Source organism: Trichomycterus rosablanca, chromosome 17 (genome assembly GCF_030014385.1).
Source record: "Trichomycterus rosablanca isolate fTriRos1 chromosome 17, fTriRos1.hap1, whole genome shotgun sequence".
Lineage (NCBI taxonomy): Eukaryota > Metazoa > Chordata > Actinopteri > Siluriformes > Trichomycteridae > Trichomycterus > Trichomycterus rosablanca.
The window spans coordinates 9,583,397-9,727,575 of record NC_086004.1 but is presented as its reverse complement, the minus strand read 5'-3'; the positions used below and the strand labels follow the sequence as shown (position 1 = coordinate 9,727,575).

Below are 144,179 nucleotides of genomic sequence, written 5' to 3'. Positions count from 1 at the left end.
ACACGACGAGGCACAGCGCACGCAGTCCGGCTTACATGCAGCGGCCACACCAGGCTTCTCTTCAGAGCACAGGCCAAGGTACCTGCAGACTGCCTCGGAGAGGTGTCACTCACAGCGGGACTTGGAACAGGACTTTCTGCATGAGTGTCGGCGGGACTCCTGGCTAGAGATGTCGTAGCATTAACCTCACCATCGGATGGCTAAAGGAAGGGGAAGAGGTAATGAAATATTGTTCGGATATTATTTTTAAACTAAAAGGCACTTCCAAATGCATGTAAAAGCAGAGTGGCGAATGTTTACCTTATATGTTTCCAAAGGCCTTTGCTTTACAACACATTTACGCTGAGAGAAATGGAGCTTGCAGTACAGCTTCCCTGTAACAGCCAAAAAGAGTATAGTGGGCACAGGAGAGTAAGGTTGTAAAATTAATGTACATTTGGCACTAAAAGAGCCAAAAGCAACAGACACATGTGTATGGTTGTATTTAGAAATGAGTTATGTGTGTATAGTGGTTAAATGAATATAAAAATTGAGCACATTAATATTAATACTACAGACTAGACAGAGGTTCTGGTTGAACAGCTACATGGAGGAGAGTTTTCCCCAAAAAACTGTTACTCATGATTTGCAGTTTGTATCTCCATTGAAAAATTTAGTCCATATATAATATGCACACTGGAGATGAGAAGTGTGCTTTATTTATCATTTATAGAGCACATCTTTTTACTTAAAGTGATTTACATTTAAGCTGAGCGGTTAATGTGTTAACAGCCTTGATCAAGGACCAACAGTTGGAATTTGGTGTAGTTTTGGTTTGTAGTTTAAAGCCCTAAACACTGAGCCATCATCTGCCAATGTTTGGCTCACCATTTAATGATGTAAATCTATTTTTTCAATTTAGCATAGGCAATCTGCTGCTAGGGACCTCGACGGCATCCACGGAGGGGGTATATTAGCCTGACACACATTCCCTCCGACATGTGCGCAGTCCACCAATTCATCTCTTATTCACCCATACTTTGGTGGCTTTGCGCATGAGGTCGGCTTTGCGTACGGAGAGGCATGACTCAATCTCTGCACCCCTTCACTTTCTTTACAGGTACCCTGGGCAACTGAGGTCCCTACACAGCGTTGATAACCCCACCCCTTAGTCTGGTCTTTTCCACCCAGCAGACTGGAAGCCAACAGACTTTATGAACTAAAACAGCAGTCTTAAATATACATTTAATTCCTAAAACGCCTTTTTGAAGGTTCGTTAATTTTTCCAGGCTTAAAGGCAGCTACAAGAAAAATTTGGCAACCTTGATGGTGACCCCAGCATGCAGGTTATATTTTTAATTAATGGTAAACAGTGATAGTTTATAGCTTAGCATACCCTGTTCTATGTCAAAAGCATGTCCACCCTGGCTAAGAGGAGCGCTACAGGTGTTACAGCGGAAACACTCTCTGTGGAAGAACAGCCCCTCTGCACTGAGTCGCTCCACCACATACACCCGCTTCTTGCATGAATAGCACACATCACCCAAGCTCTGAGGAAGCTCCCTTCTGAAGGAACCCTAAACAGAAGAATAAATAAACAAAATCAGATGAGTTAGCAAGGATAAACAAGGCTATGATCCACAGCGGATATATTTTTACGCCAGATACCATTTCTGAAGTAACCCTCTTTCCTTCAATGCACCTCCCAATGGCTAGGCTGTTCGACAACCCTTCAGACATAGCCGATCATGTCTGAGTGGCCAATAGCACCGCTGAGATCTGGATTCTAGTGGACTGGTGCATTTTACCATTATGCCCCCTGAGTGCCCTGACAAGGGTATGATAGATCATGTTTTTTGCTTTAAAGACAGAGGTAAAATCCTTTCATGTGTTTAAATAATGTACACTACAATGTCACATCAAAAATGTGTGATTCAAGAAATCATGTTTCTGACAAATCAGAAAGATAAAAAGATCCAGAATCGAAAACTTCTTAGATTCAAGAATATCTGCCCATCTCACACGTAAAAGAGAATTACTCTCTTTCTCAAGCTTTTAAAAGTTTTAAAATGAATTTTATATCCTGCAGACACATGATACTGAGACACAGCCGGCTTAAAGATAAAATTATAGATTCCGGTCAAACATCTGGTAAGGGAGGACTGTGAAAAATGTCCTAAGTGCAGTCAGCCAAATGTTTTTCAGCCTACTGTACACCTTTTTATCTTTGTGTAATTACTAAAACTACAAGGTGGAGGCAGACAAAAAGCTGCCAAAGAGCCCGGGATCAGGGCACTGGATATACCTCAGAAGCAAACTACATGCAAGAAATGAATGCTGTGTGATGTGACTTGACAAGCGCAACAGGGTTTGTGACATTCAATGTCTGTCAAGGTCTGGATGGCACAGTGTGGCTTTTACATACATACATTTGTATTTATTAAACTACAACCACTTTTAAGACTTGTTTACAATATTTCACTGACTGCATGCTTTATAATTCACAAACCACTATAACATTAATCAATAACGTCTAAAACTAGCTTATATAATACAATACTTACCATACCATATTTAATTTACTGTATTAAATTGACAGTCAGTCAGTTATTTCTACTTTTCACACCTACACCACTTGTGACAGTATTTTTTTTTTATATATACATATTTAGTTCTCCCCTTTTTCTCCCAACTGTGTAACGCTTTCTCTCCACCAATGCCAACCCCCGCTCTGACGAAGCTAACCCACGCCCCCTCTGACACGTGCGCAGTAGCCGACTGCATCTTTTCACCTGCACGGGGCGAGTTCATATGTGGTCAGCTTTCTGTACGGAGAGCCACATCCTGATCAAATTATTCCTCGACTCTGTGCACATACCATTAATCAGCCAGCAGAGGACGTAATTGCATCAGTTATGAGGTCCCAGCTCTGGCTTACCCACCCTGTATGAACAACAAGCCAATCGTTGTTCATATAGCCGCCCAGCCCAGCCAGATGGGTGACAGCATTTATAGTCCTACATCATTCAGAACACATTGAGACTAACCTTAAACGCAAAAAATGCTAAAAAGAAAAAAAAGCAATCATTTAAAATATACTTTTTAAACACCATTTAAAAAAGCAGAACTTAAAATGCCATATTTATTGTTTTACCCAATGAACATTATTGTAAATATACGCACCATTTTAAATTTGATGCCTGCAACATGTTTCAAAAGAAGTTAGGGAGGAAGTTTACCACTGGGTTACATCACCTACTCTTGTAATGGCTGTTAATTGTTTGGAAACAAAAGAAACCAACTGATCCAGTTTTGAAAGTAAATGATTTTGCTGTTTTTCCACATGCAAGTCAATGGGCGTGTTTTTATATGTGGCTTTTATTGTGTTATTTAGAGCATAATAATGCACCACATGTTTGGTCTGAACTGCAAGTAGGGCAGTCTAGCAACAATGTTTTAATAAACTCAGATGAACCTAAATAAGACAGATATAAAGCAGCATATTGCTCTAAAATGTTTAAACATCTTTCAGCACATCATGGTCAGTTGTGGATGAAACGATGAACAGTCTGTATTGACAATGGTATGTAAACATATTCCTCAGCCCTTATGGTGATAACCATCACAGAGGCGTGGTGGTTTCTAATGCAGTGCTGTTTAGAGGAATTAAAGGTATGGCAGGAATTTAGTAGGTATTTATGACTTTGCCCCTAACACACAGAGATTCTCCCAGATTTTCTGGTTTTTTGATAATATTATGCATGCAGGATGAAAAACCAAACATATTTTGCAACCACTCATTAAGGAATGTTGTTAAACTACTGCATTTGCAGCTTACACATTTTGGCAAGGTAAATTTGCCATGGTAAAACTTAAGAGTCCTTACTTATAAAGGACTAGGCTTTTTCTGAATTGTGTCATTATAACAAAGTATGATTGCACCACCTGCTTAAAATGTTTCTAATGCTTCTAACACTTCTAATCTCAAATTGCCCATCCTGACTTTTTGTAATGTGTATAATTACAAAAAACAGTAATTGATAAGGCAAAAAATTGTCTATGTTTATTTATATAACATTCACATCAGATGTACAAATTATTTTTATGTTAAATTTTAAAAACATTTACACTTTGCATTTCACATCTGGTCTCTATTTTATTTTAAATGTTGAGGTTTGTGGGGGGTTGTTGCCAACTTGTTCCTTATTTGCACACACGAATATAGCCTAAACTAAACCCGCTGCCTTATCCTTCTCTTCCTTTTATTTATCGCTAAACAGGAAGGCTATCAGATACCAAAATTTTACAATGCAAATGAAGCACTGAATAGGTCATTTTGTAAACTAGAAAACTCCCTTTTAGTTGTTTTTTTATTATTAAGCATTGATTTTACAATGCAGTGGGTTGTTGGGCAAAGGGACAATTAAAATGGGAAAATTAGGATAAAATTATATGAATATTTAAACCATTTTGCTGAAAATAACACATTTAAATGTTAAAAAGATATGAAAAAATATAAAATCCACAAAATGTGACAATTAAGATGAAAAGAAGCAAAACTACCTGGATGAACAGGAAAAAGTAGGAACACACTGTGATGGAAGGTGTGGTATGGGTACTACTGAGCAGAAATGAGGAAGGTTGGTAGCAGTTTGTTCCGAGGCGATTACAGACAGAGAAGTCAAGACAGAAAGCAGAGATGAGAGATGAGTTTGATATTAGCAAATGAGGTGAAAGATTGGCTCTGGTTGGTGGTTAATGTTTGTTTTAAAGGTTGGACCATTGTTTAGTTGTAATAAAGGTCAGGTGTAGTTCAGTGTGACTAAGCCTAGGTGTTCTCTACTAAGTGATCATTTGGCTGACAAAGGAAAGCAATTTAAGCCGAAGAGGAACTGGAAGTGATTTCAGTGTGTTACCAGACATTAAGCCTTTAAAGCATCACTGAGTAGAATTAGCATGCTTTCTTAAAGGTCTTAATGATTCTTAATCTTCTTTCTGCCAAGCCATGTCACTTAACTTAACTTAAATTAAATAAATAAATTATAATGCAAATGAAAAAATCTTTAAAGCATGACCTAACTTCCTAACTTGCATATGATAATGTATAAAGCTCATTAAACAATCGCTACATTATATGTTAAAATAGCAGTCACGGTTAGCTGGTTTTGCTGTGGATCCATAACGATCCAAAACATGCCTGTGGTAAATCCATGCACGCTCCAGAAACAAAGCTGTGTTTTACCTACAGGACCATGTGGACCATGTGTGATTAACTGAGTCTCTGTGTATCTCTTTGTTGAAAGTATGCACCTCAGGCTGTTAATATATAAAAAAATAACCATAGAATAACATCAATAACAACAAATTGTTAGAAAACCAGACATATAGTGACAAGAAATTATGAATAGAAATATCACCCAGCATGGGCAGAGAGAATAAAGAGCAGAAAAAGGGTTCGAATCAGGAGTATCAGTGAAGTTTGAAATGTGGCGGACAGAGACAGAAAGCCATAGGCTATAAGTACTTAACATGACATCAACTGAGATCTCCTGTATGCTGACAGCCTGTTGATTTTCCCATCACATCATGTGTGATTATTTTTTACTCTTCTCAATTGAATGCAATAGGACCCCACTCTAGGCTCAACTCTAGGTTGAGAATCACTGTGTTTAGGCTTGAATCAATGGCTAGAATAAAATTCTGGTACACAGGTAACTATAAAGTAAAAGTAGCCTAGTCCTAGTGTTGTAATAAGTTCTACATTTTTTACATATATATTTTTTGTGTGTTTAGTTTACTTACATTTAATTACATTTCAGGCTTTTTGTTGTTGTGCAGTGTTATTTTATATGTAATAAAGCTTTACAAATGTATGTTTTTCCAAGCATAAGCAGTTTAATGGTTAACTCACAACTATTAAATCTGTGGTTAACCCTAATGTTTGAATAATTTGACCAGTAGGTCGTCACACCAGATCATTTGTCTGCATATTTGATTTGGTGCAGATTTTTACCCTGGATGCCCTTCCTGATGCAACCCTCCTATTTATCCAGGCCTGGGACCTGCACAAATGATGCACTGATAAGTTGCACCCAGTGTTTCTGGATGAACATGACCCACCCTGACCAGGATAAAGTGGTTTATAACAGTGAAATGAAACAAGTTATCTGTCCAGAGCAGGAAGAGATATGTGAAAGGAAATTAGAGAAATACTGGTGTGTTGAATCTCTTTAACTGATCTACAAACAAATCCAGACTTTTCCCTTACTTAAAAACTAAGGCATAAGGCATAATGACAAAATAATAAAAACTCCACATAAAAAAAGAAGCTTGACTTTATAAACACAGCTGCACAGGTCTGTTCTTTAGGGCTGACTGCTAAAACAAACAGCATGTATCAGTTAAAAAAAAAAAGAGAACTGCAGGTGCATGAGTCACAAAACCGGAGGGGAACAGTCTCAAAGGTCACACGATGAGGAACAGTGGTCAGAGGTAGAAGCTTACCAACAAAAATACACTTCTATTACCAAAACTATATGTTGTGAGCTAGATTTGGTAAGGAGGCTTTTATTCTGAAACTTCTCAAAGGCAGAAATGAGGATAAAAAACCTTGTATTAAAGCCAAATAATGTCTGCCAATCAGCTGTCAACTGTTAAAGAATGTAAAGCCATCTAGAGGAAACCATTGGGTCCAGTAATTGATCTGAACCACTGGACCAGTATTTTAGTATCATTCCATACTTAAGAGCTCTGATAGCACTAATGTATCACAAATAGGAAAGGTAAGCAGTGAATATGAAAATATCCCTAGTCCTAAGACTATAACCCCTTATTCCTGCAGTGAGAACTTTTGTCTGATTTAGTTATGGACATTAATGGATTTTCCTTGCATTCAATAAATTAGAAAATCTCTATAGCAGAGACATTTGTGCCAGTACTTTATCCACAGAGACTTAAGTCCCTCAGCTAAGTGCTTCTCTGAGTATTCAGACTGGAGGACTTTACAACACACAGCTCATTTGGAGAATTATATCTGCCCTTCCATATATATCTGCCTTTTCTCAGCGGGCCCAATAAACCACGCAATAGAACACAAGAAGCACATTTGTTTTAAAGATTTATTTTGACTACAGCTATGACGTACTCTATATGGTTAAAAGTATTTGGACACATCCCAGTTCAAAAACAATTAGTATTAAAATAGAGTGACCTCTCTGTGATCTTTTCATCTTTAACAACAGCCACTCTTTTGACAAGGCTTCTCACATGATTTTGAAGTATGTCTGTGGGAATTTGTGCTCACTCAGTCAAACTATTGTATGGCTGGTCAAGAAGGCCTTAGATGATGGTAGTTAATTTTAAAGCTGTTCAGTGGGGCTGAGGTCGGGCATTTCTTTAAACCATATGGAAGCATATAATTTCCTTAACATAAACACCTATTATCAATTGTTGTGGCTAAAACACAAGATTATTAGTGGTGTCCCAATACTTTATTCATATATTTAACATGAGCATTAATTAAGCATGTCCCTGGATGACCCACATGGCAATATTACTAACAGGATTTACGGTGTGGATAGAGAGCGGATAACCCAGCACCTACAAAAAAGATCTGCTGTATTTAAAGACAAATAGTCACCTAGTCTTGAGATCAAGTGTCCACATGGCATGCATGGCATTTTGTTGTAGTTCTTTTGTTTGCACTTGGCAAAGCCACAGCACCTAATATCATAAAGTCACCTGAGGCAGTGAGATGCAACCACCAGAGAGAAGAGAGTTCATGTGGACTGCTTTATCCTTTATGCTCTTTTTATGAAACTCTCTGGCATTTTCAGTCTCTGCTTTCCTCTGTAGCAGGTCAGGTCCAATAAGATAGAGCAGAAAGACAGCAAAATAGAGGCAGAAGAGAAAAGTCAGAAAAAAGGTCAGGCTATGAACACTTTGAACAGACTTACAGAATAGAAAAAAATGAATAAAAGGATGAAAGGGAAAGGAAATAAGGTGTTCACCTGGCTGATTTGTTCCTCCACTTTTTGCAGACGCTGGAGCATTGCTTTCATAGCCACTAGGGCAGAGTGACAGGAGGCAGGACGTTCTACCTCTGTATTCCCTGACCTGGGCCCTCTGTGCAGCTGTATGTGTGTTTCAGTGGGTTGCACGTGCAATGTTTTAGATGTGTGTGACCGTGTGTCTGTTTCAGTGGGTTGCACGTGCAATGTTTTAGATGTGTGTGACCGTGTGTCTGTTCCAGTGGGTTGCATGTGTGAAATATCATATGTTTGTAACTGTGTTTGTGTTCCAGTGGGTTGCATGTGCGATGTTTTAAGTGTGTGTGACCGTGTATCTGTTTCAGTGGGTTGCAGGTGCAATATTTTAGATGAGGATAACTGTGTAGATGTTCCAGTAAGTTGCAAGTGTGATGTTTCATATGTTTGTAACCGTGTTTGTGTTCCCGTGGGTTGCATGTGTGATGTTTTACATGTGTGTGACCGTGTATCTGTTTCATTAGGTTGCATGTGTGCTGTTTCATATGCGTGTGTTCTAGTGTGTTGCACATGTGATGGACTGTTTACGTATGATTGTGTGTGTTTGTGAGTTGATTGGCTAGAATTCCGGTGATTATGCAGAGGGCTGTTAATAGGCAGGACTTGGAGAAGAGCTGTTCCACTCTCTACTTGTGTGAGGCTGGCTGACGTTTGAAACTGCAAACACACAGTACATGATGGCAGGTCTGCGCTTACACCTGCCTTTATAACAATAATGAGAAATATGGGAAATATTTAATAATGAGAAAACACAGACTGGCTGTTTTTGTTTTTGCTTATGTAGTGATGTAGATTAGGTCATATGCATTCATTAATGACCCATATGCATAACCTGTCTTACTAATTCTATTACTAATTCTGTACATTAATTTATAATAATCTTCATTCAGTAGCTTCGTACATTACCTAAAATGCCAAAGGTCTGATCACTGATTCTATAGTCATTACACATCATCAGTTAGCCACTGCCTAATTCAGCATATCTGTGTCAAATAACAATATCATATTCTGGAGCTGATGTTAGCAAGTACAGCACATTATTTTGCTATAGCTAACAGCAAAACATTCAATATATTTAAACAGACCAGTTACATATGTGTGAGGAAATCTGTGGACTTTGACCAGAGGTGAGTAGTAATACACTACTTTAGCTGATAAAGTAGTTGGTGGAGTTTTCTTCTTGGGTTTCCTGAGGAGTGGGCTTTCTATTGGATCAGGTAATGGAGGCGTCAAAGGCCTTGGACAGTTCGAGTCCGACTGAGATTGTTAAGCCAGCAGCCGTTTCAGAGAGAGAAAGTAAATTGGGTTAACAGGACAGTAAAAAGGAAAAAAAAGTTAATAGAATAGGCAGCACAGAGTCACAGTTTAAAAGAGCTAGAGCAAAGGCAAAGTGGTTTTCCAGTACAGTTGAGTTTCAGGCATATATATCTTTTACACAAAAGTACAGTGGCACGTCTTTACCTGCCTACGCAGTGTACAGCTTGGAGTTCTTCCCTCAAACTTTGCCAGCAGCTGAGAAGCCATAGATTTGACCTTATTCTCCTTCACCTCACGCAGCTCAGATACTAATGATGAATTTTGATGAAGTTTGGTTGCCTGGTAAAAAATAGAGGACCAAAGTTTTAATCTGCAGAGTTATGACACATACTTTCATGTAACAATTACAAGTCCCATCACGCGCTGCACACCGTTTCACCTGACCTTCCCGACACCTTATAAATAAATGTCTGCACTGGTGTTCATTACCCTGTTGTACATTAACCCCTTTGTTGCATTTTGTAGGTAAATGTTTGTGAACCCTTAACAAATTTCTGTATTCATTATTTAAAATATTATCTGATTCTCATTTACACAACAGACACTGCCTAAATGTCAGAATCAATTAATCCTGTTAGCAGTGAGTCTAGAAACCCTAAAAACAGTAGCTGCAAGACAGAAACTTTACACTTAAAGTTTACATTAACCCCAAAAGGTTTCTATCAAAGGACACTTTGGAATAAGATGGAAAAATTCCAAAGGTTTCACAACACATACAATTATTTAGTAAACAAAAACAACAACCTCTTCCAAAAAACTGCAAACTGTCCGTCTTCTTTTGTAAAATGATTCTTTATCTTCTACCTTTTTGTCATCCTAAAAGATAAAGACAGATCAATAATGCTTTAGTTTATTCAAAGGACTCAGCATGTCATACAGATTTGCAAATAGCTCTAAAGTCTAACCAAATGAAACATAAACAAAAATAAATGAGATAACAATAATGCTACTCAATAGGATTTCGTACTTTGGGGATGCGTTTTCGGGGCTGTGTGAAGCTTTGTGTTCTTAAAACAGGTTGGGAGAGTGTTGAGGACCATTCTTCATTTTCATATTTTTCTCTTCTTGAATCTGCAAGAAAGATTAAAACAAATTCTTTGAAACCCAAAACTACAGAAATGAAAACAAAAGCAGAGCACAAAAATTTTTAATTCTAAGAATGCAAATAAATAAAACTGATGTTATCTGACTTTACAGAATTACTGTAGAAGACCCACGTCATATGAGCTGGTAAAATTCAGAAAACACAAAGTGTTGTTAGATTTCTGGCCTACACTGAAGCACAGATAATATTCAAGGGTACTGTATCTTCAGTGAGGATATAAAGCTGGGGCAGATGTACATTCCATTCAAAGCAGATTGCATGAAATAATAAAACCCACTACAGGAGGTTCGAATGTCATCTACTACTGTTGAATTTATGAACACTATATTTAAATACAATATCAGAGCTTTGATTATCAGACCAGAACCTGATCATGATTTAATATGGACACCATTACAGTAAGTTTGCTGGAATCATTTGAACTGAACATACACAGCTTTTTCAAAATCGACTGGTCATCCAGTCATACAGTGGGGCCAAAAAGTATTTAGTCAGCCACTGATTGTGCAAGTTCTCCTACTTAGAAAGATGAGAGAGGTCTGTAATTTTCATCATAGGTACACTTCAACTATGAGAGACAAAATGAGAAAAAAAAATCCAGGAAATCACATTGTAGGATTTTTAAAGAATTTATTTGTACATTGTGGTGGAAAATAAGTATTTGGTCAATAACAAAAGTTCAACTCAATACTTTGTAACATAACCTTTGTTGGCAATGACAGAGGTCAAACGTTTCCTGTAAGTCTTCACCAGGTTTGCACACACTGTAGCTGGTATTTTGGCCCATTCCTCCATGCAGATCTCCTCTAGAGCAGTGATGTTTTGGGGCTGTCACTGGGCAACACGGACTCCACAAATTTTCTATGGGGTTGAGGTCTGGAGACTGGCTAGGCCACTCCAGGACCTTGAAATGCTTTTTACGGAGCCACTCCTTCGTTGCCCGAGCGGTGTGTTTGGGATCATTGTCATGCTGGAAGACCCAGCCATGTTCCATCTTCAATGCTCTCACTGATGGAAGGAGGTTTTGGCTTAAAATTTCACGATACATGGCCCCGTTCATTCTTCCCTTAACACGGATCAGTCGTCCTGTCCCCTTTGCAGAAAAACAGCCCCAAAGCATGATGTTTCCACCCCCATGCTTCACAGTAGGTATGGTGTTCTTGGGATGCAACTCAGCATTCTTCTTCCTCCAAACACGACGAGTTGAGTTTTTACCAAAAAGTTCCATTTTGGTTTCATCTGACCTCATGATATTCTCCCAATCCTCTTCTGGATTATCCATATGCTCTCTGGCAAACTTCAGACGGGCCTGGACATGTACTGGCTTAAGCAGGGGGACACGCCTGGCACTGCAGGATTTGAGTCCCTCTCGACGTAGTGTGTTACTGATGGTAGCCTTGTTACTTTGGTCCCAGCTCTCTGCAGGTCATTCATCAGGTCCCTCCGTGTAGTTTTGGGATATTTTGCTCACCGTTCTCACCTTCGACAGCTCTTTGGTCTTGGCCATGGTTGACTGTTTGAGGCTGTGGACAGGTGTCTTTTATACAGATAACGATGTCAAACCGGTGCCATTAATACAGGTAACGAGTGGAGGACAGAAGCGCTTCTTAAAGAAGAAGTTACAGGTCTGTGAGAGCCAGAAATCTTGCTTGTTTGTTATTGACCAAATACTTATTTTCCACCATAATTTACAAAAAAATTCTTTAAAAATCCTACAATGTGATTTCCTGGATTTTTTTTTTCTCATTTTGTCTCTCATAGTTGAAGTGTACCTATGATGAAAATTACAGACCTCTCTCATCTTTCTAATTAGGAGAACCTGCACAATCAGTGGCTGACTAAATACTTTTTGGCCCCACTGTACATCCTACCCACCAACAAGTCTATTTGGAAAATATATACCACTGTATATCCCTAATGTGGTTCCATATTTATTTTTCTTCCAGCCATATACTAATACCCATTATTAGTTTGGTCAATCCTAATATTGCATCTCTGTTTCAAGACAGACTGATGACTTAGCAAGAAATGCCTGGGTTCACTTCCGGCTAAGGTCCTTTCTGTTTGTATGTTCTCCCTGTGTCCACGTAGGTTTCCTCCGGGTGCTTGGATTACCTAAAACTGCTCTAAGTGTAAGTGTGTGTTGAATATGTGTGTGTTTTAAGACTCTATTAACCTCCATCAGAAAAAAATCTCCTTTAGATAATATTGATTTAGGTAATTGTGTAAAAACTAAAGATTTTACTGGGACCAAGAATGAATGCTTATGTTTACCTGAGGGTGGCAGAGGAGTTCCCCTGAAAAGTTCGTAAAATTTGGAGAGGTAGGTCACCATGCTGTTCTTCTCCAGTTCTTGGCCTGATGCCAGCTCCTTGCCTGTAGTGAATGGTTTGATGCCAAGTTCCTTTTCAGCAGTGTCAAATGCCAGCTGGGCATTTTTGGCAGTGTCTTCTTCATTCAATAAATCATAATCACTACAGAACAATGATAACATATTCAAAGATATTATTACTTTAAAATAAGAGCTACAGAAAAGAACAGAATACAGAATGAAGAAAAAATGTTGTACTAATTTCTAACATACTGTATCAAACTTGTGGCAATGCAAGCTGGACAGTCTGTTATTTATTTTTGTTGAACATACACTATTATTTTCTTTGGACTATTTGTGAGAATAAGCCAGAGAAAACTAACCCAGTGACATACCTGTTTCTGTATTAATTTGGGTGAAAACTCAACTGTATTTCCTAGACTGTATTTTAAATCAAGGACTTCCCAGTTTGTGTCAGTTTAGTTATTTTTCTTCTTTACAGAGGGTTTTTTAATTTATTTTAAAGTTCTAGCAATAAGTAGCACTTTCTAATATTAAAAAAAACCCAAATATTACTTAATATTTTTGGTATAGTTTTTGTAAGCCTAATACAATCATAATGTCTTCACTTGAACAAATAACTGCTTTCTGATGGCAGCATGAATAGGAAATTGTATGATCAGAGAAGTTTGTTGGAGCTACACAGTATGTGTAATAATAGTAATCATTTTAATAACCCTCAGCACTTTACAACTGCAAAATGCTTTGTGATGATTCGAATACAGTGGATGTGTAGGAGGAACCAGATAGACTTTACTGTACCTATAGCTATAGGCCTTTCTAACATACAATAAGATTAAAGGTCACTGAAAATGACGCAAATAGAAAAAAGCATTGTATGAAAGCAAAAGAGAAAATATGCATTGTGCAAAAACAAAAGCATGCATTGTACAAAGCCAGGTGTGATAAGTCAGTGCAGGTCAGCATAAAGGTTACCACACCTCAACATGTTCATTCATTTGACTAGTGTTTATACGGATGTTCTTTTGCACATGTTGGTCAGTCTAGAATCAGTCTAGTGCTGTATGGCATTAATATAATGTAAAAAATAAAATCGCTTGCTATGTGTACAGAATCTGGGGGAGTTGTGTTTGCTTTAGCAGATTTTGTCATGCTAGGTTTTAAGGCACATGTGAAATGAACTTTCATATAATAAAGTGTGTGAAATGTAGCACCTGATTACTCTGTTTAAACAGCTTTCACCCTATGAATCTTACTCCTGGGGCTTACTGCAGTGTAAGTTCTGTCAGTTATTGGCTGAATGTGACGGTGTAGTAAGGCTGTCCTTGCAATACTAGATATTTCACATCTTCTGCTCATTTTTGGATTTGCACAATATCGCACTGTGTCAGTAAAAGTATTCAAGAAATATGACAGATATCTGGAGCCATTGCCAACACACAGGTGGACTATTTTGGGCAAATATTTGGCAGGTTAGCAGCCATATACCTCTTAAATACATTGTGTGTGTGCTAAATTTGATGACAGACACAAAACATACTGTCAATAATTAAAAAAAATGCATTTGTCTGTTTACAATGTTTTTATAATCATAGTAGTTGTAGTAACATTAAAGTGTTTTGTGCTACATTGAATTACATTCTGAATCAAAGGTCACTAAAGTCCCTAAACCCAACAGGATTTTGGTAATTAGGTCATTTAGCACTAACACTATAAACTCTTCATTGTCATGGTCAGGGTCATGGCAGGCTGAACAGGGCGCCAATTTATTGCAGGATTCAGCCAGCCCCTGCACCCCCTCAGACACAGCCAATGATTTTGTGAAGACACATGGGTGGCCAGTTTTCATCAACTGCTTTATCATAAACAGGGTCGTGGTGGACCTGAATCCACTGTGCGCAGGGCACCACGGGGCTGTTTAACATGTCATACTAAAGTGCAGATGACATCTTGATATGGTGTTTCTAAAATGGTAAGCAGTCTTACATGAGGTGTGGCCTGAAGCGATGTATAAGAGCACAGAAGGCCAGGCCGCTGCTCCATGACGAGTTCAGGTCAGTCACGTTCACGCCTTTATAGCCCTCAGTCTGCTTTTGACACCATGTCAATAGCCTGCTGGGTCTGATCTCTGACTCTGTAACACACAGGTGCACACAGAGAGAGAGAGAGAGAGAGAGAGAGAGAGGTTTGTGAGGATATGGATTTGCCCTGTACCTTTATGTGATACCAATCTGAGAACAAATTGGAGATTAGGCGTTTTTTCACTGACAAGCTATGGCTTGTTACACCTGTCCTCCTGTTATGTGACCTGTTGTTTAAAGGTTTGGTGAGTGATTTTGGTGGAGATTAGCAGAAGCTAGCTATTATATAACAACTAATTTTAAATATAAAACATGTAAAGGCTCCTCTCCTCTGTGTTTTGATTAAAGCCACATCACCAAAACAAATGCACGCAAGATATTATGCTTGGTGAGCTTTTTATTTGACAGACAACATGAATAACAAGAAATAAATTAATTTTGTGATGAAAATAATTTGGTTTTTGGCTTTTTCTCTAATTATAGAGCCCCACAAGCATCAAAGATTATAGTTTACTAAAAATTGACAAACTTGACTTAATTACTTCTTTATTACAAAAGTGTTCTCTCTTAAAATGAATAGCACCTTTAATACAGCATTATCACTGTTTATCACATTTACCCGTAACTTTACCTTGTGATTTATAAAGATAACATTTGTCATAATATTTAACTTTATTTAACTATTTTCATCAGCTACATTCACGGTTGCAAAAGGCCCAATTTCACTGGGAAACACTGGGTGCAACATTAAAAAAATTGACTGTTGATTTTAGTCATGCATAAAAGGTGTATTTTAGACCTGTCTATTTTAGTTTTCTTTTGCTTAGTCACACCAGCTCATAAAAGTGTTATTAAGTGGTAATTATTAAGATCATTAGCACAAGTTTATTCATTAGATAGTGGCATTTTTTGTAACTAATCTGCAGTTACTTTGTTATTATTAAATAAGACTGTTATTTTAGTCAGAGTAAAATCATTATGAAAAAGAATTATGAAATCATGTGACTTCAGAAAGATCACTAACCATTAGCCATCCTTTCTATCTGACTTCACTGATAAAAACAATCACTAGACTCCCACACAATAGAGATGTGCAGCCCCGCTGCTGTTCTGACAGTGTTTAAGGAATTTGCCTGATAAAGCAATGCCCAGAACAACTTTAATGTGTTTCACTTTGGCTTTCAGGTTCGACAATGTAGTACACAAAACAGAGTACACAAACATTAAGCTGACCTCGTCGTGCCAGATTAACTGGGCGCCGAATCGTAGCGGCTCGCTGCAAGGGGCATGACTTCAATTCTCCACTTATGTAGTAGTTTTTGACCTGTGCAGGAATAAAACAAGTCAATTGTGTTGGCAAGACATAAGAAAAGCTGCTATTAAAACAAAAGGTCCCCTTACCTGGTGTGGTCTGACACAGTTCGAGTTGAGGTTGGGATAACGTGTTCCAGGATCTATGGTGTACTGATCAAAGTTCTTGGCAATGTTTTCAGGTGTTGTTTGAGGTAGCAAACGGTAAAGACTCTCCCTAAAAACAGTAACAGAAACAATATGAGCGCAGCTGTAAAAATACAAGCACAAGCTTTTAAACATAACCTAACATAAACAGTTTGTGTAGGGTGTTATTATGGCATGTGGCATATTAAAGGAAAAGTAGAGAAACAAGATGCTTGCAGACATGAGTATTACAGTGTCTAATTAAGCAATTAACTTTCCTGATGCTCTGTGGCCTATATAAAATGCTAAGCAGCCCCAGCTGACCTTGATGGATATAAACAGCAAAAGGAAAATATTAACAAAGACTGCAGAACTGACTAATTGGAAAGTGCACGACTGTTGTGCATGAAGAGACAGACACTGGTTCTTGATTTGGGCAATTTCTGGTAAGGTTTGGATCCACTAGACCCCTTAAAGAAAGATTAACTGCTAATTAATACAAAGTCGAATCACCTGATGAAAATGGTCTCTACCATTCTTTACTACCAAGAACGATATTCTATTAGTCCAGAAGATGCACTGAAGCTGTCCTAGCAGCCTATTGTGTTCCAGCCCATTGATGAGAAACTCTGAACGCATCATATACAGTGTATCACAAAAGTGAGTACACCCCTCACATTTCTGCAAATATTTCATTATATCTTTTCATGGGACAACACTATAGACATGAAACTTGGATATAACTTAGAGTAGTCAGTGTGCAGCTTGTATAGCAGTGTAGATTTACTGTCTTCTGAAAATAACTCAACACACAGCCATTAATGTCTAAATAGCTGGCAACATAAGTGAGTACACCCCACAGTGAACATGTCCAAATTGTGCCCAAATGTGTCGTTGTCCCTCCCTGGTGTCATGTGTCAAGGTCCCAGGTGTAAATGGGGAGCAGGGCTGTTAAATTTGGTGTTTTGGGTACAATTCTCTCATACTGGCCACTGGATATTCAACATGGCACCTCATGGCAAAGAACTCTCTGAGGATGTGAGAAATAGAATTGTTGCTCTCCACAAAGATGGCCTGGGCTATAAGAAGATTGCTAACACCCTGAAACTGAGCTACAGCATAGTGGCCAAGGTCATACAGCGGTTTTCCAGGACAGGTTCCACTCGGAACAGGCTTCGCCAGGGTCGACCAAAGAAGTTGAGTCCACGTGTTCGGCGTCATATCCAGAGGTTGGCTTTAAAAAATAGACACATGAGTGCTGCCAGCATTGCTGCAGAGGTTGAAGACGTGGGAGGTCAGCCTGTTAGTGCTCAGACCATACGCCGCACACTGCATCAACTCGGTCTGCATGGTCGTCATCCCAGAAGGAAGCTGACGCACAAGAAAGCCAGCAAACAGTTTGCTGAAAACAAGCAGTCCAAGAACATGGATTACTGGAATGCCCTGTGGTCTGACGAGACCAAGATAAACTTGTTTGGCTCAGATGGTGTCCAGCATGTGTGGCGGCGCCCTTGTGAGAAGTACCAAGACAACTGTATCTTGCCTACAGTCAAGCCTGGTGGTGGTAGCATCATGGTCTTGGGCTGCATGAGTGTTGCTGGCACTGGGGAGCTGCAGTTCATTGAGGGAAACATGAATTTCAACATGTACTGTGACATTCTGACAGAGCATGATCCCCTCCCTTCGAAAACTGGGCCTCATGGCAGTTTTCCAACAGGATAACGACCCCAAACACAACCTCCAAGATGACAACTGCCTTGCTGAGGAAGCTGAAGGTAAAGGTGATGGACTAAACCCAATTGAGCACCTGTGGCGCATCCTCAAGTGGAAGGTGGAGGAGTTCAAGGTGTCTAACATCCACCAGCTCCGTGATGTCATCATGGAGGAGTGGAAGAGGATTCCAGTAGCAACCTGTGCAGCTCTGGTGAATTCCATGCCCAGGAGGGTTAAGGCAGTGCTGGATAATAATGGTGGTCACACAAAATATTGACACTTTGGGCACAATTTGGACATGTTCACTGTGGGGTGTACTCACTTATGTTGCCAGCCATTTAGACATTAATGGCTGTGTGTTGAGTTATTTTCAGAAGACAGTAAATCTACACTGCTATACAAGCTGTACACTGACTACTCTAAGTTATATCCAAGTTTCATGTCTATAGTGTTGTCCCATGAAAAGATATAATGAAATATTTGCAGAAATGTGAGGGGTGTACTCACTTTTGTGATACACTGTATGTGTATATTGATGTGTGCATATTCTTTAAACTCTGCCAACCTCTCTGCCAGTACTTCCAGTGGCTCTCTGCCCTGAGCCCAGCTTTTGATCATCCAGGCTGTGTCGAAGGCTGCCAAGAAACCACGGGCACACCCTGTTCCCATAGGCCAAAAAGGCTACATCCAAAATAAACATTAGTACATAACATAGCATGACGTGGTCTCATGGGGCTAAATGTGATTTTTTACAGAGAGTACGGGTCTGGAGAAACTGAAGAAATTTTGGCCTGTTCATCTCTACCCAAAAAGTTTGAAAGTCATAAGTCAATCCTTAATTTAATTAAGTAAAGTTCCAAGAAGCAGCAGTGATTGAAATCAGCAACACCCTAATCGCACAATGCTGTACCAAAGAGTGTATTAAAAGAGTGCACTATGATTAGTATAGTAACATGTACTTTGAAATGCAGTAGTGTGTCTAATAAACCTTTTTTAAACAAAAACAAGCCAAATAATATGCCCATCAAGCTTGAAATTCAGTGTTTAGAATGTAGAGAACACAATACATGCTCATCCAGCTGCAGAGAACACCTTACATCTCTGTACAGGTGGTAAAAGTTAAAGAAAAGTGGCTGTGTGTTTTATACTTGAGCAAGATGATATAGTCAAAACAGGGCAGCAGCAAATTACCTTACAAAGAACTTAAGTAAGTTGGTATTTCTGTATTTGAAAAACATGTTCACTGCAGTTAAAGGTGGTGAAGCATATCTTATGGATTAATGAACGAAGTCCATAACCAACCTTCACTTAGACTTTCTCAAGATGTGTATTTTCAGTATTAAATCACATATGACCCCACAAGAATGAACAAAAAAATGTCTAACCAATCATGTCAATGGTGTCAACTCACCTCCAGCAGGCTGTCTCCCACCAGTGTTACCAGCAGCTGATGGCCGAACCGCTCTCTGACCAGGGCAGCGTTCTCTGAGGCGTACATGCAGGTAAAATCAAACATGGCTACATCTGGCTGTTCGAGGTGGTTATTGGCATAGTCCAGTGTGGGAAGCTGGTAATGAGTGGCGTAGTCGGCAGCTTCTCTTGCATAGCTTAGCAGAGCCTCCTGGTTTACATTCTGACTACTGAGAAGAGCCTCCGTGTCTATGTAATCCTGTAGACAATAAACACAATCACACATTGTCATGCTTTTCTTTTCACTCTGTTGGAAAGTTGCAAAATCATCCTATATCACACACAGAGAAACTTCTTCCATAACAGATCTTTTCTTGAAAGGACAAGAGGTAGTCTTAATATACTTTGGCTATGTTCTGCACAGCACATGCATTAGTGAAGAGAAACTTGATCGATGGATCTAATCTAAAATCCCTTGGTGATGTAATCTACAAGTTATTTCCTGTTTTCTAAGTTATTTGATGAATCAGCTCAGCCTGCAAAAAAACAGCTTGATTTATGCTTCCTTCCTAATAGACTTCTGAAACCATCAGAAGGTCAGATAGGCACTTTGAAAAGGAAAAGAAAGAGTTTATCACTTTGCTGCCGTAAGATTAACATTTATAAACTGCTTATCAAACTGAAAATCATCTGATAAAAAATCATAGTTGTGATGTGACCATTTAATATTTTTTTCTGTCAGCTGCTTCTGTATTTAAGGGTAACCATAGCAGATCATTCTGGTCCACATACCTGATTTGACCTGGGACCAGCACTGAGAGCACACTGTGCACCCTGGCTCACCCCCACACCACCAATCATGTCTGTGTAGACGCCTATCTGGCCGATAGCACCCCTGAGATCTGAACCCCGAAGATGGAGGGCTAGCATGATTAATTGCTATGGCCCCCATGCACCCATCTATGTATCCATTTAAGTTGAAATTTAAAAGATCTATTAAAGCTGTGTGTCTTTTTGCTTCCAGAATTGACTATCAAAATCCTCTAAAGTGGCTTAAAGTATGAATTAAAGTATTTGCCCACAACCATTATACCTAATTAATAATAATAATAAAAAATAAAAAAGAAATGATATGCTGTTACAGGTTCCCTGTAAGGTCTATAGATACAGAGCCCTGACCATGTATAATAAACACTGTATAATGAACTGGAACGTAAAGTGCGAGGAAGGCCTTCTCGTGCAACATCAGGGACTGACCACACAAAAAGCTCTTTTAACTAAAAGGCACAAATTCCAACAGACACCCTCAAAATACTACTGTGAATCTCCCCCAAAGGAAAGGAGGGGGAATTAGCACAGTGAACGTTTCCATATAGAGTCAGTATTTAAGGCCAGTTTTCTATAGGCCATTTGTAATGGCTCTTTAAAGCAGTTCTAATCAAGCATAAACCAGATTTTAGTCAGGTTACAGTTTAGGCTTTGGTGTAGCAGCTTAAATATTAAGAGTACTTATTTAAAGGTCATTAAAAAAGACAAAATGTGCAAAGAAGAAGAGGGATCATGAGCTGATGAAATACATGCTCATTACAAATGTTTATGCCCTCATTGCTATGTTTATACCAGCCTCTTTTCACAGCCTCTTAAACTGCCAGGCCACCCTAACAAAAAGTTACCATGCTCTACCCCACAGCTTTCTCAAACCACTTCCTTTTTTTGCTGTTTGGATCATCTACTCACATGAATGATGACTCCTTTATCCAGCAGACTCTGTTTTTTAGCAGTCATGACGAAGTAGTGCGTGTTGTCTTTGTAGTACACAATGTTCTCTAAATCAATGCCTGCAGCAAAGACAACCATAAGAGGATGCGTGATTCACAGAATGGATGTATCCAATACAAATCCATTGCACTAAAGAATATCCCTATTACCGATCATATAATCTTTTTTTATAATTTAATGACAATAGGAATGCAATATTTCAAAGCAACAATTTTAAAGAGTTTAAGAAGGATCTACTGAGGATCCAGATAAAATGAAGGCTAGTCATAGCAAGTACACACTGTTTCTGTAGCCATGGAACAGAGGCGTAAACATTTGGCATACAGAACAGTAACAGGGAGAGAAATGATCTATGCATCATGCAGTTTACAACCACAAATAACACTTACACTTTCCCTTACTTCTCTTTACAAAATCCATACTAGTAGGACAGCATTTCATTGAAACAGTTGAAAAGCTTACAATACACTATATGGCCAAAATTATGTAAACACCTGACCATGACTTGATCTTGATGGGCACCTCATTTCGAAACGAAGGGCATAACAAACACAAATAAGCTGTTCATAACATTTAAAAATTTGGTTTGTCAACAAGAATCTGGGCCCATTTAGTTAAAATTGCTTTTGTGAGGTCTGGCGCTGATGTTGAACAAGAACGCCTGGCTCATAGTCATTATTCCAATTCATCGTAAAGGTGTTTAAACGAGTGAGGTCAAATCTCTGTGCAGGCCACCAAGTTTCTCCACACTAAAATTTATATTGATAATTAACTTATATATCTGTAAGCAAGGAGGGTAGCAGAAAACACCTGGACCTAATTATCAGCAGGGGTTTGGTCATACAGTGAAGCATTAAATGTAAACTATTGTGACCTTTGTGAGCTGAAGCTAGTTGTTATGAATTTTTTTTTAATGCAAAAAAGGAAGCACCTTCGTTTTATGTTCCTTTTCACCTGAACACAGGAATGTATTGTCTAGTTTGGGTTAGAAAGCCCAAATACCAGTTTAGGTGAGAGCTGTATGAACTGACAGGTAACACGACTGATGGGCAAGTAGAGACACATTTTTGTGGTTGGATGTTGGCTGGCCGCAATATTAGTTTTTTCTTCTCTTTACAGAGCCTGGGGCAACAACAGACAGGAACATTTCCTCTAAGCATGTTTTCTTTGTCAATAACTGAATATTTGCCAATAACTTAAATAACTTAGACATCACAATTTTAAAATATATATAAGGGTGCTGTTTTTATATGTGTTTTTTTCTTACTAGTTGCCTCTTTGAGATCCTGGAAAAACTTCTGATTGAAAATAAAAGCCACTCCGCTGATTTCTTCCACCTTGGCCTCCGCTGTCGTGTTTCTGTTGACAAAATTGGCTGTGATGGCAATAGCTAGTTTCCCTCGAAACTCCTTCCGTCGGAAACCTGACCAACAAAAAAAAGAGGGCTAAAGATGGGCACTAAGGAAATATCAACTGGTTAATTAACTAAACACACAAACCAACTGCAAACACAACCCACAACTTAACATGCATTTTCCAACATTCAAGGCTCTACATATCGTCAACTGCTCTTCGGGGATTTAGCAAGTGGTGGCAATGAAGGGCTTGACAGAGCAAAGTGGAACTGATCTTTATTAAAAAGGGCCTAGCAAGCATGTTAAGCATGCATGGAAGACATTAATAAATTAATTAATTCCCTTTACACCACAGCATTTTTTCTTTATTGCTAAGCTTAATTATGTGCATCAATTGTGGTGACATGGTTTTGTGAAAGCCCTTCCCAGTTCCAGCATGACTGTCCCTGTGCACAAAGTAAAAATGGTTCGAGTTTGGTGTAGATAAACTCCAGTGGCCTGCACAAAGCCTTCACCTCAACCCCCCTAAACATCTTTAGGATAAATTAAAGTTGGTTGCGAGCCAGGCCAGTCAGCGCCTTACTTCACAAATGCTTTTTCAACTGAATTGTCCCAAATTCCCAGACACATTCCAAAATGTTAGGGTAAGGCTTTCCAGAAGAATGAGGGCTGTTATTTAACCATGATTTTGGCACAACAAGCTTATGGTCAGGTGGCCACACATTTTAGCCTGAGTGTAAATAGTGTACTTCAAACAGAGAACAAGTACAAGTTGAAAAAAGTAAACAGAGGTGAAAGAAGAAGAAAAGAGAATAAAAGTGTATGTTGGGATATTTTCCTACTCTGGCCGAGTGGATCTGCTGCTTTTTGGGCTTAAGCAGGCTGGACATAACTAGAGAGATAAAAGCCATTTTAAAGCAGTTAACCACTAAGCTACACAGTGCCACAGCCACACAAATACATTTAATGGAACCTCAGTAGTATAAAACCTTAGTATTGGTAGACTGATGTCTTTTTACTTTCATAGTACCGGTAGTCTCCATGGTGGGATTTAATGCTCTTAAAGTATAAGGTGTGTACTTATTAACCAACAGTGCTGACAAACTTTTTTTTGAGTCTTCTGACTTGCACAAAAACGTACAAAGCTATGCAATGTGCCTTTTAGGTCAGACTTGCATCTCTGCTCACCTATCCCATAGCTGTTATAATAGTTCGGTGAAATGTCCATGGACACACTCACATCCATGTTCCAAATTACAGCTGTACTCCCATCACACAGCCACAAGGCTCAGGAAAGGATATATTTAACTCTCACCAGTCAGCCCAATTATCTCAGAGGACAAACCGCAAAGGCATGTTTTTTTCCCCTTAATGTTCCTCATAAGTGTGCAAGAACTAAATGTGTTACGATTTAAATTGACTCGGGAATGTCCTTATATGGAATAAGTATCTGCTCAAGGATAGGTAAAAAGATGACGGGTATTATGGAGCGAATCCAAAAAGCAAACATCAACCTTTGGGTAGCAGCCAGCAAGTCTCAGCCCACTGCAATTTAAAAGGAGGTTGTGATTCACTGATTTCATATTATAACCTCGTTCTGGGAAAAATCCTAGTGACATCATAGACTATCATTTTACAGAGCAGGACTTAATTTTATGGCTTTGTGACTCTCTTGGATGAAACAAGCCAGTTGAAATGGCAAATGATTGCAGCCAGTAGCAACAGCCAAGTTTTTACACTGGTTCAAGTTCCACAACTGATAAGAAGTGCATAGCAGAGATCCTGAGTTCTGTCTGAAGACTCTTTTACATAATGATAGAGCTTTACATTCATTTTGGAGGTCATTTACACAGGGTTTTGTGGCTTGTTTACTCAACTTGTAAACAGACACAAGAGACGTACTCAAATGTTGTTGTAAGACCATGTGCTATTTCTGTTGCTCTGCTACCGTATCATATTCTTGTTGTTTTGGTTACCAGTTAAACATTTCCTCACTATTTTTGGAACAGTGCTAATTATAGCAAAATTGTTACTGTGTAAATAAACAAGATCCTGCATGGTCATTTAGGGACTGTCTAGTAAATGGTAAGGCACTTAAAATCAGAAAAAAAAATCTGAAAATATGCTTTAATGTACTGACCTTCAAGTGTGTTTCGTCTCCCATCAGCACCCACCACTACATCAAAATCAAAGTCTGCTACAGGATGATCTCCTGGCCTGATTTCTGCTCTCCAACCAGGCACTGCAACACAGCCATGTTCAATGTTTTATTTTCTTATTTCACATTATTTTCATGTTTTACCAGTGCTTTTACCAGACTCCAAACTTGGATCCCAGTGGTGGTGGGTTAGCACAATTTTACCATTGTGCCACCTCAACACCTCATATGTTGTAACAATAATAAATAAAATGCGATTTAAAAAATGGTATGCATGTTTTTATCATATGGGCAAATATTTGCTCCTTTTTTTGGAGGTTTTGAGGATGCAGTTTACAGGCATGATAAGGATATGTGTGGTATCTAATCTTCTATGTGTCATATCTATTTCTTTAGAAAAAATGTATCAACATGTTATCTGCCATGTACATTTAATGATTATTGACAATTACAATGAAATCCTCGTAGCGCCCAGGTGGCGCAGCAGGATATTCCGCTAGCACACCAGCGCCCAGATTCTAAACTCCTCGGTTTGAAACTCGGCGTTGCCACTGGTCGGCTGGGTGCCATCTAGCGGGCATAACTGGCAGCGTCTGCGGCAGACACTAACTGGCCACCGTGTCTGTTAGGGCATGATGACCGGACAATGTGGTTGGGGTCTTCAAATGCTGTGTAAGGACCCTGATTAGCAGATAGAGGCACCTGAGCAGAAAGCATGGGCGAGAAGAAGGGGTCTGCTAGGACTGTGCATGGGTCAGAGGAGGCGTGCAATCAAATGCAATCAGGGATCCACAGCAGCAGAAGACAACCTCTTAGTGAATCATACACAGATTATTTTCATAACCTGAAAGATATCAGGAAATCAAGTCTGTGACTGTCTATCAAAAGACAGGAAAAGTTTTCCCACATATCTAGTGACAGAATTTGCTGACTTGCTGAGTATATTTACTCAGGATGTGGCCAGGAAAGGGCTACTGAACTAAATGATGGTGCACAGAACATGTGTGTACTGCAACTCAGATTAGTACACTATGTGCTATATATTTCCAAAATGATGTAAGACAGTTATAAAGAAGCATATTGTTTGCCGCATTAAAACACTAACACAGCAGCACAATTAATTTAACAAGCATGTTCTTCTGAGACTGCCAAGACAAGAAAAATAGGTATTTATTGCTCTAAAATCCAAAAGTCTCCTAATAACCAGCTTGGTGATTACCTCATCTAGAAGCATGTTCCAAGTGGACATGGGAGACGTTTCCAATTACACTGATCTCATTTTTCTAAGGTCCTTTTTTTAGCAAATGTAATAATCTGTTGCTTTCCTAAAAAGGGAAAGGAACCACTCTGTGTGTAGATGTGCCATAAGTCTACATGTGCAGTACCTATAAAGGAAAAGAACTTGGGAGGAGACCACTAGATTACCGACATTTTCCACAGGCATTAAAAATGGCATTAACAGCAGTTGATGACTGGTTGTCATAGTAAATTTACTGTAGCTAGTAAGGAAAGCAGGAAGCCCTGTGTTTTGCTTTAGTATTGTCTTATGAAGCAAGGTGAGGGACCCATGGGACCTAATGGAAAACTGACCACTTTTTGAACCAGCCAAAACTCTCTTCATTTTTTGGCTCCTGTTCTGGCTCACATTGTTGTTGTTGAAGGAGTACAGTTAAAGACTACTTTCTTATATCAATGGAAACTTTCTGGTCACTGGACACTGTTGGTTTTATATTTTTGGGTGGAGCACTATTCACCTCCCAGCACTGACACCGAGATGTTTAAAAATCCCAACAACACCTAATACAATCATACCAGTGCAACACATGCAAGCTGTTTTTGTTAGCAAGCTGTAGGCTTAGGAGCTCCCATTCCTACGATTACATTGTCACTTTTTTCTTAGTTCCTGTTTCTTAAGTCACATATCAGGTGATTTCTTGTTTTTAGCCAGCCTGTGAGTGGATGACAAATAAACTAAACAGAACAACTTACGTAATGTGTACGTAATACATCATTATGTGTAGATTGATGGGTATGACAACAATAATCAAACCCTCAACACAATTAAGTCTGCTTTGTTACCCCTTTGTATCCAGTGTTGATACATGATTCCTGTTAATTAAAAAGGACCCAATAGGACCCCCACTGACCAAATGCTTTTTGGCCAATGAACCAGTCTCAGCATGCACTGCAATGACACTAACGTGGTAGCGTTTGTTGTACTGGTATGAGCGTATCAGGTGCAGCAGTGTTGTTGTGATTTTTAAGCACCTCAATGTCAATACTGAGGGGATAGTGCTCCACCTAAATCCTGTCCACCATGTCAGGTTGCTATATAATATCTTTGTCATTACGATAGATGGTTTGAATAAACTCGAAACCGACACATTAAATTACCTAGCGCACACCTTCTTCGTACGATTTTGCATTCACTTGGGGCCTTTAATGATTGTGTTATGTGAAGTTATCAGAAGTGAACAGTTCTGTCAGCTGGACTCACCCTCATTCTCCTGGTCCTCTGGAGGCTCCAGAAGCTTTATAAACTCTACATTGATGTGAAACTCAACCCCCAGTAGCAAGGCAATCTTGAGCAGTATGAGCTGGAGTTGCTGAATACCTGGACACAAACAAAAACAAGGCAGGACAGAATCAGACTTGACAAGCATACTAACCCAGCACAGTAACAAATACAAGACCAAAATGTTTAGACTTATTTTTTAAATTATTTTATTTTGATGCACATGTTCAGAATAAGTATTCAAAATTAATTGATTGTGAAGTATGAAAAAAGGAAGGACTCAAAAAAAGCAAACATGGAACTGAAAGAATAACTTCCTTATTCCTATAGAACATAAACTTCATGTTTCCTAAATTTATACCATACAATACATGTTTTTTCTCTTACCCCTTCTCTCTTTAATAGCTATAACAGTCTTCACTTTTCTGCGAAGGCTTTCTACAATTCTGAAGTGTGACCATGGGTATTTGTGCCCATTTAGTCAGAAGAGCATGCAGCTACACAGTGCACTACTTGCTCAGCAGAATTACAGTTGAGCTTCAGGCAGAGGTGAGACACTTTCAAGCAGGTAATGTCTAATGTTCTTATGTAATGTCTATTGTCTCCAATAGTTTCCTGTTGGAATCATGCCACTGGCTAAAGAGGGCTGAGACTATAATGCGCCCCCTCCATCAATGGAGTCACAAAGATACAGGCTAAACTCCATTGCTAGAGCAGAACATCCATAGAGCAGGTGCCTCAACCAAACAGCACAGGCTACAATCGGACAGCCAATCCCGAACCCCCAACGTTACTGCTGTAGAATAATTATGTATAATGGCATATTGTGCTAAATAGCCAGTTGCCTCTTTCTTTCAGCTGTTTAGATAATGTTATATTATTTTAAAACATTCTGAACATTGCACAGGTGCGTGGACCTGACCCGTAGATCGCATATCATAGCGGCAGTGGAAACAAACTCTGTCTGACCTTCCATCTTTCAAACATGGCCAATTCTGTCTGAAGACTCAACAGTGGTGTGCTAGCACCATGGACCATTGCACCCCAGGACCTTAAACATTTGAGCCCTATTAGTAACAAAACTCTTTGGTGAAGTCATCTTTAGCATGTACAGGTTGGGTCAGGACCTCATGCTGTATAGATGTTGGAAATAAAGATTAAATTAAAACACATAATATAATATCAGGGTGGGGTCTGATCATACATGTGAAAAGTTTCCAGAATCCTTTTATACCTTGTTTGAAAAAATGATTAGTGGGAGTGGAGACAATAATGATAAATAATCCATAATGCTGTAGAAAACATGATGTCCACTGTATTACGAACTGATGAGTACTTACTTATATGGTCTATGGCTCCTGCACAGAACTTGCCAAAAAATTTCTTTGCCCCCAGGCCTCTGAGGTCATGAATGGTAAAAGGCCAGATGTGCAGAACATTGTTCCGGGAAAATGTGTCTCTTTTCTCAATCACTACTACTTTGGCACCAAGAAAAGCCAGCTCTATAGCAGTTCTTAATCCGCAGGGGCCCCCTCCGATTATCAAGCACTGCAAGTATTAACAGAAGATCAAAATTAAAGGTCAAATACAAAAACAAAAGCTAGAAATAAAAATAACTTTAAATAACAGAAAAAGTTTTAGGTTTGACAATTTCACCCGTTTAAAAACGTTTTGGTGCCTGATGGTTTTATGAAGATCTTGCACTTTTACAACGTGGTTAACCATTTCCCTTACTAAAAACAAAAGCTTATTTAATCTGACACGTTGAGATCCCTGACCCACCCTTAGAAGCAAGCACACCAAAGAGAAAAAAATGTCTATTTTAAAATGCATGGAAATGTCATTTCTAAGATTAAGATCAGAAAAAACCATATGCTAATGCACAATCACTTGCACATTAAACGATAATTACAGCCTGTCATATATAAGGCATAAATCAGAGTGAGAAGAACACAGGAAGTTTGACTTTCAGGTTACTGAGTGTGTCTGAGAATGCCAGCTGTGGAATGACTTCATTCTCATGGGTGCGGTGATGAAAGCATAGAGTGGGTTAACTTGGATCTTCTCATCTTTCTCATTTAGTCCTAAATCTCTTAGCAGACCTGACTAGAGGGGATTGTTTTGCTTCCATATCTAAACCCAAATGTGTTGTCCACCCTGCTGATTCAAAGATTCCAGTGACCCAATGTGATCTTTTTCATACAGATTTGTTCATTTCCTTCCCTTTCAGAACAGCCCACCCACTTTGTCAAGTGGCACTATGGCTAATCGACACCAGGCCAAAGTGCTGTGGCTGCAGGCACAGCTACCAACATATTTAAACAGAAGCGCATGCTTCCTTTTTAATGAGTACCCTCAGGGCTGTAGGGATTGCTAGAATTAAAATTATGCAACACTCAGTCTTCAGGCCTTCAGAAAAGCAAAATTAACCGTTTTTATTCTTATATCACTGATATATATACAATCATGGCTGAGAGCATAGAATCTCAGCAGTGGTGGCTTAGCATGTTATACCACTGCACCACCTGAGCACCTCTGAATTCCTAATACTGATTAGTCAGATAGTGTTGACTAATCTAGAGCATTTGACATGAATGGCTTTGAAGTAGTGGTGGCTGCAGGGTAAACAACAGGTCTAAATGATAGCGCTGATTTAAATCGATGACTTCATGGTTTTTGTTCCCACAGCTACAGGAAATTTACAGAAAATCGTTAACTGGATGACCTAAATGATTAAAGGTTCACTGAAAAAAAAGCATTTGTTGTTCTTATGGTTACAAATAATAAAGAAATATCTCAATAAATATCTCAATAACTCAATAAAACTAACAGTTACAGCCTTGATTAAAGCCAACATGCAGCATCTGAAAAAATGCAGGTCCAAGCTTGACTCTTTGTTATTTTTACATTCCTTCTGACAGTCACAATAAAGATATGCCTCCAGGATTCATGCAAATGATGTAATTTTGTACTACAGAGACAAGGCTTGAGGTCAAAAATAAAGGAATCATGTTATGGTTTTTGTAGAACCTTTTCAATTTTAATATTACACACAGCACCTTTAATTGTAACCCAATAATAAATAAAACACATTACTGTCAGATTTTCTGCTGTTGCTTTGTGGTTGAACCACTCTTTGGTCAGGAGTTTTAAGCGTGTACAGTAAATTCCTGCAGCAAATTTACACCAGTCCTTTATTAATAAAATCTACATTTTGTAAACAGTAAAGACGGCATCCAGTAGTGTGTGTAATATGTTCACCTACACCTATTATTTTCCCTGTTTTTGTGTAGATACATGTGGCACATGATTACTCAAGCAGTCCTTGCATTTGTCTGCAATGGCCATTCATAAGGCCCAGACTCTGTTGTATTTGTTCGTGCTGGCTGATCATGCGACCCAGCCTCTAATAAAAAAGCAATTAGTTGGCACTCGGGTGGCCAACAGCGATCTAATGCACTAGCCCACCACCACTATGATTTGAGGTTTGAATCGCAACTTTGCTATCAACTGGCCGGGTGCCTACACAGATACAATTCACTGTCTATCTGGGGGAGGGTTGTTCCTCATCACTGCAACAACGACTGCCAGGACTACAAAGACAAAGCTGCACTTCTTTACGGAATGCACCAAATACCACTACAGTTGGTCCCAATTCTTCCCCAAATTTAACACCATCATCCCCACTTTTAACTACCTCCCAGACCCTGACAAACTGGGGGAGCACAGAGGAAGCTGCACACTAGCAGCACTCTACACACACACCTGTCACCAGGTAAGGGACAGTGGGTGGGTGACCATGTCACACACACACACACAATACATTTTTTGTCCTTACTGCTTACATTTAGTAGTATCGCTGGATCACTGTATATATATTTTTAATCTTTATTGTTACATTGTTGTTACTACTTGTACTGTTTTTCTTACATTTTTATATGTATGTTTTTAATATATTGCATAGTTTTTATTTTTATTATTTTCTTTTTATTATATTTCCTAAATACGTAACTAAGCTTTGGCAATACGAATGTCCATATTTTGTCATGCCAATAAAGCTACATTTGAGTTTGACTGCTCTGCTGGCTGGTTGAGATGCCTGCACAAGGGGTGGTTGATCCTGGATAGAAGTGTGTGGCTCTCCATGTGCAATACCGTCAGGTAAAAAGAAGCAGGGGTGGCTGTGCACATGTTGGAGAGGGCAATCAGAAGAAACTGGGTATGACTAGAATGGTTAGACTAGTGAATATGAATTAATAAATCATTTAAAAGCTTCTAAATGTGTTAAGAATTTAAGGAGAACAATGTAAAATGTGGTCTGCTGTAGTCCACACAAGCTTCTATTATTTCTGAGAGACATCACCACACACCTTGGTTTTCTCAACCCTTACATTACCTTAAAGCCACAAATCAGAAACACACTTCTCTTTTTCATGCTATCTGGTCTGATGTGGCTGTACTCATGAAAAATCAGAAAAGCATAATATCATAGCAGAAGTTCTTTTGTTTTGACTCATCCTCTGTCTGGCGCTAACAGCTAAGGTGTGGCATTTCCTTTTGTAGTAAGGATCTGCTTCCTGTCTGATATGAACAGATATAACAGATTAAAGGTTTCATAACACTGATCATGATTACTTTATAAAAATTAAATTTAAATACTCAAAATGACAAAAAAATGAAAGTGTTGGACAGCCGTGTTAGTTCCCTGTAACCTCTGGGAACCTCCCTGTGACCTATAGTCTCAGGACCTTCATTGGTTATGAAGGGGATTGACTGGAGCTCCACGATCTGAACAAGTATCAATCAAACACCATCCCAGCACAACACAGCTACTATCTCTTATCATATGGAAAAGTCTGCAGAGCAGGAATTGACATGCATGACCGGCCAGATGTGACTTCCTGATGAAAGCAGTGGTGCCTTGTGGACCCAGTGTCGCTTTACACGCAAGTCAGTTTTTTATGAAGCCAAATTCAGGACCAAAGTTCAAAGCTTAAAAAATATGTAACAGTATTCCAAATTAAAATACGTGTTTTTATTTTAGTTTAAGTAGAATTTTAATAATAATGTCTTCTTTTCCAATGCTGACAAGGTAAGCAAAGTTTGGGTCAAGCACCATTTGGCAACCCATGGCACCATTAATAACCAAAATCAAAATAATAAAAAAATAAAAAATAAAAATAAATGTTTAATATAATCCCAGATGAAATATAGTGCTCTTAAAATTCCCCAAGCAGAATTTCTTGCCATAATTGGTATTTATGAAAAAAAAAAAACCTCTCATTTAGAGCCATAGCAACAGTAACAAAAGCAACAACAACAACAAAACCCATGAGCAACAGCATTTAGTCCTGCTGGGAAGGTTGATAAAGTGAACATGACCTCATATTCTTGCTATTCCAGAATAGGATTTGGAGGCTGAGTGAAGAATGATTTGTAAGACTTTGTCAGCCCACCTTTAGATTTCGAAGCCAGCCATCACAACACGGCAAAGCCATGTGAAGCAGACAGATAGCCTACTATTCATCAGCAATGACATATTTCATCAGGTGTGATTGTAGACTCTCAATTTAACATTAATCATTCCTTTCACAGTAAGGATTGCATGCAAAAGCTTTATAAGCCTTGTGTTTAAGGATGGATAAAATAGCTAAAACCCATGATAATAATAAATGTAAAGATCTAATAAGAAGTAGGATCAGGATTTCCCTCCAGAATGGCTTTACTTCTTTTTGTAATGCTGTCACACAATAAACAATCTTGAGTGGTTTCTATTGCAGTGATTAAGCATTACTCAGGAAGAAACTATCCAGTAACTTACTAGTAACTATCATAATCCCAACGTTTAATGTATCTCTGACAGAGGCATGCACAACTGTTACAAAATTGCCATTGTCATGCACAGGGTGGTCCAAATGCTTTGGCTTATAAGCATATCTAGATTTACATAAAAACAAAAAGTATTTCTTGTTCTGACTCAAGATTCTGCATATTGCTGTGTTATTGGGGATCGTTAGTACAGTAATGGCACATCTGGTCCATTTGTGCTGTAATGGTAATAAAGTATGCTGTGCTGCATCTCGTCTTGAAAAAGAGCTACTGCATATAATTATAGAGCGTAAGGTTAATTACAAACTCAAAAGCTGCTCATTATTGTTCTCCACATCAAAAACGTTGCAAGAGTATTTATGGCAGGTATTAAATAAGAATAGTTCATTTCAGGCATTTTGAAACGCTTCAAGCGCACTTTAATAAGACTATGGGCAATTTTCCAAGTAGGCTTTTATTGTGCAGAAGCCTCAAGCATGCCACCTCAAATAATCATGTCTGCTGAGTGAAGCTGTCAGGGTTTGCCAGTTAAGTGTTACGGGTTCCAGCACAGCTTGTTCATATGTGAATGTGCAAGACAAGGATTCAAGCTGATTTTGAAATTAATGGTTCATTCTAGTGTAGAAGCCACTAAGCCACATTGTGGTGTAAAGCCTGTTTGACTGTGAGCAGTAACAGCTGAGTTCTTGCAGTGTCTAATTCATAGCAGACTTGTTCTTGGATTACATCTGTCTATTCTGTCTCTATTCTGTCTATTCTGACATTATAGTTTACATTTTTGCTGAATTTAACAAATTGGAAAAGATAAACACCCCTTCTAATTTTTGAATTTATGTGTTTTATGTGTGTATGTTAAATTCCAGCAGAAAACCAGTAATTGTGCATTAACATGTGCAGGTTTATTCCCTGTCCAGAATATATGGACATGTTTTCACACAGAAAATCAGCATAACCAGGATTTCAACCAATGGTGTCGACATTTTCCTAGATGGCCTTCAGATTAGTTTACATTTACATTTACATTTTCGTCATTTAGCAGACGCTTTTATCCAAAGCGACTTACAGTTATGACTGAACACAATTTTGAGCAATTGAGGGTGAAGGGCCTTGCTCAGGGGCCCAACAGTGGCATCTTGGCAGTGGTGGGGCTTGAACTGGCAACCTTTTTATTACTAGTCCAGTACCACTGAGCTATCACTGCCCTTAGTTTTATAGATTAGTTTTATTTGTAAGATATATTTTTACAGACTAAATAACAGGCTATGAATCACACAGTGTTTGTAGAACAAACCACATCCAGTGCTAACAGAATTCATCAAATGATGTAATACTACATTACTCATCCCATTACTTCGTGCCAGAGTCAGGAATATGGTGCAATTTTCATGCCTATAGTACGCAAGACCGTCTGCTAACTTTCCTCAACACTCAGCTAAGTGGGTCCTTGTAATCTGGGTTTCAGAAAGTGGACTGAACGCTCTAAATTGGCCCTAGGTTTGAGTGAGTAAGTGTGTAAATTTGTGAGTGTTTGTTTGTTTGTTTAATAGAATTTTAACGTCATGTTTCACACTTTGGTTACATTCATGACAGGAATGGTAGTTACTCATTACACAAGGTTCATCAGTTCACAAGTTCAATGTCAAACACAGTCTTGGCCAATTTAGTGTCTCCAATTCACCGCACTTGCATGTCTTTGGACGGTGGGAGGACACCGGAGCACCCGGAGGAAACCCACACGGACACGGGGAGAACATGCAAACTCCACACAGAAAGGACCCGGACCGCCCCACCTGGGGATCGAACCCAGGACCACCGTGCCGCTCATTTGTGAGTGTACATTGCCCTGTGATTGACTGCCTTGAACCCGATATTTTCTAATCACAGTGAGGCAGTAAAACATAATGTGAAATAAAAAAAATAAAAACAAATCACATCACCATATTTTTAGTGCTACAAGTCATGTTTCACTTGTGAGAAACACAAGGGCATTAAAGTCTAATCATGATCAAATGTTACAAGTTAAATTATTCAGGTGCTCATGTAAATAGCAGTAGAGCCAATATTACTTTTTAAGAAATCTCATCATGCCATCATGCAATGGATTAGCGAGCTATTCCTAAATGTATTTGAGAGTATTCCTGCTTGTGCCCAGTGTTTCCCAGGGAAATTGGGCCCACTTTGACCCTGACCAAGCACCAAGTCAACTCATTTTTCCTATTACTTTAGAATCTATAAACCAGATATGTCTTTCAATTATCCTATTATTTTGTACATGTGAACACTCTCTTTGCTGACTTACCTTGGTGCCTTCACAGGCTTTGCCTCTCTTATACTCCTTGTGACTTGCTCGCTTGTCCAGTTTGCTCCACAGGGCTTTGGACTTCCAGCAGGTTAGCTTGCTTTTTAAGCTGCTGTAGAAGGAGCTATGCTCCTGAGGATCCAGCTCCAGATAAGTGCACATGATATTAAAGGCCTGCAGGGTGCTTTTACAGGTGGATGCCTGGACAAAGTTCTCAAACATCCTCCCTGCCTGGCTCTTTTCATCGTCCATCTCTCCCATCTATTTCTCTGTGGGAGTGAAGACCCTGGAGTGATTATCTCTCTCTCTCTCTCTCTCTTTGTGGCTTCTCTTTTTCTCTGGTTTCTCCTCAGATGGGGAGGATGTAGGCCCACACCCCAGGACCCTAGGTTATTTGGAGAAAAGAAGAAAAAGTGATTTCACTTACTTTTTTGTAAATATTTAGAACAAATAGTGAAATGTTTTTAACGCTTTGGTATTACAGAGCTTTTTATGCTATTTAAGAAACATGTTTGCTTTCTATATGTGAGTGTTTTCTCAGGGTCCTCTGATCCTCTTTAACTTGTTAAAAGTGCTAATTGGCTACTGAATTTACCAAACAAGAAAAAAACAGGACAAAACCTGTAAACTAGAATTCCTGTAAACAGAAGGGGTTGAAGGTACACAAACAAAGCAAGCAGAGGACAAGAAAGTTGGTGATTCTTTGATTATTTTGGATCTAGTATCAGTGTCTGACAGTGTAAACAGTACTATCAGTGCAGACATGTTCAGTCCATCAGATCACTTTCTACTTTATTGGAGACAGCAACTAAAAGGAGAGGCTATGCTCTTCTTTGTGCTGACCCTGAGTTTAAAAAAACTGTTTGGTTTGTGGCTTTCTCTGCTGCATGAGAACAGGATGGGGTACATTTTTGGACATACAGGGAGTCCTCATACAGGGAGCTCTGGTAACACACCCTGCCAATGTGTATTTTTAGTTCAAACCTTTTTAAGATTTCAAAGCCTCTTTATTTCCCAAAGATAATATATACATAAGCTAAGGGGAGGTGACAGGGTTTGAAATACTGCAGTTTGATAAATGAGCATTCTGCAGGGAGTGTGTAAGTGTGTGAAGTGTAAGCGAGAGATACAAAAAATTTGAACAACATGTGCCTAAACCGTATCAAAAACCCATAACCCTATCACATATCTCCTATTTTAATATCAAAAAGGAAGTAAGCATATCATATGACATCAAAGTATGTGAAAACTTTGAAACAGAATCTCCTTAGTTTTTTTTGGTAAGCTAGAGTAAACATGTTCAAAAGACAAAACACTGCAGACATCATAAGCTTGCAGGACACTTTGCTGCTATCACATACACAATCATGGGTAACTCAGCCCTCAACCTCATAATGACACAAAAGCTGCAGTGAAAGTAACTTAATCATGTATTTATTCATTAATTTATATACACTAAAGGGTTTATCCTCAAAAGGATCAAGGTGTGTCAGAAGCCTAGAGCCACTCTATCACAAAACGGTTTACCTGTATGATTTAGATACGCTTATGGTTCTTCAATCATCTGTTCATTTATTAATTTTCACAACTGCTTTATCCTGTTCAGGTGTCAACCGAAAACACTAGGAGCAAAACTAGAATACACCCTGGACAGGATGTCAACATACTGCAAGATAACATACGCTCATACATTACATCCCTCACTTACATGTAGGGGCAATCAGAATCAGCCAATTTACCTCTTGCAAGTTCTAGAAGGTGAAACGAAACAGTAGACCTTAAGAGATGAGGGTTGAACCCAGGTCCTCAAGACTCATGTTGCTCTGGCACACACACTCTACCAGCTGAACCACCACGCAACCTGTTCATGGTTAGCAGTTTCCATTACGATTCTGTACTGAATACCAATGTGTTACAAATCTAACTGAATAGTAGTCTACAGAAAAATTAGGCCGTAGATTAAATAAACCGCATTTATGCATTTAGCTGTATATATTATCTTTGGGAAATAAAAAGGCTTTGAAATCTAAAAAAGGTTTAAACTAAAAATACACATTGGCAGGGTGTGTTACCATTTACTATGAGTTTACTGTCTTGTTCTGCCCAACGAAATGAAATTACAGCATGCAATTTCACTAAAGTATAGACATAACATAATTAAGTCTATTACACAACAAAGCATTTTGAATAATACCAGGTCGTAGTACTGAAAAGTGTTTCTGGTTACCGTTTAACCCATGTGCTATTTTGCACTACAGTCCTCGGGTCATAGTATCTTAATGTTACTGTAGGACACCTGAAGTATAATGTGGTCTACAGACTGGAGCCATATACTGCTAATTCTAGTGGGCTGAACTAATGGCACATGTGCAGGGGACATGCCAGCTCGTGTGGCGTGGGTTTTAAGAGCTTACGTTTATACTGGATTCCAATACACAGATGCCTGACATGGCTTACCACCAGAACACACCCATCCCCTACACTTACTGGTTGGAATTCAGAGCCTGATCTTCTGTCTAGTGCGCTGTGTGTTATTGTTATTATTTAATGTGCTAATGTCAACTGGATGACAGGTTTAACAGAGGTTGCTGTTTGCATTGAGTAAAAATGTACAACTCAGGGGAAGTGAGCTAAACATATTTCCACAGGCCGAACCTGACTGCAAAAATGTAATGTGCACTACTGAGATTTTTCAATTGTTTAAGGTATTTTAGTATTATTGTTATCATTACTATTATTATAATTAACACGGTTTATTACTGTAACCCATAGGTTGCGCTGTACACTCTGTAGACCAATATGTCTATTAGTTATTTAAATTGTAGACAAATTATTCATTTTTGACTTTTGCCCACTCCTAGTATGTTCAGTGGGTACATGATCTATGTTTAACTGCATTCAAAGTGACACTTGTAGCTTATGCCTATGATTTTACCCAGCTTGTAACACATATTCAACCAATATAATCAGTTCATCACTGTTGTGTTCAAAGCAAGAGTAACCAAATTAAAATAAATAAAAAATAAAAAGCAAGAGTAACCAAATTAAAATAAAATAAAAAATCTAGGTGGTTGTTTTGATGATATTTCTATGATGATATTTATCCCTACTCTGTTGTTTGAATTAAATGTCTTAATATAAATGTTAATCTACAGGGTTCACACTCCTGTCTTCATGGCTGAAAAAATAGCCATTAAATACATCTGCAAAGCCAGAACTTATGGGTTAATGAAAAGGTAGCACATGCCGTTCTCACAGTTTGCCCTTTGAGCTGAGGCAGCATTCTGTTGGCTTAAACACCATGATTTCACCATCTGACGGAATGGAAGGGGCCATGTGGGCAGACAGCAGCAACCCACAGGACAGAAGTAAAACACACACACACACACACACATACACAGCTCAAATACACAAAAGAATCAACATCAAAGAGAAAGAATTGGCTGCAGAGCAAAGAATGGCTTTGATAACACTTATTTATACAGGGAGGAAAATGAGCTGGGCTAGCTTTAAAAGCATTGATCCAATTCTTCTGCTCTGTGAATACACTTTACAGATCAAACATTGGACCTCTCACTAACTAGCTATTTTATAAAGAAGTGTTAAAAGTATTTAGGATCCATTTACTGTTAAGATTTGAGTTAGGTTCTTGGTTAAAATAGAATATGAATTAAAAAAGTAAGTGCAGGCACTCCTGCTCTGCACAGTGTTTGATACTGAAGCCAACATTATTTATTTTCATCAGTGCACAGGAATTCTAAGGATGTGAAAAATGTACCTGACGCAGAGTCCAAGCCAGGGCGACATCAAAGTCAAATGAATAGACACTCACTTGCTGTGTGGGAAGCCTAAAACAACAGCTACACAAACTTTTGTGTAACTAAAAGACATCAATTGTCTCTTCAAGTTTTCTAAATGATAAGGCTTCAATACAGAAAGCCATGACAAATTTGCTTAGCTTTTTTCATAGCACAGTAGATACTATTCAAAGTTGGCAAATTAAGTGGATTATTCATTTATGTTTGGGGTGGGAGAAGAGAGAAGGTTGTTTGTTTCAACACCTGTTATTTGTGGCTGCATGAGATTTTCTGGGCAGCTGATACATTTATAGAAATTATCAACATGCAGTTTTGCTGTGAAGGTATTTTGGTATCTCTGGTAATAGAGGTCTGCAAGAGAAAGCTGCTGTCTGGGGCTGGCACAGGCAGTGCTGACAGTTAATATAATTATTACTAGGAGCTAGGTAGAAAACCAGAAAAGAACCCCAAACTCCCCACATCTGTTGTAAAAAAATGACATTTTGGTTTCTAAAAACATTTTCTCAGTGTCCCAAAATCTCAGTGAAAACTGGACAGTTCACCTTGAGCTGTTGCCAAAACAAAAGGAAACAAGAGATGTGTTATCTGAAAGGGCCAAGAGAACTATATGTCTTCGAAGAGAAAAATCATTAATTCACACAAAAGTGAGAGCTTAGAAGCAGCTGCGTACTGTCTGAGAGAGCCTGCCTGACAGGTCCAGTGCACAGAGCACACACTCCTTACCAAGAGTCCAGATTTATGAGAAGACACTTAAGTAGAACAGCACTGCAGGGTTTGACGTAGCATTCATGGTAGGTCCAAATGGGCCATTTATAAAAGTAAATGTGCATATAATGGTGAAAAATAATAACAACTGGAATACTGAATGACAATTCAACAGCCTTAATAGACCTGTCACAATTATTACATAATAGGGTCGATCGGGTGGCACAGTGGTGCTAGCCCGCTACCACTGAGATTCGCTATTCAAATCACAAAGGTGCTACTGGCCGGTCGGGTGTCTATTACTGGGGAAGGGGGGTGGCCAAACAGCCTAGCTATTGGTAGGTGCACTTGTAAGTGAGCTCTCAGTGCTAGTCCCAAGCATTGAGAACAATTAGGAGAGTTGCATCAGGAAGGACATCTGGTGATTATCCGTGTCAAATCAGGTATGCGGAAAAGAAAGATCCACTGTGGCAACCCCTAATTACGAAAGCATACAAATACATACAAATAACAAAGTTGTAACAATGTAACAATGCACCTACAGAGAATGAACAAACAATATGTTAATAATAAACTAATATGCTAATGAAGAAGCTTATTTTGGTGCTAGATAAGTTTTTTAATCCTTCTTGAAATGCTAGAGACTTTGTGGTTAAAGGCAAGCTTTAGATTCCTTCAATAATTGATTTGTCCAGATGTAGAAAATACTGTGACAGTTTACTCACACTTACAGTGTATCACAAAAGTGAGTACACCCCTCACATTTCTGCAAATATTTCATTATATCTTTTCATGGGACAACACTATAGACATGAAACTTGGATATAACTTAGAGTAGTCAGTGTACAGCTTGTATAGCAGTGTAGATTTACTGTCTTCTGAAAATAACTCAACACACAGCCATTAATGTCTAAATAGCTGGCAACATAAGTGAGTACACCCCACAGTGAACATGTCCAAATTGTGCCCAAATGTGTCGTTGTCCCTCCCTGGTGTCATGTGTCAAGGTCCCAGGTGTAAATGGGGAGCAGGGCTGTTAAATTTGGTGTTTTGGGTACAATTCTCTCATACTGGCCACTGGATATTCAACATGGCACCTCATGGCAAAGAACTCTCTGAGGATGTGAGAAATAGAATTGTTGCTCTCCACAAAGATGGCCTGGGCTATAAGAAGATTGCTAACACCCTGAAACTGAGCTACAGCATGGTGGCCAAGGTCATACAGCGGTTTTCCAGGACAGGTTCCACTCGGAACAGGCTTCGCCAGGGTCGACCAAAGAAGTTGAGTCCACGTGTTCGGCGTCATATCCAGAGGTTGGCTTTAAAAAATAGACACATGAGTGCTGCCAGCATTGCTGCAGAGGTTGAAGACGTGGGAGGTCAGCCTGTCAGTGCTCAGACCATACGCCGCACACTGCATCAACTCGGTCTGCATGGTCGTCATCCCAGAAGGAAGCTGACGCACAAGAAAGCCCGCAAACAGTTTGCTGAAGACAAGCAGTCCAAGAACATGGATTACTGGAATGCCCTGTGGTCTGACGAGACCAAGATAAACTTGTTTGGCTCAGATGGTGTCCAGCATGTGTGGCGGCGCCCTGGTGAGAAGTACCAAGACAACTGTATCTTGCCTACAGTCAAGCATGGTGGTGGTAGCATCATGGTCTTGGGCTGCATGAGTGTTGCTGGCACTGGGGAGCTGCAGTTCATTGAGGGAAACATGAATTCCAACATGTACTGTGACATTCTGAAACAGAGCATGATCCCCTCCCTTCGAAAACTGGGCCTCATAGCAGTTTTCAAACAGGATAATGACCCCAAACACAACCTCCAAGATGACAACTGCCTTGCTGAGGAAGCTGAAGGTAAAGGTGATGGACTAAACCCAATTGAGCACCTGTGGCGCATCTTCAAGTGGAAGGTGGAGGAGTTCAAGGTGTCTAACATCCACCAGCTCCGTGATGTCATCATGGAGGAGTGGAAGAGGATTCCAGTAGCAACCTGTGCAGCTCTGGTGAATTCCATGCCCAGGAGGGTTAAGGCAGTGCTGGATAATAATGGTGGTCACACAAAATATTGACACTTTGGGCACAATTTGGACATGTTCACTGTGGGGTGTACTCACTTATGTTGCCAGCCATTTAGACATTAATGGCTGTGTGTTGAGTTATTTTCAGAAGACAGTAAATCTACACTGCTATACAAGTTGTACACTGACTACTCTAAGTTATATCCAAGTTTCATGTCTATAGTGTTGTCCCATGAAAAGATATAATGAAATATTTGCAGAAATGTGAGGGGTGTACTCACTTTTGTGATACACTGTATATTTTAATTCTCAAAAGTCCAAGGCTCTTGGAGCACTGATCTTCAATTTAACAGTTTTGGCAAACCTGAATTTCAGGTTGTAAAGCTCAAGATGTACAGTTTATTATTAAGAATGGGCCAAAGGCTGTACTTCTATTTTGTAAAGTACCCCTTTATTCCTGTCAGTGAACTCTGCCTTGCAAACACTGGCATTTGCACTGTTCTGGATTGACAAAGGAGATTAGAATGACAAAGGAGATAAGATGCTAACAATTATTACATCTCACATTTTATGTGAAAAGTACATGACTCATGAGATAAACAAACATGATACAATATTCTTTGCACAAATACTATCAACCAAACATTCAATGTTAAACCATGGGAAAACACTTACAGCACAGAGACTTTAAAGGTTTTACACTAATTACAAAACCCTATTTCTGGAAATGCTGGGACATTTTGTAAAATGCAATAAAAGCAAAAACTGTGATTTGTAATTCTATTAAACCTTTACTTAACACAAGTACAAAGAGAAAATTCCCAGCATTTTCCCTTCTTCATAATCATAAGCAAACTTAGAATATTATGTCTGCAACACATTTAAAATTGGAACAGAGGCATGTTTACCACTGTGTTACATCACCTTTTCAATGACACTGTTTAACATTTTGTGAACTGAGAATAATAAGTGTTGTGTAAGTTTCTTGGAGTAATCATTTAGTCTCTGTGGAATTAAAGAGACGGACTGAGCATCCAAGAGACAAAGTTCATTAGAGAAAGCTGACCCAGGTGTGCGGCCAACCGTGACAGTCCATGGTTGGCCTTGTCTGATTCTTCCCTTAATGGTGCACTATATACGATAGGACTTAAGTCACACATATTTAACAGTGGACACACATCCTACATAGACTGAGATTTGTCGAGATTACCTGAATCCTGAATCCTCACAATATTATGTATGTTAGATGGTGAAAAACCTTAATTATACGCAACATTCCTGAAGGGTGACAAAGTGGTTAGCCATGACCCATGAATATTCTATACACCTTTTCCAACTTTTTCAAATGTATTGCAAGCATTAAATTTTAAATTTGTTTATATTTACAAAATGCCAAAACCCTAATTTCCTTAAATTTGGTTTATTCTTCTTCTTTTATAATCCAAGCAGGTAATTTACTTTGTCATGCAAATCCCTTCTGACCATCAGCTTCCTTTTCCTGACTTTTTTGCCAAGCTGATTGCCAGGAAACACAGTCACTTCCACAGTCTAGGTTTGAGAAGGAAGTGGTGCAACTGAGAAAATGGAAAGTTCATGGATCCCATCTAATAAACTTCTAGGCTGAAATGTCTTCTGCATTTATAAACTTGAAATCATTTGCTTTTGGGAGTCTAAATGGTGTGTCAACTTTAGTCAGGTAAGGATGAGCTCAGTGCTTTGCTGCTATAATGACACCTTCTGTAACGTGTGCCAGGCAGCTAAATTTAATAACGCTGGCTGAAAAATATTATGGGTTTGTTTTCTTCACAAGCCATAGGTTTAAATCAAAGTATGGTTTAACCACTAATTACAGGATGGAATGCTGGGAGTTGTGTCTGTTTTTTGCTCAAAAGTTGACCCAATCTAAAATTTGGAAATTCAGAGATGCATAAGAAAGCTTACTGCATATGGAAAAGTAAAAACCTGATTACATGCAGGGTAAGACAAATTATGAACTCATTACCAAGTCCACCAAGAATGTAAACCTTCGAATCTGCTTGCTCTGTCTCATGCTAATGTTAGTCTCTGTCTCATGCTAATTAAGTGAAATAATACAGGCTGGGATTGACACAAAATCTGCTTGTCTAAAGTGCCAGAGCTACTGATTTGTCTGTCACTACCCACAAGACTTTTTGAAAGAGTTCTTTAATCTGAACAATATTGTCACAATTGATTAACTGAAGCAAAGTATAATCTACTCTTGTAAAATAAACAGAAAATTCCAAATATGTAAAAGCTCACAGGTCAGCTTCTGGCTGGCCATCTTCCTTAATTCCACAAACAAATGTAAACTCCCATTTAAAAAAGTATAGATTTGACTGCATTTTTGTAAAGAGCCAAATAAGGAATAAACAGTAACTATTTCCCAAGACTTTGAATTAGTCAGCTTGACAGCTAGAGTCAAAAGATTCAGGCTATAAAAGTAAACCTCTGTAATAATAAAGTACTGCTGGCTACCCAGTTGACACACAGCATAGATATGTATAGAGTTTAATCTGCTGCCAAAAATCATTCCTAATGATAATACAGTAGTGCTTGTATCAACAAGGTAGCACTGCTGAACAGAAATTCTTGTCAGTAGAAACACTAAGCTCTAAAAAATGAGCAGAATGTATTGAACCCTGAGGTGGCAGCGTTTAACCATCAGTGACTGATGCAAATCTATAGTACCAGAGACCAAACTGGAAAAAGTTAAGATACATTAAGATACATAACTTGTAACACTTCTCACTTGTAACAATTCTACTGTAAAGGTGATTTGTCACTTTATTTTGTTTTATTTAATAAGAAGTCAAAGTTTTGTATGGGTTACAAAATAAAATTCCAATGGAGATGAAAGCAAAAGATGTGTAATTGTATGTTGGAGTGGGGGAACTAAAAATAATTGTATCTACAAAAGCGGGGCACTACAGAAAAAGTTTGAGAACCACAGCTTTGAACTGAGCTTTTCTTTATGTTTTTATAAGATTTTCTGTGTGCATAAGGGCACAGTCACAATGGAACAGGAAAGGGCCTTCCTTAAAATGTTGCTGCAAAGTTGGAAGAATATAGTTTCCTTTATATCATTGATTTATTACACCTGTTAGCAATTGTTGTGGCTAAAAAACAAAATTTTAAGCTTTGTCCATACAGCGTGTGTCTGTATGTAGAAGCCCGCCCGGCCTATAGCACTGCTGGGCCACTCCTACAGTTTTATGAACAAAAAATGTAAGTGTAAATAAAGACCAACATAAACTATAATTGAAGAAAGACTTTGATTACAGCCCTTAGGTAATAAAGGCTTGCAGCCCACTCTCAGCTAATGACAGTGATGAAGAGTTTTAAGTGATCTGATACATGAAAGAGTGTGAAAGAGTGATGGAGCTACAATTCATGGTCAAAGGTATGTGGACACCTGATCATGACCTTGTTGGATGTTCTCTTTTTAAAACCACAGGCATTAATATGGAGTCAGCCCTCTGTTTGGGGCTATTATAACCTCCACTCTTATGAGAAGGCACTTCACAAGTGTGTCTGTGGAAATGTGTGCCCAGTTGATGGTAAGTGAAGAGCTTGTCAGGTCAGGCACTGATATTAGACTAGGCCTGGCTGCCAATTGGTGTCCCAATTAATCTCAAAAGTGTTTAGTGCGGTTAAGGTCAGAGTCAAACCATGTATTTATAGACTAGGCGTTATAAACTGGGAGACAGTCATGCCGGAACAGAATAGTGTCTTCCCTTTTGAGGGAACTCAGAAATGAGAAGTATTGTCAACAAGAGCAAACATTACTTTTTTGTGACACTTTACTCATATTCTCAGATCTTTTCTAATTGCAAGTAAAGGGTGTCCCAAAATTCACGCAATATTTGAATTTGGCGCCATTTGTGCGGTAAAGTGTTGCCAACGAAAAAAAAGACAGCTCACAGTTCAGGGTTATTAAAAATGGAGCGCTTCACGAAAGAACAACGCATTTTCATTGTTGAGCAATATTTTAAAAATAATGAAGGTTTGGCAGCTACAGTTCGCAATTTTCGTACAAAATATAGTCAGAATAGTGATTTAACTTCATTTCGACAAAAGCTATTCCATACATAACCCTATACTGTATACTTTATGAATCAATTAAAAATTTACCATTTTTAATTAAAAACCTGTGTTCTCTATCAAAATTACTTCTTGCGTGAATTTTGGGACACCCTATATATGCCAACCTTATACGATGGGGTGCAAAGGTATGGAAACAACATATTGCCAACTAACTCTCAACAAACATACAAAGTGGGAAAACATAAATGCTGCCACCAAAGCTTGTCTTTATTTTGGTCCGTCTGTGCACCAACATCGCATGAAAGTATTTATCGTCCATGGTATAGATGTAACCGATTACTTTTATTACCGATGAAATTATTACTTACTTTATTAATGTTGGCGGTTTTAGCAATAATGTTAACATGACATAATTCCCTAACATGGGGTTAATAAGGCTGCTTCGTCTTTCTGAATAGAAATTTCAATTTAAGGGACACATACATCACTTTCTTTGACTTTAAGCTTTTCATGTGAGTAGGTCCATGCAAATGCATGGAAATTTGCTTCCACAAAAGGGGAAACAGCTCACTTTAAAAATCTCTCTACTACCCTTTGAGTAACATCATCAACAGATTATGACAGGCAGTTGTAGCTTAGTGATTAAGGTACTGGACTAGTAATCAAAAAGTTACTGGTTCAACCCCACCACTGCCAGGTTGCCACTGTTGGGCCCTTGATCAAGGTCCTTTACCCTCAATTGCTTAGACAATATACTGTCACAGTAATGTAAGTCGCTTTGGATAAAAAAAAGCCTCTGCCAAATGCCAGAAATGTAAATCAACAGTATGATTCATTTTTTTGCTTGCTAAGCTGTTTATGTTGGAAAGTCAAGATTTTAATAAACTGGGTGCTCAGATGGCATTGCAATGTATAATTGCAGTGTAATGCACTAGCTCACTTGACACAATTAGTCATGTCAGATGAAGGAAACACTGGGTAGAGAATCACCTCCTTGTTGCTGCAACAGCCACTTCTGATTAATGTGCCAATAGAAGCAAATGAGATTCAGTGCTCCAATATCTCCCTGATACATACTTCTCTCCTTTCTCATCATTACTCAGAGAGGAAGTTGTGAACAATTGCTCTGGAGCACATGTCTAGGGATGATTGGTCATTTAAGCTTGCAGTGCTTGCTAAGGCACTAAGCTGTATTTTTAAATACCGTGTCCACTCACTGTCCACTCTATTAGACACTCCTACCTAGTTGGTCCACCTCGTAGATGTAAAGTCAGAGACGATCGCTCATCTATTGCTGCTGTTTGAGTTGGTCATCTTTGAGACCTTCATCAGTGGTCACAGGACCCTGCCCACGGGGCACTGTTGGCAGTTTTGGTTGGTGGACTAATCTCAGTCCAGCAGTGAAAGTGAGGTGTTTAAAAACTCCAGCAGCGCTGCTGTGTCTTATCCACTCATACCAGCACAACACACACTAACACACCACCACCATGTCAGTGTCACTGCAGTGCTGAGAATGATCCACCACCTAAATAATACCTGCTCTGTGGTGGTCCTGACCATTGAAGAACAGCATGAAAGGGGGCCAACAAAGCATGCAGAGAAACAGATGGACTACAGTCAGTAATTGTAGAACTACAAAGTGCTTCTATATGGCAAATGAAGCTGATAAAATGGACAGTGAGTGTAAAAACAAGGAGGTGGTTTTAATGTTATGGCTGATCAGTGTATATATACATTTTGTATTTATTTGTAGCAAATAAAATCAAATGTTATGTATATATTTTATATAAGGTCCAAATAATAACACATAATAAGTCAAAAAAGTCTCTTATGTGGAAAGTGGTTTAATACTCATTTCGCCTTACTGTAAATAAAAAAAACTAAGTTGGTTAATTTAACAATAAAACTACTATAAGTATTAAGTTTTTTTCCTTCACTGAAATACTGTAACGTTAAAGTAAAGACAAAAAAGTCACAGTATTCCGCACAAACCATTGGAAAGTCTGAGCTAATATCACAATAATTAAGGCTGAATAAGTCTCTATTATAACTCTATTATAAATCTATATTTTACGTCCTAGTGTACAGAATTTTAACAGTCGAATTACAAATAAAAGTCTATGTTTACGGTTTATGTATGGAACACTGTTAATGCTAACATTAAGCCGGTTTACCTCAATTGTAAACGTCTCATATCTCCCATACTGCTGTTTACACAGCTCATACACTATTTTTAATTTATTCACAAGCAAAAAGTACCAAGTTTCCGTTTGAGTGAAGAACAGCGAAAAAAAAAATTCACATTGTGGAAGTATTTGGTTTTAAAATTTAACAACAATAACAAAATTTAAATTTCACATCAGCTACAGAAAACTGGAGCTCGAGGCACTGTACGGAATTCCATCACTTTACCTCAGTCTGTCACTCCGAATGAAGTAACACTTGTCATGATATAGTTAATAAATCACAATAAATACAGAAAACATGAATGAAGAGCTACTTACTTTATAGTTTGTTCTTGTGTGAGAACAGTATTTCCGTCAACATTGGTGACTCGGTCGGTATCAGAGACGGTGTGAGCAAAGTGCGTTTGTAACGAGTGAACTCTCCACGCGGACACGCGCGTAACCGCCGCCCCTCGAGCGCAGATCGAAGGCGGGCGCGAGCGAAGTGCAACGTGTATGTGCAAATTCTTCAGACTAATGTATTTCTTTATGCAAATTATTACACACATTACACCATTTTCTTTTTTTGTCTTTTTAAATATTTTAAATGTGCTATACATTAGCTGTAGAAATAGAACAAAACCGTGTCAGCCGAAAGCTAACACAACAGGCTCGTGGGCGAAACATAAGCAACGGTTGCCACTATTTTAATTTTTTGGTAACAGTAAGAAGTCGGATCAAACTTTACTACAGAACGACTTTATCTAAATGGTTTTATAAAAGTCAGGCACGGTTTGTGGTGGAACATAGGACTACAGGTGGAAATGCACTTCACAATCTGCCGTCCATAATTTACTGTAAAGATTTAATAAAGCAATAAGCCACGAGAGGCCGTGCATTACTGTGATTTTAGCACGGGGATGACGTTTTAAAACTTCTTTCCCCGTGCTAAAATCATAACAGTAATGCACGGTCTCGAGTGGCTTATTGCTTTTATAAATCGGCGGTCAACATAAAATATAATAAATACAACAATGTTTAATTCATAAATGTATTTATTGTGTATAAATTTACAATAAAGCATTCTTCCGCGACGCAAAATAGTTCGATTAACAGTGTTGCTAGGCAACATGAGGGCGAAAATAACATTAATTTTTTCTATTCAGTGGCGTATTAATATGGAATGATGTGAGGTGGTCATAGGTGTGCGTTTATCGGGGATTTTACAACGGCTTCGAACGCGGCTCAGCCAATCAGATTTTAGGACCGGAACTATCCGTTTTATAAATAGTGTTTTAATCTTGCTTCAGTCACTGTGTTCATTGATTTCCAACTGATGGATATTTTATTGTCAGTCTTTTGTATTCACATAATTCTTAAGTACTTCTTTATTACATGGCACCTCATCCAGCCACCTGAGCACCAAACTTGATCTCTTCAGAGAGAAAATGTTCCTACATGGCAGACCTGTAAAGCTTTGTAAAACTCACAGCAATTTTCTGTTAAGACTGCCCTATACATAATTCAATTCAATTCAAAGAGCTTTATTAGCATGACTTGTAGTGGTTACAGCATTGCCAAATCATTGAAAAGACATTTATATAAATATACAAAAAGAAATAATTTTAGTAAAATATAACATTTAAAAAAGGCACATAAAATAAAAATAGAATAAAAACATAAAAGCTTTCCCAATACAGTGGTTACAATGCCTATTCTCCTAGTATAGAAATGTGACTTACGGATATGGCGCCATCTAGTGGTAGACATAAGTTATGTCAATGCAATTTTAATAATCACCAGCAAATATGTTTTATAATTTTGTAATGTAAGTTCAATGTAATACCAGTTGTGGGGAATATATAAATTTTTTTCAATGCATTTTTTCCCCTTTTTCTCCCCCTTTAGCGCATCCAATTGCCCAACTGCATCATGCTTCCTCTCCGTCTATGCCGATCCCTGCTCTGACCGAGGAGATCGAAGCTAACCCACGCCCCCTCCGACACGTGGGCAGCAAGCCGTATGCATCTTATCACCCACACATTGACGAGTGTTGTGCCATCTAGCGTTGTGTATGGAGAGACACACCCTAAGAGCACTCTTTCCTCATCTCTGTGTTGGCGCCATCAATCAGCCAGCAGAGGTCGTAGTTGCACCAGTCTGACAGAGAGAGAGAGAGAGACCCCTATCCGGCTTAGTCCTGCCCATCTGGACAACAGGCCAGTCGTTGTTCATGTGGCCACTCAGCCTCAGCCGGCAAGGCAGAGCTGAGATTCAATACGATGTATTCGAGATCCCAGCTCTGGTTGCAGCGTGTGTTTTTACCGCTGCGCCACCTGAGCGGCTATTTTTACTCAAAACCAAACCTGATAAAGACAACTGAACCTATGATGACACAGTGTTGAATGAATCACCCAACATTAATACACAGGTAATAGGTACTTGATAGTAATACCTTTCTAATAAAATCTCTTCATAAAATCAAGTAAAAGTTAGTTACTTGTATATACGCAAGTAATAGAAATAAATCTCATAGTTTTGTACTAAGTATTTTAAAATGAAATACTGTTCAATAAAATACAGATATATCTAGAATAAAAGCAGTAAGACTTTGTAAACTAGGGAAAAAGCTAAATCTGCTTTAAACACATGAGTTTCATGTTACATTTGGGAGAAAATAACACAGTTAAATGTTAAGTGTTATTAAAAAATTAGAAAAGACAAATACAGCGCACAGTCCACTAGGAATTTAAAGTAAAAAATGTCAAAGTCAAAGTCTGCTTTATTGTCAATACTGCAACATGTACACGACATACAGAGGATTGAAATCACGTTACTCTCAGACCCATGGTGCAACAATAAACACTAAACATAAAATATATGAAAAATATAAGAATTGAATAAACACACTAAAACGTGTAAAATATGACAAATATAGGCCCCGATATTAACAACCAAGACAGAAAAGTGACATAATGCAGATTAAAGTCTGTGGGTATGACCAGTGCAATTATAAACAGTAGTGCAAATTGGATGAGCTTATAGACAGGTTAAAGTGATGAGTGCGTAAACAGTTCCTGGAGATGTTTATTTGAATTACTATTACACTATTATTATTTATAATTGGACTTATTGTCAATTACACACTTGTTGTTAGTTAATATGCATAATTTAGTTTGAATGAATTTTAATAAATATAATTACTAAGTGAAAATAACATTGTGGAAAAGTTTTCTGTCAGGTTACCAAAACAAGGAAACACCTGACCATTACCTGTATAAGAGCTTGTTAGATATCTCATTCCAAAACTATAAGAATTACTATAAACTTGACCCACCTCTGGCTATAAATGCTCACACTTTTCTAAAAAAAAAAAAAGAAAAAAAAAGAAAAAGCTTTTCACAGGAGTTTGGACTGTGCTAGTGGGAATTTGTGACAAATCAGCAAGAGAGCATTTGTGAGGCAAGCACCGATGTTGGATGAGAAGGCCTGGTTTGCAGTCGGTTTTTCGAATCATCACAAAAGTGTTTAGTAAAGATGGTGTTAGGGCTCAGTGCAAGCCACGTTCCTCCACATAAAAAATATGGACCTAGCATTTTGCACAGTCCTCCTAGAACAGGATAGGGACTGTCCTGCCACTTGTAAAGTTGAAACATCCATAGTTACAGCAGTTCAGCCATAAATTGGTTAAAACGTACTGTTTGCAGCTGTATGGTGGTAGATACACAATTGTGTGGTACCAAAAGCATTGGCATAAAACACACATATGTTTGATTCTAGAAATACATGCTATAAAGTCCCCAATTTAGAATTTTAAAACAGCACGCCACCTATCGAGACTTTCAGGGTGGTGTGTCGTGTTTAAGGTGGTGAATTTAGGTATTTGTGTCATGAGAGGGATGGACCAGGCTGCGCAACTCTTCTGTATCTGTATCACGCCTGTTCATCTCAGCTTCACTGCTGTATTGGCACAGAGTCTCTATTGGCGCATCCAGCATTGTGCTCCTGTCCGACCAGCTTCTCCTCATCAACACTGAGCAACCCAGAAAAGATGCTGCTTTTCACATTGTCATTCTGTTTATTTACCGTTCATGCACTCCTCCCGGACACCGCGACTCCGGTCACCGTGGACCTGAAAACCACCACTGAACCGAGTTTGGAGCAGACACCATCTGTGCTGAGCGACATGTTTAATGAGGAGAAGAGACAGGAGGATATACAGCTGGAGGATCCAGAGCATCAGGTACCAACCACATTCTGTTACAATCTCTTACTGACTAAAATAACCTAATAATCGAAAGCAAAGACGTGCTTGAGATTTTTATAACCAAAAGTATGTGGACACCTGTCCATGACAAATCCTATTTTAAAACCAAATGTAAAGTTGCTCCTTTCCTTGTAGTATTGCAGCTGTAAAAGCCTCTTCTCTTTTGGAAAAGATTTATAAAACATTTTGGATAGTGTCTGTGGGAACCTGTGCCCAATCAACATTCCAGTTTATTCCAAAAGCATGCACTGGGGATGAGTCAGGGTTCTGTGCAGGCTACTAAAGTTCTGTGTTTATGGAGCTTGTTTTGTGCACACGGACACAGTCATGATAGAACATGAAAGTTAGAATTGATTTTATAAACCTATATAAAGTTATAACTGATTTTATACACCTGTTAGCAATGGGTGTGGCTGAAACACCTAAACTCATGAATTAAAATGGGGTGTCCACATATTTTTGGGCATAAATTGTATGTAGAAGGCTTTACACTCAAACCCTTAAAACAAATTCATAAATGTTTTAATGCGCTATACATATATAAAAAGATACATTTTTGTCACAAGAAAAAAATGCATTTTACTTATGAATAGAAGTACTAATCAAACATTATGTTTTTTTATTGTTGTTTATTTTTTATTACATGTATGTCATGTTTTGAAATTTCAATGATTTCTGCAGCTGTTTTTAAATAATTTAATGATTATTTTATCCAAAACTCCAGACAAATGAAAATGGAAAATGGAATGGAATGGAAAATGTTCTCTGTGTTTGTGTTAGGTTACTCTGAGCATCAGATTCCCTCCAACACCCTACAATATCCCAGTGGCCTGCAATAAAATGACATTAAAACAGTAGTGCCTGACCTAAAATGTTTTTTTTAAACCCAAAAAAACCACATGCACAATAAAGCCCATGGTTTTGGCTTGGAATGTCCAATATTTGCCAAATAGTGTAGAATGATTTAAGTGAACATAATTAAACTATATCACTAATCATTTTTCTTTTCATTTGTCCTCCGTCACTATACAAGTCGTGCTGATGAAGGTTACTCTTTTGAAATACTTTACAGATGGACAATGAGAGTGCAAAATCCAGCCAGTCCATCAATAATGCGACCTCAAATTACAGCAATGAAAGCAGCTTGGAGAGCATCTCTGGAAAGCAATCTGTCCCTGCAGTAGAGGAGATCAATAAGGTAGGCTGGCATAGAGGTCACTTTGCAGCTTGTGACATGACAGTTTCTATTCCTGTACCCTTCTGCTTCCTGTGCAGTACAGGTAATCTAAAGATCAGGACAAGAGAACAACTGCCATGTTACAGTGTATTATTGAACACATTACAGAATTATGAGTGAAGAATGTTTTTTTCTTTCAGTCTTCAGACAATGCACCCACAGAGATTCAAGCCACCAGAACCCCCGACCAAGTTGGCAGCAAGGAAAATGTGACTAACAATGTGAGTAATTAAGGTTCTTCCAAATAAGTGTGCACACAGATGTGTGGATATTTCACACAAAACAGTGCACATTTTTAAATACAGCACAGTTGAAGTCAAGGGTTAAGGGTTTGTGGCATTTTAAAAAATGTGTTGGTTTTTCTGTACTTTATTTACTATATTTTTTTTAGAAACTTTGACTTTACCATTGGAGGTAAGCCATTGCTTTTGTGTGAAAAGGCCTAGGTTACACCAAGTGTACATTTTTATGGACCTTACTTTTTGCATTGTGTTACTGTCATGCTAAACCAAAAAGGGACTTCCCCAAATTGTTGCAGCCAAGTTAAAAGCAATGGTGTCATTGTACTTTTAATACATTTTCATTTATTGGAATCAAGTACAAACCATAAAAAAACATATACCATAATATTTCCACCAACAAACTTTTGTTGTGTGCATTCAAGCAGGTAGTGTTTCCTGGCATGTCAAACCCATTTTCCTTTAGACTGCCAGAATAATTAATTAATTACTCCAGAACATATAGAGTCCAACTGTAGTGTGCTTTATATCACTTTAGCTAAGTCTTTTTTTAATGCATTTTCTCCCCCATTTTCCTCCCGATTTAGCGCCCTCAATTTTGTCTTCCGCTGCTGAGAGATACCAGATTGCATCCGAGGAGAGCACGTCGCTGTACACGCCTCTTCCGACACGTGAACAGCCCTCCTCTTCTCGCCCATGCATTCTGCACAGGCGTCTCTTCCGTCAATCAGGGTCCTTACACAGTGCATGAAGACCCACCCACCCACCCACACACACATGGTCCGGCCTCCACCCTGCAGATACGGTGGCCAATTAGTATCTGCTGCAGGCACTGCCAATTATGCCCGCTAGATGGCGCCTAGCCGACCGGTGTATCGAACCGAGGAGTTCAGAAACTCGGTGCTGGGTGTGCAAGCGGAATATCCCGCTGCGCCACCTGGGCGCCTACCACTTTAGCTGAGTCTTATCACTGAATATGCTAAACTTTGATTTGTGTGCATCTTGCATGAAAACCATGAAATCTATAAATCTCCCAAGAAATAGTTATTGTGCTGATGTTGCTTTCAGAGGGAGTCTGGAACTCATTAGTGAGTGATGCTCTGTGTGTTTTAGCACTTGCCAGGCTTTTTTATGAACAGTGTGTTTTTATGCTTTGTGGCTGAGCCATTGCTGTTTGCTGGCTTATTAACTTTACAATATAAGCACTTACAGTAGACTGGAGCAATCCCAGCAGGGCATCGATTAAATTTCAGCAAACCCGTTGGAAACATGGCATCTTATAACCGTGCCATGTTAAAGGTAAACACGCTCCTCAATGTGACCCCTTTTACTTCCAGTGTTTTATCATATTACATGACTGTCTGCTTAATTGTATATACCTGTTAACCACTGGGTGTCTAAATGAGCAGAAACATCATTTAAATGGGGTAACTACACACTTAGGGACAAATACTTATTTATATTTTGTAGATTTTAACCTACGCACCTGAAGAGGCTGGTAGCAAAGAAAATAAGACTGAATACTTGTAGTTATGTCCTTTTGAACATGTAGTGTTTGTGTGTTTCTGCTTCAGATTGCACACGATGCATCTGAAGAGATCCAACCTGGCAGCAAGGAAAATGAGACTGTTCATGTGAGTATCTTTTCCAGCACGTAAAATGTTAGATCTGCCCATATAAAATTTTCCAGGTAAATCACATTACTGATTCTGCACAGTACAGCAGCAAAACAGCCTCTGTGTTTAATACCACTTGTGACTGTACCTACTTGACAGGTAGTACAGGGTTGTTGGGTTTAAATTTTCTAATCGAGCAGCACTGTAGCTCGGTGGGAAGCACTGTCGCCTCACATCAAGAAGGTCGTGGATTTAGGTGCCCATGTGGCACAGCAGGATATTTCGCTAGCATACCAGCGCCGAGATTCTGAACTCCTCTGTACGAAACTCGGCGTTGCCACCGGTGGGCTGGGCGCCATCTAGCTGGGATAATTGGCAGTGCCTGCAGCAGACACATTTCTGCTAGGGCGGGATGACCGGACTATGTGGGTGGGGTCTTCAAATGCTGTGTAAGGACCCTGATTAGCAGATAGAGAGGCGTCTGTGCAGAATGCACGGGTGAAAAAGGGTTCCACTGAGGGCTGAGCAGCAATATACCCACCTAGACTACAATCAGGGACCCCCTGGAAGCAGAAGACGGATTGACTACGCTAAATTGGGAGAAAATGCATAAATAAAATAGAAAAAAAAGAAGGTCCTGGATTTGATTCCCAGGTGGGACAGTCTGTGTCCCTTCTGTGTGAAGTTTGCATGTTCTCCCAGTGTCTGTGTGGGAGCCCTGGTTTCCTGCCACAATCTAAAGACATGTAAGTTAGGTTTGGAGCCAGATTTATGTTCAGCAAGCAAGTCATCAAAGCTGCATAAGCAGGACTAGTAATCTAGTTTCTTTTGTTTAATAAGAACATCCTATCTTTATCATATTTTTGTTTCAAGTGTCCGTTCCCCCTTTCTTGTCTTTCAGGCATGTCTGATTGATGAGGACTGCGAGAAGGGATTGTACTGTCTTTATGAGGCACAGCACTCTGAATGCATGCCCTGCAAGCAGTCTAATGTGGTAATCTCATTTACTACCCTGAGTTTTCCTTTATTGTATAGAAAACTGCATTGTATACACAGTGTGTTGTGGATCAGTATAATATAAATATTATTTATATAATATAAACATGAAATGCTCTCACATGCGGGAGCCCTCACCCTCCTGCTCTCCATCAACATGATGTAATGAAGTCTGTACTGTATCTGCAATGCAGCACAAGCACAGGTGCTTCTGCAACATGAGCCAGTTTCCTCTCTTTATGCTGTGTCTGAGCACCTGCTCTGTTAGTCTGGCCTAACATAATAAAAAAAGAAGGCAACAGTAAAGGACAGAAGACAGCACTAGAATACTGATGTGCCAGTGACAGCCAGGCTGAATCCTGTTAGGCCAACCTTCAAAGAAACTGGGGGCTTATCAGAAAGCTTTGGCTAGGCTGGTGATGCATGTGTGTTTGCATCTTATGTGAGGTCTCTGGGAAAAAATTACATTAGCAAATCTTGTAAATTATGCTGCTTTTAAATTTAATTAGTCCAGAAGTTAACAATTTGTGCCACATAGTGAGATTATATCATTATGACTTGTGGCACCAATGATTAATTAAGCCTCTCAGCTCTGCTTTTGCCAGTTTGCCACTCTAAGCTAAAAAACATGAATGATATATTATCACTAGAAGCCACCTGGAACCTAGATCTGTTTTTTAAATCTTTTAGGACTTTCTAAAGTTGTTGCTGAGATCTTAAAGACATTTTGAAAGACTGGCCAATCATGGTTGTTGTGTGTGTGTGTTTGGAGTGTATGTATCAATCAGTCATCGTCTCTTAAGATGCAAGAAGATATACATTGATCAGCCATAACATTAAAACCACCTCCTTGTTTCTACACTCACTGTGCATTTTATCAGCTCCATTTATATAACATATATTTACTAATTGTTAGTAACCATTTTACCCCCATTGCCCCTTTGACGGATGCTGCCATGACTACATGGAACAAGCAGTTTTTAATTGACTACCTGGGCAACTTCAAACCTGCTGTATAAGCCTTGATTTGGCTTGATTGGAAAATCGACACTTCAATTAGCAACAACAAATGGCACATGGATACAGTTAGTAAATCCATTGAGCCTGAACTGTTTTTTCACAAGTAAAATAGTCTATTTTATACAGGCTCTGCCTTCAGTAGCACGTTTCATGCCATCCCTAGAAGAGTCTTACCCGACATGTTGACACTTCAGGTCTCCAGTACAGGGACAGTGTTAGTGGTGTTGTTGCAATGTGTGCACAATGTGCTCTTTTTCTGCAAGGAGCCAGGATTTCTTATAGCGGCCTGTCGATGGGCAGCTTGGCCAGTCTTTATTTTGTTAATGTGTTTTATATTAGTCACTGTACTCACCAATCTGCTTGAAAATTCAGTGCACTGTGCATTGAACTATGTGGTTGGGTTTGGCTTTTCTAATGGTGCTCACACTGCAATAATGCTCTCACTGCAGTTCAGTGACTATCCAGAAACTTATGGATCTTTATAGACCTTCCTAATTTTCATCTCTTAATAGCGTATAGTCCTTTTTACTCATGTTGCCTTTATATCTTAGACCTGCAGCAAGGATGAAGAGTGCTGCGACGATCAGCTGTGTGTGTTTGGTCAGTGCAAGAAGAATGTTACCAAAGGAGAAGAAGGCACCATTTGCCAGAAACAAAGCAACTGCACCCCTGACCTGTGCTGCGCCTTCCACAAAGGTACTAAAGCAAGCAATCTACCCAGAGGGTTGGTATTAAAATCACTACCTAGACTATAGTACGGCAATGTAGTAATTTAACTGTACCAGAGGGGCGTCCACATTCTTTGAGAATTATTAACATGAACAGGTGTTCATTTTGTTAGCCATGTAATCAATGTTAAAAAATAAATAAACATTTATTTGTAATATTATATACAATGTAACATTTATATTGACTAATAAATATTTGTCATTATTATGACCTGTGTTACAAATCTCTCATTAACCCTCTCATCTCAGCTCTGCTTTTGCCAGTTTGCCAATCTAAGCCAAAAGAACACGAGCGCTGCATCATCACTGGAAGCCACCTGCAAAAGCTGCTTTCATTGGATATTTACACTAATGGACCACATGAATACTGTCCCTGTGCTGGAGACCTAAAGTGTCAACATGTCAGGTAAGACTCTTTTAGGGGTGGCATGAAACATGCTACTAAAGGCAGAGCCTGTTTAAAATAGACTATTTTACTGAAAAAAAAAACCAGTTCAGGCTCAGTGAAATTACTAACTGCATCCATGTGCCATTTGTTGCTGCTAATTGAAGTGTCGATTTTTCAATCAAGCCAAATCAAGTCTTATGCACACAGTTTTTAAGTTGCCCTGGTAGTCAATTAAAAACTGCTTGTTCCATGCAGTCACAGCAGCGTCCGTCAAAGGGGGTAAAATGGTTACTAACAATTAATAAATAAATGTTAGTCTAAAAGTATGCAGTGCTGATTCTTGGAGAGTGACTCCTGCTGTTTTTTCTCTAGTGGCAGCTCATTGTGTTTGAAGGGCCAAACCTCCAGTGAGGAAGAACTGACAGACACCATGTACTCCGAGATCGACTTCATCGTCTAAACCTGGGTGTAAACCCGTCCGAAGTTAAAACATCGCTTCTAGCTGGACAACAATGAGCTTTGCAGTTTCTACTAAACTTAAGTACTTGATTAGGAGTCAGCTGTGCAAGAACTATAAATAACGTCTGAGCCTACCTGCAATCTGGTCTTCATATTGTGCTTTATGCTTTATTTACTCAGCTGTGAACATGACCAGTTATTGTAGTTCTGTAGTAAAGTTTATCAAAAGAACTGGAAACAGAATTCAGTATTCTATAGATATGTTGGATGTACAGTATATACATTGGCCTATATAACTAAAGTGTAAACAGGCAAGAAATAGGTGACCTTAGTCTGACTAGCATCTCGATCAGTTGTGTTTTAAATGGCACAAATCTGTTGCTACCCTAACTTTCCACATAGTTGTCTAATCCATGACAAAGTGAACAACGAAAATGACAAGTTCTCCCTTTTTTTAATTCTGATCTGGGCCATTTTTATACCTGGCACTGAAATTCAGTATCAATGTCTAAATCGCTGTCTAAACAGTCAGTTCTGAATTCGTTATATTTACCTCAACAGATCTAAAGAATCATCATATTGGAACAATCATATTAAAGCAGCTTTGGGATTAGATTTAAATATAACATAGCTATAAATGTTATAAATACTATATTTGGTATTTGAATACATTGTAATATGAATATAGTCATTGGGCAGTTGTAGCCTAGTGGTTAAGTATTGGACTAATAAGCAGAAGGTCGCTGGTTCAAACCCCACCACTGTCAGATTGCAACTGTTGGGCCCTTGAGCAAGGCCTTTAACCCTCAATTGCTTAGACTGTAAGTTGCTTTGGATAAGAGTCTGCTAAATGCCAAAATTTTAAATGTCATTGTTATACACTTGTCCACATAGGATTAACGAAACAGCAGTACATCACTGTGATGTGTCCTACAGTTGCAATCAAAATGACTCAACCCCCTATTGCAAATTAGATTTTTTAGCAAAATTCCCAAACATTTAGCTAAGCAATAATAATTTAAACAGCTCATTACAACTAATATAACACAAAAAGCCACTTTTAATAATTGCTGGGGCCATTGCCCATGAGGATCATGTTTGTGCCCTACTAAGAACTAAAGACGCTTGTCATGAAGGGGTCGAATAATTTTAAGACCAGGATTATGTGTTGAATTTGGAAAAAACAGTTGTTGTATTAGTTGTTGAGCTATTTAAATTGTTCCTATTTGGTTCATTTCGAACAGATGAAATGTTTTGTGCTATTTTGCTAATAAACCTAATATGCAATGGGGGTTAAACAGGGACTGGGCTTCATTGCCACTGTACAACTGCGACCGCTGCCTGGTTGAGCCACCTGCACTAGTGGTGGGGTATTCGCCGAGTTTAAAGCTTGTCTATCTTTACTCTCCTTTTTGTGAGACTCTGCCACTGGGAGTTAAAATGGTGCAGCCGCCGGCCGCATGTGTGTTGCAGGGGACGCATGATAGGTCATAGTCCCAGCTGTTTGGGAGAAATAAAGGGGATTTATGACAAACATATGCTGTAAACATAGCCTTTAAATAGTTTTGTAAGTGTGCAAGCTAGCAAGCTATAAAATATATTAACACCTCAATAAAATGCAGTCTGGAATTAGGATATATAATACTGGACTGGAGCAGCTCATCATCCACTGACCTAATATTGTCTTTACTGCTAAATGGAATTATTAGGTGTATGAGGTTAAAATCTAAATACTATATAATGAAATAGTGTATTTCTCTCCCACCTGATTTCATACATCTAGTTTACCTTATCAGCTAATTACATTAAATCCAGACACCCTTGATGAAGAGTTATTTGCATTTTCAAATGCAGAAACTCAATATTTTGTCTCAATGCTACTAAAGCGCAACCGTGCAATAGACAATAAAAAAATCTGAAAAACATTTGCGTTTGTGCATTCATTTTTCTAGAGATGAATTATAAAACATTTCATGTGGAATTGTGCAATGATTACTTACTTCTTCCTCAACATTCTGTCCACCATTAGCCCAAGATAAACATGTACCAAAACTACAGTGGAACGGTTGTCAGCTTTTAGCAAGAAATTGTTAAAAAAATCAATCAGTATTAAACCACAGAAGATTTTTTTTATTGCCTGGATTTGATGTTGCTAAAGATCAAAAGAACATCAAAAATCCAAAAGCAAAAATCACTTTACTGTACTTCGTAGGATGCCAAATATAGCCCATATATATACAGTAGTGTTCAAAAAAATAGCAGTGATTTCAAAAAACCGAATAAAGCACAAAATCATTATAATAACTTTTATTTCCATAAATGCAAATGCATTGAAAATACTACACTTTCAATTCTAAATCAAAACATTATTAAAATTTAGCCAGTTTGCGTTCATCCTTTACAGAAAATTAAGAAAAATTAATATTAGGTTGTTCAAAAAAATAGCAGTGCCAGCATTTTTCTTAAAAAAACTAAAAAAAATTATCTATAACATGAAAAAATGTTTGAGGTTTCACTTTACTTTAAATTACTGAACTAATATTTAATATAACAATTGTTTCTAAGATCTGTGTTGCATGGAGTCGACCAACTTCTGGCACCTCTGAACAGGTATTCCAGTCCAGGATGATCAGACTACGTTCCACAGTTCTTCTGCAATTTTGGGTTTTGCCTCAAAAAAACATGTTTCAGATGTCAGAAGACAAGTTCTCTATGGGATTGAAGTCAGGGGATTGGGCTGGCCACTCTATTACCTCAATCTTGTTTGTCTGTAACCAAGATGTTTTGGGTCATTGTCATGTTGAAACACCCATTTTAAGGAAATTTCTTTTTCGACATAGGGCAACATGATCTCCTCAAGTGTTCTGATATATTTAAACTGATCCATGATCCCTCGTATGAGATAAATAGACGTAACACCATGGTATAAAAAACATCCCCATATCATCATTTTGTACCACCATGCTTTACTGTCTTCACAGTGAACTTGGGCTTGAATTTAGTGCTCAGGGGTCGTCTGACATACTGTCTACGTCCACTAGACCCAAAAAGAACAATTTTGCTTTCACCAGTCCACAAAATGTTAAGCCATTTCTCTTTGGACCAGTCAATGTGTTCCTTGGCAAATGTTAACCCATTCAGGACTTGTCTGTTTCTTAACAACGGGACTTTGCAAAGAGTTCTTGCTGGTAAATTGGTTTCACTTAATCATCTTCTGTGCTCACTGGTAACTTCAGATGTTCCTTGATCTTTCTGGAGATGATCACTGGCTGAACCTTTGCCATTCTGGCTATTCTTCGATCCTTTTGAACAGTAGTTCCACGCTTCCTTCTGCGTCTTTCAGGTTTTGGTTTTCACTTCAAGGTATTTGAGATCATTTAGATGAGCAGCCTATCATTTGCTGCACTTCTCTGTATGTTTTTTCCCTCTACAATCAACTTTTTAACCAAAGTACGCTGTTCATCAGAACAATGCCTGGAACAACCCATTTTACCCAGTATTTCAGAAGGAAATGCACTATGACCAACCTGTGCAACATTTTCCACCCTCCTACCTTAAATAAGGGCCAAAATTGACACCCGTTCTTCTGCAGAATGAATGACTTCACCAATTGAACTCCTCACTGCTATTACAACCACCTTTCAATCAATGCTTCGATTACTCATAATGAGCAGCATGCATGTTCTAATTGTTGGGTTTGTTTTGTTTTCATTACTCTACTACACTTTCTTTTTTTTTTTTTTTTTTATTATCTATTTTTTCCCACTTTTTTCCCCCAATTTTTATCCCCATTCTAGTCATATCCAATTACCCTGATTATGTTATGATTATGCTACAACTTAGCAATGAGTTGCCATGGTGATGGTGGACGCTGGCGCATTTGGCTGCCGCTACCGTTCCCGTATTTTACCGTATTTTATTGTATTTTTATCGTTTTTCGTTTTCATCTTTTTACACACCTTGTGGATCTATTTCTTTTATGTTACTTTTGATACTTTTATTTGTGCTTTTGATACTTTTTGTTCTTTCTACTGTACATCGCGTCTGCGGCCGGTGGTGAACGGTGGATGAGTTTTCCTGGGATCGGCACGATGTTGAACTATTCCGTTGACCAGCTGAGGAAGTTCAACAACTGCACTACTCCATCGTGTATTTCAGTCATCAAACAGCTTGGACTCCTTCGCCGGCCTCGTTATATTCACAGGGGCTCCCGGAGAAAGCTTGTTTATCTTCGAAACGGTAACGCTATTCCATCCTTCTGGTCAGCCGTGCGCACTGTCGCTCCGCAAACACGTCATCAGAGCGCTGCTGCCTTGCACACCAGTAGCGGTGTAGTCTCCATGACAACGCTGTCCACGGAGTGGGATAGGAAACGCGGAGTGGACTTAGCAAATCTCCGTTCTCTTCCTCGTTCCTCACAGCCAACTACACAACAATACCACTTGAAAATGGCATTGCTTAATGTTCGTTCACTCAACACAAAAAGTACTGTACTTAGTGAATTTATATCTGACAGTGAACTAGACTTTTTCTGTCTCACTGAAACTTGGCATAAACCCTTGGATTATTTTACGTTAAATCAGACCACGCCAATGGGATACTCGTATATTGATGAACCTCGTATGGAAGGGCGAGGTGGTGGTGTTGCTGCAGTCTATAGGGATGATATTAAAATAACCACTTTGTCTTTTCCTGCTGCTCTTTCTTTTGAACACCTGGCTTTCAAGTTGTCAGGGCCTACTCCTCTGGTCACTGCTGTAGTTTATCGTCCGCCAAAGCCAAACGCTTCCTTTCTCTCTGACTTTTCAGATTTTTTAACCCAGCTTAGTGCCCTCTCATCCTCTGTACTGCTTATGGGTGATTTTAACATCCATATTGATGACAACAACTGTAAATTTGCCAGGGAATTTTTGGAATTGTTACAGTGTTTTAATTTCACACAACATATACATTTTCCAACTCATAAAAAAGGTCATACTCTTGACCTTGTCTGCTCTACTGGTGTCCTAGTTCATCAGCCGTCCAGCCATGACCTTACTGTCTCTGATCATTTGACAATCATCATGGACATTGAGGTCACTAGGCCCATCACTAGAGCTAAACGTAAAATATCCTTCAGGAATCTTCAATATATCTCTCCCTCTGCTTTCTCAGATTCTCTTGTTAAAAAGATGTCTGTCTGTCCTGTACTGTCTAGTAATTCATCTGACCTTGTCGATTACTATAATGACATACTCGCCTCATGTCTTGATGAGCTGGCTCCTTTGAGAACCAAATTTGTTTCATTTAGTCATTCTGCACCATGGTACACAATTGAGCTTCACCAAATGAAATCCCGTAAACGCCAGCTTGAAAGACTTTATAAGAAAACCGGTCTAACAGTACATTATCAGATTTATTCTGATTATCTTCAACATTACAAAGACGCTCTTACGGCAGCCCGATCCACTTACTATTCCGAACTCATACATGCTGGATCAACAAATCCTAAGACTCTCTTTTCCACAATAAATAAACTTCTCAAACCAGTTGACAATACTACCAATTCCTTTACAGTTGACAAGTGTAACTCTTACCTCTCATTTTTTCAAACAAAAGTTGAGAATATCCACAATTTTCTGACAGTTTCCCCTGTCATCTCTGTTTCTCCGCCTATCTCATCTCAATTTATTACCCAGCCTCTGTCTCAGTTCTCACCTGTGTCTCTTTTGGACCTATCTGAGATCTTAACAGGGATGCGAAGCTCCACTTGTGTTTTGGATCCTGCTCCATCAAAACTTGTTAAGGGTTGTTTTCCAGTTATCTCATCACTTATCACAGAGATAATCAATTCCTCTCTTAGTTCTGGCTCAGTCCCTCAATCACTCAAATTGGCTGCTGTTACTCCCATACTTAAAAAACCTGGACTTGACTCTAACATTATGAGTAACTTTCGGCCCATTTCCAATCTTCCATTTCTGTCGAAAATACTGGAACGTGTTGTTGCCTCACAGCTCAAAGATCACCTAAATTCCAATAATCTATTTGAATCATTTCAGTCTGGTTTCCGCCCCCAGCACAGCACTGAGTCAGCCCTCCTCAAAGTCACAAATGACCTTCTTCTTTCCTCAGACTCTGGACAAATTAATATTCTCGTCCTCCTTGATCTTACTGCAGCTTTTGACACCATTAATCACTCCATTCTTCTGTCCCGCCTTGAATCCTCTGTCAACATCACTGGTACTGCCCTTTTGTGGTTAAGGTCATATCTCATAAACAGACAACAGTTTGTTAATATCAACAATTGTAGTTCTGCCATTGCTCCACTGTCCCAAGGCGTTCCCCAAGGCTCAGTGTTAGGTCCCCTTTTGTTTATTCTTTATATGCTCCCCCTTGGTGACATCATACGTCGGCATGGTTTACATTTCCACTGCTATGCTGATGATATTCAGCTTTACATCTCCTCCAAATCCATTAATACTGAACTTCACTCCACTCTGACAAATTGCATCACTGAAATGAAATTGTGGATGAAAGCTAATTTCCTCAAATTAAACTGTGAAAAATCAGATATGATCATCGTAGGTCCTACAACCCTGGCAAAAACCACAAAAAATTTTCAAATTACCATTGATAATGACACTTTGTCTCCGTCTTCTAACATCCGAAATCTTGGTGTAATTTTTGATAGCAACCTCTCTTTTGACCTCCATGTAAATCACATCACCAAAACTGCTTTCTTTCATCTAAAAAACATAGCACGTCTACGTCCATCACTCTCCTTTTCTGCCGCCGAAACCTTGATTCATGCTTTTATTACATCCAGAATTGATTATTGCAATAGCATCCTTTATGGTACATCTAACAAAATCCTAAAAAAACTTCAGTATATCCAGAATTCAGCTGCTCGCCTCCTTACTCATACTCGCTCCCGTGATCATATTACACCTGTTCTACAAAAACTTCATTGGCTTCCCGTTGCTCAACGCATTCAATTCAAAATTCTTCTATTCACTCACAAAGCTCTCCATAATCAGGCCCCATCCTACCTCACCGACCTGCTCCATCAGCACATTCCCTCCCGTAGCCTTCGCTCTTCTGAGGCTAACCTACTGTCCATACCCTCTAGGACCAAGCACCGGACCTGGGGTGACAGGGCCTTTTCCATAGCTGCTCCATCTTTATGGAATGCTCTCCCCAAACACCTACGAGATTGTCCTGACCTGTCCAAATTCAAGTCACTTCTCAAAACTCATCTATTCAATATGGCATTTAACTTGTAACAACACGAAATAAATGCTTTTATTTTTGCTATTCTTTTTAATAGTTTTTATACTTAGATCACGACAGAAATGTGAAGTCCTAGATCCTAAAACTTGTAAAGTTTTCAGTTTCCTGATTGCATGTAAATCTGTCCTGTTTCTGTCTAATTTTAAGAAATTGTTCTATATTTGTTGTTCTCTCTCATAATTTAGCTAATTTTTAATGAACTGTCTTATGCTGCTCTCTTTGTTTTTATCTTAATTATTCTTGATGTTGATGTACTATTTTGATTTTGTACTATGATTTGTATGGTGTATGTACGTATTTGTTTTGATTATTTGTCTTATGTAAAGCGTCTTTGAGTATCTTGAAAAGCGCTATATAAATAAAATGTATTATTATTATTATTATGTCCTCTATACTGGTTCAACCCCTTGCCGCTGACTGAGGACGCCACTCAACCGAATTGCGCCCCCTCCGGCACGCAATCGGTACAGACTTGCATTTTACACCCGCACGAGCCGAGTTCATACACCGAGAGACACTGCGCACGGAGGGTCACACTCCCCTCAATGTTATTCCTCAGCCCTGTGCAGGCGCCATCAGTCAACCAGCAGGGGCCGCAGTTGCACCAGTTATGAGAACTAATGCTCCGACTCTACCCGCTAAACCCATGAACAACAGCCAAACGTTGTTCATACTGCCGCCCAACCCAGTCGGAAAGGTAGAGCTGAGTTTCGATACGATGTGTCTAGAAACCCAACTCTGGTGCACTAGCGTACTTTACCGCTGCGCCACCTGAGCGGCCTCTACTACACTTTCAAGTAAATTTTTTGCTATGCAGAAATATCACTTCTACTACAAACAGTGATTTATCAGGTTAATGGTGTTGGACTGCTATTTTTTTGAACACCACTGTATATATATATTTTTTTTGGTTGGTTGACTATTCTCAGTCCAGAAACTCCATCAGCGCTGCTGTCTCTTATCCACTCATACCAGCACAACACACACTAACACACCACCACCATGTCGTTGTCACTGCAGTGCTGAGAATGATCCACCACCTAAATAATACCTACTCTGGGGGGGTCCTGACCATTGAAGAACACGGTGAAAGCAGGCTAAAAAGGTATGTAGAGAAACAGATGGATTACAGTAATTGTAGAACTACAAAGTGTTTATATATGGTAAGTGGAGCTGATAAGAGACAGTGAGTGTAGAAACCAGGAGGTGGTTTTAATGTTATGGCTGATCGGTGTACTTCTGGAATGCGTGTCCAACAAGCTCATGGTCTTGCATTTACATACTTTTGGCTGTATATGTACATTTATTGGGCATTTTATGAGCTACATCAACCATATACAGGTCCTTCTCAAAAAATTAGCATATTGTGATAAAGTTCATTATTTTCCATAATGTAATGATAAAAATTAAACTTTCATATATTTTAGATTCATTGCACACCAACTGAAATATTTCAGGTCTTTTATTGTTTTAATACTGATGATTTTGGCATACAGCTCATGAAAACCCAAAATTCCTATCTCAAAAAATTAGCATATTTCATCCGACCAATAAAAGAAAAGTGTTTTTAATACAAAAAAAGTCAACCTTCAAATAATTATGTTCAGTTATGCACTCAATACTTGGTCGGGAATCCTTTTGCAGAAATGACTGCTTCAATGCGGCGTGGCATGGAGGCAATCAGCCTGTGGCACTGCTGAGGTGTTATGGAGGCCCAGGATGCTTCGATAGCGGCCTTAAGCTCATCCAGAGTGTTGGGTCTTGTGTCTCTCAACTTTCTCTTCACAATATCCCACAGATTCTCTATGGGGTTCAGGTCAGGAGAGTTGGCAGGCCAATTGAGCACAGTAATACCATGGTCAGTAAACCATTCACCAGTGGTTTTGGCACTGTGAGCAGGTGCCAGGTCGTGCTGAAAAATGAAATCTTCATCTCCATAAAGCTTTTCAGCAGATGGAAGCATGAAGTGCTCCAAAATCTCCTGATAGCTAGCTGCATTGACCCTGCCCTTGATAAAACACAGTGGACCAACACCAGCAGCTGACATGGCACCCCAGACCATCACTGACTGTGGGTACTTGACACTGGACTTCAGGCATTTTGGCATTTCCTTCTCCCCAGTCTTCCTCCAGACTCTGGCACCTTGATTTCCGAATGACATGCAAAATTTGCTTTCATCCGAAAACAGTACTTTGGACCACTGAGCAACAGTCCAGTGCTGCTGTTTCTGGTTCAAAAGTGGCTTGACCTGGGGAATGCGGCACCTGTAGCCCATTTCCTGCACACGCCTGTGCACGGTGGCTCTGGATGTTTCTACTCCAGACTCAGTCCACTGCTTCCGCAGGTCCCCCAAGGTCTGGAATCGGCCCTTCTCCACAATCTTCCTCAGGGTCCGGTCACCTCTTCTCGTTGTGCAGCGTTTTCTGCCACACTTTTTCCTTCCCACAGACTTCCCACTGAGGTGCCTTGATACAGCACTCTGGGAACAGCCTATTCGTTCAGAAATTTCTTTCTGTGTCTTACCCTCTTGCTTGAGGGTGTCAATGATGGCCTTCTGGACAGCAGTCAGGTCGGCAGTCTTACCCATGATTGCAGTTTTGAGTAATGAACCAGGCTGGGAGTTTTTAAAAGCCTCAGGAATCTTTTGCAGGTGTTTAGAGTTAATTCGTTGATTCAGATGATTAGGTTAATAGCTCGTTTAGAGAACCTTTTCATGATATGCTAATTTTTTGAGATAGGAATTTTGGGTTTTCATGAGCTGTATGCCAAAATCATCAGTATTAAAACAATAAAAGACCTGAAATATTTCAGTTGGTGTGCAATGAATCTAAAATATATGAAAGTTTAATTTTTATCATTACATTATGGAAAATAATGAACTTTATCACAATATGCTAATTTTTTGAGAAGGACCTGTAGATAAACCTTTAAAGTATACAAGTACTGACCGTAGCTTTCTATTTGTGGTTCTATTTTGTAAATGTCCCATACAAGTTTTTGCAAACCTTTGATGAACAGAGTAAACAGACTGAAACTGATTCTTTTTTATTATTATTATTATTTTTATATTGGCAAGTCTACGGTGAACTTGTGAGCTTGTGGCAGCATTAGGAGCCCACAATAACCCCCAACAGTTCGGACTGGCTTAGTGGTGCAGTGACCCAGACCACTGCTCCTGCAGTACAGCTCCAAAGCAAAGGTGCACAACTCCAGTCCAACCAAGTTTGGTGACATCCCACAGACACCTCACCAGATCATAACTGGTTGGAGCAGGTGAGTCGGGGAAAAAAAAAACAAAGAAAAATCACCAAACGGTGTCTGGTCATCCAGCAACCCAGCTCTATAGGCTCTCAGTCTATGCAAAAACAGCAGCGGTTAGCATCTCTACACAGAAACCAGGCCTGAACCAAACTCTCAAAGGCTCTGTTCATGTGCAGAATTAAAAACAGGACAAAAAAACTGAGTACTGAAGAAAGAACTTAAAATGTGTGCCATAAGTCAGTCTCAAGACCTAGCATCATTAATTGGGGGAGGGGGGATAATTTACAACAGGAAATAAACAGGTAAACATAGCATTCTACTTGATTCATATTCCCCAGTCTTAAAGGCAGACTAAAAATGTACCAGAGTCAGTAGCCCCGAATGAGGACGGACAGGGAATTTTATAGAACAGGACACAGGGCTCCCTGTACAATAGGCAGAGCTTTATCAGTCACCATCAGGCCCGTACGTGCAGGGAAGCACTCTGGGAAAAGGCCAGGACGGGGCCTCCTAAGCCAGTAGAGAAACATTTGATTTATTAAACAAGTAGCATTTTGAACTGAAAACCACCAGATATTGGAGAAACTCAAAAAACATGGAGGACAACATTGGACCAGGGACTTGTCTCTGTGGATTTGCGCACATAGCGTGATGGACTCGATCGCAACTCAGTGACGCAAACGTACAGTGAGAAATAAACAAGGACGTCTGAGCCAGAGAAGGATCCGAATCACTCCCGAATGGAGTCCTCCACTCTACCAAAGCATCCATCTCTGTAAAGACGCACCTTTTTCGATTAGTCCGAATAGTACTGGATGTCCGTTCATTCGAAATAGCTTTTGCACTTCCCTTTAAACTTTACAGTACAATAAACTCTAGTGATTATTCGTAGCCTCGCAATACCCCCGCTGAGCTCAAAGAAAACGCCGGTGCCCGTACAGCACTGCTGACCTTGGATTAGACGATGGCTTCAAGGCCATAAAGGGCCCTTGGTGAGGCATTGGAGGCCGGCTCTTTAAAAAAAAACAAAAAGTTAATAGCGCATCGAGGGCCAGTCTCAGTCCTGGCCCGGGTCTTTAGAAGGTCCTCCATCTAGGTAGATCTTGAGGGCTTTCTCTTTGCGGGGTGAATAACTGACCCGATGACCCGTCTTCAACAGACGACTGCTTTCTTTCTTCATTAGTTCATTGCGCTCTTCCTCAGACAGCTCCTTGGGTTCTTCAGTGCTGTCCCTGTATTAGGAAAGAAACAATGTGATTAGCAGAGTGTGCAAAGGTAAAGTAGACTCTCAAACCAAGGTTTCAGCAAAATATTCTTTATACACTATATAGCCAAAAGTATGTGGACACTTGACCAAGCTTGTTGTACATCCCATTTCAAAATCATGGTCATTAATATGGATTTGCCCAATTCAGTATTCACTTATCTGGGAAAGCATTCAACAAGATTTGAGTGAGTTTATAGGAATTTGTACTTAATGAGCCCAAAGCACATTATGTTAATTTATTTATTTGGATTTTAACATCATGTTTTACACACTTTGGTTACATTCATGAGAGAAACGGTAGTTACTCGTTACACAAGATTCATCACTTCACAAGTTTAATGTCAAACACAGTCATGGACAATTTTGTATCTCCAATTAGCCTGACTGCATGTCTTTGGACTGTGGGAAGAAACCAGAGTTCCCGGAGGAACATGCAAACTCCACAGAAAGGACCCAGACCACCCCACCTGGGGATCCAACCCAGAACCCTTCTTGCTGTGAGGCGACAGTGCTACCCACTGAGCCACCGTGCCACCCTTGTTATGTTAAAAAAAAGAAAACCTGCCACATAATCAAAAAAAAAAAAAAAAAAAAAAAAAAAAGAGCCTCTCATGATGCCACAAAGCATATAATTTATTTCATATAATTGATTTTACACAATTTTAGCAATGAGTGTCTGAAACACCTGAACTTTATTATTAGAGAAGGGGTGTTACCTACTTTTGGCCACATGGTGTCTATTACTGCCAGCTATGTTAAGTTAAAACATCACTTTAATAGAATTACTTGCTTCTCAGCAATGTAAAGTAGGCTAAACAAGCAGCACATTGCATTGTAATTAAAAGAAATTTGAGAAAAATTATATACATACATTTATTTATTATTTATAAAAAATTTTTACACCACTTTATACACTTGATTGTGTTATTTATCTTTTCATCATTTTCCTTGTTTCAATTTGTCCATTTATATTTTTGTTTTCATTTCTGTTCCTGCAAGGAGGTTTAGGATTGTTTTTGTGTTTTCTTGTTTGATTCTTTGTGTTTTCTTCTTTGTTTCTTTAACAGTTCCAGGTATGTGTAGCTGTTTTCTCTCTTGGTGTATTTGGGGCATTCGATTAGAATATGTTTTATTGTGAGCCGTGTTTGGCATCTTTCACATGTTGGGGGATTGTCTCCTTTTATTAAGTACTGGTCAGTGATTTTTGTATGACATATTCTACATCTTGTGTATATAACTTGGTCCATTCGTCCTTCTTGGTGTATTCTTTACATACATACATAACTGGAATTATGTACACTGGAAGTGTTTAACTAAATATGGTTAGTGTTTATTAGTATTATTTTAGTTGAAATATCAAAATTATGACTGTGTTACACTGAATTGCAAATATAAATACAAATTAAAGACACAAAACTTTCTAAGAGCACAACACATGTAGCAACTATGTAACAAGTGGATGTTAATACCATACATTTTAAAATGCCATTAAAAGAAATACTGATCAGGGATCTAGCAGTAGCATCAGAGCCCACTTAAAACACACAAAGTTAATTGTCATGTCAAGCGTTTGAGATTTCTTAATTAAGCAGACTGTATTTTATCAAATGTTTATTTTTGTTTGTTTAGTCCCGGAAATTGTTAATTGGAAAAATCTAAGAAAAAAATTGTCCCACTAACAGTTATGGAAATACACAGAGTAATCATTGTATATCATCGTATAATTAAATCATGCCCCTAAAACATAAACATTCATAAGTGGTTAAACATTACCTGTAGAAGACCACTGCACCATCATCGCAGATGTACAGAGGCCAGACGTTAAGTGTAGAAACTTTAGGATTCCAGTCCAGATCCTGATGGATCTCCAACACAGATATATCGCAAGGAAATGTTCCTCGTCCCTAAAGGTGAATAGTGGAGATACACAATATGATGACTATATGGTGCATTCAATGAACTGATTTTCCGCTAGCTGTGCCATTGTTTCCTTAAGGACTAAGGCGGTGCCGCTCACCTTGCTACATTTTGTACTACATACATTGTCATGCACAGCATAAATTTGGCACTCTGACCTTTTCAAAGCACCACCAATAACACAAACTGTTTATATGACCTAGTCAAAAGAATCTGATTGTCATGGTTTTACAAAATCCAAAATCCTGAAATGCAGCATGGCAACTAGTAAACTAGGCCAGGTTTGCCACACATCATGTGAAAGGTGGCAATACGCACCCTGACTTAAGGTGAACGAAGCACAAAACGTTTATCATGTGAATGCATTCTGAAATCCAGTGCTGATGATTTAGTGTGTTATACACTGATGTTATTAACACTCAATCACATCATAGCTAATAAATACATTTATTTATTAGAATTTTAATGTCATGTTTTACACACCTTGGTTACATTAAAGACAGAAACGATAGTTACTCATCACACATGATTAATCAGTTCACAAGTTTTAATGCCAAACAGTCATGAACAATTTAGTATCTCTAATTCACCTCACTTGTATGTCTTTGGACTGTGGGAGGAAACCAGAGCACCTGGAGGAAACCCACTCAGACACAGGGAGAACATGCAAACTTCACACAGAAAGGACCCGGACCACCCCGACCGGGGATCGAACACAGGACCTTCTTGCTGTGAGGCGACAGTGCTACCCACTGAGCCACCGTGCTGCCCAATAAATTACACTACAATACATTACAAATAATAACTCTAGTGCTGATCTGTCATAGCATCTAATTTTAGAGACACTTAAGACATTAATTACATGAGCAATGTACTACAGTTAGCAAGATTTCATACCTTGGCAAACTCCAAGTTCTCAAGCGGAATTCCACTGATTTCGGCAAGCTACAGAAAAACAAAAACATTAGAATTAAGAAAAATAAGATAGTTGGGTTTATAATCACTGTATTTAATTCCGTACGTGTAAGCTTTATCAAGAGGTGTGGAAATTTTACATCCATGTAGACAGACGCCCCTATTATTTATTGATTTCACATGTTTCAGCCACACCCATTGATTACAAGTGTATAACTAATCAATCACTTCAAAACAATAAATGCTATGATTCTAAATTAGTTTTAGGAAAGCTGGTTCCTCTTCCCTCATGCACAAAGCTAGGTTCATAAAGACATGCTTTGACAAGGTTAGTGGAGGAATCCCAATGGCCTTCATGGAGCCCTGTCCACAGCTTCATATTAATGCCCAAGGTTTTGGAATGGTCCAAATGGTCAGATGTTTAAATAAATTTTGCCATATAGTTTCTATTTTTGGCCCAGCAGATTTTAACTTGAAAAGAAATTGTTCCATTAAACGAAAAACAAAAAACAACAGTTGCAAAAATGTCACGTCACTTAAAAGTGGACGTCTAGTTTTCATTTCAAAGGAAAATCCTGTGGTCACCTTTTCTTTGAGCTCGTCTACAGTGCTGCTTTCAAGCACCACCTCCCGAAAAGGTTCCAGCTTCATCTGAGTCGGACACCAACGACGCGTCAGCACTGCCAACTGAGACATGGATTTCATCTGCTCCGGTTCTGCAACACAGGCACAATCATCATGATGACTGCATTTACCTGGCAAGGTTCAGTTGTTTAGCCAGAAAGAATCATAATAATAAAATTCTTACCTTCAAGAATCTCAAGGAAGACCTCCCAGTTACTAGAGATATTGATGTCCTCTTCATAAACGTGATAATCCAGAAACACTGTGCCGGGATTTTTCCAGGTCTTTTTCCTGAGTCGAATCCTAGACAAGCACCAGTGGATTAAGTTTTTTAGTATTTTGTGTGGGTTCAATCAAATGCATCATGCTACTAGTGAGCATCCTATGTGCCATCAGCCATTAAAATTGCAATAATCTAGATCTGGGTTTTTTTTTTTTTTTTTAAAGCGACCTACATTATGTCCATGACTTTAACTATGACCCACAAAACATTTACCACAAAATGAAATATACTTTATTAATAAAAATGGTGGCACTCTGGTCGCACAATGGTTCTTCATATTTTAGATGGCAGCTTTTTAGAACCTTCTGGTCATTGTCGATTAAGTGATTTATGTATACCATATCTAGAAATAAACACCTTACGCATTCGGATGCTCACCTGTCTATGCTGGGCTCCAGCTTGCACTGGTCTCTGAGCTGGGGCAATAATTCCTCCTTGGATTGTCTTACCGTCATGCCCTTAGCAAACACAGTATCCAGTAGAAACTTACAGGGCTAGGAAAGAACACAGAGCATGTAAACATCAGCAAATACCAATAACCCCCCGTACAGCGTTTGCTTTATGTTTGTATTTGAATATGAAATGAAACTGATATACAGCCCTACAAAGAAATGCAACCAGATCGGGGGTATTGGTATGACTCAAACTTAAAAGCTCAAACTCTAGGCTGTAGTTGGCTGGTGTAGTAGATTTGCAATGATGGCAGGTGGTGCCGTGGTCTGTTACTATAGCCCACTACTGCTGAAACCTCTTTTATTGAAAAATCTACTGTGCTGAAACCATGCTTAAGAACATGTACAGTTGCATTTCTATCAGGGTGTGTAAAGATGCTGATGGTTTTGCTCACCTCTGGGTCATTGACAAGCAGCTGGTACACTTTCACCCTGTATTCACCTTTCTTCAGTGCTCTTCCTAACCGAATGGTAATCTGTTACACACAAAAAAGCAAAAACATTAAAACACAGCAAAAACCTTAGATCCAAATGCTAAAACAACACTCCTAGCCAAGAAAAAATACCTTGTTATCATCAGAGAAAGAAGAGAGTGTCTCGTTGAGTCGCACACTCTCAAATTCCTGGTTGTTGGCGTAGACCCGGAACACTTTAAACTGGGTAGAGGGGACTCCGACAAACGGCTCCAGGTTTTGCTTGAACGCTGCCAGTGTGATCCTTTTATCGACATGTACAAGTAAACCTGGAAATATGAACAAAACACTTCAGACAGGCTTACATGACAATTATATACAGAACTATCATAAAAAACTGGACTGGAAATGGAATTTTTTAGCCCCCAGTGGCTCAGTCTTTGCAAGCAAAGACGGAAGTGGCTCATCAGTTTAAGCCAGACTTTGTGATAGAATTGTCAATCAGTTCAAAAAGAACATTTCACAGTGCAAGATTGTAATAATTGAGGTGTTTTACCATCTACTGTACAAAAAATTGTCAACAGTTTAGGGAGTCCAGAATAATCTCAGTCCATGTAGGATAAGGCCAGAAACCAGTTTACATGTGCGTGACCTGAGTCCTCAGACAGCATTGCATGACAAACAGCTGTGGCAATGTGATAAATAAAGCCCCCGAGGCTTTAGGGTATTTTTGAAAACCGTTGTCACTAAACACAATCTACCGCTGCATCAAGAAACGCAACCTTACAAAAATAAAGACTGTAAATTTCAAACAGAAATGCCAACTGGTTCTCTGGGTGCAAATCGTATCTCAGATGGATCACAAGACGGTGGAAATGTGTGCTATAGTCACACCTAGGTTTGTTTTTGGGGAAAAATTGACATTCAGGCCAAAGATGAAAATGACAACCAAATTGTTATCAGTGAAAAGTGCAAACCAGAAAGTATGACTGCCTTAGAGAAGTTTAATGGAATTGAGACGTATGCTGCCATCAAGGGCATAGCTTTTCCAGGGAAGTCCACGGTTGTTTTAGCAAAACAATGCCAGGCCTCATTCCACATTCACTACAATAGCAGAGCTTTGTAGACACAAGAGTGCGTCCAGACTGAAGAGTGTGCATCCCATATTGAAAATGTATGTTGCATAATGAAGTAGGAGGAGGCAAGCAGGTTGGTGTGAATAAATCAACTGTAGGAGCAATTGTAAGAAAATGGAAGACATACAAGACCATTGATAATCTCCCTTGGGGTCAAGATCTCATCCCGTGGGGTCAAAATGATCATGAGAACGGTGAGCAAAAATCCCAGAACTACACAGAGGGACCTGATGAATGACCTGCAGAGAGCTGGGACCAAAGTAACAAAGGCTACCATCAGTAACACACTACGCAGAGAGGAACTCAAATCCTGCAGTGCCAGGCGTGTCCCCCTGCTTAAGCCAGTACGTGTCCAGGCCCATCTGAAGTTTGTCAGAGAGCATATGGATGATCCAGAAGAGGATTGGGAGAATATCATGTGGTCAGATGAAACCAAAATGGAACTTTTTGGTAAAAACTCAACTTGTGTTTGGAGGAAGAAGAAAAACCCAAGAACACCATACCTACTGTGAAGCATGGGGGTGGAAACATCATGCTTTGGGACAGGACGACTGATCCGTGTTAAGGGAAGAATGAACGGGGCCGTGTATCGTGAGATTTTAAGCCAAAACCTCCTTCCATCAGTGAGCGCATTGAAGATGGAACGTGGCTGGGTCTTCCAGCATGACAATGATCCCAAACACACCGCTCGGGCAACGAAGGAGTGGCTCCGTATAAAGCATTTCAAGGTCCTGGAGTGGCCTAGCCAGTCTCCAGACCTCAACCCCATAGAAAATTTGTGGAGTCCGTGTTGCCCAGCGACAGCCCCAAAACATCACTGCTCTAGAGGAGATCTGCATGGAGGAATGGGCCAAAATACCAGCTACAGTGTGTGCAAACCTGGTGAAGACTTACAGGAAACGTTTGTTCTCTGTCATTGCCAACAAAGGTTATGTTACAAAGTATTGAGTTGAACTTTTGTTATTGACCAAATACTTATTTTCCACCATAATTTACAAATAAATTCTTTACAAATCCTACAATGTGATTTCCTGGATTTTTTTTTTCTAATTTTGTCTCTCATAGTTGAAGTGTAGCTATGATGAAAATTACAGACCTCTCTCATCTTTCTAAGTAGGAGAACTTGCACAATCAGTGGCTGACTAAATACTTTTTGGCCCCACTGTACAGCCACATGTCCAGAGTTTAGTATTATGAAATAATTATCCCAGCATGCTTTTTCCAGAGAGGATGCAACTCGGGTCCATTAACTTGTTTTGTCTCTGAACTGCTCATTAACACAGCATGTCCTATTAAACCACGTTCGCCAAAGTTTGCACATGTCTTGTACACTACATGACCAAACGAATGTGATGTGGCCACCCCTTCCATTTATTAGGTTCAGGTGTTTGAGGGACAACTGTTACTAACATGTGTCTAAATTATATGCTGCCAGATATGTAAAAAATTTATGTAAATTAATTGGCCATTTTATTAGTCACACCCACCATACAACGACTTACTGTAGAAAGAAGAAACCCCTACAGGACCCCAACTGAGCAGATATTGCTTGGTTGGTGGACCATTATCCTGAATCTATAAGGTTTCTTTTAATTAATTGTTGGTAAACAACTTCTGTCTGTAGCCCTCCCTACTCAAAATACGTGCATGTGTGTTAGGTATAGCTCATAAAAAAGCTAATTAATGTACATACTGGGTATTTGAACCTAATAAAATGTTATTTATAACATATAACAGTATAGTTGCCATGGTGATGGTGGACGCTGGCGCATTTGGCTGCCGCTACCGTTACCGTATTTTACCGTATTTTATTGTATTTTTATCGTTTTTCGTTTTCATCTTTTTACACACCTTGTGGATCTATTTCTTTTATGTTACTTTTGATACTTTTATTTGTGCTTTTGATACTTTTTGTTCTTTCTACTGTACATCGCGTCTGCGGCCGGTGGTGAACGGTGGATGAGTTTTCCTGGGATCGGCACGATGTTGAACTATTCCGTTGACCAGCTGAGGAAGTTCAACAATTGCACTACTCCATCGTGTATTTCAGTCATCAAACAGCTTGGACTCCTTCGCCGGCCTCGTTATATTCACAGGGGCTCCCGGAGAAAGCTTGTTTATCTTCGAAACGGTAACGCTATTCCATCCTTCTGGTCAGCCGTGCGCACTGTCGCTCCGCAAACACGTCATCAGAGCGCTGCTGCCTTGCACACCAGTAGCGGTGTAGTCTCCATGACAACGCTGTCCACGGAGTGGGATGGGAAACGCGGAGTGGACTTAGCAAATCTCCGTTCTCTTCCTCGTTCATCACAGCCAACTACACAACAATACCACTTGAAAATGGCATTGCTTAATGTTCGTTCACTCAACACAAAAAGTACTGTACTTAGTGAATTTATATCTGACAGTGAACTAGACTTTTTCTGTCTCACTGAAACTTGGCATAAACCCTTGGATTATTTTACGTTAAATCAGACCACGCCAATGGGATACTCGTATATTGATGAACCTCGTATGGAAGGGCGAGGTGGTGGTGTTGCTGCAGTCTATAGGGATGATATTAAAATAACCACTTTGTCTTTTCCTGCTGCTCTTTCTTTTGAACACCTGGCTTTCAAGTTGTCAGGGCCTACTCCTCTGGTCACTGCTGTAGTTTATCGTCCGCCAAAGCCAAACGCTTCCTTTCTCTCTGATTTTTCAGATTTTTTAACCCAGCTTAGTGCCCTCTCATCCTCTGTACTGCTTATGGGTGATTTTAACATCCATATTGATGACAACAACTGTAAATTTGCCAGGGAATTTTTGGAATTGTTACAGTGTTTTAATTTCACACAACATATACATTTTCCAACTCATAAAAAAGGTCATACTCTTGACCTTGTCTGCTCTACTGGTGTCCTAGTTCATCAGCCGTCCAGCCATGACCTTACTGTCTCTGATCATTTGACAATCATCATGGACATTGAGGTCACTAGGCCCATCACTAGAGCTAAACGTAAAATATCCTTCAGGAATCTTCAATATATCTCTCCCTCTGCTTTCTCAGATTCTCTTGTTAAAAAGATGTCTGTCTGTCCTGTACTGTCTAGTAATTCATCTGACCTTGTCGATTACTATAATGACATACTCGCCTCATGTCTTGATGAGCTGGCTCCTTTGAGAACCAAATTTGTTTCATTTAGTCATTCCGCACCATGGTACACAATTGAGCTTCACCAAATGAAATCCCGTAAACGCCAGCTTGAAAGACTTTATAAGAAAACCGGTCTAACAGTACATTATCAGATTTATTCTGATTATCTTCAACATTACAAAGACGCTCTTACGGCAGCCCGATCCACTTACTATTCCGAACTCATACATGCTGGATCAACAAATCCTAAGACTCTCTTTTCCACAATAAATAAACTTCTCAAACCAATTGACAATACTACCAATTCCTTTACAGTTGACAAGTGTAACTCTTACCTCTCATTTTTTCAAACAAAAGTTGAGAATATCCACAATTTTCTGACAGTTTCCCCTGTCATCTCTGTTTCTCCGCCTATCTCATCTCAATTTATTACCCAGCCTCTGTCTCAGTTCTCACCTGTGTCTCTTTTGGACCTATCTGAGATCTTAACAGGGATGCGAAGCTCCACTTGTGTTTTGGATCCTGCTCCATCAAAACTTGTTAAGGGTTGTTTTCCAGTTATCTCATCACTTATCACAGAGATAATCAATTCCTCTCTTAGTTCTGGCTCAGTCCCTCAATCACTCAAATTGGCTGCTGTTACTCCCATACTTAAAAAACCTGGACTTGACTCTAACATTATGAGTAACTTTCGGCCCATTTCCAATCTTCCATTTCTGTCGAAAATACTGGAACGTGTTGTTGCCTCACAGCTCAAAGATCACCTAAATTCCAATAATCTATTTGAATCATTTCAGTCTGGTTTCCGCCCCCAGCACAGCACTGAGTCAGCCCTCCTCAAAGTCACAAATGACCTTCTTCTTTCCTCAGACTCTGGACAAATTAATATTCTCGTCCTCCTTGATCTTACTGCAGCTTTTGACACCATTAATCACTCCATTCTTCTGTCCCGCCTTGAATCCTCTGTCAACATCACTGGTACTGCCCTTTTGTGGTTAAGGTCATATCTCATAAACAGACAACAGTTTGTTAATATCAACAATTGTAGTTCTGCCATTGCTCCACTGTCCCAAGGCGTTCCCCAAGGCTCAGTGTTAGGTCCCCTTTTGTTTATTCTTTATATGCTCCCCCTTGGTGACATCATACGTCGGCATGGTTTACATTTCCACTGCTATGCTGATGATATTCAGCTTTACATCTCCTCCAAATCCATTAATACTGAACTTCACTCCACTCTGACAAATTGCATCACTGAAATGAAATTGTGGATGAAAGCTAATTTCCTCAAATTAAACTGTGAAAAATCAGATATGATCATCGTAGGTCCTACAACCCTGGCAAAAACCACAAAAAATTTTCAAATTACCATTGATAATGACACTTTGTCTCCGTCTTCTAACATCCGAAATCTTGGTGTAATTTTTGATAGCAACCTCTCTTTTGACCGCCATGTAAATCACATCACCAAAACTGCTTTCTTTCATCTAAAAAACATAGCACGTCTACGTCCATCACTCTCCTTTTCTGCCGCCGAAACCTTGATTCATGCTTTTATTACATCCAGAATTGATTATTGCAATAGCATCCTTTATGGTACATCTAACAAAATCCTAAAAAAACTTCAGTATATCCAGAATTCAGCTGCTCGCCTCCTTACTCATACTCGCTCCCGTGATCATATTACACCTGTTCTACAAAAACTTCATTGGCTTCCCGTTGCTCAACGCATTCAATTCAAAATTCTTCTATTCACTCACAAAGCTCTCCATAATCAGGCCCCATCCTACCTCACCGACCTGCTCCATCAGCACATTCCCTCCCGTAGCCTTCGCTCTTCTGAGGCTAACCTACTGTCCATACCCTCTAGGACCAAGCACCGGACCTGGGGTGACAGGGCCTTTTCCATAGCTGCTCCATCTTTATGGAATGCTCTCCCCAAACACCTACGAGATTGTCCTGACCTGTCCAAATTCAAGTCACTTCTCAAAACTCATCTATTCAGAGTGGCATTTAACTTGTAACAACACAAAATAAATGCTTTTATTTTTGCTATTCTTTTTAATAGTTTTTATACTTAGATCACGACAGAAATGTGAAGTCCTAGATCCTAAAACTTGTAAAGTTTTCAGTTTCCTGATTGCATGTAAATCTGTCCTGTTTCTGTCTAATTTTAAGAAATTGTTCTATATTTGTTGTTCTCTCTCATAATTTAGCTAATTTTTAATGAACTGTCTTATGCTGCTCTCTTTGTTTTTATCTTAATTATTCTTGATGTTGATGTACTATTTTGATTTTGTACTATGATTTGTATGGTGTATGTACGTATTTGTTTTGATTATTTGTCTTATGTAAAGCGTCTTTGAGTATCTTGAAAAGCGCTATATAAATAAAATGTATTATTATTATTATTATTATTTGAGTGTAAAGACGTTAAGATTTTTGGCCAAATCACCCCACCAACTTAAAAGCAACACAGGATAATATCCTTACATTTCTGTGCATCCCCTGAGGCATCCTCCTGCGAGTACGTTTCTGCTTTGAAGTACAGGTATTGTGTCTGTGCTTTGCTCTTGCCGTTCTCATCATACTCGCTGTCTGTACCAGAGTCCTCCTCTGCTGTGTCCCACGTCTCCTTCTTGCCCTCGTGTGCTTTGGAGCGACGGCTGCTGGTGATGCTGTGCGAGTCGAGGCCATTGGCTAGTGGCAGTGGTGCGCTGTCGGCGTTGCACAGCGTGTCACTGCTGTGGCTTGAACTCAGGATATCCGAGTCCACCGAGCTGGTGCTGCGGTCATTGTTGGCGTCTGAATCGGACCGTTCCTCTGAAGCCAGCTGGTTCTCGGGCTGCGGGAAATCCAGGTGCTCAAAGTCACTGTGGTCGGAACTTTTCTGGCTCTCGCTGATGCTGGAGGTCTGGGTCTGCTTCTGTTGCTGCTTCTGCTGCTGCTGGAGAGAAATGTTCTTCAGCTTCTCCGTGCTCTCCTCCAGGATCGCCTCTACACACTGGTTGCCACCTTTAGCCCCCTCGAAAGAGTCCTCAGAGTCATTGCTCGCTTTGGGGTAGCTAGTTCTGTGGCCTAGAGACTCCTCTGGGAGCGACACAAAAAGTCTGATTGTGTTGCCGTGGCGGTCCAGGAGCTTCCACAAGAGCGAGTCAGTGAATGTGACCTGATGGTCTGGTGAATCCGAACTCTCCACAAAAACCTGAAGGAAGATAAAATCATGTAGTACGGACATCTTAAAACAAATATGAACAATATGGTCAAAAGTATGTGGACACCTGAACGTGAGCTTTCTGTACACTCCAGTTCAAAACCATGAGCATTAATATACAGCTGCCCACCACTTGCAATGTAAATACAACAGCCCCCACTCTACTAGGGAGGCTTTGGGAAAAAATTGTAGAGTTTTGCCTGTGGAAGGTTTTGCCTATTCAATCAAGAAAACATTTTTAAGGTCAAGCAACGATATTGGACAAGAAGGTCTGGCACATACTTTTACCCATATAGTGTTGTTTAGTATTCTGACTTAATGCATAACACCAAACCTTGTTACTCCTGAAGAAACCCTCCGCTTTCAATGTCTTGTTGGGAACATACAGAAGCCGGAGGTCATTATAGCAGCGCTCCAGGACGACACGCATAGTTTCTGCAGATAGTACGGTGGCCTAAAAGGTACAAACATATGAACTAAATATGGCTGACATTTTTGCAACTGTCCCTTTTTTCTTTTTCATATGTTAACGGTGGGTTTTCTAATAATAAACGTTTCGATCTTAGGTTCGAATCTCAGCTCTGCTATCAGTCGAACCAGGTGCCTACCCAGACACGATTGGCTATGTCTGAGGGTGGGCAGGTCAAAGGGATTTCTCATTACTGCTGCCATAACTGCCTTAGCTGAGTGGTTGAAAGCATCTGGACAGAGATGGTGAATAACAGAGATCAGTGTGTGATTCTACTTGGGCGATACTGTTCTCTGTGTGAACCCGCCTCTTGCAAGTGAACAGAAGTGTTGAAGGGGGCGCGTGTTATATGTGGCCCTCCTTATTCAGGGTAGGGGTCTGCAGCAGTAAAGGAGAGATACGACAGGGCAATAGAATATGACTATATTATGTACTTATCCAATTATATGCACCAAAGTTTAACATTATAAATATGTATATTTATTTAATATTAATGTAATATGTAATCTGTAGTGCAAGTGTGAACAGAAAGATCAAAGGAGAGAACGTACTTGTGCAATGAGTTGCTTGAACTCTGTAATGGTCTGGTTAAGGTACGCCCTAACACTGACAGGAGCAGCGATGGTCTCACTCTTCAGATTCACCACATGGACCTTCACCATCACCTCTGCAGATGCAAAATTAAAGTCTTTGAACACTATTTAGGTAAAGTATCAAATAACAGTACACACTCTAAATAAAATTATATTACATTTTAGAGTGCTTTAGGTATAAAGGGAAAAGGGTTTGTTGGCACAGATGGTAAAGTAAATCTGGCAGCTACCTCCAGGTTTGTAGGGCTGGAACACTTGGTCTGGTCGGCGAGTCTCCAGTAGCAAGTCGAACATATAGGAGGATTTAACCCCTCCAAGCAGCAGCCCCATTGGCACATCCTCTTCCCCTTCATATGAACGCTCCAGATACTCATGAAACTCATCATACTTCACCAAACGGCAGCAGTCCAGAGGAACCACACACTCAAGATCCATCAGCTAGCGACCCAAAAAAGCACAAATAAATTAACAAAACATAAAATGCAACCTGTGGTTTTTACAGTTTTGCCTTAAGACTATATCTACTGTGGTCCTAATAAGTTCATAAACTATACACTTGAAGGCCACCTTCCTGTTTTAGCTTTTATCTGTCTGAACAGCATCAGTTATTTGTTTAACACGTGTCATTTAATGGCAACAATCGGTATTATGTATCTGTCTTTATATTTTGGTCCATTTTATATTTTCATCTTTATTTTTATGGCTGTGAGGTAGGTTAAGATTGCTCTTGTCTTGTGTAAGGTTGTCTTGTCTTGGTGTACTATGGGCATTCTATCATAATGTGTTTTATTGTTACAGATAATTGGCAGATCTCACAGGTTGGGGGTTTTCTCATTTTACCAGGTGTTGGTGGGTTATTCTGGCATGGCCGATTCGGCACCTTGTGTATATGACTTGATCTTTGGGTCATCCCTGGTGAATTCTTGGTTTAGCATTGAAGTTTGGGTGTGAATCAGTTATTAATAAGGTTTTATAATAGAGCATTTAAGAAGACATCAGTGCTTAATTCGCCTGATTCTTGGCAATATCGTGCAATGATCATGAAATCTTAGTATAAAACTATATAGTAAATGTGGCTTGTTTACCTTGTATGCTATTTCAGTAGCTTCTCGGAGTGTTTTATCCTTGTGAACCTCCAGCTTGTTCTCCATCATCATCATCTTGACAGGATGCATGCAGAACAGCTTAATCTAGGAAAACCAGCAAGTAAATTGAGCGCAATCTCATGAAGGAACTGTGGACAAGATAGCATTAATATAATTGAGAGAGCAGTACCTTGCATGTGTTGCGTTCAATCTCCCGTTGTCTCTTCTCTTGCTCCTCGGATTCTCTTTCTCTCTGAACGACGCACTTTATGTGCTCTGGAAAGTCCTCCACGTCAAGGTACTCTGCACACAGTTTTAATAGTCGGTAACCTAAGCATGTGAAATCCTTTAATAACTCAAAATTAGCCTCATAACTTTTCTCTTACTTGCATTCCTGGAGTGATCTTTTAGTCTGTATATGAGCATGTAGGCATTTGTAGAGCTGTTGGAACAAGAACGATCATTAAAAAAAAACATGATGCACACTGCTGAACTGCTTAAGTTTGCACACACTTGTTGGAAACATGTACACTAAATGGCCATAAGTATGTCGCACCTGTCCATGAGCTTAATGCACATCCAATTCAAAAAGCACAGGAATTCATATGAAGTTGCCACAATTCTTTTCCAGGCTACATGTCTGGAAAAGTTTTTTGGAATCTCTGTTGGAATTTGGGCCCATTCAGTCAAAAGAGCGTTTGTCAGGTCCAAATTTATCAGAAGAATGAATATGTTAGTGTAACAGGACTGAGTGAAAACCTGGGGACAAGTATTTGTTTTATTATTATTTTGTTTTTAAGCATTTTCTCCCCTTTTTTCTCCCTTTTAGCACGTAATTGCCTAATTGCGTCATGCTTCCTCTCCACCAATACCGATCCCCGCTCTGATTGAGGAAAACAAAGCTAACCCACGCCCCCTCCGACATGTGGGCAGCATGCCGTAGGCATCTCGTCACCTACAGTTTTGATGAGTGCAATGCGGATCAGCACCGTGTACGGAGAGACACACCCTGACAGCACTCTTTTCCCGTCTCTGTGCAGGTGCCATCAATCAGCCAGCAGAGGTCGTAATTGATAAAAAGTTTTTATTAATGTTTTAAATTATATATTCTAAATTTGCAATTAGATTAATTTGCAGGACACTTGGCTCAATTAGAAAATCCATTTTAAACTTAATTTTCATTTAACCATTAGGACATTTAAACATTTAATGTCCTAGGGACGGAAATGGCACTGATTCCACAGAATGGCCCTTTAATGGTCCTATTGATGTAAAATGACCTTTTATATACTACTCTCCAGCATCTATGAAACCACAACTGCATCATGGAATGGTAGCAAGTCAACAGGGCTTTGTTACTGTGCAAATAAAAAGTCCACTGTCTTTCTCTGAGAGGCGTCTTACTGTTTTCAGCACTGATTTGACTGAAAATCACATGTTTGGGCTCTTTCCTTTGAAGCCCTGTTGTTAAAACAGTAGCCAGAGGCAGATGTTTAAAAAATATGTATGAGATGAAAGGCTCTACCCACCTGGCAAAGGCACTGGAGTAATAGCCTCTGCTCCCTGAGGACCCACCATAGGTCTTTCTGATATCATCCTGTGTGATCTGCATGATACAACAGCATCAAAGCATTTACACAGTTAAATTCATACAAGCACTTGATTTATGGAAGAAATATCAGTGGTTGCGAGACCGATTCTTATTACAGCAGCAGTAACAAGGGCTAAAATACCTTGCTGACATGCTGGTCGTTAAAGCTGTACCACTGGCCATCACTAAAGGACTTGATGCAAGCGTAGTAGTGCCCGCCAGCAGCGCTTCCAGAATGCACCATTACTGAGAAGAGTTCATAGGTCAATGAGCTCTGCAAAAGAAAAGAACAAAGATAAAGTAGACCTGCTGGAAATGATCACCTACACATTATAAATAAAAATAACAAAGACAGGAGCCGCTCAGGTGGCGCAGCGGTAAAAACACACGCTAGCACACCGGAGCTGGGATCTCGAATACATTAGATCGAATCTCAGCTCTGCCATCTGGCTGGGCTGAGCGGCCACATGAACAACGATTGGCCTGTTGTTCATATAGGGGTGGGGTCGTAGTAAGCCAGATAGGGTCTCCTCGTAACTGATGCAACTACGACCTCTGCTGGCTGATTGATGGCGCCTACACAGGGGCGGGGAAGGAGTGCGCTGATCAGAGTGTGTTCTCTCTGTACACAGGGCTGATCCGCATTAGCACTCGCCTAGTGCAGGTGAAAAAATGCATACAACTGCTGCCCACGTGTCTGATGGGGCGTGGGTTAGCTTCGTTCTCCTCGATCAGACCGGGGATCGGCATTAGCGGCAAGGAAGCGTGATTCAATCGGGCAATTGGACACACAAAGTCGGGAAGAAAAAAGGGAGAAAATGCATAAACAAAATACAAAAAAAGAAGAAAAACAGCAACAGCTATGTTGCACAATTCTTAGCAAATAATCATTCTGAGCAAGATTTAATTACATTAAAAAAAGCAGAGAATACTCTGCTCCCACCATGAAGAAAAAGTCAGTCGAAAGCATGGTTTTGAGACAGAAAGCTGTCCATCAAACAAGGAAGAGAACAGTAATGGGTAAAGTGGGCATTTTGTCCTTTGGGGGCATCAAGTCCCCAAAGATGTTGTCCTTTAATAGGTGAAAAAAAAACGCAGTTCTGATGGTGTTGGGGCAAAAAGTAGTGGACTAGATTCATTAAAAAATAAATAAAAACTAGCAAACCACTGTGCAGAGTTCAAACTTGCAAGTTAAAATCTGGCTGGGCATCCACAGTGGACATCCACTGCGTCTGAGGAAGGGAAGGTTGGATGGGTGTCTCCCCAATGTCGCTGCGATATACGATTTTTGGAATTGGTCCAGGAGTATGCACAAGTTAAATGGGGTGAGGAACGTGGCTGTCCATACGCTGTATGGCTCTGTGTGGGAACCCAACACTAGCAGGTGATAAAAAGTGGACGCAGATTGGACACATGAAGTGTCCACATGCTTTAAAGATAAAAAATGGTTTTACTTTAAATTAGACTGAATTTTAATGGCGGAAACATGAAATATAATCAGTGCATTGCGTGACGTCCAGGGTAAAGTGGACGCATTCTCTTCACAGGTAAATAGCAAATAAAATCATGACTGCCACTTCATTGAGTGTGAATCACTCGGCTAATTTACAAACAGCAGATTTCTGGACAACAAAATAAGTAACATTTAGGTGGACAAAAAAAAAACTGAGGTACCTTTGACTTCAGAACTCTTTCAGTAGAGCTGGCATCCAAGCAGATGCCCTCATCCACACCGTCATCTGTAGAGAAGTCGTTGCTCATCTGGTCGCTGTGGCAACTGCCTTCGTTCTCTGCCCCGCTGTCAGTACAGCTCTCGGTCTGAGGCGATTTCTGTGGTGCACAGGTGTGAGGTAAAATCAAAAGGGAGACAAGAGATGCTTGACCAGCACAATCAAGGATTATTGATACACTTTAGAAAACAAATCGGTATAATTGTGAATCAAGCACCACCACAGCAATCAAGAGGGCTCATTTTTACCTCATCCTCTACGTCGATGAAGGGGCTCATGTCAAGCTCTTCGGGGAAGGTCATGCGGTCGTTAAGTTTGATTCTGTGCATAGTCGTGTAGTCAAAATCAAAACGCTTGAGCTGAAGGGTGAGCAGGTAGGGAAAGTGCAGAAATCGCAGTCCCTGAAATAAGAAAATAAAAAGGAAGCAAAGTATATTTATATATATATATATATATATATATATATATATATATATATATATATATATATATATATATATATACACACACACACACACCAAGTCAACCTACAGACAGTATCTACGTAGCTACTATAAGCAACCAAAAAAAAAAAAAAAAACACTGATCTGTAGTGATCCTTTTCTCTAAGGATGATTGGCCCCAACCCACTGCCTCCTGGCCTTGGCTTACCTTGCGGGCATCACATTTCTTCTTGCAGCGCTCACAAAAGTACTGGTTCGGTCCATCCAGAGTTTCAGGCTGGACAAAGGCCTGCAGTGCTTCCTCCTGTCAGAGAGACACCAATAAAGTACCATGCATGGTAACATAATAACTTCGAACAACTAGAACATGTAAACTTGGAGATAATGACACACCACACTGCCGAAAGCCTGACTGGCACCGAAGGGCCTGATGACCAAGGGGATGTCCAGGTAGGTGTCGATCCGCCAGCTCTCATAGCCACACTCCAGACAGCGCACATAGTCCTTCAGCTTGCCCTGGTACAGCTGATTTATAAGGTCAGCCTGAGGAGTCAAAGCATACAAACAATCAGTAAAAATATACTGGGTTCCGGTCAAGCATAAAGGTCAATCATATGCTCAATAAACTTTAAATTACAGATACTAATAATAACAACAGCATATTCACATAAACCAAGCACTTTATTGGGTATACCTATCTGGCAAGTCCATTTATTGATTTTCTAATAAGCCACATCAACACAAAGAAGCTTTGTGGGTATACAAGTACTAACTGTAGCCTCACTGACGATGTTTTTGTGTATTGAATCACTCAGCACTTCAATGACACTATCATGCTAAGAACATGGTAGTGTGTATTGTACTTGTACATGTGTAGCATGTAGCAGGTGCAGCAATGTTGTTGGTATTTTCAGTGTCAAGTGGCCTGGGAGGACACCCCCTCCCCACACCTGTCATTCAAGCCTGAATTTGTGACATATCAAATGGCGTGTACCTGCTCCGTCTGTTTCCACTTCTGCTCCAAGGCGTCAAACATTACCCGGCAAAGTTCCTGGACGTCATGCTGCTGCCAGGCTGTCAAAATCACAAGCACACACCCCACAGTCAATTACAATAACCAGTGGCTAATTCACACCAGATAAGTGTTACGAGCATATATTTGTCGAGTACATATAGTTTGCTTTACACTGCTCTTGTTTTATGTCTCTTCGAACCTCTGCATCTTACCAGTTTTAAAAAAACAGCATAAGTATCCATGTTTTTTGTGGTGGGGGAGGAGTTTGTTTGTTTATTAGTATTTTAACGTCATGTTTTACACCTTGGTTACATTTATGACAGAAACTGTAGTTACCGACCAAGATTCACCAGTTCACAAGGTCACATCGAACACAGTCATGGATAATTTTGTATCTCTAATTCACCTCACTAGCATGTCTTTGGACTGTGGGAGGAAACTGGAGCTCCCGGAGGAAACCCACGCGGACACGGGGAGAAAGAATCCAGACCTCCCCACCTGGGGATCGAACCAGGACCTTCTTGCTGTGAGGCGAGAGTGCTACATACTTAGCCACCGTGCCGCCCCTGGGGGAGGAGTCAAATGGAGCTTAGCTCTCCATACACGATAGGGCTCTGTAATGGAATCCAACGCTGGCAGGTGATGAAAAGCTGCCACATATTGGAAACATCTCAAAAGGGGGGGTGTGGTGATCTGGCTCTCCTTGGTCGGACTGTGGGGTTGTGCAAGAAGCAGTGGATTCACAATCAGAAACATGGACAGTTTGAAATGGCTTTTGATTTCTGCCATTAGAACTTGAACTGACATGGATGCAGCACTTACGAGACTCGTCCAGAGCGAATTCGGATTTAATACCGTCTATTAATGCTAGAAATCCAGAGAGGTTTCCAGAGAAAAGAAACTCACCTTCACTGCTGTCCCAGCCAAAGCTGCGCGTCACATCCGTAGTCTCAATGGCACGCTTCTTGCTGGTCTGCAGCAGCACAAACAGCCTCTGCAGCTGGTAGGGGATACTGGTGACCGGGTCTTCCTCTGACTCTTCAAACTCCCAACTAAAAGAGGACAAAAATAAATGCTTTTCCCCTCGCTTTCCTTAGCCAGCACTTTTGAAACGCAGTGACGTGGGTATGGTTTGCTTACTTGTAGAGTGCGTTTCTGAACTCTGGTGTCATGAACAGCGTCTGCAGTAGACTGTTCAGGTAACAGGTCATGGCCTGATTTACCAAACCCACATATCCTACAAAATATAAAAGAAAAAATGAGAAATTAACACTTCAGCAAACAGGTGGGAACAATATGAAATTTAAAAGTCAACAGGTATAAAGTATATGGCCAAAAGTATGTAGACATTCACCAGAATGATTAGGTTATAACCACACATATTGCTATAAAGACCTGGTTTAACAAGCTTGTTATGGAGGAACCACAGCCCCATTTAACACGTATTGCAAGCCAAGCCCCTGTGTGCTCAACCAGACACACTCCAGAACCACCTGGAAAGTCTGTCAGTTAAAACCGTGAAGGAGGCCGAAGTCATATTATTGCCAATGCTTTTGGAATGGCCAGCAAGATTATGGTCAGGTGTCCACATACTTTTGGCCACACCACCCACTCCTATTCTGTGGGTTCATTTTGTGTTTTTTATAATTTCCAAGAAATCAGTCTGTCATGGTTTGTGTTATACTGTGCAGGGCGAGCTACCTGTGTCAGACTTGTTAAGTATGGAGGAGTAGGAGTAGCTGGGGCTGCTGTAGTCACTGCTGCAACCCACAGTACCATCGCGGGACAAGGGCCCGATAAAGCGGTCATGAGAACTGTCATCTAACCCGCTGCTGTCTGCGTTTCCCGACTCGTCCTGTATATTAACAAACACAAAAAAGCTTTGGTCAAACCTTCAGTGTTAAATGCACAGTGCACAAAGAGCTATGATATAAGCCAGGTGTTTTCAACCTTTTTAGGCATACGGCCCCCTTCGTGTGCCCAGCGCAACGCATAATAATTAATTAAAAGGTTTTAAAAGTTATTGTTACTTGTGTTTCATTTTTTTTTCCACTGTATGTTTATCAGAAATCCTAAATTTGGTCTTTATTATTCTGGGATTAGCTTCAAGCAAGCTCTGATGAAGACTGAACTGTGTGTAAATGGGATTTAGTCCAAAATCTGTGAATAAAGCATTCATTGTGGTGTCTAAACACTTTTTGAACACTTCTGTAACATTTGTTTACACGTACTAGAAGTATAGAAAAGGGAAAAAAAAGTGGCTGAACATTCAGCATGGATCTTTGCTTTTGTCCATTCAAAACAGAGAACCTAACAAGTGACCCAGGCATAAGAAAACCATACTAATTAAAACCCATCGATGTCCAACAGGTCACTTACTGAAGCTATCTGAGGCTGCTCGCCATCCTTGTCTGTAAGTTGCAGGAAATTCCTCTTGCCTGGCTCGAACCCAGACTCCACCAGTGACATCTCACTGGTCTGGTCCAGAGGCGCCTATATAGAGACAGACAAAAAGACAAAAACAATATTGAGAGAGAGAGAGAGAAAGAGGATGAAAATAGGAGCATCATTCAATTAAAACCTATTGCAGGGCCTCGACCATACCCTCATCCCCAAACATAGCCAATGTCTGTATGTGGATACCCAACCGGTATTACTCAAAATAACCTTGTTGGGGATTTCCACTACTATAGATTTATCTAAATATATGAGGGTTCTTCAAAAAAAGTTTCCGCACTTCTTAAACTCTATTTATTTAAGAATTGCTCAAGGACCCAACAGTGGCTGCATAGCAGAGCCTGGATTTGAACCACCAATCTTCCGGGTGATAGCCCAAAGCTCTACCCACTAGGCTACCACTGTCCCTAATCTCTCTTAGACACGACCAATTACTCCTCCTTCTGCCCTCACCGTTTCCAACGAAAATATAAAAGTGCGGAAACTTTTTGAAGATTGTATTAATACAAAATTGTATATATTAGATGTGCATTGAATGCTATAAAAATGACAAGTTTGTCACAATTTAGTAGCAAGTATCCACATTACTGTATAATAAAACCAAAGATCCTGTACAGAGCGAATAATAGTATGTTTTTATATCTGTTGCTACATTGAAATCCGGCACTGACTGAGCAAGTGCTGGCTGAAGCAGCCAAGCCGTTTGGAGGCACACTTGTCAGTATACTCTCAATGCCGGTCCCAAGCCTGAATAAAAATAGAAAAGTTGCATCAGAAAGGACATCTCATGTAAACACTGCGACTTTATGGCTTTTGTTAAATACATTAAAGTCAGACCTAAGACCAGCCAAACCAAAAAATAAATGCTGATAAGCCTGTATTTTTGTACAGTAAACATAATTGATTTGCTTACCAAACTCGCCACATTGCCCCATGCCAATTCAAAGGTGCCATTCACGTAGCCAGCCTTAAGAGCGACGTCCTCAAAGAGCTTGGAGAGAGAAGTGGAAGCCGGGAGATTAAGGGTCAGTCTCTCGTTGACTGTCTTGGCGTTGGTGGTGTCCTGAACTATACACAGCACTCGGGGTTCCTCAGCAGCACTCTCTATCTGTACCATACAAAATACATACAGTTCAGGATCTTGAAGCTATGATAAAAGAACACCCTGCTGAGCATGCTTGGAAATAAACTGGCCATATTAGACATTTTGGGAGGGCTCAGCTTTAGCCCAGGATGAAGTGGTAACATTTCAAAGAGGCTCATATGAGAAAGTGGAGAAATTAATCTAACGTCATGTGAGCATGTTAACAAACAAAGGAATACAGAGTGCAGCTCAGACTTCATGCCCGCTGCCAGGAAAAGTGGCCAAGAGTTACTCTTAATTCTTGTACATGATCCAGATTTGAAATTTTTTTAAATCCAAGTCCAAAATGTGACCTTTAATCTTTCATGTTTTTATTGCTCACAGTAACTATTTCCAGCCATGAGTAGACATTTTCAAGCTTCTTGAAGTACATGCTTGTAAAATAAAACAGAAAGCACTTTAAACCGATTAAAAAGCAGAACACAGTAGCAGCAGCGACAACAGTAATTGGCACCACTGGCTTTGCAACTAATCTTAGTACCAATACTAATGATATTATTTGCCCTTTTTAACTTTGTCCTATGTAATGCAGTTCTAAAAAATCTATTTGCCTTCTTACTGAGTTCATATATTTTTGCCTTTTTCTTTTTTTTTTTTACACTAAATGGTTTGTGGATCAATGCACATCAATTCTCCAGTTTACTTTTATTATTATTATTAATATTATTTACAGCCTGGTTGTGAAAAAACGGAAATTTAAATGACCAACAAACAAAATCTGACTTGAGCAAACAATCGGAAGTGAGAACAGCTATGTATTGTGAACATATGCCTTTCAATTGTAAGAGTTTCCAAAAACTGAAATATCACCAACATCTTATAAGCAAATAAAGCAGGAAAATCTAGCCTGAAACACACAGCTGGCCTTTCATCATGCATCTTAAACTACGAGTTAGAGAATAAAGAAACAGGACGTTATCTAAGAGATCTGCTCCCTTAAAATCCAGTAAAAAAAAATTCTGCTTGGTGATGGAATCATAGAATCTGTTTACAAGGATGAAGCCATTTAACAGGCTGTCAAAGAATGACACAAATGAAACGTTTCTTTGCTGTCGGTAGGCGCCCACGATTTTTATAAGTGAACGAAGAAAAAAAAACTTGTGGCCGAAATAAATGAGGTTTATGAGTTTCTTTACAAGCACAAATGCTAATGAATTGTGCTTTTCATATCCTTACTGATTAATTATTCACAGTCCAGTCTAGTTAAAGTATGGGAACCTCTGGCCTAACCACTAAGATTTAATGGCTTAAATTACTCGGATTGTTAGTGTGGGTTGTAAAGCTGGCCATGCCCTACATACATACACAGTCTGACAATGTATTTCTCACAAAAAGTGTCGTGCAAGTTTGATGAGCCTCAACAGAAAACATCAGTGCTGCTATTGTTGAATACATAGATTCACATGTATTTTTTCTAACAACATTGCAATAGTTATTAACTATAATGTGTTTGTCAATTAGTATGACCTGGGTAAATACCATTTACAATCAAGCCAAAAAGTCTGCACACCCCTTTCACCTTCTCCACGTTTTATTACGTTATAGACTCATTCTATAATACAGTAGATCGAGTTCTTTTTATGCCTCAAACATCTACACACAATCACCAATAATTATGAAGTGAAAAATTACGCTGCTGAAAAACATCCCCTCATCATGATGCTGCCACAGTCATGCTTCACTGTAGGGATGGCATTACCCAGGTGATGAGCGGCGCCTGGTTTCCTCCAGACATGACACTTGGTATTCAGGCCAAAAAGTTCAATTTTGGTTTCATCAGACCAGAGAATCTTGTTTCTCATGGTTTGAGAATCCTCTAGGTGCCTTTTGGCACCTTTTACTAAGGAGTGTCTTCTGTCTGGCAACTCTACCATAAAGGCGTGATTTGTGGAGTGCTTCCTGGATGGTTGATCTTCTGATAGGTTCTCCCATCTCCACAAGGATACGCTGGAGCTCTGTCAGAGTGACCCTCGGGTTCCTGTTCACCTCCCTGGCCAAGGCCTGTCTTCCCCGATTGGTCTAGGAAGATTTTTGGTGGTTCCAAACTTCTTCCATTTAGGAATGATGGTGGCCACTGTGCTCTTTGGGACCTGTAAAGCTGCAGCATTTTTCTGTACTCTTCTCCAGATCTATGCCTTGACACAATCCTGCTTCTAAGGTCAGCAGATAATTCCTTTGACCATTCCTTTGAGTTTGCTCTGATATGCCACTGTCAACTGTGGGACCTTATATAGGCAGGTGTTGGCAATCTCCAATCATGTCCAATCAATTGAATTTACCACAGGTGGACTCCAATTAAACTGTAGAAACATCTCAAACAAAATGCACCATAGCTCACTTTTGGGTGTCATATCAATGGGTGAGCACACTTGTGTACATATGATATTTTACATGTTAATTTTACATGGCACCAATATCTAAAAACCTGCTTTCACTTTGTCATTGTGGGAAATTTGGTGTAAAATGTTGTGACAAAAAATGAACTCAATCTATTATAGAATGAGTCAGTAGTGTAATAAAACGTGGAGAAGGAGAAAGGGGTGTGCAGACTTTCCGGCTTGACTGTATTTTTTGAGTAACCTAGTTAAACCTAAGGGTTTAGATGATTTTCCTTTAACGATATATAGCGGCGCATGGTATGCTTGGTTGTTGGACCTTGTCCTAAATGTTACTCACACTTATTAGTCTGTAGTTAGTATGTCTGCATAATTAATGCAAGCACAAACACCCGTACCGTGCCGTTACCCTGTTACATTCAGACCGGCAGCGATTTTTTGCCTCTTGTCGCCCGAATTGCTGATCGTTCATCACCCCGTGTTCACACCAGAAGCGCCATGATCGCCTGTGGGTGCTTGTTTGCCATGGTTTATTGACGCCAAGCAAAAATAAATAAATAAAAATTGAAAAAAAAATTGCCATGGCAGTATAGGATATTTTACCTCCTACTACCTACAGAAAAAAAGCATTCACCCCGAATCAGATTCATTCCCACCCAGCTTTTAGCACATATCAGATGTGTGGAGGAAAATAAATCATATAAATTTCATCCCTGCATAGTCCATCACTGTCTGTGCAGTCAACATGACAAGAAAACTGTATTTTGTGATAGCGACTGCTGCTGTCTATTTGCAGAAGTTTGAAACCACAAGGAGTTTCTCTTCCATCTCTAGTAAGAACTACTATCCAAGGCCCCAAAATGGGGCGTACCGTTTCACGGTAGCCCGCTCAGCAAGGTGTACCGCTCTGCTAAATGCTCAATTCCTATTGGTAACTGGCACACCTCATCGCTTCTCATTTGCATTAAATTGAACCCACAGCCGGTAGGTTTGTCATGTCTGAATGAGGGTTTATCAGAAACACACGCAGCAGAAACGCTCATGCTAAAGCTACCTGAGAGAACTTCGTCTTCATCTCGTCCAAAATTCTTTGCCTGCAACTCCAAAACATTTCCTGACGGCAAAGGACACAAGACAAAACACTGAGAAATGTGGGACTGGCTACAGAAGAACACTGCTGAAAGAACAGTCAACTAAAGAGTTAAGTCACTTTTAAAACAGAAATTATAGACAACGCCAAATTAGAAAAAGTTGGGACATCATGGAAAATGCCAATAAAATAACACAGAGTTTCTTACATTTACTTTGACTTTCATTTGATTGCAGACAGGATAAACCTGATATATTTCATGTTTTGTCTGCTCAACTTCATTTCATTTATTAATAAACATCCATTCCTGCATTTCAGGCCTACATTGCAAAAAACGTTGGTCCATCCTAGATGCCTCAGAGCCCAGAGAATTCGACGCTGCTTCTGGACATGGTTAACATAAGGCTTCTTTTTTGCACAGTAAAGTTTTAGGTGGCGTTTGTGCATGTAACTCCGTATTGTATTGCTTGACAAAGGTTTGATAGAGTAATCCCTCACCCATGTGGTTATATCAGCTATTGTTGAGTGGCGGTTCTTGATGCAGTGCCGTCTGAGGGATCAAAGATCACGAGCGTTCAGCTTAAGCTTGTGCCCTTGGCCTTTACGGACTGAAATTCCTCCCGATTCCTTGAATGTTTAATGATATTATGCACTGTAGAGGGAGAAATATGCAAATCCCTTCCAGTTTTTTTTTTTGGGATACATTGTTTTTAAACATTTCAATCATTTTCTCACACATTTGTGGACAAACTGGAGATCCTCTGATCATCTTTGCTCATCAAAGACTCAGCCTTTCCTGGATGCTGCTTTTGTACCAAACTGTGATTACAATCACCTGTTGACATCACCTGTTTGGAATCACATCATTATTTCTTTTTTTCACCTCATAACAAGCCCTAAATTGCCCCTGTCCCAACTTTTTTTGGAATGTGTTGCAGGTCTGAAATGCAGGAATTGAGGTATATTAACAAATATAAGGAAGTTGAGCAGACAAAACATGAAATACCTCAGGTTCAAACTGTCTGCAATCAAATAAAAGTCAAAGTAAATGTAAGGAACACTGTGTTTTTATTTTATTTGCATTTTTCATACTGTCCCAACTTTTTCTGATTTGGGGTTGTATTTTGAATTATACTCAACAAACAAGTTAAAACAATAAAAAAAAATCCCTCTGAGAAGTCTGCTAAGAGAAAACTGCTACATTGTAAATCTAAAAGCCTTTGCAGATATGTTGCACCAGCAGCAGTATAATCAGATTAAGGAGTATTTTTATCACGGCTCATATCTCTACGTGCTGACATGATGCAGGCTACACCAGACTGGGCCACTCAACCCAGCCGACAATATTCTGGAAAGTACATGTGCTCAGATCACGGCATGGTGTTTCCGATAAAGCTAGGAAAAGAACCTCAGACATCAATCCATCTACAAGGTTCAGTGTATCATACATAGAATCAAAAATGAATTAAGGAACATCACATGGTGCAAAAAAATACTTCTGGAATCCTGCCAGAATGAAGCAGACAAGAGCCGCTGGGCACTTGAAAGCACATCAAGCCCCTTCTGGTCATTTAAACATTATTAGAGTTGCAAAATAAAGAAATGCTCTGTGGGTGAACATAATGGTAGTAAGTTTAACCAAGGCACACCAATTGTGCACATTTTGTTCTCGTGTTGACCCTTCACCAAGTGGGTTACAATTAACATTGTAAAACCAGTGAATAAAAAAAGCATGTGGACACTCATGCTTATTTTTTTTTAAATTTTGTTTATGCATTTTCTCCCCTTTCAGTGCGGCCAATTGCCCGATTGAGTCATGCTTCCTCTCCACCAATGCCCGCTCTGATTGAGGAGAAAGAAACTAACACACACCCTCCAACACATAGGCAGCATGCTGTATGCATCTTATCACCTACACTTTGACGAGTGCAGTGCAGCTCAGCACTGTGTACGGAGAGACACACCCTGACAGCACTCTTTTCTCATCTGCAGGCGCCATCAATCAGCCAGCAGAGGTCGTAATTGCATTAGTCATGAGCGAGACCCTATCTGGCTTAATCCCACCCCTATCTGGCTTAATCCCACCCCTATCTGAACAACAGGCCAATCGTTGTTCATGTGGCTGCTCAGCCCAGACGGCAGGCAGAGCTGAGATTCGATAAGATTTATTCCAGATCACAGCTCTGGTTGCAGCGTGTGTTTTTACCGCTGCGCCACCTGAGCGGCCACTCGTGCTTATTATTGAGGTGTTTTAGACCCACTCAATGCTAACATGTATGCTAACAAGTGTAACCCACATTACATACTACAACTCTTATACTGACACTTTTACACTTTATTACATAATAAAAAACAGATTTTTATTCATAACTTCAATATCCTTTAAGGTATTCAGCATATTAATAACTTCAATAGCTTTTAAAATATTAATCAAATTGCTCCAAAATAAGTTGTATTTTATCAAGTGTAATATACTCTTATACTGACACTTTTACCCTTTATTACATAATAAATATGCATGTAACTCAATGCTAATATTGTATGTGTATACAATAAATAACATGCTTTCAATTTTGTGGGAATGGAACACCCAACAAGCTTATGGTCAGATGTCCACATACTTCTAGCCACATAGTGTAGAATGTCCTACTGCTTTTTAATATTCAGTACGTGAGCATGCAAACGCCCCCACCCATCTGACTGAACCTTAGTGTTCCAAGTATGCTTCCAAACCGTGAGAAACACTGAAACCAATACTGGTCAGACCCAATGAGCTCCTTCCAGAGTCAGAAGTACCTCATAATACCTCATAAGAGTTCTAAATAAAGCATAGGGCTGGTCTCTGACCCTCCCCCCCAATTACAATCAAGGAAAACAATGAAGTTCCTGAAAAGCCGAGAAGGATTTAATCTAATCTAAACAATAAAGTGCTTTAACCCTGGTGAAGCCTTCAGATCTAGCCCTCCGCAGACTAAATGTTGGCAACAGGTGATGCTTTCAACACAAACACCAATTTTTAACCCTAAATTAACCGGAATAACAAAGATATCTAAGTTTAGGTATTGAATATTTTGTCATTTATTCATTTGTTGTTCGTTTTAACATCACTTTATCCTGGTCAGAGTCACAGTGGGTCTGAGGCCTCAGTGGGCGAAAGGCAGGAAACACCCTGGACAGGTTGCCAGTCCATCACAGGGTACACATACACTTACACACTTGAGGCAATTTCTAGTAGCTCCAGTTGGCCTAACAGCATGTGTTTGGGTAAAAACAGATCACCTGGAGGAAACCCACGAGGACACAGGGAGAACATGCAAACTCCAAGGCCCTTCTTGCTGTGAGGCTACAGCGCTGCACATTGCACCACCAGACTGGCCTTCATGAGTACTTTCAACAGTTAAACATAAAAACAATAATGCTGGGTTGTGTCCTGATTTTTCTGAGGGACCAGTGTGATGTAAAGTGTGGAATGATCATATCAATAATAAAGAACGAAAACAATCCTTATGACAAGTTATTTAAACAGATAACTAAATACAATAAAGAGCAGTATGCAATATAGGATAATGTTAGCTCAGTGGTTAACATAGTGGACTATTAACCAAAGGGTAACAGGTTCAAGCCCCACCATTAAGTTGCCACTATTGGGCACTGTTTGTTTATTAGGATTTTAACGTCATGTTTTACACTTTTGGTTACATTCATGACAGGAAACGGTAGTTTTTACGGCACTTAGCTGATGCTTTTATCCAAAACAATTAACAACTGTGACAGTATACAATCTAAGCAATCGAGGGGGTCTCAATTACGGGCCTTATTTAACGGCCTAACAATGGCAACCTTTAAGTGGTGAGCCTGAAATAGCAAGCTTCCATTTGCTAGTCCAGTACCTCGACCAGTAAGCTACCATTGCCCTAAAACAATTAGTGTGCCATTGAAACAAAGGAATGTCCAGAGCTAGCTCAGCATTCAGAAATCCCAACATTAGTTGGTATTAAAAGGTCAGCAGGGTCCTGCAGATTTTATCCAAGCCCCTGGAACTTAAACCTTGAATAAAAGCCTTTAGTATAATCTCAATTAATGCTTTGTGAACAGAATTAATTGTAGCAGATCTAAATGGTTGGTCCTCAGAAACAGGCTGAGATGCTTCGGGCTAAACTTATGCCTGTATTCCCTATTTGCCATGCAGGGGTCAGCTAGCGCTGTCCTTTCATCTAGGCAAACAGTTCACAGAGGAGGGTTACAAAAGGATGCAAAGTCACAAGAGAGACTACAGACTTATTCATATGGTAATTTGTGATGCCACTGCTGACTGCAAGGTGTGTAACAACATATCTTCATATCAGGTGGCTTATGTATTTATTGAGTGCTGGGCCTGAGGCAAAAACAGATTGCTTAATAAAGGTCTAAGACGTACATTGTGAACTGTACAAGCACAAAACATTCGATGATACTGTACGGAATATTACTCCTTTACTGAACTGAAACCAGTACAAACACGCGTACAAGCAATTACTTCTACAAACTAATAAAAGCCTACAGCTTAAACCACTGTACTAATAAGTACACCAAAACGTAGCATTGATGTTGGTGATGCATGAAATAGGTACACTATTTTGTTTGGTAGTATGTAGCTAAAAAGGAAACCGAGGTTTTGTTGGCGGGTTTGCAGGTGCCCAACAACAAACACGCCGGTGACTCACTAACAAGTTGTTTACCTGTTTAGTTACAGTAAGTAATATAGCAAATGCCACAATTGTTTGTGGGAAATTTGGAGTTTTAGAAAGGCTTTTTAGACTACTGTACTACATATTGTGTAAAAATAGGAATAACACTTTCTTTAAGCACCTTTTACACTGTACAGTCCCTCAGAGAACAGTACAGTATGTATCTAAATCCAGAACTTAAAGTTTGTTTGTTTGTTTGTTTATTAGGATTTTAACGTCATGTTTTACACTTTTTGGTTACATTCATGACAGGAAACAGTAGTTTATCTTCACACAAGGTTCTTCAGTTCACAAGGTTATATCGAACACAGTCATGGACAATTTAGTATTCCTGTGGGAGGAAACCGGAGCACCCGGAGTAAACCCACGCAGGCACGGGGAGAACATGCAAACTCCACACAGAAAGGACCCAGACCGCCCCACCTGGGGATCAAACCCAGGACCTTCTTGCTGTGAGGCGACAGTGCTACCCACTTAGCCACCGTGCCGCCCCAGAACTTAAAGTAAATACACCACTGTAAATGTAAACAATAGCAGCAGCTACAGAATGACTTTTGGTTTGCCCTGCTTTGGTTGTTGTGTTGTTCACATTTCTGTAGTCAAGTTTTAGTTGTTTTTTTTCCTTAGGATTTTCATGACAGCATTGATAAGGTCTATTGTGGTTGGTTGTTTCACTTTGTTTGTGATTCTGTTTAATCAAGCAAAGGTCTTCACTATTTTTGCTCTGCCCATACAGCCCGGTGTTATATGCTTAGTCGCTGGCAAAGAAGGGTAACCAACCCTAACATGGGTACTTGTTTGTTTATTAGGATTTTAATGTAATGTTTTACACTTTGGTTACATTCATGACAGAAACAATAGTTATTCGTTACACAAGATTCATCAGTTCACAAGTTTAATGTCAAACGCAGTCATGGACAATTTTGTATCTCCAATTCACCTCACTTGCACGTCTTTGGACTGTGGGAGGAAACCGGAGCTCCCGGAGGAAACCCACGCAGACACGGGGAGAACATGCAAACTCCACACAGAAAGGGCCCGGACCGCCCAACCTGGGGATCGAACCCATGATCTTCTTGCTGTGAGGCGACGGTGCTACCCACTGAGCCACCGTGCAGCCCTAACATGGGTACTTAAGTACAGTACGGGTCACTTGGCAGTGGAAGATGGGTTAACGGATTTTAAAACGTACTGTATCATATGATACCACACAATGCAAAAACTACAGTAGTGTGGTTTGGGACGCAGCCAAGGCTAATTTGCGTTTGAATAACAGTATTGTGATTGTACGCTACATAATGTCATTTGTTTCTGTCATATTATTTAGACAAAACATTTAATATCTACAGGAATATTTGTAATATAAATAGTAACGCCAATTTAATAATGTACTGTGTAGTAGGCTGTTTGAAACACAGCCAACGTAACTCAGCTTCCAGTTGAAATCATTTAACAGGTAAAAATTGCTTTTGCTTGTAGTTTACTTGCAATTTATAAAACGGATAGTTCCGGTCCTAAAATCTGATTGGCTGAGCCTCGTTCGAAGCCGTTGTAAAATAAAGCAATAAGCCACGAGAGGCCGTGCATTACTGTGATTTTAAAACTTCTTTCCCCGTGCTAAAATCATAACAGTAATGCACGGTCTCGAGTGGCTTATTGCTTTTATAAAACGGCGGTCAACAAAAAATATAATAAATACAACAATGTTTAATTCATAAATGTATTTATTGTGTATAAACTTACAATAAAGCATTCTTCCGCGACGCAAAATAGTTCGATTAACAGTGTTGCTAGGCAACATGAGGGCGAAAATAACATTAACTTTTCTATTCAGTGGCGTATTAATATGGAATGATGTGAGGTGGTCCTAGGTGTGCGTTTATCGGGGATTTTACAACGGCTTCGAACGCGGCTCAGCCAATCAGATTTTAGGACCGGAACTATCCGTTTTATAATCCCCGATATACGCACACCTATGACCACCTCACATCATTCCATATTAATACGCCACTGAAAAGAAAAAGTACAAACTTGGTTGAACACTATTTTAAGTCATGTACTATACATGGAAATGTCCAGATTAATATAAACAGTAATCCTAATCATTAAGCTGGTGTTTCGTCCAAGAAATAGTGTAATAGTGTTTGTGGAGGAATGTTTATTGCGAATGTTATGTTCGCCATCATGTTGCCTAGCAACACTGTTAACGGACTACCTGATTTCACGGAAGAATGCTTTTTGTAAGTGTTTTTGTAAATAAAAACATTTATAAATTGAACATTGTTGTATTTTATTATATTTTATGTTGACCGCTGTTTTATAAAAGCAATAAGCCACTCGAGACACTGGGAAAGACGTTTTCGGCACGACACGAAACATCCTTCCCCGTAATAAAATCGCAGTAACGCACGGTCTCTCGTGGCTTATTGATTTAATCTAAACAGCTGTCGTGTCTTGTACAGCTACTACATAAAATAAGTACATTATAGCTAATGTAGTTTAATTCGGAAGCAGTTCTCAAAATAGTAGCGTCTATACATAGGTGAGAGAAACTGACAAACTGTTTAGTACAGTAGTATGCGGTTGGTAGGTTTGCAAGACAGCAACATTTTGTGCCATACAATACATTACAAGACACATTTATATGTATTTATATATTAAAAAGACACTACAACTATGCATTCGCTTGAAATACTATTTAGTATGGTAGTATTGGTTCGGACGTCACAAAAATACAAAGGTAGCTAGCGTGACCTACTCAGCTTTCAATATAAATAGTTTAATGAAGTTTAACGCGTTTAATGTCCTAACGTAGAAGCTGGTGTCTAAATCTTTAATTAAAACCTTATCTTGACAGCTATCTTGTTTTGCTACTTTGTAGCAATGAACCTCTTGGCTAATGCGGTTTGTAGGCGAACTACAAACAAATCATTTTCGAAGATGCTGGCTCACGGACAAGTTGTTCGTTTATTCAGATATATTTTAATACGCTGACTAGTTTAGTTAGCTTAAACAGTCATTTGTCTACCTTAAAAACACAAAGCAGCACACTGTCGTACTATATGCTATATATAAATAGCAACACTATTGATGATGCACTTGTTTGACAGTGTTTAGTGCGCTAGTATGCTGTTTGGGACGCAGCCAGCAAATACAGAGGCAGCTAGCCTAACTCTGAATTTATAACAGAAATAAAAGTTTAATTCATTAACATTTCAAAAGTTTTAATTTACGATTTAATTTATAATTATTCAATTATTTAAAAAACTCACAAATGTTTTGCTAATTCAACAGCTTGGCTAATGCGGTTTATCTAACAACGCATCCGGCTTACGTCAGTTTTGGTTCGGATATCAATACAACATTTCGATCTATTTAATCATTTTATTACAGAGTTACAAGTTTGTTTTTAATACCGTATGATGATTTGTCACTATTGCATGCCAGCCGTGCTTTGCCAGCTGTCTTGGCTGTTATTGTTAGCATTGTTGCTGACAAACGACAGGCTGCGTCCCAAACAGCACGCATAGTGCTAAATATTGTGTACTCATGCCAACTGCGCGCTGGTCTAATCAGACTTACTACCTAGTACAATAGAGTGCGGTTTGGAACGCAACCCACCAGGCTCCAGTTAGCGTTTGGCTAACAGTATTGTGATTGTGCGTAACAACGTCATTTGTTTTTCTCACACCGTCGAGATTAAAGACGTGAAAAATCTGCACAATCTGGAGCCTCATTAAGAAACCAGCTGATAAGAAAGTGAAACTGGGTTCAGTCAGTGTTAAACAGCCTGCGTCTCTTGCAGCGAGTGCTGTGATAATCTCACCTCTCTGGGTACAAGCTGGCTCTCCTCGCTGGGCACCATTTCCATTCGGGCCAGAGTTAAGCGCACATCTACCCGAGCTCTGGCATCAACAGCGACTCATCCCAGTCGCTCGGATAAACATTATTCGCGATGAACAGATCCAGCAGATATAACGGACACGCTGCTGGATCGGAGCTTGTAATTGAAGTGATCGCAGATACTCTCCGTTCTACTGCGAGCGCAAACAGCAATCAATGAGCACTAAAAATGGCCGTCTCTCAGTTGCACGAGATCTCAGCTCCATTTCTGCGTCACTTCCTAAACACTCACGTTTTTTTACACGATGACGTCGATGATCCTGGTAATGACGAGGGTGAGTGTTTTGTTGATGATGATCATGTGTCTCATGAGAGAAATTATATATAATTATCCAACGGTGGTATAAATGTTTTGCTTGACTGGTAGGTGTGCATGGACTACAGTTAAATTTAAGTTTGTATAAACTTGTCTGCCATGGCAGTCATGGAATTTTATTGACCTTAACTGTTTTCTGTGACTGAATGATTAAAATCCATACAGCTTTGTATACAACAATTTTACTAATTAAAATTGTAATAGGTTTGTCATGGTCTGTCTGACACGTTTATGTCTAAAACATCTACCACCTAATTTCTTGGTAATTATTGGATTACTGCAGCTGGTCATTTCTTCTTTTGTTTGCATTTTACTACATTTTCCTCCCAATCTAGTCATATTCAATTACCTGAATGCAAGGGATGTAACGATGCACCACAAGGCAGTTAAAAATCGGTGCACATGTGCCACGATTCGAATCGGTAATTCATGTAAAATGAATCGATATTCACTTTAAACAGCAGAGGGCACTGGCGCTATTCACCTCACCTGGTTGACATCACTACACAGTTGTGAGTTGTACGGGATTTTCCAGCCAAATTTATTTATGTGAGGATACTTTCTTTATTTGTTTATATTGTTCATTTATTTATGTAATGTGGGATTTGTTTTGAAATTTAATTTTAGTTTTTTTTATACAAAAAGGGAAATGTGCAGCATTGTTTTGCATAGTTTGTACCTACCTCAGAAATAAAAGGGCATTCATTATTTAGATAAATAAAAGATTTTATTAAATTTTTGTAAGAGAAATAATAAAAAAAAGTAAAAGGAAATTGGGAAAAAAGAGTGGGTAGAGTGTATCATTAAATCCCTACTGATTGCATTACGCTTCAGTTTTAGTTTTTCATGTTCTGAATTTTTCATCTCTCTTGTTTGAATTTCATGTTCTCTTAATTGTAACTAAATGTTTGCAAGAAGTCTTTCTGAGGTTCTAGATCTCAGGAATGCTTTAATGCTTTTAATTATTTTTTTTCTTTATGTAAAGCACTTTGAATTGCTAATGTGTATGAAAGGTGCTATACAAATAAACTTGCCTTGCCTTGCCTACCGAAGCTGATCCCCGCCCCTGGTTGAGGAGAGCGAGACTGACACACTGACGTGCGCAATGGCCGACTGCATCTTTTCACCTGCACGAGGCGAGTTTATATGCAGATCAGCTTTGTGTACCGAGAGCCACATCCTGATCAACGCATTATTTCTCGACTCTGTGCAGGCGCCATCAGTAAGCCAGCAGAGGTCGTAATTGCATCAGTTATGAGGTCCTGGCTCCGGCTCCCACCCTGTATGAACAACAGCCAATCATTGTTCATGTAGCCGCCTGCCGAGTTTCAAACCCACGAGTTTGATGTCAGCTCTGGTGTGCTAGCGTGTTTTACCGCTGCGCCACCTGAGCGGCTCTATAGCTGGTCATTTCTCTACAAATCTGCATCTTCTTAGTCTATGGCAATAGACTTCATTAGAGCCCCAAGGTGTGGATTTTGAAAAAGAGGCTTATTTCATGCCTCAGATTAATGAAAATGTAAAACCAGCTTGCTTTTGGACAGTTTTAGCAGCATATATTCATGGCAGACTTGCTTTTTTGTGGTTATTGGATTACTGTGAATAGTGAGGCAAGAGGACTGGTCATGTAAGAAACCCCAGATTGTTCCAAAATCTCAGTCATCTGCAAGTCTGATCAGCAGCTACACATACATTACCGATGCTAAATTATTGTACCAGGTAGTAAACAATAAGGTTTACATTCTTTTTAGTTTACATGTTGTGGACGAATTAATCAATGTGCATTATCTAAACATGAAAAACAACTGTCCAAGTCCAGGTTCTGTTTTGTTAATTTAAATTTCAACATTGCAAACATATTTAAAAAAGAATTGTTTTAGCATTAGTGCACAGGACTGTAAATTGTTTAGTGTCCACATACCTTTGGCTGTATGGTGTACTGTAATGTAAAAGTAATGGCCTCCTAATTTTTGAGATTTATATAAAATACATTATATGTTTCCAACTTTGTGGCAACAGTTTGGAAAATGACCTTTCCTGTTTTAGAACGACTGCACCCCTCTGCACAAAGTGTGAGTCATAAATACATGATTTGTTGAGTTAGGTGTGGAGAAACTTCAGTGCAGCACAGAGCTCTGACCTTATTACCACTGATCTTTAAGATGAATCATGGTGTCGGTTGCAAGCCAGGCTTTCTCATTTAACATTAATGCTTGACCTCACAGATGCTTTGATCTGATGTATCTGTTATAACCCAAGGGGGATATAATGACAAACAAGCTCATGGTAGGGTGTCCGCATATCTTTGGCCATGTATTGTATGTTTAAATAAATTTTGTTTCTACTCACTTCACTTAAAGTCTTAATAAGGGTTCTATCCAGATTGTGTTTAAGATGTTTTGCAGGCAGAAGCTGCAGACAGTTCTGGGATACAGAATATGTCTAAAGAGCTGTTCTGCAGAATTGACTGTTGTCCTTTGTTTCTTCATAACCTAATAGTACATAACACTAACACTCCTACACTGCAGGATGCCATCTGTAGGGTGCAAAGGGCCAAATCAGTTTGTGACTTCACAGTCATGATGGATCACAGGGACACTTCGACTTTGGGAAGAGTATTAAAATTACTCCCTATATTGTTCGGTATAGGGAGCATGTTTGCAGATAACTTTTTAAATACACACAGTCCATAAGGCTTGAAAAAATTACCACCACAGTCAGCAATATAGCATTTAGTGTTTGCTTATTAGGGCGGCACGGTGGCTTAGTGGGTAGCACTGTCGCTTCACAGCGGGAAGGTCCTGGGTTTGATCCCCAGGCGGGGCGGTCCAGGTCCTTTCTGTGCGGAGTTTGCATGTTCTCCCCGTGTCTGCGTGGGTTTCCTCCAGGAGCTCCGGTTTCCTCCCACAGTCCAAAAACATGCAGTCAGGTTAATTGGAGACACTGAATTGCCCTGTAAGTGAATGGGTGTGTGTGTGTGTGTGTATGTGTGTCTGCCCTGCGATGGACTGGCGTCCCGTCCAGGGTGTTACTGTGTGCCTTGCACCCATTGAAAAGCTGGGATAGGCTCCAGCAACACACACACACCCCAATCGACCCTAATTGGATAAGAGGATAAGAAAATGAATGAATGAATGAATGAATGAATGTTTGCTTATTTGTATGTCATAAAATATGATAAGGTTGGAAAACTGTGTTTGGGCTATGTAGACAAAGTGCACAAAAGCTAAACTAGACCTCACAAATTGAAGCATTCTTAACATTTCTAGTACTTGTATGCCTGGTATGCACTGCAATGCTTTTTTGCACTCCACCTCCCCATTATTTTTGTATGATGTGACCCTTTGTCAGATCGTATCTAATGTATTTTAGTTTCCTACATCCACAGAATTCTATTATAAGATCTGCCTTAGTGGTGTCACAAGGAATTATTGTACACCACATACCAATCAGAGATAAGGAATTTCCATGATGATTTTTTAAACAGGACACTTTGGCACTAGGGCTAGGAAAATAACAATGTACAGTACACAGTTTGACAAAAAATCATTATAGATATTTTTGGCTATACCGTTTACACTGTAATACTAACAGATCATTAGAGAAAACTGTCAAAAAACACTGATTATTTAATAAAACGGTCCTGCCATGGAAGAGTTTTAATGTTGATGTAATGATGAGGAGGTAATATTTAAACAGGACAAAATATATGACACAGCACAGAAAAACATTGTACAAAACATTATACTTATATGAATATACTGTATGTGTTATGCATTATTATGTATTGTACATGTATATAAGTAAGTTAAACAAATCTAAACTACTTGAAGCAGCTTCACACATGTAGGAGGAGGCGTGTGCCAGGCACCGGCGCGTTAGCATGCGTGTCCTGCACGTTGAACCGGCACTGAGAGCACACTGATAATGGCTAGGCTGTTTCTGTCACCCATCCCCCCTTTCCCAAGGACGTTTAGCCATTCATGTCAATAATGCAGACACCTGACTGGCCGATAGCATCGCTGAGATTCAAACCCTGGACCCCCAGGTGGATGGCAAAACCTTTAACATTTACACAGATACTTTAACCAAACATTAATGTATGTTACAGCAGATATTTGACTTTTGATGGGTAAACAAACCAAGACATAACATTTTTGGACAGAATTGTTAATCAGTACCAGAAATCGAGTTGTTAGCAAGCCTATGGCATCGTGTTTTTACTGTTTATTAAGGAATGAGGTATTCACAGATGTATTTCTTTGGGGTGCGACAGACCTCATCGTACCACTTGCCCTGTGCTGAGAGCGAAAGCACAACACAGCTCTCTCGTTTTCCTCCAGTTGGCTCTTTCCTGGCACGATCCCAGTTAAAGTAAGTGATAGCAATGCTATTTACATCAATGTATTGACCCTCTTTTACAATGTCAGTCACACCTATCCAAAAGTCTTTGCTCCCAGGCGAGCTGTCTTTGGCATAGTCTCGTAGGTCGTTGTTCTCCTTCAGGTTGCGTGGTGTGGCTAGGGTTCCTCCTTGAGCAATGCAGTCCTCATTAGCTTCATGATAATGCTTGGGCTCTTCAATAGCCAGGTAACATTTCCTGTTAGCTTTAATGCCACGAAGACAAACTGAAAAAAGTGTTTAGACAGAATCAATATTAATTATATTTATATAATATATATTATTTTATTATTTTTACAATTTTACATCTTTTTTTTATTTATATTTTTCCCCTCTTTTTTCCCCAATTTTTATCGCTCAGTCTAGTCGTGTCCAATTACCCTGAATGCGTCCTCTATACTGATTCGACCCTTCACCGCTGTCTGAGGACGCCTCTCAACTGACATGCTCCCCCTCTGGCACGTACAGTCAGTACAGACTGCATTTTTCACCTGCATGAGTCGAGTTTATACACGTGACGGGCACTGTGTACGGAGGGCCACACCCCCATCAGCATTATTCCTCAGCCCTGTGCAGGCGCCATCAGTCAGCCAGCAGGGGCCGCAGTCGCACCAGTTATGAGGACCTATGATCCGACTTTTTACCCCTAACCCTGAACAACAGCCAGTCGGAAAGGCAGAACTGAGATTCGATACGATGTATTCGAAACCCCAAATCTGGTGATCTAGCGTACTTTATCGCTGTGCCACCTGAGCAGCTACAATTTTACAATATCTTGGTCTTATGTATATGTTGCTTTCCAATGAAATAATCTCTGTATGTCTGGATAGTTGATGGATTATCAACATTAGTTAAAAAGTCTGTATAATGAGTGAAATTCATTCATTCATTGTCTGTTTTACCACCTCTTCAAATACCCAGTGGTGCTTTCAATTGGTCTGAGGTCTACTTACACCTAATTGGCTATGTCTTGGAATGGGGTGGCAGAGGCCCTGCGGTGGATTGGTGTCCTAATCCTGAACAAAAAAACAGAGTTTAGCCAATGGTAGCTTAGCTGGACATTGTTATGTTCTGTGTGCTAGAATTAAGCATGCAGGGTAACAGTCAGGGTTTGGTTAGCTACTGTAATGTCAGTTTGTTTTGTACATAAGCTTGACATATAAAGTTGATTTCATTGTTTCAATATCACTTAATAGTTTCTGCCCCAATTTGCATATACTCAGTTTCCAGTCTCTGTCAGCAACAAGACACCTTCACTGAACGAGGAGGGCCATGTGCTAGCTCAGGTTGACGCTTGTGAAGCCCAGTTTACACCAGTGATTCCTGGTGAGTCACCAGTGCGGCTTAGTTGAGAGAAGTTGGTGTTGCACTGACAAGCAGGCTTACCCCGTATGACCTTTTCTTCCTAAGACACAGCCAATTATGTCTGTTTGAGCACTGGGCTAGGCTGGTGGTGGTTGGACTGTTTATTTATTTATGAATTTTTTTATTTTTCATTTTGTTGCAGCAAATGGTTACTAATCACTCATTATAAACAAATACATCTACATTCAGCAGAGGGCACCAAATTGTTTATGTTTCACCATCCTACATTTGCTTACACATGTAGCTTAGACCGAAGCTTAGACCGAAACTTTTTGTTTACTTGTCAGAACTATAAATAAGGATCTGCTATATTTACTGTAGATACTCATTAATTTATCAATTGAGAAGTTGTTACTAGCTATAACTTAATTGTATAAGTCATAAACCTTGACTATTAAAAATCCAGAGCTATAATGTGGCCAAAAGTATGTGGACACCCCTTCTCTTTATTAAATTCATGTTTTTCAGCCACACAAACTGGTGAAAGGTGTATGAAATCAATTATAAATGTTTCCAAACTTGTGGCAACAGTCAAAATGTGTAAATCACCACAAATGTATGTGCTATGTCATTAAGTTAAAACACTTTAAAGAACTTTTTATACTACTATTAATAATAAGTATTAAAACAAGTTTTTGTATGCATATTTTTTGGCTCAACCAATTTGGCCAAATTACTAAAAATACACAAAAAACATTAAAAACTAAGATTGTTTTTGCAGGAATAAAATGCAGGTACTGAGAATGAACATGGTTGGCAAGAATAGCAACCTTTTGCAATGCAACCATTTAGTGTATTTAACTCTGCGCCCCCCAGAAAACCTCAGACTGCAAATAGGACATAAACACTTTGTCCTACCAAAATGCTTATATACTAAAGAAGCACAAAGATGTAGAACAGTAACTGCCTTCTTTTATGCTCTTTTTAAACTTAACTGTGCTCCCCTTCCAGCATCATTTGTGTGACACATTAAGGAAAGCTTAAACAATAAAAGCCTTTTTAATGGTTTTTTTTTATTTTTTTTTTATTTTTTTTTTTTTAATTGCTTTATAGCAGACACATTACTAGGTCTTAACGGCAGATTTCAAGTCTTTCAACAGCATTTGTACTAGTTTTATGTCCAACTTTGACAAAACCTCTCCAAACATAATTTAAGAGTGGGTCTTGGTTTCCAGCTTTTAAGATATCAACTTCATTCAGTGTTTTGTATTATTGTCCAGCATAGCCAAATTACATCTTAGCTCATGGACAGATGACCTCACACTTTATTTAAGGCTTTTTTCTATTTTATTTTATTACTGACACAGCAAACACATTCACACTACCACCACTGTATTTGACTGCCGGTATAATGTTGAAATACTGTACTTGCATTTCGTCTGAACAAATTAGACCTATCTAAGACTTAGTAAGATTAAGTCTTAAGATTACGATGTCCAAAAGTTAACATTTTTATTTTTTGCTGAGCCTTTGGAGAAATATTAGCAGGCTGGCCACCAAGTTTTTTTACTATTTGAAGATAAGCTCCACTGAGACTTTCTCAGACTGTGTTATAGTATTCACGTAAAAACTTTAAGGTGACTGCTTGACTTTAATAAGGTTTAAGGTTCAAGCAGATATCAGGCCTGGCTATGTTTAGTCAGCAGAAATAAACGGTTCGATTAACCATGCAAAGGCAGTATTTTTTTTAAAAGGGTGATATAATTCATTCAGTTATTGTCAGTTTAATCACTGCTTTATCCTGGTCAGGGTCGCAGTGGGTCCGATTTATTTCGCCCAATAAATCGGACCCACTGCGACCCTGACCAGGATAAAGCAGTGATTAAACTGACAATAACTGAATGAATTATATTCATGTTGTAAAATATGGATAATTGTTAACTTTATTTAAGTGTCTTTTGTGTAAGTTTTATTTACTGATCTAAAACCATTTGGTGCTGCAAATATCAAGTTACAGAGGCGATCTCAATAAGAACTCTATTTATCTTTACTGTAGCTGAAAATGACTATATGCCTTCAGTAGCAACTTGTTTTAATTAGTATCTTTTCCTTATGTTGTATGAACAAATAATAATTTGGATCAAATATAGCAGAACCATAGCAACAAACGAACAAACAAAAAAACTGGCAAAAATTATTCATTCCCAACACAGTTTTAAGTTCTAATTTCAATGTTGTGAGCCCTAGAAATAATACTAGTGGGCTGCCCACTTCTGTGCAGATTCATCATTGTTTCAAGTTTTTGCAATTTGTAATTAAGCTCCACTGAGAATTTCTCATCTTAGTTCCTACCTGTTTGCAATGCTTGCATTTCCTTCAAGGAGTTCACCTCCTGCCATAGTTTATTCATTTGTGCCCTCAAATCGTCCTCTTCTGCAGAGTCTCAATAGAACAACAATTTTAAGAGTAAGACAACCAAGTCAAAAGAAAAAAAATATATACATTAGCAATTCACTCTTGAAATGTTACCTGTCTGTCGAGCTGGAGCTGCTTTCCTGGCACGAGAAGGACGAGCATATCCCTGACAGAACAACATGCAGCAAAGCAAGAGAAAAAACAAGTGTGGAAAAGCCATGGCGACGGCAGGCGAGCACTTATAACACACAGAGGCTACATAAGAGTGCAAGACACTTTTAGAGTGGGACACCTTGCCAAATACACACCAGCCCTTGACTTGCAGACTCTGAGCCTATTGGCTGAAATGCAGAACTGGACAGTTGGACAGTGTGCTTCAAAAACAAGGGACGGAATAGTGAGGGATAGTGAAGGGGGAAATAAACAGCCAGTTCTTTGTATCCACCCACCATTCATAAATATTTACCTGGATCAGCATAGAGCTCATTTCCCCATTCATCTGTCAACAAGACTGGCCTGGAATTGCAGTACGTTTTGTACTCATTAAAATGGGTTTTTAAAATTTTTGTAGTTGATTGACTTTTTTGCCACACTTTTAAATGCAGTTTGATTTATTCATTTGGCACGTAAAGGCACATAAAGTAAAAAATGTCAAAGGATTAAGACATAAAACAATGGGAAAATTAGATTGTTCCAGACCAAACCATTTCTTTGCAGTCTTAGTTTGGTGCAGTGGGGCATTTACAATCTAAACCAGCAAAAGCCCTTTTTTACACATCTAGATTTTGGAAGCACATGCATCCTGTCCAAACTACGTAGTAAGCGGTGTACCTAACACCACCTAATGCCTGCCAAGATACATGCTTATGTTAGGCATGTGTTTGCAGCAATTCAAGATTATCAGATTCCACCCCAGTAGTAAGTGTTATGATCAAGAACAGACAATATGGTCTACATGTATTAGCACTTACATTTACGGGGATCAGGGCTCTGGCTAAAGGTGAACATTTTGCCCTATTCTTTGCTGTCTAGTCGAATTTTGCATGTTTTTCTTAATACAATAAGATGTACTTGGCAGTGTCCATTTCCCCCTCAATCATGACCAATTGCCCAATTCCTACTAAAGAAAAACATCCCTATAATGTTGCCACCACTGTGCTTCATGGTAGGTAAAATATATATATAATATTTTTGTTTTGAATAAACAAATGAATTCCATGACTTGCAGTTTGAGGATAAAATAAACACATGCAGGACCAACTAGCACTTGGGTGTCAATAAACAACCCAAGCCTGGGCAGAACTAGAACAGTGCATGTTTGTATCTGTTTGAGCTGAGGAGTCAGGGAGGCTGGTGGAGGTGAGTGAGCGAATCCAGTTTAGAGCTGTGTTCAGACAGGATTATTTTTAGCTCCTAATGCTAAATGCAAAATAAGATCGGTGTTTGAACTTCCGTGGACCATCTCACACACTCAATGTACTTGTATTTAAAATGAGTAAAAACAAGTCTCATTCAGACAGGAGCATTAGTGAGAAAAATGCCTGACTTGCAACTGATCTTTCAATTCCAAGAATGGTCACAGTAGCTAGGCTAATTACATTTGTGTTTTAAAAATTGGGGAAAAAATGGAGGATCACCAGTGGTCAACAAGACCCTTGACCACAAACTGTTCAATTGGTAATGTCGACTTTTCAGCCAACATTAGTGCCCGATTTGACAGATTATTATCATATACACCGACCAGGCAGAACATTATGACCATTGACAGGTGAAGTAAATAACACTGATTATCTCTTCATCACGCCACCTGTTAGTGGGTGGGATATATTAGGCAGCAGTGAACATTTTATTCTCAAAGTTGATGTATTAGACGCAGGAAAAATGGGCAAGCATTATGCTTTGAGCGAGTTTGACAAGGGCCAAATTGTGATAGCTAGACGACTGGGTCAGAGCATTTCCAAAACGGCAGCTCTTGTGGGGTGTTCCCGATCTGTAGTGGTCAGTATCTATTAAAAGTGGTCCAAGAAAGGAACAGTGGTTAACCGACGACAGGGTCATGGGCGGTCAAGGCTCATTGATGCACGTGGGGAGCGAAGGCTGGCCTGTGTGGTCAGATCCAACAGACGAGCTACTGTAGCTCAAATTGCTGAAACAGTTAATGCTGGTTCTGATAGAAAGGTGTCAGAATACACAGTGCATCACAGTTTGTTGCATATGGGGCTGCAAAAGGGGGACCAACACAATATTAGGAAGGTGGTCAAAATGTTATGCCTAATCGGTGTACACATAGTGTGTTTTACTCTTCAAAATGTGGAAAAAACCTCCCAGAGAAGTGAAGGCTGTTTTATAGTATGATAGTGGGAATATGGTGTTCAACAAGCTTATAGTCAGTTGTCCACATACGTTTGGCCATATAGACTATTTCATCGCTTCAGAAGGATGAGAAGGCTGGATGTTCAGATGCTCTGATGAAAAGGTCTGTATCCTATTAGTCATATAATAGTAATGTTTACAGCCAGGCTGATGAAAAGGTCACTGGCTGATATTTCTGTAGATGGAAAGAGCTTCTTTTTTAATCACTGATGCCACTGTTATTTCATCACCTTGCTGTGCTGCTCAGTGAAGAGGAAAAATCAATTTTGCCTTTACAACATCCCAGGCTGTAAGCTTTCTGTAAAAGCTCATATACCAGATAAAGGGGATTCACAAATGTAATCTGACCTATGGATTCAGAATTTTACACAAGAAAAAAAACAAAACTCATCAATGCTCTGCTGTTTATTTTATTCACATAACAGAACTGTTTTTCAATGCACAACATAGTAAATCACTATCACCATGACTACAGCTCAAAAATATGCAGTTTTATGGCTGGAAATCGGTTGGGAAAAGCATCACTTTTTAAGGCAAGTTAATGACATTTAACAAGTTAGACACTATGTGATTTAACAAACAGAAGAACAGACACTTTACATGCTGGATTTGTAATTTGCAGCATGTACTGCATCACTGCATATTCTAGAGGAACAGTACAGTACACAATATAGGCACGTAAGAGCAAGGTTCATTTATAAGACATGGAGAGGTACAATTTGCATTCTTTTCCTTTATTCTGTCAACCAATCACACACATTTTGCATGTATTTTAAAACACGCTGATGAATTGTTTACATTCCAGGCTGAAAAAGGTTGTAGAAGTTTCCTGTCCTATAAAAAGGCACTGGAATTGTTAGTTTGCTGATCTAAAGTTAGATCTGTTCATATGAACCAAACCCTGATCAAATAAGTAATAAAAGAAGAATAGTTAGACAAGGCAATAGAAGCATTTCATCAGACCTGGGGGTTTATCAATCCCCAATTACCTAAATAAATATCTATCTACAGAAAGAGGGAATATAGTGCTGTTACTTCTCTCTGTAGGAATGGACATCTAGCATAGCATACACCAAAAGTATAAAAGATAAAAAAAGAACCCAGAGTAACAGCAGAACACCTAGAACTTCTCACTGATCTCACAAAAAAATGTCCCACATCTCAGCATGAATGTTTTCTACTTTTAATTTCTGTGGATAGATTAAGAAAAAGATTTGCCTTTTAAAAGAAACATGCACTGAAAAATACTCTATGCACACCAACACAAAACCCTAACAACCGTGAAGCATGGTGGAGGGAGCATTGTGACCGACCCAAACACACAAGTGATTATGAGGAATTGGGAGAAAACTGGGTGAAATCATCAAGTTCATTAACAATAGGGTTATTCATGTGACAAACCTCCAACTGGTCTTAGAGTCTTTCAAAAGTCTAATCAGCAACAACTGGAAACATTGCTGCTAATATTGGCTTTACAAGTAAATCACATATCTATTCTGGCCTGGACTGTAAATAATTGATCATTGCGTTTAATAAAGACATGAAAAGTACAATTTTGCCTAATAATGTAAAGTAGAATATGTTAATTATTATAACTACTGTAGTAGGAAATACAGAAATTCCAAAGTAATTCCAAACTCAATTGCAGTGGTAAATTAGGGTGTATTTTACTACCTTGCGAAATTCTTTTTGAAACATTAACAGGCACCATGAGGTAAATACAACACATCTCACACACATGCAAAATCACAAAATGTGGATCAGAAAGATTCAACTCTTTTCAGTGGGTTTGTCATTGAGATTTCGCTTTACTGCGTTACCTCACAATAATTATTCATAAAATACAAAACAACATAGAATGTGATTTACTTCAGCTTAATGGATCTGTGCCCCAAATCTTTAACTAGGACTTTAGAAAATCTCATTGAAAGTACCTAAAATGTGTGTACATTTCTTTCAATGGCCTCTAATACAATACTAATGAATACTTTTTAACAAACATATGTTTTTCTGCTTTTCTGACAAAACCTGCAAACACAACCACAGATACTCAGATAACAGGTCAGAAGAAACACTGCACCGTTGCAACACTGCTAGAATTGGCACTTAAGTTGGAAAAGCAAGTTGGCAACAAGAATTTTTAAGCACAGCGCAGATCAGACAGAAATAGACGCAAACTCATCACACATCATACTCTTCACAATAGCACAGGGTAACGTAGATAAACCTTATCCCGACACAGTCTCTTGTTTCACAGGTTGTCCATGACTGGACCGGTGTTAAAACGGCTCTACTGGATGAAGGGCATTCGCTCTTTGTTATCATTGTCCCCTTCATGCTCCTCCTCTTCCTCACCTGCCTCACTGGTCTCTGTGCTGTCACTGGCCATCTAGGGAACAAAAAAGGGAAATTAAAGGTAATTTGCTTTACAGACAGTGGAAATAGGGACGTGTGTGGAATGACTGTGGGGGGTGAAGTGGGGAAAGTAAGCAATTAATGACTTGTAAAATCATTAGGCAGAAGAACTACATACTCAGCCCCTTCGGGCTCCTTTAATGTACTGGAACATAAGCGTCTAGTCAGGCAGTCTCGTACAACATCAGTGTTTGACAAATGCACTTTTGGACAAAACCTTGTGGAAAGCCTTCCAAGAGAGGACGGGGGTTGGGGTGGTGGGGGTTTCAGGTGGATGTATCCAATGTCTAGGGCACTTTTTTTATGTCCGATACCGATACTGCAAATTGAGTATCTGCCGATACCGATACCAATCTGATTTCATTTCTCCTCTCAAACAACTAAGCAGTAATAACACATCTCAATGCACCATGGTTAAACTAGCTATCTAAATAACAATGCTCAGACTGTGAAACAAATATACTAAAGGGATAAATACAGAACCTACAACATCACACTTTTGCAAAACTGCTGTTTTTATTTTAACTTTTACACACAAAACATTTAGCAGCATTTTTGGCTTGTTTAACAAACGTGTCTACAATTGGAAGATGTGGATATCAATCAAATGCGATGGACCAATTAGAATTGATGCAGAGTTGAGATTTTCCGTTAAAGTTCTGTCCCGCTTTTAGATTATTAAAATCCAAAGCGCGCTTATTTAAAAACCCTGCTGGATTTTGCAGAGGACATCTGTGGCTAAACGGGAAACGATGTACAGTAGTTTGTTTTATTTCATAACACTAATGGATTAATCATTGAGGATGTGAGAGATCTCCAAGCCTTAGGTGAGCGATTTATCATTTATAAAGCGTCTTTTATTGTGTTTAAACTGTGTTTTTAGACGAGTTGTAGATCAGTGGCACATGTTAATGATGTCATCAAGATGCAAGCTGGCGATACGTATCTTCGTGTGTTATTTGCTTTACACACAAACAATGGTCTTATTTACATTAAGTGTTCTTTACATTAAGCAACAGTATTGGATTACACGTTTTTTTCTTCCGATATCCGATCCAGTGATTTGGGCCAATATCGGACTGATAACGATATGTATCGGATCGGTGCCAGCACTACTAATGTCCATGGTTTTGGAATGATATGTTTATTAAGCTTAGGAGATTCTGAACCCTTGTGTGTATATTATGCTGACTTGTGTAAATACATATAGAAAAATAACAATTTCAGACCCTCTGGTGGGTCAGTGGAGCTTAATGCAGTTATGGAAATATATATTTTAGTGTGCAATCAACCAGCAATATGTAGAAAATGCTACACACTAAAGCGCAGCATATGTTATAGAAATGCTTTCATAAACTATTATTTTTGCCTAATCCTTCAGCATCATTTAGACCGGATTCCATGGAAACTCTGTCCAATTAATTTACAATTACTTTCACCAAGCTTTTTTTCCTCTCTGCCTTTTTATCTTTTGTTCATGGTTTTGTATGATGCACCCTTTTATAATTATTTTTTAACAAATACAATCACTGACTCACCAAAGGCGTGGGAGCCTTTTCAACATCCAGAATAAGCTTTCCTATGTTACCTCTGTCATGGATTCTCTGCATGGCCTCCTTTACCTGAAGATAAACACACACACACACACATTTTAGCATCTTGCATTATAAAGAAAAACTACAAATTAATGCTCACGTCTACTAAACTGCTTTAATGACACAAAATAATAACGTCTGCAATGAAAGGTGTCAACTGAGGGTGGCAGTAGAGTTCAGACAGAAAAATGTATTTACTGACATCCCATGTTTCTCTCAAGGTTTCTCTCAGTACGAGGATAATTACACATGTAGTATACAGAAGTTAGAAACTTAATAATAATAATAATAATTATAATAATTATAATAATAATATCACAACAAGACAGGCTCCAAGAACAGCTTTATTTTTTATTGGAATGATGCATTATGTTTTCCTGCCTTCTAGAACATTCCTGCTCAAAAACTGATAGGAACACCGACGGTTCCTAAAATTAGGCAAAGCCAGTGAGTGGAATATGTTTGTTTATCATATTTACATCGGTATATTGGGGGAATATATAGGATGTGTTCGAATACCTAGTGAGCTGCCTTGCTGCCTACATAGGCAGCTGCCTAAGTAGAGAGGATTCTAATAAGTCATCAACTTAAGATAACACTTTATTGATCCCAAAGGAAATTGCAGTGTCACAGTACTTTACAAATTACACAAGGGAAGACTGACATCATTCAACACAATTAAACATAACAGGGCATAGGCAAAAGACAAGAACCATGACAAAGGTTCGGGGGAAAAACGCAAAATAACCACTAAAACAGACAAAAGACAGAAACACGGAGAGACTGTGACTGGCAGCCGCACGGAGCAGCGCATATCAAGGAAACTCGAAGCTGAGTATAAATTAGTAAATAAATCTGTGTGTTTTGCCCTGCAACTGACTGGCACCCTGTCATGTCCAAGGTGTATTCCTGCTTTGCATCCTGGGTCCATTGACCAGAAAATAGCAGTCATTGAAAATAAATAAAAATTACATTTCGAATATAACAGAGAAAATGAAAGAACAAATTATATAGTAAGTGTATTAGCCTCATTTTACCCCCTTACTGTGAATTTAGCAAATTACTTGTAAGCGTGCTGCTTTTCTTTTATAGTCTTAGTCATTGTATATACTGGAACTGTGCACAGGCTATAATCATTAGTCTCATTTTGTGTTTGATCCAGCAGATGCTGTTTAAAAGAAAGCACACTGTGCGTAGGGTTTGCCAGTCCAGCTTTAATGGTAGCTCAGAATATGCTGCCAGAGGATAAGTCCTTAATTTCCATTAGCAATCAGCATTCTGTTTGCAACCTAGTCAGCCCATATGCCATTAATGTCAATGTCTCCAGTTCCCTCAAGTGTAATGCAGTTTTAACACACTGCTACTGCAGAAACACAGGGGGTTTGGTTGCTTCTGTATGAGGCCACTGAACCAGTTCCAAGAATTCAAGGGATAATATAATGAATCAGTTAAAAGGTGGGGCGCTCAGGTGGCACAGCGGTAGCCCACCAGTGCTGAGATCTTAAACTTGCAAGTTCGAATCTTAGCTCAGCTATTGGCTGGCCGGGCGCATACACAGAGACATGTTTGGCCGACGTTTGCCGCAGACACGATTGGCTAATGTCTGCTGGGTGGGAGGGATGATTACGGCCTCTGCTGGCTGGTCGATGGTGTCCGCACAAAAACGGGGCATAAAGGAGAGCAGTGCTTGACTATCTGTACACTATACTGATCCCTGTGTGAACCCACCTTGTGTGTAAAGTACGGCCCTTCTTGGCCAGGTAGGGGTCTGCAGCAGTGGAGGAAATATATAATCAGAGTACTACATCTAGATTGGGAAAATGCAGAAGTAGAATAATAATAATAAAAAAATGCAGAGATGCATCTGGGGGGTGAGGTAGCTTGGAAAGTTACTTTTTTGAACCAAAGGCAGTCGACATAACCAAGGATGAGTAAAGTGTAGGTGTAGCGTTAACTGTATATGAGCTCACAAGAAGCAGACACATCCTAACCTGTATTACCAAACAGAGCAGTATTATTATGAGTGCTTAGTGTGTAACAATTTAAAAAGTTTGCAAATTCTTAATATAGTAGTTAATGCATGCAGTTTTTATCCTGCAGGTTTTTTATCTGGCAGATCAGTGTGTGCATGAGCACATTAAAACACACAGTGTCCTGAACCAAAGTGAAGTTTATCCTCATTCCATGGTATTGGGTGGTCTCGTTGTTCCTTTTTAAAAGTCTATTAACAAGTAATGACAATAAATAGCACAGTTTATAGAGCAGCACCTAGTAGCTACACTATTCTATTTCATTCAGGGTAACTAGCTGGATTTAAGTAACTTTTGATGTTGAGTGTTTTTGGTTGGATTCACATTTTTCACAAGACAGTGCAGTACTTTAGTCTTCTTTTACACTATCCTTTGCCTTGCACTTTAAAAAGGATTACACGTTCTGTTTTATGCGAACCATGCCAACTTATTTTAATTAATCTGTAAAGAACTGTAGAGATGTTTAAAGCAAAGTGTTCATCAATTCACAATTATACACATTTTATACCAATTGAGGTAATTTGTTACTGTTGCTGTCTTTCTTGAACTAAGCATTCTGCAACGATTACACCAAGAACACAACATGAAATGCATAACAACGGGGGGAAAATACTTTCAAACAGCAAAAGAACCACAGAAATCTCCAGAACTGCTTAAGCTTTGTTCATATTAACCATAGGGCTGTGCGATATGACATGCTTTTGAGAAGTGGCGATATACGATACGATATAATGTAAACTTAAAGTACGTACAATGGCAGGCCACTGCCCGTATTTTAGCTTGTTAAAGATAATTCGTTCACTAAGCTGTCACTTATACAACAACCAATGAAGAAAGAGGTTGAAATTCCGCCCAAAATCTGAATTCGGAAGCTCTGATCGGTTTATACTTCTGAATCTCTTTAATAAATGAACCGATTCATAGGGTTGTTTGAGCATGACACCATAATGAAATAGACTGAGCAGAACAAATGAATCTTTACCATAGAAAGAGCACATGTACCTGATTCGATTCCAATGAATAATTCGTCTGAAAAGAGTCATTTCTGACTCGTTGAATCGCGCCCACCCGCGCATACGCTAAGGAAAGCGTTCAGTGCAGTGCTTTTGTGCTCTGTTTTAAATGTTCTCAAATGGTAACCTGTGTATTGTACGCATACCCGATATAGGACTGGGCGGTATATCGAAAATATCGATATATTCGAAATTACTTTTTACTTATCTATGGTAAAGAGTCATTAGTTTTGCTCACTCTGTTTCATTATGGAGTCGTGCGTAAACAACTCCATGAATCAGTTAATTTATAGAGATTCAGTTAAAGAGATTCAGCCTTGAAAAACAGCTGTATAAACTAATCAGAGCTTCCGAATTCAGATTTTGGGCAGAAATATATGCTATTTTTTATTTAGATTTGGTCTCAGTTTGAAGAAGAGAACACAGGTAAGCAGTGGTTATGATTTTATGCTGCTGTGCAGTTGATTTTGCAATGACAGCAAAGTATTGTCAAATATTGTGATTTTTTTGATGCTCATTAATTTGAAGTAAAACGGACAGCATAAATGTGATTGTGAGATTCTGCTGGTTTGATATTGTCAATATGAATACAAATACAGCCTTGCAATAATACACAATATAAACACAGTAATTAGTCAGAATTTATCAGAACTACAATGTTTTTTTTTTTTTAAAGATATATATATATATAAACAAAATAAGTTAAAATACGGGCAGTGGCCTGCCATTGTACCTTGTTAAGTTTACATTATATCGTATTGTATATCGCCACTTCTTAAAAGCGTATCGAGATATGAGTTTTTTAGTCATATCGCCCAATCCTAACCCGAAATATCGAATATGGTCATTTTTAACATAGTGTAAAAAGTAATATATAACGATAACGATATTTGCGATATACCGCCCAGCCCTAATTGATCACTGTGACACTGAACAAAACGAATGTTAATGAATGAAGATCACAGAAAAACAAAACATGGTTCTTAAAAAATGCTTGTAAAAGGCCAAGCTTTCATCTGGTATAAAACACAGAAAGTACATATTCATACTTTCCCCCTTGAACTGAATAATTTGTTCTTGAAAAGGCATAAAAACTACAATTGTATGTGTTATTAGTTTAAGTGGAAAGTATTTGTCTATTATTATTATATAAAGATCAGACCACATATTATAAGTTATCAATGCAGAACTTTAGATAATCCCATACATTTTTGCAATTGTGTTACTACAGCATTTTATTATGTGCAAGAAATGAGCATATTGATTTGGCTTTACAAAAAGCAACACTCAGTCATGGCTGCTTTGACAGAGAAAAGCTGGCACTCTTGTGGTTCTGTTAGAGCTATGACTCATTATTCAGCAATGAATCATTTAGTGAAAAAAAAAGTCTCTCCACTATTTTATACTGTAAATCGAAACAGAAGGGATATTTTGAGTTCTACCCACTCTGGCTGGTATCATTCTGCATATGCAAGGATAACCTCTCACAACTGCTCACCTAATTTGAATTGTAAAGCTGGCATAGCCCCAGCTGCATCATTGTCCAAGATCTGTTTTAACAAGATACATTTGGCTTGGCCTGGCAACACAACAGAGCTACTGGGTTGAATGCCAAGAGTTCCATTGTATTCAAACATCCCTTGTGATGCACCATGGACATTTTGCCTGTCAGCAGCATACCGTCTAAGCAATTGAGGGTTAAGGGCCAAACACTGACAACCTGGCAATAGTGGGGCTTGAACCAGCACCATTTGAAGGTTTTTGTAGCATATGCCTGAGTCGCACAACTGGCAATGAGTGCTATGTCGAACAGCCAATGAGAATGCAAGATACGATGTGAGGGGAAACGCAGGGGAGGCGTTGTAAAAAGGTGGGACAAGGGCATAATATAGTTTATATCAGAATACATCGGCACACACACAAGTTTTACAGTATTTCTGACCTGATCGTTCTCTACAAAACATAACACCAACGCTGCACTGCAAAAAAATATTTATTAACCTCCATCTGAGCAATAATCCATGCTGTTCGTGTAGCCAAATCCACTCAGATTCTTTTTATTTTTCTCCTTGATTTTACGCTGCACGTCACCGCATACACTTTGATCGCTCGCTACTTGTTGACGTGCATTTTTGGACGTGGTATCATTAAACCCCTCGTCACGTCGTGTTTTCATGACAAAACGTAGTTTGGGAGACCAGATAAGCTCGCCTGTGATTCCAGTTGGTGATAGATGGTGTAGTGTGAAACCCCCTATCGCCGATCAGTCGTGTAGTGTGAAAGCCACACCTACTTGAAAGACTCCCGATTACAAGAGATCCAGTTGTGTCGTGTGAACTGTACAGCGACCTGACGACTTGGAAAGTTGTGTAGTGTGAACTTGGCATTAGTGATTAAGGTACTGGACAAGTCATCAGAAGTTCGGCTGGATTGTTGTACTCGTTCCCTTAAAAATCCATGCCCTGGAACATTTCATAATCAAGTGAAAAAAATGGCTTACCGCACTTGCCATAATTACACGTTTTATTATATTTTTTATTGTACTTGTCAACTTTGACATTTATTATATTATGATGGTTATATATGAAAGAATGAGATGTCAGTGTTATTAAATAGAAGACATCTCCCATATCAGCTGTCACAGTAATGCCTTTGGGGACTATTTATTAAAAAGAAAAACAAAAAACAAAAAGCAATTCAGTCAGCTGTACCACTGCTGCACACTGCTAGAATAACAAACTAAAATCATGCAAGTTAAGCTGGACAGCCTGCATTTAGAAAATGAGGATACTTACCAAAGGGCGCAGAGTATAGGGAAACTGCAGAACCAATAATGTCCACAAATTACAGCTATAGGAGGTTTTTTTCTAAATAAGTGGAGCTAGGGTGACACTGTGTTAAATTATACAAGCCCACCACCACTGGGATCCAGGGTTTGAACCCCTGGCAGACATGCAGGGATGATTGTCTGGGGGAAAGGGAGGGGCCGGGTTCCAGGTTGGATTGGCATCTTGTCCAGGGTGTGTTACTGCATTGTGCCCATTGATCAGACACACCGCGACCCTGACCAGGCAGGCTGGTCATGCAGCGATCTATTGCGCAAGCCCATTATCACTGAGATCTGGGTTCAGATCTCAGCAGTGCTATCAGCAGGCTGGGTATCTCAGTGTTTTCTGGGGCAAATATTTTTATGCAACGTGCCATATTTCTATTTCTAGAATTAAAAGTGTTCCATGTGCTGTGTCAGAGTTCAAACTGTAAGCAGATGTCTCCTTTTAAAGAGAATTAGGACTTAAAAACATTTGCGATTTGCAAATTCCCTAGATGCCAACCAGAAAAACGACTCATGTGCTCATGTGTTCATCTTGCCAGGTCATAATACTAAGCCGACAGAGCAGCTCCCAGGTTAGCATGGCAACTAAAAAGCACTGCCACGTAGCTTTTGCTGACGTGGAGCTCCACAGCAGGTGCCTAACAGGCTGAATTAGAGTTTATGAGAAATGGGACTTTGCGCAATACAGATTAAAAAACGAAATTAATGTAATTATGAAGCGATTGCACTGCATACATGCAATGAGAGCTTGTGTTTAGAAAAAATGTTTTAGATATTGAACCACATGTGCATGACTTTATCTTCAAATCTAGTCCCACTCCTGACTGGGAACCCGTTGATGCTTGCACAACCCCCTAATAGCAGCGTCAGTAGGAGAAGACTGTCTAATCTTCCCTTCTTCAAACACGACCAGTTGTGTTTGTATGGACGCCAGGCCAATTTGGTGGCTTTGATAAGAGTGAACACTCCGCAGTGGTGTGCTGGCAGATTAGATGCCTGAGCATCCCAGCTCCTGTTTTCTTAAGTAAACATGTAAAATGCTCCTAGACTTGGTTTATTAATTTCTTAGGCAGTTATTCTGACTACCTTCATCCTGGTCAGGACAGTGTCCTGGCACCACTCTGAACTATTGGGTGCAAGGCAGGAATACATCATGGACAGGGCACCAGTCTCACCACAGGGCAGAGCACGGTACCCTTTAAATCAATGATCCCACACTTAGTGGGTGTGTTCGAAAACCTAGTCAGCTCTCTACATAGACAGCATTTTACGTCATCCTACGTGCGCTCCTGAGAAGGAGGCTGTTAGAATACTTAGATACTTAGTGTTGGCTTAGTAAGCGAAAACTGATGGAATCACTGTAATCAGTGCCTAAATAGTGCGTTCGAATAACCTGCCTTACAAGTCAATGTCTTATTAGAGTCATCTCTGCTTAGGCAGCTGCCTATGTAGGCATGTGATAGCTCAGTGGTTAAGGTACGGGACTAGTAAACAGAAGGTTGCCGGTTCAAGCCCTGCCACCACCGAGTTGCCACTGTTGGGTCCCTGAGCAAGGCCCTTAACCCTCAATTGCTCATCGTGTTCAGCTCATTGTGTAAGTCGCTTTGGATAAAAGCGTCTGCTAAATGCTGAAAATGAAAATGTAAAAATGTAGGCAGTAAGGCAGCTCAATAGGTTTTTGAACAGACCCAGTGTTTTGTTTCACTTTTGCAAAGTGACCCATACTGTATCTAAGCACCCGTGCCAAATTTGGTTACCTTTACTGACCAGGGACCATGCGTGCCATGGTGCATGTGTGGAGCGAGAAACAGTACAGACCACAGGTTGGTCAAACAGAATCATAATACAAGTTCCATATTTAAATCCCAAGTGCCACAGATTGAATTAAAGATTTAATTAAAGATATTAAATATATATATATATATAATTTTTTTTAATGCATTTTCTCCCCATTTTCCTCCCGATTTAGCACACTCAATTTGTCTTCCGCTGCTGAGGAATACCAGATTGCATCCAAGGAGAGCATGTCGCTGTACACGCCTTTTCCGACACGTGCACAGCCCTCCTCTTCTCGCCCCTGCATTCTGCACAGGCATCTCTTCCGCCAATCAGGGTCCTTACACAGCGTATGAAGACCCAACCACACATAGTCCGGTCCCCACCCTGCAGATACGGTAGCCAATTAGTATCTGCTGCAGGCACTGCCAATTATGCCCGCCAGATGGTGCCAAGCCGACCGGTGGCAACGCCGAGTTTCAAACCGAAGAGTTCAGAATCTCAGCGCTGGTGTGCTAGTGGAATTCTCCCACTGTGGCACCTGGGCACCTAACCAACTGGATAATTGTTCTGTTGTTGCAACTGCTATTGTTTACAGTTAGCATGGTGTATTTGCTCTCAGCATCTGGAGGAGTCACAACCTCACCTTCAGTGACTCCTACTTTCACGGGGTCCCTTGTGCAATTGGAAACAAACAACAGCACATTCAATACAGTATGGATAATTTAGGATTTGAACAGGAACCGTACGTACTAAGGTTATTGTGCAGTGAAAAAGAGGCTATACCTACACACCTACAGATAATAAAGAGTAGCCAATCCCCCTTTTTAGAGTACTAAACCCTCAGGTTTTCTGAACAATCAGAATTCCCCAGGACCTATGCTGCAATGCACATCCACCTCACCAGCCATGCAATTGTGCCGCCTATTATTCATCATAGATCACTGGTAGTAGTTTATAGGCCAAGTGAAGCCAGCTCGCCCTGGTGGCCAAACTTCAAAGCATGTTCTCCTATGGAATTTATGTTAAAATGAGCATTTTTGCTTTTGGCTTATTAAATTCATTCTTTTTTCCAGTTATTTGCTTTTTGGGAAGGGAACCCTAAAAGCAGTTCATATTTTCATAATCATTTGGTGCCTTCAGCAAATCCAAATTTCCAGTGCGATGATTCACATGATTCTCATACAACGTAGATCAGTGGATAAAATGAGCCACTGCGCAAACCCTATTGAAATAAATAGAGGCTAATGCTATCCACTCAATCCAGCTTCCATAGTATGTCCTACCCATACTATGGGTCTATTCACTGTCAGCACAAAGATCCAGCTAAATTCCATCTGAGAAAAAGTTCAGGGTGATCCTAATGTACAGTTTATAATAATGACAGAACTTCTTACACTACAGGGTAAAAAAAAGCTTCTGGTCATCACACTAGTAATGAGATTTCAGCTTCTCCTGCTGAGCACATTACTGTTGCCTCACGGGTTGCTATTTTAGATCATTTACTTATTTCCACATCTTCTTTTCTCTTTTTCCTCTCTCACACTCCCTCCCTCACCAATTTTGCCTAGTAAAAAAAGCAGAAAAACTGCTCTTTGGGGAAAGTGACATTACAGTCAGGTGATTAGGCCCACACATGTTGTTGTGCGTGACAGAATCACTGAGCCCAGACAGAGAACTACACCATAATCTTCTCTGATGTGATAAATAACATATTCTATTACCATGATGTAATCATGCTCATAGCATTTTGTTGTCTTGTGCTTCACAGATAAATTCATACAGAGCTCATATAAAATTACTATATTAAAAGCTGTTTATTTTACAAAGCATACACAGTTAAAGGAAAGTAGACCACCGTCTATTTGGTGGGTTCATCGATACAATATGGTCAAAAGTGTGTGGACACTGACATTGTTGGATATTCCATTTCAAAGCTTTCATTTAAGTATCTAAACATTTCTGGGAAAACTTTCCACACGATTTTGTAATTGTGTCTGTTAAGTACAGTCATGATAGAACAGGAACCAGCCTTTCTCAAACTGTTGCCAAAAGTCTGATGTATATCTATTATTCAATATAATTGATTTTATACATCTGTTAGTAATGGATGTGTCCGATTCGCATTTTGGCTGCACCCACTTCTGACAGCTGCATAAAAATCAAACAGTCACCATAGACTAGGTCATTGAAAACAACTGTACATCCGCTCGTTTATACAACTATCCAGCCAGCCAGTCGTGTAGCTGCAGCACAACGCACACAATCATACAGACCAGGGTCAAGAGCTTAAAAAGGTCAAAAATGTAGCCGCGTGTGTGACTTTTAACTATCCCACTGCTGTGCTCTCTTTACTGAGGTTATGTAGGCTGTCCGGATGCTTCGAGGCAAAGCACCGTGTTTGATAAGGCATTTAAACAAAGACTGAAACAGGATAAGCTGCAGGTTGTGTGCTACCTGCTGGGCAGCCAACAAGACCAACAAAGTAATCAACTCATAAGTATAAATCTACCCTTGTATCCTAATGCTGCACTGTTTTTCTTAACGCTACACAGAAACACAACGATTAGTCATCAGAGAGTTCAGCACAGACCAAACACATTACAACATTCAATCATTCAATTATTATCTGTTTTACTACCACTTTATCCAGGTCATGATCATGGTGGGCCTGATTTATTGTGCAAAAGGCAGGAAACACCTCAAAGTAAAGATATGTTGTGTGTGAGATGTAGCCCAACTGCACAGGTTGAACATAAAAGAGTACAGGAACTACACTGTATGGCCAAAATATGTCTACAACTGATCATTTGCCAAACACATGGACATAAACATGGAGTCAACGTTTCCTTTTTTGTGAGCCTCCATACTTCTGTGTCTGTGGGAATTGTATCCTGTTTAGTTAAAGGAGCATGTGTGAGGTCAGGCACTGATGTTAGATAAGAAGAAAAAGGCTCGCAATCACCCAGTTCCAGTTTATCCCAAAGATGTTGAGAGAAGCTGAGGCCAGGGTTCTGTGCAGGCCACACTGATGATTCCTTCGGGTTCTGCCATTAGGGGTTGCCACAGCGGACTGGAGTTCATCCACACTGAATTTTAAACCATGTCTTTTCAGACCCTGCTTTGTGCAGAGGGACACACTCTCTCACTCACTTTCTTAACTGCTTATCCAATTAGGGTCGTGGGGAGTGCTGGAGTCTATCCCAGCTTTTTAATGGGCGCAAGGCACACCATAACACCCTGGAGGGGGCGCCAGTCCATCGCAGGGCAGACACACACACATACACACACTCATTCACCTATAGGGCAATTCAGTGTCTCCAATTAACCTGACTGGGTGTTTTTGGACTGTGGGAGGAAACCCACGCAGACACCGAGAACATGCAAACTCCACACAGAAAGGACCCGGACCGCCCCACCTGGGGATCGAACCCAGGACCTTCTTGCTGTGAGGCGACAGTGCTCACAGAGGGACACAGTCATGCTGAATCAGGAAAGGGCCTTGCTCAAACTGCTGCCCTAAAGTTAGAGCATATAATTTATTTAATATAATTGTTTCTATACTCTTGTAAGCAATGGGTGTGGCTGAAACACCTGAACCCAATGATTCCAAGGTGTGTCCACATATTTTGGGCTATATTGTGTTTGTCTGACACCGCTGCATGTAATAACAAACGGTTAATACTGACAAAACTATATTTCTTAACAGTGAGTCCAAAGGATATGGAAGATATATCACGCACATAAAGGTGACAAGTACCAAAATGAAAGAGAAAGCAAATGACAGCTGGTTCTTTGTAATGTAACTGGTTCAGCAGGCTGGAATTCTGTTAGCCTTAATCAAAAGTGATAGAGCGCCGACTGGGTGCGTAGGCAGGACACAACATAACAGCATTTATCAAAAACAGACTGGGTACAGGACCCGTAAGCACCTGTCATTCAATAGAGAGGTTGTGGTGGCAGTTTCTGATTGCACTGCTTAACAGATGAGCCTTGGAATGGCAGTTACTCCTAAAATAACTTCTTCTACCTGACTACCAGTGAGCTCCAGGAAAACAACAACTGACAGCAAGTCTTAGGGGAATTCACAGAGCGTCAGAGATAAAGACCATGTTTGCTTCCTATTTTCTTTTTTGGTTCCTTAATTGCTTTTCCTCCATAAGCCTTCTTCTGAAGATGTCTGAAAAGTCGTAAGGAAGTGATGTAAGGACAAACATATGGGTTTAAGGGCTGCCACAGCCGATCATTTGCAACCCTTCTATTTATCTGGGCTTGGGACCAACACTAAGGGTGCACTGATATGTGTTTCGCCAGTGGCCAGGTATCACCATGCACGTTCTGTATTTGTGAGCCCAGCCTGAGATTCAAACCCTTGGAACTCAGACACTGCTATTACCAGCAGCATGGTTCTTACCAATCCGCCTCACAAGCTTACTTAGCTTTTCAAAATAATAATGCTAATAATAAAACATTAGACATTATACACACTTAGAAATTCTTGCATTGACATCCGAAATGGTGTGGAGTCCTGACCTCAACACCTTTGAGATGAAATCGAACATCAATTGCCAGTTAGAGCTTTGTATTCAACATTCGTGCCTGATCTTGCTTGATCCATATTAATGCCAATGGTTTTGGAATGGGACAAAGTATGATGAGGCAAAGTAACCAATAAACATCAGTACTCCTAATGCCAAGTTCACGCTACACGATTTTTGGCCAGATTTCGCTTGCCGACCGGTCGGCGCTAGATTTGCCGGCTCGGGAGCAACTCGGCAAAACTCAAAACTGGGCACTCAGTCGCTATGTGTGAGCGCTCGGCGACCGGATTGAGATATCTAGCATGTCAGATATCTGATCTCAATTGCACGTCTGGCAATGAGTGCTCTGTCGAACAGCCAATGAGAACGCAGGATACAGTGTGAGGGGAAACGCAGGAGAGGAGGGTACCGGTACATAATATAGACAGGGACATAATATAGTTTATATCAGAATACACCGGCACACACACAAGCTTTACAATATTTCTGACTTGATCGTTCTCTACAAAACACCAACGTTGCATTGCAAAAATATTAATTTATTTTTCCTCCTTGATTTTACACTGCACATCAGCGCACAAACACTTTGATCACTCGCTACTTGTTGACGTGCATTTTTGGACGTGGTATCATTAAACCCCTCGTCACTTCTCGCGTTTGTTTTCGTGACAAAACTCGCCTGTGATTCCAGATGGTGATGGATCGTGTAGTGTGAAACCCCCTATCGCCGATCAGTCGTGTAGTGTGAAATATACACCGACTGAAAGACTCCCGAGTGCAAAAGATTCAGTCGTGTAGTGTGAACTGTACAGCGACCCGACAATTCAGAAAGTCGTGTAGTGTGAACTTGGCATAAGACGTCAAGGCAACCGAACTTAATGGATCTGCTTTTCCATCTCCTACCTCTTCAAGAGCCCAGAGAGAATCCACTAACGGTTTAATCTTCTTCTCACTGTAGAGGGACAGAAGTTTGTGGACAGCGGCGTTCACTCGACTGCAGCCTCCCTGCCTGAAGAGAAGGTTAAGCAGCGAGAATCCAGCCATGACTTTGTTTTCTTCATAGAGTTTGATGGGATTAACCTTCTCCACCTGCCACCACTGGACATGAAGAGACAAACTTGTACTTAACCATTCAACATGTAAACTACAAAGCTCTTGAGAGGTAGTCAATCTAAAAAAATGAAAATTTGAGCAAGTGGCAGAATCAGTAAAAGATAAACTGTGTGAGAAAGACTCGTCAAGCTTCACTTACAGATTTGGCAAAGGTGAAGAAACTTTTTGTCTCTCCGGTCACCATGTTTGATGAACCTATAAGCAAGAGTTAAATCAAGCTTTATATAAAAACAAATCAATAAGTGTTTACATTGTATTGACATGCAGTCATTGGATTAGATCATAACAAAATAAGACTACTGAGTTTCCATGCAATTTATTAATCACACAGCGACTTCAGACTCGACTCGGACTTGCAAAAAAGGACTCGTAACGCAAAGCACACAATGGGTAAATGTTACAGCCGGCTTCCGGCGTAGTGATGAAGCGTCACTCCCTACTCCCTACACAACTATTTAGACTGCTTATGAAAATAATGGACATTTGCATTCACTGGGCCACAGCCGAATGGAACCATTCAGATATAATTAGTGTAAATAATAAAAAAAGGGTCGGTTAGGGTATAAGCCTGTATTATTGGCATGTCTAAATTGTCTTTTTTTACAAGGACATCCATGTTTATTTTAACCTGACGGTGCCAAGACACATTTTGCAAATTAGAACAGCATAGCTGATAAAGAGTGTGGATGCTAGACTGGCCTGCCAGCAGTCCAGACCTGCCTTCTTTTAAAAATACATGGTGCATTATACACCGATAAGGCATAACATTATGACTGTAGTCCATCTGTTTCTCTACATACTTTTTTAGCCTGCTTTCACCCTGTTCTTCAATGGTCAGGACCCCCACAGGACCACCACAAAACAGGTATTATTTAGGTGGTGGATTATTCTCAGCACTGCAGTGACACTGACCTGGTGGTGGTGTGTTAGTGTGTGTTGTGCTGGTATGAGTGGATCAGACACAGCAGCGCTGATGGAGTTTTTAAACACCTTACTGTCACTGCTGGACTGAGAATAGTCCACCAACCAAAAACATCCAGCCAACAGCGTCCCGTGGGCAGCGTCCTGTGACCACTGATGAAGGTCTAGAAGATGGCCAACTCAAACAGCAGCAATAGATGAGCGATCGTCTCTGACTTTACATCTACAAGGTGGACCAACTAGATAGGAGTGTCTAATAGAGTGGACAGTGAGTGGACACGGGATTTAAAAACTTCAGCAGCGCTGCTGTGTCTTATCCACTCATTCCAGCACAACACACACTAACACTCCACCACCATGTCAGTGTCACTGCATTGCTGAGAATCATCCACCACCTAAATAATACCTAGTCTGTGGTGGTCCTGACCAGTGAAGAACAGGGTGAAATTGTAATTGTAGAACTACAAAGTGCTTCTATATGGTAAGTGGATCTAATAAAATGGACAATGTGTGTAGAAACCAGGAGGTGGTTTTAATTTTATGGCTGATCAGTGTAAAGCGCAAAGCCCTGTGTGGTTGCACAGCTAAAAACTTTTTGTGACAAAGAGACTTGCATTTCCTTTGATATTAAAACTACTAACCATATAAGATGTATGTGCCGAGGGGTTTCAGTAGACTCAAGCCTTTTCCTGTGTTCTCACCACACAGGCAATCCAAAACAATGTCCACTCCATCTGGAGAGATCCTACGAGAGACAAAAGATGTAGTAATTTTTACTGAAACTATCTGTCCCTAATTACATTTTAATTAGTGTTTAGTTCCCACCAGATATCTAATTTTACAAAACACAAAATCAGCATCTGCTACATTCACTCTTCACTGGTGCAGAAATGGTACATAATTAACATTATCGACCTTCTAACAAGTAGACTGAGAAAGTGAAAAAGAAATGAGTGCCATGTTATTTGAATCAAGTGGTCGCAGAGCCTTTTCTTTTCTGTTTTCCTGCTCAGACCGCCTGCATAGCGACCTTGCAATGCCCATACTCTCACCTATTATATACGGACCAACTTGAAAAAGCAATTTATTTTTGCTTTTAACCTGATCCTGAGAGGAATGTGGGGTCGCTGGGATGAAAGGATTAATAATCTGCCCTCTGCTACTCGTTTTACTTTTATTTATTAGCACTTCACAGGAGCTTTATTTGAGCAGTATTGATCAGCGCAAAGGCACTACTAAAACTAAGCATGCATCTTAGGGCTTGAATGTTGATTATGAGAGGCAAAATCATTTTGCATTATAGTAGACCTGTTGTTTGCCAAGTAGATCAGACTTTATAACAGACTGAATTAAGCTCTGAGGTGTTCATAGTGCCATTAAGTATCATTTTTTAATCTTTACTTTTCTATAATTAAATCCCTGACATATTTTAATACTCAATTTTGATTTGTTCTGACAGTTTATACCATACTGACTGACAACACAAAGAGATGCTATTTTTAAAAAATAATTCATTCATTGTCTGTTTTACTACTGCTTAATCCTATTCGGGGTCGCAGTGGGTTTGATTCACTGGAAAAAGGTAGGAAACACCCTGGAAAGGTCGCCAGACCTTTTTTTGTATCTCCAGTTAACCTGACCGCATGTCTTTGGACTGTGGGAAGAAACCAAAGTTCCCAGAGGAAACCCACCCAGACATGGGAAGAACATGCAAACTCCAAACAGAAATGCCCCAGACCGCTCCTGTGAAATAAACCCAGAACCCTCTAGCTGTGAAGCAACAGTGCTACCCACCAAGCCATCATGCCTGTTTTCAAAAATGTCAGCTTATATTTATTTCTGTGGGCAGCATTGTGCCATAACTGGTAAAAAGCAACATGTGGGGACCTAGGTTTGATCCTTTCCTTCAGTTACTATATATGTAAAAATTCTTATTTTCTAGTGTCTGTGTGGGCTTCATCCAGATACTCTGGATTTCTTCCACTTCCTTTTAACATGCTCCTTTTAACATGCATGAAACCCAAGGCTAAAAGCAAAATGTTCCAAACTATGTGTATAGTTAGCTTAGGGCTGTAGTGTTTTCATACAATTGAGCGTACATAATATTCTCTGCCAGTCTGAAATCACATTATTTTTTGTCTAGGGGAAATCCACAGCACACCAGAGCTCCAGGCCAATGTGTGTGTGTGTGTGTGTGTGTGTGTGTGTTTGCTTGAGAGAGCGTTCTGGTGCTCCTCCTTCCATTAAGGCCTTATAGCTGTGTGTTACCATGGGGACCGCAGGCACACAGATCCAGAGAAGGTAAACGTCTGCCTCTTCAGACCAGCACTGGCTTTTGAGCATGTCACATTATCATATCCTGATCATCCACTGAGTCTGTTCGTCTCTGTGTTCTTTAAAACTGTATAATACAAGAACCACAGTATTGGCACTTGTATACAACGTTGGGTGATGTAAGTTATGACAGCCAGCAGATTTGATGAGTCAGGTGTAAAAGAAGTCCAGATGTCCGCCTGTACAGCGTCCTGACCTCAATCCCATTGAACATCTTTAGGCTTTTTTTTTGGAACGTCTTTGTGGGCCAGGCCAACATCACTGCCTGACCTTAAATCTGACATGAAACAAAGACTGAATCCAACATACTTTTTGTTTTAGTCAGCTCAATATTTGCTCACTTACTTTCGAACTTCTGTCACATAGTCGAGGTTTCGGTCGAACAGATGAGTGACGGAGTCCCGAATTGCTTCGTGTTTGAAGGGAGAGGCTGTGCCAAACACCACAACGTTAGGTACAGTGGAGCACAGCTGAGCAACAGCATTACCCTGGTGGATAAAAAAATAACACAAAAAGAGACAGAAATATCAAAACATAGAAAGTGATTCACCAACTAAGCAGATTTAGGAAATTAGAGGGGAATCGGCTGTGCCAGTTCAAGAACAGCAAAGCATGGATAGTTTTAAGGTCTTAGATCATACAATCAATAAAGCACAACTTTTGACAAAAGTAATCTGATTTCCATCACAGCAGTTTTGCTTTAGCATAACCAAATGGGATTGCACACATTAGAGCACTGTCAGGAAAAAAATATATATATATTGGGGGGGGGGGGGATTTAGATATGCCCCCATATACTGATGTACAAATATAATAGATATATACAGTATATATAATATAATAAATAAACATATTCCACTCACTACCTTTGCTTAATGTAAAAATCCACCAGTCTTCCCATCAGCTGTTGATATAGCAGGAATGTTTTAGAATGGCAGAACCCACCCCTCCCCCCACTGTAGGGATTTACAGCAATGTTCAATTCATGGCTATGGCCTTGACAAAAATGGTACTATACAAGTGTACAAGTAGTAAAGTTTCCCTTAAAGAACAGCACTTGATCTGGGGTCCAATCTAATATATTCAGATAAAAGTGCTTATTTGTTTCTAGCCTGTTTTTGAAAGATATTTTTAAGTTCTTTATAATGTCTGTGTGTAGCAGAGCACACAAATTTTAATGCTCTGTGTGACGTTGTTAATGGCTGATGACTTACGCACCCCTGTCAGGATGTCAATCCACCCATTCCAAAACGGAATGCATTGAAACGGAATGTAAAAAATAGCTTTTAAGGGGCAGTAGGTTGGTTTGATGTATTTCATATGTTTTTTGCTGTTTATGATCTTCCAGGTAAAACCTGTTCAACTGTATTTGTACTTTATTAGGCACACCTATCTGGTACATACATTTATAGATTGTTTTATACGCTGTGTCTACCATACAGGCGAAAATTACTACAATAATTGATTGCTGCCCATCTGTTGTTCTGTACACCTTGCCACCCCCCTACACCATTTATTTATCGAAAAGGGCCCCACAGTACCCCACTAATCATATGTTGTTTGGGTGGTGGACCAAAACAACATGGATATCAGCACTTCAATGATATGTTAAAAACATATTAGTGTTATTATTAAACAGCAATGTTCTTGGGATTTTTGAATAAGTCAGTGTCAATGCTTAAAGAAGAATAGTCTCCAAACCAAAAACATGAAGCTAACAGCATCATGTGATCAGAAGGTGTGCACTAAAAAAAGTCTAGAGGAAGATTAACACACATTGTACATTATATAGAAGACAGCTCTAGTCTCTAACTGTCCAACCTACAATGAAAGCTAACAAGGCATATGTTCTCAATAAATAAGCTAATAAGTTTAAACAATATCTGCATCTGATACACTAATACAAGAACACACTCTACCATGTCATTACCATGTTAGTGTCAGTGCTGAGAATGAGTCACCTCCCATACATACATCTGGTCACTGGGGTGTACCTAATGAAAGCGTATATGAGCAACACTTTACTCTAACCTTTATGTGACATCTCAGCTGTAAACATGCTGCTGTAGCCTGTGTCAGAAAGCACAAACTGGCACTGATATATATGGCACTAATAAAAATAGCGAAAACAAGTGTTGATTGGCCACGTACCACCTTTCTCAGCCTAAAATGAGTCAGTAGCAATGAGGTTGTATCAGTGGGATTCTTTTTAGCAGCAGAGACAGGCAGTTCATTCAGGATTAATGGACAAATGCATAGTGCGTAGTACCAGGAAGCTTAAACTGCAAAGGATGTATGTTTGTTAACAAACCAACTTCTAAAGTAATACAGGAATGGTATAAAATTTAAGAAAATTACATCCTTCATCCTTATGCAGACCAGTCAGAGTGCTAATCTTAAACCAATCGAACATCTGTAGTGAGGCCATAAAACTGCTGTACACCACTGCTTCTCTAAAAGAAATAGACCAAAAAATTGTTCGGTCATGTTGCTAAATGTACTCTCATTCAGTGATTGTCTTTTTTACCACTGCTTTATTCAATTCAGGGTTAGAATGGGTATGATTCACCGAAGGAAAGGTAGGAAACACCCTGGACAGGTCGCCGGTCCAGCAATTTAGCATCTCCAATTGGCTTGACTGCATGTCTTTGGGCGGCACGGTGACTAAGTGGGTAGCACTGTCGCTTCACAGCAAGAAGGTCCTGGGTTCGATCCCCAGGTGGGCCGGTCCAGGTCCTTTCTGTGTGGAGTTTGCATGTTCTCCCCGTGTCCGCGTGGGTTTCCTCCGGGAGCTTCGGTTTCCTCCCACAGTCCAAAGACATGCAAGTGAGGTGAATTGGAGATACAAAATTGTCCATGACTGTGTTCGAAATAACCTTGTGAACTGATGTGTAATGAGTAACTACCATTTCTGTCATGAATGTAACCAAAGTGTAAAACATGATGTTTAAAATCGTAATAAACAAACAAACTTTGGGCTGCGGGAGGAAACCAGAGCACCTGGAAACACAGACACATGGAGAACATGCAAACACCACAGAGAAAGGACCCGGACCGCTTCACCTGGGACTCGAACCCTGGACCTTCTTGCTGTGAGGCGACAGTGCTACCTACTAAGCCACGGTGCTGCCTGCTAAATATACTGAAACTTTAAAAAGTATTTGTTGTTAAAGCTGGTAGACATTGCCTAGATAACTACAAATAAAAACGTATTCATAGTCTAGTTGCTAAATTCCCACTTGTGAATATAATTTGTGTGTGAATGGGAGGTTAGGAATGATTTTTTTTATGGCAAAGTATGTCGTGATAACCACTGTGATAACTAAAGTCATATGTTTACAAGAACACAAAGACTGAATAATATTCAGATTCAATAACATGCCCAATATTAAAGGCTTTTTTCCCCCTCAGGTGCTGCTTTTCTTTCCTTATAACCACAACAAGAGGTCAAGAGACTCACCACACCACAACAAGAGGTCAAGAGACTCACCACTCCACCTCCTGCTGAGTGCACCAGTACAGACATTCCCTCCCGGAGATTTGCCACTTCAAACAGCATCATGTAAGCAGCTACAAAGTTCATGAAGAACGCAGCTGCTTCAGAAAAAGTCATCTCATCAGGTATCTTGTAAATCCAGTCCTGGGATGTGCAGACCACTTCAGCCCAAGCATTGTAGTTTGTAAAGGCCATCACTCGATCACCAATCTGAGACAGGCAAAAATGATCAACATTGTACAGGAAAATCTGGATATATCAAGATATTTAATTTTCATTTAAATAAGTGACTAACAACTAATCTTCCTCTTCTTCTTCTTTTTCTTCTAATTAGGGGTCACCACAGTGGATCCTGAGCATCTGCCCTGTCCTGACCATCCTCTTTATTCACACCAGCCTCCTGCATGTCCTCCCTCACCACAACCATAAACCTCCTCTTAGACCTTTCTCTCCACAGCGGATAATTTTCTTTTATTACCAACAAGCAGTATTTTGTAGGAGAGGAACTTAATATTGTTTCCTTCATACATGTATATTTTTAGAATCCTGAAACCTCTTTGGTTCACTTACAAGATAAATGATTCACTATATGGCACATGTAAGTAGACACCCCTGTACACCAGTGGATTTGGTTATTTTAGTCACAACCATTGCTCTCAGTAGTTTCAAATCAAGCACACGGCAATGCGATCTTCATAGTCAAACACTAGCAGAAGAACGGGTCTTACTGAGGAGCTTAGCAACATTCAGCGTGGCACTTTAATAGATGGAAGTATTCCAGCAAGTCAGTTTATTAGAATTCCACCCTGCTGACATGAAATCTTCTGTTCTGAAATGCAACACTCATCACTAAGTTCCAACTGAGCACAATACTATTGGACTCGATTGGGGCGATTAAAGCACTTCCCTGAATCATACTTGCAGGTTTGTTCAGCAAATGTCATGAGTGCTTTATCAAACTAGCATAGTACAACACTGACACTGCCATACAATCCCATAATAAAAACTATTTTAAAGAGACATATTTATATTCATTATGTCTTCTTATTCCAAAATCAAATTCAACTCATCCTACTAAGCATTGACATGCATGCCACATAGTATTGCTAGGTTAGATGATTAGTTCTATTATACTGCTATTGTCACCTGTTTTGTGTTTGTTTACACTGCATAGGTGTCTGTGTGAGCCAAACATACCTCAAATCCCTTAGTATTTCCTCCTACAGCTTCCACTATTCCAGAACATTCAAATCCAGGCACTAGAGGGGTTTTAGGAGGATTATCAATATTTCCTTGACGCACCATCAGGTCCAGAAAATTCAGCCCACTGGAAAATATTAAAGATTATAATCTCAGAGCTGATCAATTGATCAAATGTCATGTTAAATTTGTTAATTGTACATTTCAAAATGTGTGATAAATGATGTGTATTTTTGCAGTTACTTTATTTTGGGGTGCCACAAAATTACATTTTGCAATCTTATAATAGTCCACAAAACAAATTTACCATCTTTTTGTCTTTTTATATTTGGATTTTATGTAGCCAAGTATTTTTAAGTGACTAGCTAATAAAAGCAAGCTTTTCTACCCTTTTTATATCATCCTTTTTTTTTTTTTTTTTTTACCCCTTTTTCTCCCACTTTTTAGCGAAACCAATTTCTACCCGTCAATCGTCCTCTCACTAATGCTGGTCCCCGCTCCTGATTGTGGAGGACGAGGCTGCTCCACGCCCCCTCCGAGACGTGCACAGCAATCGGACATCTTATCACCTACACTTGACGAGCGCAGTGTGGTACGGCGCTGTGCGCGGAGGGCCACACCCCCTACCGCACTCCTTCCCCATCTCCATGCAGGCGCCACCAACCAACCAGCAGAGGTCGTAATCGCACTAGTCTGAGAGAGAGACCCTAGCCGGCTTTTAGTCCCGCCCCTTATCTGAACAACCGGCCAATCGTTGTTCATGTAGCCGCTCAACCTTCGGCCGGCACGGCAGAGCTGAGGATTCGATACGATGTATTCGAGATCCAGCGTGTGTTTTTACCGCTGCGCCACCTGAGCGGCTCATCATCATACTTTTACTCTTGCTGTGAAACTCTATGTGGCACAAACTGTGGGGATGAATTATGGTTTCATTAACTTTCTACTTCCAGATAATTTACAAATATGTTTGCTATGGTTCTTTTGCCTTTTAATTAACGTAAATTTTAATTTAAGTTGTAAATTAAAAGTTTTTAGGTTAACAATTTTATGCCTTAAGAACTTTACGCACATTTAAGTTCGCCACTGATGTTACTCATTATATACTGTATAATTTTCCTAAGAGAGTCCAAATTTGCAGTTTGCACAAGAAATTAGGTTGGGTTTATGCAGGGTTATTTTATGAGTCAACAGACAATTTAATTTAGTAAATTTGAATAAAATATAAAAACACTCAAAAGTATATTCCCATAAGTAGTACTGTACCATGCCACGTTTGTTTGGTGTAATTAGTGACCGTATACTGCATGGTCATCCACAAAATATAAGAACTATACTAAATAAAAACAAGGAAAAATTGTCATCTCTGATCTCACCTTCGACAAATACAAATGATCATGTTCCTATGCATCCTCTTTAATTAGATGCAGCACCGATCATTCGTATTATTTAAATAGGATCGTACAGTCTATTTATACATAAATCAAAAATATATAATTCTGTTACGTGGGAACTTTAGTAAGCATAATGTTTTAAAACTTACAGTAAGAAACTGTAAATAACAGGTGATATTTTTTCCATCCATAAGCACCTGTTCATCATCATGGCAGTTTTACTGCTACGTGTTGAATAAAGCAGGCAGTCACGTCACATCCCCAAACACCCTAAAACGCACACTTTAATATGCACTTATATTTAATATATAGAAACTATACCATGCTTTTACGCGGATTTTGACTTCTCCTTCTTGTGGTTCAGGCATGGTTTTCTTAGTCACTTTGAGTTTGTTCAGACCTCCAAATCCTGTCAAAAGCACAGCGCGCATTTCTTTCGAATCCGCCGCAGTAACGGAGATCTCCGGTTCTTTAGCTCCGTTTTTCTCGATCATCTGCTCGGTTTCCTCCGCTGTATCTGCTCCTTCTTTCGCCATGTCTAAACTGGCTTCTTCTAAACACACCTCCGTGTTACTGCACCTAACGGTCCGTACGATGCTCCTCCAGCAAACCTGCAATACTCCGCTCTGCCTGGAGGGCGGCGTTCATGCTCCAGCTTTTACAAGGTTTACGGTACATTAATGACCGTAAACCTGCTACAGCGCACGCAGACACTCAACCAGGAGCGTCATTTGACCCAATTTACCAAGCAATGTGTCCCACAAATACACTGCCTGGCCAAAAAAAAGGTCACACACTCTAATATTTGGTTGGACCGCCTTTTGCTTTGATTACGGCACGCATTCGCTTCTGCAATGTCACAACATTTATTTCTGTCCAGAGTTGCATAAATTTTTCCCCCAAGATCTTGTATTGATGATGAGAGATTTGGACCACTGCGCAAAGTCTTCTCCAGCACATCCCAAAGATTCTCAATGGGGTTCAGGTCTGGACTCTGTGGTGGCCAATCCATGTGTGAAAATGATGTCTCATACTCCCTGAACCACTGTTTCACAATTTGAGCCCGATGAATCCTGGCATTGTCATCTTGGAATATGCCCGTGCCATCAGGGAAGAAAAAAATCCATTGATGGAATAACCTGGTCGTTCAGTATATTCAGGTAG

At 39.6% G+C, this 144,179-nt stretch overlaps 5 protein-coding genes and 1 long non-coding RNA gene across 11 annotated transcripts in view; 2 read left to right on the top strand and 4 right to left on the bottom strand.

The window, feature by feature from the left end:
• Positions 1–48,560, bottom strand: part of mical2a (microtubule associated monooxygenase, calponin and LIM domain containing 2a) — a 52,955-nt gene extending 4,395 nt beyond the window's left edge. For 2 of the 5 annotated variants that reach the window (XM_063013325.1, XM_063013324.1), the window contains exons 1-22: positions 48,473–48,560; positions 35,355–35,739; positions 28,567–28,774; positions 27,209–27,325; positions 24,694–24,795; positions 22,466–22,621; positions 21,157–21,257; positions 19,421–19,678; positions 18,575–18,690; positions 16,261–16,387; positions 16,093–16,183; positions 14,765–14,912; positions 12,721–12,920; positions 10,309–10,412; positions 10,086–10,157; positions 9,486–9,620; positions 9,117–9,281; positions 7,989–8,681; positions 7,720–7,827; positions 1,376–1,556; positions 301–374; positions 83–200 (exon numbers count right to left, since the gene is read on the bottom strand). In XM_063013325.1, coding sequence (XP_062869395.1) covers positions 83–200; positions 301–374; positions 1,376–1,556; positions 7,720–7,827; positions 7,989–8,681; positions 9,117–9,281; positions 9,486–9,620; positions 10,086–10,157; positions 10,309–10,412; positions 12,721–12,920; positions 14,765–14,912; positions 16,093–16,183; positions 16,261–16,387; positions 18,575–18,690; positions 19,421–19,678; positions 21,157–21,257; positions 22,466–22,621; positions 24,694–24,795; positions 27,209–27,325; positions 28,567–28,774; positions 35,355–35,615 — 3,535 coding nt within the window. In that variant the 5' untranslated portion in view covers positions 35,616–35,739; positions 48,473–48,560. Of the gene's footprint in view, positions 1–82; positions 201–300; positions 375–1,375; positions 1,557–7,719; positions 7,828–7,988; positions 8,682–9,116; positions 9,282–9,485; positions 9,621–10,085; positions 10,158–10,308; positions 10,413–12,720; positions 12,921–14,764; positions 14,913–16,092; positions 16,184–16,260; positions 16,388–18,574; positions 18,691–19,420; positions 19,679–21,156; positions 21,258–22,465; positions 22,622–24,693; positions 24,796–27,208; positions 27,326–28,566; positions 28,775–35,354; positions 35,740–48,472 lie in introns of those variants that run through there. The other 3 variants (XM_063013326.1, XM_063013327.1, XM_063013328.1) reach the window with 3 other exon arrangements.
• A 3,570-nt stretch (positions 48,561–52,130) lies between these two features.
• Positions 52,131–59,547, top strand: dkk3a (dickkopf WNT signaling pathway inhibitor 3a). The gene is made up of 8 exons (XM_063013183.1): positions 52,131–52,376; positions 53,473–53,598; positions 53,778–53,858; positions 55,451–55,510; positions 56,394–56,486; positions 58,060–58,204; positions 58,486–58,642; positions 58,997–59,547. Exons 1-8 carry the CDS (start codon positions 52,185–52,187, stop codon positions 59,082–59,084), a joined length of 942 nt encoding a protein of 313 aa, XP_062869253.1. The 5' UTR covers positions 52,131–52,184; the 3' UTR covers positions 59,085–59,547.
• Positions 59,548–69,381: 9,834 nt separating this feature from the next.
• Positions 69,382–105,677, bottom strand: usp47 (ubiquitin specific peptidase 47). Of its 2 annotated transcripts, XM_063013176.1 has the most exons (29): positions 105,471–105,677; positions 96,882–96,941; positions 93,261–93,455; positions 92,270–92,383; positions 91,592–91,745; positions 91,031–91,127; positions 90,797–90,942; positions 89,870–89,949; positions 89,269–89,418; positions 89,084–89,179; positions 88,681–88,833; positions 88,377–88,532; positions 86,845–86,976; positions 86,641–86,717; positions 85,498–85,553; positions 85,302–85,414; positions 85,112–85,216; positions 84,257–84,464; positions 83,985–84,100; positions 83,299–83,418; positions 82,244–82,955; positions 75,638–75,813; positions 75,467–75,547; positions 74,998–75,113; positions 74,521–74,639; positions 74,298–74,428; positions 73,695–73,742; positions 72,654–72,784; positions 69,382–70,845 (listed from the first exon to the last, which is right to left on the bottom strand). In XM_063013176.1, the coding sequence occupies exons 1-29, from the start codon at positions 105,513–105,515 to the stop codon at positions 70,671–70,673; spliced, it is 4,062 nt and encodes a 1,353-aa protein (XP_062869246.1). In that variant the 5' UTR covers positions 105,516–105,677; the 3' UTR covers positions 69,382–70,670. The 2 variants fall into 2 exon arrangements, with proteins under 2 accessions (XP_062869246.1, XP_062869247.1); XM_063013177.1 differs by lacking the exon at positions 96,882–96,941.
• On the top strand, positions 105,608–141,910 carry LOC134331680 (uncharacterized). The gene is made up of 3 exons (XR_010015145.1): positions 105,608–105,822; positions 140,340–140,549; positions 140,759–141,910. It is a non-coding gene; the product is annotated as an uncharacterized LOC134331680 (long non-coding RNA).
• clec3a (C-type lectin domain family 3, member A) lies at positions 110,094–114,204 on the bottom strand. The gene is made up of 3 exons (XM_063013180.1): positions 114,099–114,204; positions 113,922–113,999; positions 110,094–110,491 (listed from the first exon to the last, which is right to left on the bottom strand). The coding sequence occupies exons 1-3, from the start codon at positions 114,202–114,204 to the stop codon at positions 110,094–110,096; spliced, it is 582 nt and encodes a 193-aa protein (XP_062869250.1).
• On the bottom strand, positions 118,325–143,589 carry vat1l (vesicle amine transport 1-like). The gene is made up of 9 exons (XM_063013179.1): positions 143,337–143,589; positions 141,622–141,751; positions 140,419–140,634; positions 137,274–137,416; positions 135,236–135,339; positions 133,813–133,868; positions 133,464–133,658; positions 120,311–120,394; positions 118,325–118,746 (listed from the first exon to the last, which is right to left on the bottom strand). Exons 1-9 carry the CDS (start codon positions 143,549–143,551, stop codon positions 118,648–118,650), a joined length of 1,242 nt encoding a protein of 413 aa, XP_062869249.1. The 5' UTR covers positions 143,552–143,589; the 3' UTR covers positions 118,325–118,647.
• Between the last annotated feature and the right edge of the window lie 590 nt (positions 143,590–144,179).

Bases quoted from the DNA above. Each gene is read 5' to 3' on its own strand.
- dkk3a (XM_063013183.1), top strand. From the start codon at position 52,185: ATGCTGCTTTTCACATTGTCATTCTGTTTATTTACCGTTCATGCACTC. The intron at 52,377-53,472 runs GTACCAACCACA...AATACTTTACAG, and splicing joins TGGAGGATCCAGAGCATCAG to ATGGACAATGAGAGTGCAAA. The intron at 58,205-58,485 runs GTACTAAAGCAA...CTCTCATCTCAG, and splicing joins GTGCTGCGCCTTCCACAAAG to CTCTGCTTTTGCCAGTTTGC.
- usp47 (XM_063013176.1), bottom strand. From the start codon at position 105,515: ATGGAAATGGTGCCCAGCGAGGAGAGCCAGCTTGTACCCAGAGAG. The intron at 91,746-92,269 runs GTAAGTGACCTG...GTTAATATACAG, and splicing joins AGCAGCCTCAGATAGCTTCA to GACGAGTCGGGAAACGCAGA. The intron at 75,814-82,243 runs GTAAGGATATTA...TCATATTTCCAG, and splicing joins CTCAGGGGATGCACAGAAAT to GTTTACTTGTACATGTCGAT.
- clec3a (XM_063013180.1), bottom strand. From the start codon at position 114,204: ATGGCTTTTCCACACTTGTTTTTTCTCTTGCTTTGCTGCATGTTGTTC. The intron at 114,000-114,098 runs GTAACATTTCAA...ACTCTGCAGAAG, and splicing joins AGCTCCAGCTCGACAGACAG to AGGACGATTTGAGGGCACAA. The intron at 110,492-113,921 runs GTAGGAACTAAG...CACTTTTTTCAG, and splicing joins AATGCAAGCATTGCAAACAG to TTTGTCTTCGTGGCATTAAA.
- vat1l (XM_063013179.1), bottom strand. From the start codon at position 143,551: ATGGCGAAAGAAGGAGCAGATACAGCGGAGGAAACCGAGCAGATGATC. The intron at 141,752-143,336 runs GTATAGTTTCTA...AATATTTTCCAG, and splicing joins AAAATCCGCGTAAAAGCATG to TGGGCTGAATTTTCTGGACC. The intron at 133,869-135,235 runs GTTAGTAGTTTT...TCTTGCTTATAG, and splicing joins CGGCACATACATCTTATATG to GTTCATCAAACATGGTGACC.